The sequence below is a fragment of the Chanodichthys erythropterus genome, chromosome 23 (genome assembly GCF_024489055.1).
Source record: "Chanodichthys erythropterus isolate Z2021 chromosome 23, ASM2448905v1, whole genome shotgun sequence".
NCBI lineage: Eukaryota > Metazoa > Chordata > Actinopteri > Cypriniformes > Xenocyprididae > Chanodichthys > Chanodichthys erythropterus.
Window position 1 is genome coordinate 8,145,972 of NC_090243.1, and position 101,334 is coordinate 8,247,305.

General features: G+C 37.0%; 5 protein-coding genes across 8 annotated transcripts in view; 1 reads left to right on the plus strand and 4 right to left on the minus strand.

Moving 5' to 3' along the window:
• The window catches only part of urad (ureidoimidazoline (2-oxo-4-hydroxy-4-carboxy-5-) decarboxylase), a 671-nt gene extending 107 nt beyond the window's left edge, over nucleotides 1-564 (minus strand). Inside the window, exons 1-2 of the mRNA XM_067377424.1 lie at nucleotides 378-564; nucleotides 1-278 (exon numbers count right to left, since the gene is read on the minus strand). The exon at nucleotides 1-278 is cut by the window's left edge and continues 107 nt beyond it. Of these exons, the coding sequence (XP_067233525.1) occupies nucleotides 1-278; nucleotides 378-552 (453 nt within the window). The 5' untranslated portion in view covers nucleotides 553-564. The remainder of the gene's footprint in view (nucleotides 279-377) is intronic.
• A 1,685-nt stretch (nucleotides 565-2,249) lies between these two features.
• flt3 (fms related receptor tyrosine kinase 3) lies at nucleotides 2,250-15,555 on the minus strand. The gene is made up of 24 exons (XM_067377605.1): nucleotides 15,424-15,555; nucleotides 15,104-15,192; nucleotides 14,063-14,205; nucleotides 13,844-13,950; nucleotides 13,605-13,722; nucleotides 13,308-13,453; nucleotides 12,299-12,435; nucleotides 12,073-12,208; nucleotides 11,701-11,878; nucleotides 11,525-11,622; nucleotides 11,342-11,447; nucleotides 10,990-11,177; nucleotides 10,208-10,290; nucleotides 9,983-10,115; nucleotides 9,793-9,897; nucleotides 9,564-9,674; nucleotides 7,470-7,626; nucleotides 7,156-7,268; nucleotides 6,033-6,151; nucleotides 5,662-5,784; nucleotides 5,456-5,567; nucleotides 5,236-5,335; nucleotides 3,539-3,644; nucleotides 2,250-3,458 (listed from the first exon to the last, which is right to left on the minus strand). The coding sequence occupies exons 1-24, from the start codon at nucleotides 15,494-15,496 to the stop codon at nucleotides 3,279-3,281; spliced, it is 2,961 nt and encodes a 986-aa protein (XP_067233706.1). The 5' UTR covers nucleotides 15,497-15,555; the 3' UTR covers nucleotides 2,250-3,278.
• A 5,041-nt stretch (nucleotides 15,556-20,596) lies between these two features.
• On the plus strand, nucleotides 20,597-36,784 carry pan3 (poly(A) specific ribonuclease subunit PAN3). Of its 2 annotated transcripts, none has more exons than XM_067378614.1 (18): nucleotides 20,597-21,263; nucleotides 23,731-23,852; nucleotides 24,000-24,072; nucleotides 24,166-24,236; nucleotides 25,624-25,780; nucleotides 25,988-26,217; nucleotides 26,309-26,413; nucleotides 26,493-26,550; nucleotides 26,876-27,037; nucleotides 27,369-27,485; nucleotides 27,730-27,831; nucleotides 29,916-30,081; nucleotides 30,573-30,660; nucleotides 31,061-31,200; nucleotides 31,393-31,522; nucleotides 32,346-32,410; nucleotides 32,527-32,665; nucleotides 34,922-36,784. In XM_067378614.1, the coding sequence occupies exons 1-18, from the start codon at nucleotides 20,900-20,902 to the stop codon at nucleotides 35,060-35,062; spliced, it is 2,430 nt and encodes an 809-aa protein (XP_067234715.1). In that variant the 5' UTR covers nucleotides 20,597-20,899; the 3' UTR covers nucleotides 35,063-36,784. The 2 variants fall into 2 exon arrangements, with proteins under 2 accessions (XP_067234715.1, XP_067234716.1); XM_067378615.1 differs by having other exon boundaries at nucleotides 25,636-25,780.
• A 117-nt stretch (nucleotides 36,785-36,901) lies between these two features.
• Nucleotides 36,902-73,874, minus strand: flt1 (fms related receptor tyrosine kinase 1). Of its 3 annotated transcripts, none has more exons than XM_067378611.1 (30): nucleotides 73,582-73,874; nucleotides 69,992-70,088; nucleotides 68,215-68,426; nucleotides 67,108-67,232; nucleotides 61,314-61,476; nucleotides 61,067-61,218; nucleotides 60,460-60,631; nucleotides 60,135-60,252; nucleotides 59,838-60,007; nucleotides 59,241-59,385; nucleotides 54,158-54,278; nucleotides 51,276-51,384; nucleotides 50,332-50,637; nucleotides 47,461-47,607; nucleotides 47,247-47,378; nucleotides 45,534-45,640; nucleotides 45,305-45,440; nucleotides 45,118-45,222; nucleotides 44,676-44,789; nucleotides 43,640-43,728; nucleotides 42,847-42,976; nucleotides 42,548-42,645; nucleotides 42,342-42,464; nucleotides 42,138-42,249; nucleotides 39,680-39,779; nucleotides 39,486-39,591; nucleotides 39,275-39,384; nucleotides 39,082-39,148; nucleotides 38,918-39,003; nucleotides 36,902-38,707 (listed from the first exon to the last, which is right to left on the minus strand). In XM_067378611.1, the coding sequence occupies exons 1-30, from the start codon at nucleotides 73,637-73,639 to the stop codon at nucleotides 38,593-38,595; spliced, it is 3,825 nt and encodes a 1,274-aa protein (XP_067234712.1). In that variant the 5' UTR covers nucleotides 73,640-73,874; the 3' UTR covers nucleotides 36,902-38,592. The 3 variants fall into 3 exon arrangements, with proteins under 3 accessions (XP_067234712.1, XP_067234713.1, XP_067234714.1); XM_067378612.1 differs by having other exon boundaries at nucleotides 38,918-39,000; nucleotides 73,582-73,873; XM_067378613.1 differs by having other exon boundaries at nucleotides 61,082-61,218; nucleotides 73,582-73,872.
• Nucleotides 73,875-75,692: 1,818 nt separating this feature from the next.
• LOC137013903 (suppressor of tumorigenicity 14 protein homolog) lies at nucleotides 75,693-98,098 on the minus strand. The gene is made up of 19 exons (XM_067377944.1): nucleotides 97,997-98,098; nucleotides 96,373-96,544; nucleotides 94,125-94,252; nucleotides 92,842-92,909; nucleotides 88,836-89,026; nucleotides 88,634-88,756; nucleotides 88,048-88,267; nucleotides 85,606-85,748; nucleotides 85,410-85,507; nucleotides 85,122-85,231; nucleotides 84,797-84,930; nucleotides 80,975-81,079; nucleotides 80,784-80,882; nucleotides 80,450-80,563; nucleotides 80,132-80,251; nucleotides 79,852-80,035; nucleotides 78,320-78,591; nucleotides 76,587-76,723; nucleotides 75,693-76,510 (listed from the first exon to the last, which is right to left on the minus strand). The coding sequence occupies exons 1-19, from the start codon at nucleotides 98,081-98,083 to the stop codon at nucleotides 76,343-76,345; spliced, it is 2,673 nt and encodes an 890-aa protein (XP_067234045.1). The 5' UTR covers nucleotides 98,084-98,098; the 3' UTR covers nucleotides 75,693-76,342.
• Nucleotides 98,099-101,334: the final 3,236 nt, after the last annotated feature.

Below are 101,334 nucleotides of genomic sequence, written 5' to 3' on the forward strand. Positions count from 1 at the left end.
GATCGCGCGCTCCCGCTCCGCCGCGCGGTCATTCTTCAGGCGTTCATTCAGTTGACGCACAATATCCGCTTTGTTGTTGAGGCGGGCGCAGATGACAAAAGGGAAGCCGAAGCGTTCCTTGTACTTCGAGTTTAGACGGTACATGTGCTGAATCTCTGCGGAATCCATTGTGGTCATACCGGCTTGCCTCTGCTCTTCTCGAGACTCTCGTGTTAGAGTCCCGCTCTGGAGATCTCGGCCCGCCAAATCAGGATGACACCGCAAAATGCCCTCTTTACCTGAACACATTTAATGTAGTTTTTGTATATAAACCAGTAAATAAATTATTGTGTTTAAAACGGCAGGAGTTGATGTTAAGTTGATAAAGCAGAAGTTACCTGAGTCTGGTAGACTGTGAATGAATCCCCTTATGTGAGCCTCGATGTCTGCAAGATCTTTGAAAGGCCGGTGGGACCATATTGCAGCAGAAATGATGGGGCATTTCTCAACCACATTACCAAATAGATTCACAAATTCCTCGTATGTGAGAGCATTTACAACGCTTATGTCCATGGCTCGGCGTGTGTCCTCTACAAACTGTTCTGGAAATGGCAAAAGCCAATAGCCTCCTGAGGTCAATGTCCATTGGGGCAAGTGCTCTTCCCATTTAAATATCAGTAATTGTCTCAATGTGGCTCACTGAGGAGGATTTGTTGAATATACACGTACATACCCTCATTACACACCAGCCTAGTGAATCTCAACCTTTTTTTCATAATGGACCCCCATCATATTTAGAAACGTCCTCAAGGACCCCAGACTAATATTGTCTCGTTGGTATCATTAATGTCTTTGTGATTACCAAATGCAATCAAGAATAATTTACTACTGTTAGATGACTTATCCAATGTTCAGTCATATTGTCAGTTATATTATACATATATTATCTTCTTCTATGGGAACATGTCAAATGTCAAAATATACAAATATTCATATTCAGACATTTTATAAGGACCCCCTGGCATTACGTCAAGGGGCCCACAGACCCCTGGTTGAGAAACACTGCACTTGCCTATTTAAAATAGTTTTTACTTGAGTCCTCCACGGCCTAATGCACAGACACTCGCTGTATGTCTGCTAACATGAGATCGGTAAACTAAATGTTGACTGAAACAGATTAATATAGAAATAAAAACTTCACTACACATGAAAAATAAACATCAAACATTAAAAAAGATTAAACATCAGAAAATTAAATAAAGATTAAAGACTAAATAATATAGTTAGTTTTTTAATTATTATGTTAGTCATTTGAGTTTAGATTTTGCAATGAAATGTAATGTTCTTTTCTTGCTTAATATGTTGGATATATCATGACAATGAATGGAAATATTGAGACCATGATATATTAGGTCTGATTACAGTTAAAATGGGCTGTACAACAGACAAATGAAGACGTACTGTAAAAAATTAAAGTTGTTAAAACTTAAAAGTTTAAGGCAACCAGCTGCAGGAGATTTGAGTTTTCTCAACTTCTTGTTGTATAACAAGTTCAATTTACAACAAGTTGAGAAAACTCAAAAATCTCCTGCAGCTGGTTGTCTTAAAGGGTTAGTTCACCCAAAAATGAAAATAATGTCATTTATTACTCACCCTCATGTTGTCCCACTCGCAGTGCTCTCTATATGGTCCGATTTCAAAACACTGCTTCAGAGCTTTACAAATCGAATCAGTGAATCGGAGCACCAAAGTCACATGATTTCAGCAGTTTAGCCGTTTGATAAGAGATCCGAATAACTAATCCAAAACAAAAGATTCATAAAGCTCAGAAGCTTCATGAAGCAGTGTTTTGAAATCGGCCCATATAGATGTTGTTGAAAAGTTGGTATTTTGTTTTTTTTTGGCACACAAAATGTATTCTTGTTGCTTTATAATATTAAGATAGAACCACTGTACTCACATTAACTGCTCAAAAATATTTTACCTTTATGGACCTTAAGAGTTTGAATGGTTTTGCTCTCAATAGAGGCCTCACTGAGCCATCGGATTTCATCAAAAATATCTTAATTTGTGTTCCGAAGATGAACGAAGGTCTTAGGGGTGTAGAAAGACATGACGGTGAGTAATAAATGACATTATTTTCATTTTTGGGTGAACCAACCCTTTAAACTTTTAAGTTTTCTCAACTTTTGATTTTTTCTTTTGATTATGCCCAAATTACATCCAGAAAGGAGGAGCTGGACTTCACGCTCCACCCATTGGCTCTGCTCTCTCCCTCACTTACTGCAGCCCTGGTATCATGGCACTGGTTCATGCACCGTGGCGCCCCCCTCTGTAGGTCTATGGTATAAACACTTTCAAAATCAAAGCATTTCATATATACTATGTGGTTACACAGAATTATACACAGACAAAAATGCACAATTTGTATTGTGTTTTATTTTGCTTCTGTTGCATCTTAAACCTTACATACAAACATTTTTCAATTACTCCAACACATCTTTGTAGTTGGTGTCTCACATAAAAATAACAATGATCCCTTTTTAATATTATGTCCACTCATTCACTGTCCTCTCAAAGCAAGGACAAGCAACAATGATTACATTACAGTTAATATTTTATCATAATTAATACTTTATCACGTTAGGCAATGGAACTGAAAAAGCTCATTTAGTTTATAGAAAATACATTTCTGTTACAATGATAAGCATAACTATAAGTATACTGAAGACTATTCTTACATGATAAATAATATTTAAAGAACAATGATTAAGCCATAAATGTTTTAAAGGTAATTGAATAAATATGATGAAAAACAATAATAAAGAGTTTTTCTTATAAAAATAGAGCAATTTATTATAGTCTGCAAATGCAGCAAAAATATATAAACATAATGAATAATGTCCATGATCAGTTCTCAAACAGCAACGCCTGTCATCCTTCATTATGGAGTACAGAAGGTCATTCAGCTCTTACAGTGGTAGGCTACAATTTTGGAAGGTTTCTTATTTTTTATAGTTCCTAAAGCACAAAACAGCATTCAAATACTGTATATTATTTATTCCATTTTAACATTGTTAAAAAAAAGATAACCGAATTAGAGTTAATAGGCCTCAATCCAAAAATATTAAACATTATAGTGGTACAATATGTGCATAAATGATTCGTTCAAATTCGTTTTTTCAAATTCCAAAAAACTAAAAATGCTATGTTTAAGTGGTTATTTATGGAAGCACAAATTATGCATTAAGTTTTCCCAATGCCAGACATAATTGCATAGCCAAGGCTTAAACTCATTTTCAAACAAGAGGTTCTGTTCTTACTGATCCAAGACTGTCCACAGATTTGCATTCATGTGAATCCTCAGTGTTGGACTGGTAGACATCCTGTTTGTTCTCCATCAGTGTAGCATCAGGGGTCACTGGTGCATTCTGGTATGTTACTTCATTGTGGCAGTATCCTTCGACATTGTAATATAGCTGTAAACAGATATCACAGTAAATGTGCATCCGCCAGGAATGTTAGCGTATTTTTAAAATAACTTTCACATGAAAGTCACCCTCTCTTCCAAAGCAGCCAGCTCTTTTTCCATGAAAGCCACAAGCTTGGAGAAACAAGGTCGATCTACAGGATCCAGTGTCCAGCAGCAACACATTACCCTGTATCTAAATAAACACAAACACCAGTATGTAAAATACAATGTATTTTCTATACATACTCCAGAAGTATTTCACAAATGTACTGCATAATAAATGTACTGTTATTTTTGTTGTTTTGTGTGTGTATGTATATATATATATATATATATATATATATATATATATATATATATATATATATATATATATATATATATATATATTTATATATTTATATATACGCTGATCAGGCATAACATTACGAGCACCTTCCTAATATTGTGTTGGTCCCCCTTGGAGAAAACAAGGTCGATCTACAGGATCCAGTGTCCAGCAACGACACATTACCCTGACGTGTTACCAAAACAGTGACACAATACCTAAACAGCCCCGTTCCATCGAGGCATGGACTCCACTCAACCCCTGAAGGTGTGCTGTGGTATCTGGCACCAAGATGTTAGCAGCAGATCCTTTAAGTCCTGTAAGTTGCGAGGTTGGTCATCCATGGATCGGACTTGTTTGTTTAGCACATCCCACAGATGCTCGATTGGTTTGAGATCTGGGGAATTTGAAGGCCAAGTCAACACCTCAAACTAGTTGTTGTGCTCCTCAAACCATTCCTGAACCATCTTTATCTTTGTGGCAGGGTGCATTATCCTGCTGAAAGAGGCCACAGCCACCAGGGATACTGTTTCAAGGGTGTATATGGTCTGCAACAATGCTTAGGTAGGTAATACGTGTCAAAGTAACATCCACATGGATGGCAGGACCCAAGGTTTCCCAGCAGAACATTGCTCAAAGTTCCCATAGTAAATCCTGGTGCCATGTGTTCCCCAGGTAAGCGACGCACACGCACCCGGCCATCCATGTGATGTAAAAGAAAATGTGATTCATCAGACCAGGCCATCTTCTTCCATTGCTCCTTGGTCCAGTTCTGATGTTCACTGTTGGCACTTTCAGTGGTGGACAGGGGGCAGCATGGGCACCCTGACTGGTCTGCAGCTATACAGCCCCATACGCAAAACAAACTGTGATGCACTGTGTTCTGACACCTTTCTATCAGAACCAGCATTTATTCTTGAGCAATGTGAGCTACAGTAGCTCGTCTTTTGGATCGGACCACACGGGCCAGCCTTCGCTCCCCACATGCATCAATGAGCCTTGGCCGCCCATGACCCTGTCACCGGTTCACCACTGCTCCTTCCTTGGACCACTTTTGATAGATACTGACCACTGCGGGAACACCCCACAAGAGCTGCAGTTTTGGAGATGATCTGACCCAGTCATCTAGCCATCATAACTTGGCCCTTGTCAAACTCACTCAAATCCTTACGCTTGCCCATTTTTCCTGCTTCTAACACATCAACTTTGAGGACAATATGTTGCTGCCTAATACATCTCACCCACTAACAGGTGCTGTGATGAAGAGATAATCAGGGTTATTCACTTCACCTGTCAGTGGTCATATTGTTATGCCTGATCAAGATATATATATATATATATATATATATATATATATATATATATATATATCTATATATATATATATATATATATATATATATATATATATATTAAAAATTAGATTTTGTGTTTTAGTAAAAATAGAGGCACTTACACAGATTCTGCTGCATAATAAGGTTGCTCCATGTGATATCCACTTTCAATCATTCTGTAGAATGCGTTATTTACAGTTATACCAGGATATGGCGTGACTCCTAAAAGACATAAATAGTGAGTAAAATGACAAAACACTGTGTGCTTTTAATCAGAAATGATTTATAGAAATGTTCTTGGTTCAATGCAAGTTAAGCTGTTTTAAGAGCAAAGAGAGAAACCTAGAGAAAAGATTTCCCATAGAAGAATGCCATAGGCCCAGACGTCACTCTGCATAGTGTAGACCCCTTTGAAAATACTCTCAGGAGCCATCCACTTCACGGGCAAACGCACCTGCAAAAATGGCATGTAAACAATTATAATTACAAGTGAACTAAATGAAGACCAGTCGCATCTAGACTATCACATATGCACCCAAAATACCTACATTTCCTCTTACAACGTAGTTGGAATCATGTTCAATGTCTCTGGCGAGGCCAAAGTCACCAATCTTCACTTGCCTGCCATGCGTAACCAAAACATTTCTGGCTGCCAAGTCCCTATGGATACACTGTAGGCAGAAGATCATTCATTAAAGCCTTTTTTTACATTGACAATATAATTATATGAGAAAACAATAAAGATATTAAGCACTCAGGTATAAAAAGAAATACAAAGAGTATAGATGCTACTCTGGTTTGTGACATGCTCATGAAGTATTTAGTGAGAAAAGTGTTAAAAAAAGTTTAAAAAGGTGTCAGTATTATCTCTGTGAGATAGAAGGAAGTAGAAGTTTCATGATCAGAAAGTTAAGCTCACATTTTTAGAGGACAGGAACTCCATGCCCTTTGCAACTTGAAAAGAGAAACTCAGGAGGTCATCATAGGTGAGACTCTGAAGTTCCTCTTCTTGAAGTTTGTCTTCACTTTCAAGCATTTCTTTACAGAATTGACATAAAACAATAACAGTTATTTTACTAATTATTATTAGTTATTTGGTAACAAATAAAATGAGCATATGGACAACAATCTGCAATCATTTGCTTAAAATGCCCCTATTATGCTTTTTCAGACATTACTTTTCAGAGTTATTTTCTCCCAAAAGAGAGAACTGATTCTGAACTGTCTGAAACAAGTCATCAGTAATTCCAGACTTAGTTCCTGCACAAACCTATGTAGGTTTGTAACAAATTTGCATGATCATTAGCTGCCCGCAAACAATGTCTACTTTAACCCGCCCTCAAACACTGTGTTGTAACTGAGGGCTGGGAGAGTTTGGTTCGTGTTTTCGACATGTCGAGAAACACTGTTTTCTGCACTAAAAAAGCAAATCCACTTTGCATGCGCTTCCAAAGGATGAGGACTTGGGCTCGAATTGAGTAAAACCGAAGCCATCATTACTGTTCGTAACACTGTGTAAACAAGCGCTGAGAAAGCCTTTGAGGCTGAAATGCAGATATGGTAATGGGTGTTTTGTTTCCGACACGCACTGTAAGCAGTAGACCAATCAGAGCAGAGTCGGCTCTGGGAAAGGAGGGGTAGAGAAACTGAATCCTTTATCGAACTGTTTCAGGCACTGTAAGAAAAAAGGTGATGCTGCAATGTATATTATGAGAAAATTAAAGTGTTTTTTGACCTTGGTTGCATGTAAACCTATTGTAGGAAACCTCAAAAACAAAATTAGGAAGCTTTGAAATATCATAATGGGGCACTTTAATGCTATAAATTGAAGTTTTATGACTACATGCATGTGAAACCAAGTTAATATGAATAATAAAATTAGTTATAATTTTAATTAAAAATGAGTTAACACTAGTTAATAGAAAATAATAAAATGTTGGTAAATAAAAATAAGTTTTCCCTCTTAAAAGGCATTGCATAATTCATACACTTAATGATATCTATGTTTTAAAACCTCTCAAATTCTCCTTTTCTCCACCTACCCTCAACAGTAGACACTGAGCTGAGGCTGGGTCTGAGGAGCGCCTCGTTCTCCTGTCCTTTGCTTGTAAGAGTCAAGTGCAGACATGAGCTGTTATCAGGCTCAACATACCCACTGTGGAGGTGCAACAAGGAGAGAGAAGCACATGGTCTTTAACTGCACGACAGTTTATTCATTTGTGTACACCTTTAGATTTACAGTTCCCCTTCAGCCCAAGATATTCATTTCCCTCTGCTCCGCACGATATATATATATATATTTGCTTTGTCTAAGGCCACTAATGTAATTCACTTCTTGGTAGACACTTATACAAACCTGGAGTTTCTCTTCTGCTGGAAGTTGTGGTAGAGGCCTCTGAATCTGTCCCTGTTGAAAGCATCCGTCAGATATTTGTGAAAACGTTCCCTGTTGCTCTTCAGGTAGTTCAAGAGATCTCCGTTACAGCAATACTGGAATATCAGGTAAATAGGACCTGCGGATTTAAAAAAAAAAAAAAAGAAATCTGTCTGATCGTATATTATCATGCTCATTTGACATATAAGTAAATAAATGGACATTAAATATAGTTTTAAATGATTAGTTCACTTTAAAGGTGCCGTAGAACGTCTTTTTAAAAGATGTAATATAAGTCTAAGGTGTCCCCTAAATGTGTCTGTGAAGTTTCAGCTCAAAATACCCCATAGATTTTTTTTTTATTAATTTTTTTAACTGCCTATTTTGGGGCATCATTAAATATGTGCCGATTTAGGCTGCGGCCCCTTTAAATTCTCATGCTCGACGCCCACGGAGCTCGCGCTTGCCTTAAACAGCATAAACAAAGTTTACACTGCTAATATAACCCTCAAAATGGATCTTTACAAAGTGTTCATCATGCAGCATGTCTAATTGCGTAAGAATGATATTTATTTGGATGTTTACATTTGATTCTGAATGAGTTTGAGGGTGTGCTCTGTGGCTAAAGCTAACATTACACACCGTTGGAGAGATTTATAAAGAATGAAGTTGTGTTTATGAATTATACAGACTGTAAGTGTTTAAAAATGAAAATAGCGACAGCTCTTGTCTCGTGAATACAGTAAGAAACGATGGTAACTTTAACCTCATTTAACAGTACATTAGCAACATGCTAACGAAACATTTAGAAAAAATATCATGATATCATGGATCATGTCAGTTATTATCACTCCATCTGCCATTTTTCGCTGTTGTCCTTGCTTGCTTACCTAGTCTGATGATTCAGCTGTGCACATCCAGACGTTCTGCCCTTGTCTAATGGCTTGAACATGTGCTGGCATATGCAAATATTGGGGGCGTACATATTAATGACCCTGACTGTTACGTAACAGTCGGTGTTATGATGAGATTCGCCTGTTCTTCGGAGGTCTTTTAAACAAATGAGATTTATATAAGAAGGAGGAAACAACGGTGTTGGAGACTCACTGTATGTCATTTCCATGTACTGAACTCTTGTTATTCAACTATGCCAAGATAAATTCAATTTTTAATTCTAGGGCACCTTTAAAATGAAAATTACCCCAAGCTTTACTCACCCACAAGCCATCATGTGTGTATATGACTTTCTTCTTTCTGATGAACACAATCGGAGTTATATTAATAAATATCCTCATCTAAGCTTTATAATGACAGTGAATGGGACCAACGAGTGTGAAATTCAAGAAAGTGCATCCATCCATTATAAACGTACTCCACGTGGCTCCAGGGGGTTAATAAAGGCCTTCTGAAGAGAAGTGATGGGTTTGTGTAAGAAAAATATTCATATTTAACAGGTTAATTAAAGTAAAATATCTAGCTTCAGTCCGCCTTCCGTATTCAACGTCGTGTCAGTTATGCTTTTTTCGTAAGTTGAATACGGAAAGCATAGGACGTAAGCATTTTGAACCGCAAGAGTTTTACACTTTTTTGTAAGCTGAATACAGAAGCTAGATATCTTTTTTTTACAACAGTAAAGCTGGACCCCTGGAGCTGTGTGGAGTGTGTTTATGATGGATGGATGCACTTTCTTCAGCTTCATACTCATTGGTCCCGTTTACTGCCATTTTAAAGCTTGGATGCGTCAGGATATTTATTAATATAACTGATTGTGAAAATCAAAATCAAGTCCCACCCTACATTTTTTTCTTGTTTTATAGAAGCCGTTTCACTTTAAAATACGTCACAATAGAGAAGAAAAGACTATCGCACCTTCCGTTTAATGCTGACTTTAAAATTATTTTATTATGTGAAAATACCGAGAGTTCAGAGTGCTGAGACATGGAAACCGAGGAGATTGGTTGTCATGCAGGAGGTCAAACATACCACCGACCAATCAGAATCAAGTATTCAAGAGAGATGTGGGATATTCCTATATATAAGACATGATTCAGAACCCATGACTTCTTCAAATCTTACCTGAGCCTGTGCAAGCTCCGAGCAAGTTGACAATGTTTTCATGGTGTCCGATATGAGTCAGCATTTTCAGTTCAGACATCAGAGCTTCCTTCTCCACTGCCTGGTGCTTGTCTGTTTGATGCATAAGTTAACAATATGAAGTACACGTTTACCAACATATTCCAAAATGCCACACAACTGATTGATTTTGTTTTGTAGAGATATTCATGCCAGTTTTGTCATTACTCACCCTTTAACATTTTTACTGCTACCTGAATGGAAACTCCCGGCTTGCTGATCCCATATGCTGTAGCCTGCACAACCATCCCAAAAGCACCAGATCCTAGCTCATTTCCTTTGGAAAGCACACAGAAAGAATTACGAACACCTAATAAGTTATTTCTAGCTAGTCAAAAGAAGGTTCCCCGTTCTATCTTTACCAAGCTCAAGATTTTCTCGTGGAAATTCCCATTTCAGGTCATACTTAAACTCCTTGAAATCGATGTATATGTAGTCATTGTCGTTGGGTCCGACCATCTGAATCATCTGGATCTGACACTGGTACGCAGGCTTCTGTGACAAAGGAGTGACAGTATATGTTTCAGAAGGTAAGATCTATGATTCTAGGAGTTTGTCATTATGACAAAGACAGACTACAGGTTTACCTTAACTCTGATGATTAAGGCAAAGATGACCACGAGGAGTATGACGATGAACGGGAGACAAATCACATATTCAGTGCGGATACCTGAGGAAAAAGAGAGCGATAACTTGCATAAGAAAAAAATCACCTGCAGATGATTTTTACGGTGTAATTTTTTTTAAAGATTGCATCTGTGAAACAAACTGAACTAAAAGGGTGAAACTCTTAGTGCTAACCATATTTGAAACTAAAATTAGGGATGATTACTGAACCAACAATGACAATATGTGATCGCCCGTTTGAGGAAAAAAAAAAAAAACCACCTTTTCTCAGCTGTACAAAATTGCTATAAATAAAAACCGCAAAATTTTAAGGTTTAATTCAAATTCTGTCTCTCTCTTTGTGGTGTGAAAATATTTCCCACATATTTACATATGTAAATATGTGGGGAATATTTCCTCCTATTAGTCCTGCCATTCAAATGTCTTGGGGACGGTAGCTTTTTTAGTTTCTTATGCTTACCAATGCTACATTTATTTGATCAGAAAATTGTGAAATATTATTAAAAAATGTTATTTATACCAAAGCTGTGAAGGCAAAGCTGAATTTTCAGCATCATTACTCCAATCTTCAGTGTCACATGACCCTGAATATGATGATTTGCTGCTCAAGAAACCTTACATTTGAAAACCATATTTTTGTGGAAACCATAATACATTTTTTCAGTATTTAGTTTTTCAGATCTAGTAAGATGTTCAATGTTTAAAGCATCCAGTTTCAGAAGTTTTCTAGGTTTAGACTCACCCGTTTGCACATGTGTTTGATCACTGCAGTCAGTCCCTGCTTCATTAGTGATGCAGCATTTAATATAAATGTTCTCCCAGTTCGAGTGTGGTCTGGCAAAGTTAATTTTCTTATGACAGAACTGATCTGAATCCATGAACTTGGGCTGGGCAACAGGCATCTCTTTCCAGTCTTCATCTTCAGTACAGCTGTGAAAATATTCATAGAGTTCAACTTCATTTGCAAACAATGGCATGCTTCAGTAGAGAAGTCTGTTATAAGTCATATATATGTTAAAGTAAATGACTTCTATTTCTTGTATAAACATATTTATGTCATCGGTTATCTCTTCTTCTTAATTTTGCTGACTTACTCAGCATCTGATGGACAGATCTTCCAAGCGACATTCATAGGTAGAGGGCTTTGAGTCTCACAAGTGGTGAAGCTTGAATCTTTGCCTATTTTAATTGAATGAATGTCTGCGAAATGCATTGCATATTAATATATTTCACATTTAACATCTCTTTATTATTTCAAACTGTTTATGACCACTCACCTAAAATGCAGAGAGAGATATTTCTCGTGACACTATGCTCTTGAGTCTTAAGTTGCATTTGATACTGGCCCGGTTCAGGGTTACACAGCTCAAAAGTACTAAAGAGAGAATGAACAAAATAAGCAAACACAACAGCACACTAAAATGGATTAAAATGGATGGCATGAGGTAAATACCTATTAAAATTAAGGTGATGAGTCTCTCTGCCCTGTATTTCGGTTTGATTTGGTGTAATCCATTGACACTGGGCTTTTGGGAAGGAGAACACCTGAGCCTGGAAGCAGAAGCTTGCCTTATTTTGTGCTAGTATGCGGTTGTTCTCATTCAACTGCAATATGTCGATTTTATCATTGTCTGTCAAGGAAGGATTGCCAATAAAAGAATAATTATTTTTTGCACAACAATACATTGTCAATCATAAATTTGGTAAAATGAACTTTTTGCACTTATGCATTTTGCTCTAAATCTGTATTACTCATTGTGTTTTTATAATCACATTTATTAAAATACAATTTTTTTTATCAGAAAAGGGCAATGGCTTTACTTACCAAAGACCTTGACATAGGTGTTAGTGTGGTTGTATCGAGATTTGCAGATGTACTCCCCACTATGTGTTACATTAACTGATTCGATAAAGAAGTGCTCTGCCCAATTTGTAAAATGCGCTGAAGTAATTCCTTTGACCTGCGTAAAAATAAGCGAGAACATCAGCAAACGGCCAGAGCAGTGAAACTATGATTTCATATTTCTTCATGGCTACCATCCACATCTTACTGCTGTGTTATTGAAGTGCCATCTCAATTCAGGGTTTCTATAGTTTTTAGATGTTATGGTGCAACGGAGTAGCAGAGACCGACCAGATTTCAGGAAAATCATAGGAGCTTTTTGCCCGTCCACATTTGTATCCAGATCTGAAGGATAACCAACACAATTTGCATAAGGTTTTCACTCTAAACTAAAACCCCTATATGAAAAGCTGTTAAATTTATAGTAAAAAAAAAAACAAAACAAAACAAAAAAACGCTGCTGTGGTTGCCAGAAATTTACCATAAAAATTTACAAAATTTATAAAATACTGTCATTCACACAAACACTAAACACCATCATGGCAACACACATGAAATTAAAAAACGCAATAAACATTCATTTAATAACATTAGATGTAACATAAAACCCTAATTTACATAACTGATTAGAAAAAAAGTAAGAAAAACTAAGAAGAAACAGAGTCATTTCAAGAAAAATATATCAAATATGAAGTGTCACGCAGGGAATTATGGGAAAGTCAATTTGTTTTTTCTGTAAATTATACAAGTTCTTGTTCTTTTTCCAAAAACTGTAAATTTAACAGTATTTTACTGTAATAAATGTATCTATTACAGTTATTCACCGTATAATACGGAAACTTTCTGTTAACCAATTAACAGTTAGTCACCGTAGTATTTTTACAGTCTTTTACCGTTACGATCACCGTCATTTATCTTACATCATCTAAATAACACTTGCCGTCAAACAGTGCTGACATTTTCCTATAGGAAGTTTCCAAGCAAGTTATTAAACTTGGTTGTTACCATTGTGGAATGAGATATTATAATATTTTAAATTCTTTGCATTCATTATTTCATAATATTACTGTTAATGTATTTTTGATCAAATAAATGCAGCATTGATAAGCTATAGAACATAATAACATTAAGAACCCCAAACCTTTGAACGGATGTGTACATGTATTAAAAAAAAACATACAAATGATGTAACTATTGTAAGACAAAAAATTACATACCGTAATGATGGATCTCAGTACATTCTTCTCCCAGTGAATTATAGGCACAACACTTTATATTTGGAGTTTGAAGATGATCATCATAACTCTTAAAAATGCTCTCTGTCTTATACCACTTATTTGTCATGACCTCCTCTGGATTGTTGCTAAATGGAAAACAAACAATTGAAATTTAGATATACAGTTATAGCAGTGATTTCCCTTACTCTGAGAAAAAAAGGTATGCTGTCATTGCATGGGGCAGTACCCTAAGGTACAAAAATGTTTCCAAAACGGCAGACCATAACTTCATATTACCTGTTACCATCCCACCTGATGGTTGGTTTTGGGCTCCCCTCAGAAGTACACACTAATTGAGCTAAATTGCTTCTCCCTGGTATTGCAATAGCTTCCAGCACTGGAACTGATGGCCTCCCTACAGAGACAACAAAGAGACGTCTTAAATGAAACAACTCAAGCAGGGTAAAGCGATGGATTAGATCATAAATAGAGATGTTTTATGTGTATTTTCTTCTTTTTATGAGTATTTGACCTACTTTGTGGTGATTGAATAACAGTAACACTATGATTGCCACAGATTACAGTATATATTCCATTTCCAAATCTCTCGTTGTTCTGTAATGGATCCGTAGAGGAATTTATCCTGTTTAAGCATGTAAAAGAGTTTGATCATTTAACATCAGACGATGTGTTTGAGTAGCCTAATCCATTCAAACCTTCATTAAACAATCATCATCCACCCAACAGATACAAACCTTTGGTAGCAGAGACATTTAAGCCCATCTGAGCTGTTTTGTTGACATGCACTGTAAATTTCTACAGTTTGTCCTTCAATGATGTTCAGTCTAAATGGGTCAGAACTCATCAAGTCAGTCTCTTCCAATGTGCATCTTACGGTCTGAAAAAAAGAAAAAAAAAAGTGTGTGCAGACTTTAATACTCCAGTCGTCATCACCGTCAATGCTGAAAAAAGACCAAACATAGCTTGACAGTAACTGTAAAGCTCTGTGGTCATTACTGCAATTTCTGTAAAGTCATCAGTTCTGCTTTTATTTATAGCTGCTTTTAACTGCTTAAAAACTGGATAAACAATGCAAGATAAAAAAGACCTAATACCCAGAGAGACTTGTTACATATAATCACAATAAACACAAATAAACTATGAGATACGCTAAAGTATAGGTTCATTACACAAAAAGGGTGTTTAAATGTTTCATTATACTGAACTTTAACAATTAACTGTACTGTGCTGTTATTAAATGCATTTGTCTTAAATACAGACAAAATTTCTTTTTCTTTTTTTACCCTTTTAACATCTTAACTACTCCTTAATAAAATATGAGATGATGTCATCATCATTATTATCATAAGCTCAACAAACTTCTCCCTTTTCAAACACTTTCTATTCTGTTAAATTATCAACCCTGTTGGATGAATTTCTGCAGTAAACAACTGAATGGTTATGATGTTTAACAGAACGTTTACAATTTTACAAAAATGTACTTTATAAATGATCTTTTATGAATGGAGAAGACCCTTTTTAATTTAATGTAACGTTCACTGTAAGGTAAATCTCGCTAAGGTGAATAGTTCATCTCCAAAAAAAAAAAAAAAAAAAAAACACCTAAATTTGGGTCAAACCCAACGGTTGGGTTTGTCCATATTTGACCCAAATTTGGGTTGAAACAACTCAGCATTTTTAGAGTTGATATTTCTAACCTCAACCCTGTGGCATATGTGGGTAAAGCTAAAATATCAGTCTGAGAGCTGTACTGAGCCGTGCAGTGAGGACTTTACCGATCCATCAGTGTCACACTGTGAACGAGCCTCAGTCGAAGCGCCCGTCATCGCGCTGCCGCGAGCGCTCAAGTGCAGCACCAGTAAGACTTCGGTATGAAAACAAAAAAAAAGTGAGAGAAAAGTGAGCGAAACTAAACATAACTGAATAGACTAGACCTTAAGCTAATGGAACAAATTTATAACATTAGACACAATTAATCACACTAGATTAATCCGTTAACATATTTACATAACTAGCTATAAATGAACTATATTGCAGCGTGTCACCGGTTCAGTGGTAAATACATTAACAAATATCAACATTTTGTCCGACTTACCCACCAAAAGCCTCTTTCCCGTACGCATCGCGCGAATGCATACCAGTTTCTTCCTCGACCCTTGTGTGATCATGAAATAGGATGGACAGCGAACAGAGGCGCAAAGACTTTCACTTCAGCGCATGACAAAACATCACTTCTTAATAAGGCTCAAAGGCATTCGCTTCAGCGCATGACACAAAACATCACTTTACATGCATCAGGTGGGGTTTCCTATGGTAGCCTATTGCATATATATATATATATATATATATATATATATATATATATATATATATATATATATATATATATATATATATATATATATATATATATATATATATATATATCCACAGAATCCGGCCCATTAACCAACTGATTAATGCCCAAAAATTTGATCACAGTCAGAGACCACAAACTGAGGAAAAAAATATGATTAGACTCCCATATGCCACAGCCGGGCTATAGGAAAGGCAAATGCCAGGATAAAAACAAGCCGAGCTATTGAATTATAACTTTATTGAAATTCGAAAACACTTCTTTCCCAGATGTGAAATGATTTCTCCCAACTTCTGAAAGCTGGAGAATGATGCACAAGCTCAATATTTACTTGGTGAAAAAAGAGACATGCTCTATAGTGGTAAGGTATACAACAATTTCAGCAACAAAAAAAGTCTCTCTCTCTCTCTCTCTCTCTCTCTCTCTCTCTCTCTCTCTCTCTCTCTCTCTCTCTCTCACACACACACACACACACAGTACTATGTTCTGTTTTTCAACATTTGTTCATCACACAATTTGTTCCCCTTTTGTTTATTTTTATTTTTCCTGCTCATATAAATGCTATGGCATAATATGTACAATTTGTCATGTCAATTATAAGCTGAACTGAATTGAATTGAACTGTGAGAGAGAGAGAGACAGAGAGAAAGCAATTTAGACAAATCCAAAAAAGCCAAACACCTTCCCATCTATGACCCTAAAATCTGGACCGAGCATTTTGGAAATCTTTATTCACCAAACGAACCAACCCTCGCCCCCAAAAACATCTGACGTCTCAACTGACCTGGAATGCACTATAAAAGACCAAATCATTTAGACCAGCCCATAGCATTAAATGAAATGACAGACAAGATGAAATCCCTAAAAAACAAAAAAATCCTGTGGCGTGGATGGAATATCTAATGAGATGCTGAAACACAGTAGCCCCAAACTGAAAGATGCTATTCTAAAATTATTCAACCTTTTATTAAAATCAGGAAAATTTCCTGAAATATGGAAAGAAAAATTTGATAACTCCAATTTTTAAACAAGGTGAGAAGTAGGACCTGAATAATTACAGAGGCATCAAAGTAACCTCGGAAAACTATTCTGTTCCATTATTAATGACAGATTAGTTCAGTTCATTCAAGAACACAACACTTTAAAGAACTGTCAAATTGGATTTATGCCCAATCAGAGAACATCGAATCGCATTTACACACTTCACACACTAATACAAAAATATGGATATAAAAAAACAAGGAAAAATATTCAGCTGCTTCAATGATTTTAAAAAAGCCTTTGATTCTTTATGGCATGATGGGCTTTTTCTAAAACTTATCCAAAGTGGAATAGGAGGAAGGACATATGATATCATAAAGGACATATACAACGGGAACAAGTGCTGTGACAAGATCAACGACAAACGGACTGATTATTTCAGTCAAAATAAAGGAATCCATCAAGGCTGCAGCCTCAGCCCGACTCTCTTTAATATATATATATCAACGAGTTGGCATCAGCACTTGAGAAGTCCTCCTGTCCTGATCCTCGAGGGCAGAGAAATCAAATGCCTCCTGTACGCCGACGACCTTCTGCCGCTGTCACCTCACGAAGAGGGACTGCATAAAAGCCTCTCTATTCTAGAGAAGTACAGTAGCGACTGGGCCTTACCAAATAACATGGAAAAATCCAAAATCAAGATCTTCCAAAAAAAAAAACCTCGCCTTACTGACAAAAAATATAATTTTACAATCAGGGGAACACTTCTAAATCATGTCACATATTATAATTATTTGGGTCTCACAATCTCAGCTTCTGAACATGGCAATGAAAGATCTGACTGATAAGGCATGCAGGGCTTATTACAATATAAGAAACCCATCTATAAAACTTTGGATGAAAATTTTTGATGGTATAATCAAGCCCATTCTTTTGTACGGCTGTGAAATCTGGGGCCCCAAATTTAAATTAAACTGAATCATGGGACAAAAACCCTGTTGAAATTTTCCACCTCGAGTTCTGCAAAAACATCCTGGGTCTTCAAAGAAATGCCCCTAGTCTGGGTTGCAGGGCAGAACTGGGCAGATTCCCTCTGCTATCTGAAATCCAGAAGAGAGCAGCAAAGTTCTGGTTCCATCTGTCAGACTTACAGGCAGATGCCTACCATCAGGGCAGGACACCCAGAGAATGACCCCTTAGTGGAAACACACCAACTAAATTCAAAAATTCAATTCAAACTCTCAAAAATGAAAGAAATAGATCAAAGAACTCAGCAAAAATACACCCATGATTGGCAGATCAAAGCAGCACAAATAAACAAATTAAAATACTTTCACAAAATAAACACAGATTATCAGTTGGCACCTTACTTGATAAAAAATTTAAGAATATCATCAGAGAAAGCTCCTGGCGAAATATCGTTTGAGCGACCACAGGCTGTATATGGAGACGGGCCGCCACAAACAGAGCTGGAGAGCCAGATAGCTCAGACTCTGTTCACACTGCTCCGATGGAGTCGTAGAAGATGAACTACATTTCCTTACACAGTGCAGCAAATATAATGACATTAGAGAAACTTATTTCACCCAAATTGGTCAAATTCTACCTGAATTCCAACAAGCAAGCCACATAGACAAACTTTGTTATATTTTAGGAGAGAAAGAGAAGTGTATCCACCTGGCAGCGCAGTATGTGTCCTCCTGCCATATTATGAGGGACAAAGAATGAACCCTCTTCTTTTTCATTTTTTTTTCTTTTTCAATGTCATTACTGCTCTCTGTATTTATTTACCATGGTTTTTTTTTGTTTTTTTTTTGTAACCACTTATTAAATTATATATGACACCATATACAATATAGCTATGTATGTGTGTGTGTGTATATATATATATATATATATATATATATATATATACACACACATACATGGCTATATTGTATATGTTATCATATATAATATTATTGATAAATAAATATATAAATTTATATTTATTTATATATATATTTATATATATATATATATATATATATATATATATATATATATATATATATATATATATATATATATATATATATATATATATATATATATATATATATATATATATATATATATATATATATATATATATATATATATATATATATATATATATATTTATCAACCTGCATAACCTATTACATGTTTATTGCTTTGGCAACATTGTGCCATCCCACAGTCATGCCAATAAAGCTCAGTTGAATTGAATTGAATTAAATTGAATTGAGAGAGAGAGAATTGCTACATTTTAAAGCATTACAAACACAGTACACAGTCTAGCCATCGAGACCGGCAGACACAGAAAGAGCTGGTTACCCAGAGAGGGTGTGTGTTCACTGCAGGACAGGAGAGATCGAGACAGACGCACTTCCTCCTTCACTGCCACAAATACACTCCTATGAGAGATGTCTACTTAACCAAATTCAGTTAATCAATAAAGAACTTTACAGCCATGACTGAAGTAGAACAAATAAAGTTAATATTAGGAGAGGGACAGACAGCAGCAGCCTGAGAGACAGCAGGTGAATGTGTGTAATGTGTGTGTGTGTGTGTCTGACCTCAGTGTATTTCCCTACCGTCCACCACAGTGACCCTCATGTGTGTATATATGTTTAAACACTGTGGTATCAAATGTTTAGACATGTTCTAATTTGTTACACTGTTAATTTAAGTTTAAGTTATGTTATAATATTTGATAGTTATAATATGTGATAATATTTTCATCTATTATACAGATGTTTTTATTATTGTTTTATGTATATATGCTTTGGCAATATAAAAAATGCTGGGTTAAAAAAACCCAAGCTGGGTAAAATATGGACAAACCCAGCAGGTTGGGTTAAAGGGCACCTATTATGCCCTCTTTCATATGATGTAATATAAGTCTCTGGTCTGGTCAAGTTTCAGCTTAAAATATCCCACAAATTTGCCCCTATTTGAGGGTGAGCAAAAACATGCCTTTTACTATATTATTATATTGTTGGCTAAAAAAATAAATTCAAAATTGGTTGAAAAAAATGGCTGGGTGAAAACAACCCAATCCCTGGTTTTGTCCATATTTAACCCAGCAGTTTTTAGAGTGGCTGTATTATTTGCAGTCATGCCAATAAAGCAATTTTGATTGAATTGAGAGAGAGAGAGAGAGAGAGAGAGAGAGAGAGAGAGAGAGAGAGAGAGAGAGAGAGAGAGAGAGAGAGAGAGAGAGAGAGAGATAAAGTGCAAAGCAACATCCCATGTTTTTAAGCACTCAAGCTTAAAATACAAGAATTTAACATTTCAACACTTAAATATACACTCAAAAAATGACCAAGTTGGGTTAAATGTTTGACTAACCTGCTAGATAGTTTAACTCAACTATTGTTTAAAATGAACCCGAAATATGTTGGAAATTATTAATGTATTAATATGTTCAAGAAATGAACATTTATTAATAAGTTTAATAAATAATAATTAAATAATACATTTTTATGAAATTGCTTATTAATTGTTCACCTTTTTCGCATTTTTTAGAGTGTAGTAAAATTTAATTAAGCAGATTCAATAAATATTCAAATATAATTTATTCTGGGAAAAATAAAAGTTAATAAATAATGTTTCTTTGAATTATTGATATTTCATATAATTAGAGAAATATCCTATTTCATTGGTTGCATAATAAATGTATGAAGACGAACATAAATTGACACAAATGCCAAATTAATTATATATTTTTGAGTTAAAATAATAAAAATTATCTGCTTTTAACACTCAGGCTCAAAATGTAACATCAACACTAAAGGTATGCTAAATGTCACTATATCATCAATGATTGTAATATGTGCTTTATGATTTAAATCAATCCCCTACTGACTCCTTATGTGAACTGCAGTGCTCGTCGTACCCAGCATGCACAGCAGAGCTATTAGCGCTTAGCTGAACAAGTGTAGACAGAAGACAACAACAACAGCATGATCTCAGCCAAACGCCAGGCTGTTGGACTAGTAGGCCAGCTATGGACCCCGACGAGTATCAGTGCATGGCAACAAAAGTGTGGCTCTTGTTGACTAGTGATCTGGCTCGATGAGGAGGCTGATTTTATTGCTAAACGTCCAGTAGGTGCTCGTTGTTTTTGAAGTGTTTTAGAATATACTGCTGCTAAAAATTACTCTATGAGCAAGTGTCTTCCGGCGGGAGCAGCAGCAGCAGCGGTGCCATGAACAGTGGACTCCCAGCTTCAGCTGCTCCGCTCGGGGGTGTCGGAATACCGGCTGTGAAAGTGAAATTCTGTCGCTATTATGCGAAAGACAAGACTTGTTTTTACGGAGATGAATGCCAGTTTCTGCACGAGGACCCGTCCATGGCGAGCCTTTCTCTGCACGGTGGTGGTACAGGTGCTGGAGGAGGAGGAGGAGGAGGAGGAGGAAGCCCCGTCTCTTTATCTCTAGCCGGTGGAGCAGTGACGGCGGCGGGATACGTGCTTGGAGGTAGCGCGGCCAGCGGCGCTCCGGCAAACGTTCCCAAAAAGAACGATTCTCTCGGTCCCGCGGGAACAGCTCTGGAGGGACAGCTGTTGTCCAGTAAGTTTGCGCTGAGGCCTAATGTATCCGGTTGTCTGTTGTTGTTACTACACGGCGGCTTTTGTCTAAATCGAGGCCGTGGATTTAGCGCGGCCTGCCTCTCGACACCAAAACAACACGGGAAATCAACATGTTACTCCACAGCGCGCAAGCACTTTTGAACGAAAGACGAAAATACTTGAACAACCAACACAAAAGTGTTTAGTTAATGCTCTTTATGGTTTCTGCTGGTTGCAAAATGTTCTACAAAATGCATAAATTGTATAGTTTTTGATAACTGGAAGATATGGCAAGCCATTTTAACATTTATTCCCTAAAACTAACTAGTTTCTTTAGCTTGTAGTACTCCAGCAATCCAGCATTTCTAGTTTTTTTAACCGCTTCACATGTAAATAACAGCCTTATCTTTAAAAAAACAAACAAACAAACAAACAAAAAATAAAACAGAATATTTTAAAAAATGTAGGACAGTAGCGAACATTGACTTTTGAACCTTGACCCTCTCACTCCCTTCCCTCATTGGGAAAAAGCCTAAAATTAGCCTAAAAATAAAATAGTGGCAGCAGCAGCCAGAGTAAAATGATTTGAAACATGACCTATTAGTTTTTAAATAACTTACGCAAACAACATACTATTCCTTCTTGGTTGATGCTGTCATCCAGATGTATCATTTATAATTGCTGGGGTTGAAATACTTTCAAAAGCTTTGGCTTTCTGCACCAAATTAAGCTCCATTGTAGGTCTTCCTTTGCCGTTTAACTCCAGCTTTTCTTTAAAAGTTAATCTTGAAAATGGTGTGGATAATAAATTAGCAACAACATTACTTGAGTTTTCCATAGTGAAGAGCTCTAGCTGTTTTATGAGGGTTTTTTATCGACCATGTTCCCCACAGAGGTGGAACTTGTCATAAAGTTGCCCCACCTGTTTAGAGGGATGATATAATGGAGGGTCCTGGCTGTTCCCCTCTGGTAGGATATAAGTATAAATTATATACAAATAAAAAATATACAGCAAACTGAAACAGTTAGAAGACAAATCATTAATACATTAATATACATTATATAAAAATGAAAAAATAAAATCTATAACAGCAAACTGAAACACTACAAAAATATTGATATTTAGGCTATACCTGACTCACCATCACAGTTTTTTTTCTTCTGATCTCAGTCTTAAAATATTATGTGAAAGGAACACGAGTTTGTCCACATTGTCGGTGAGAAGTGAGCCATGTGTCTTGCTTGCAACTGACTAATTAAAATTTAGTCAACCAAGCCCCTTCACGTCGACTATTAGGGGGCAGCCCTAGTTTTAAGGTGTAAATGTTAAATGGCTTGCCATAGAAAAGAAGCTGCCATTGTTCACTAGCAAGATTTAAATATCTTTGTAAACTAATATATAATAGCAAGCATCTTGTTCGTCTGTGTTTTGATGACACTATATATGATTTGCTTGAGTCTGAGTACATTTTCGCAATAAGGTGGGAAATTATTTCCAGTGGCTCGATAAAACTTTTTTGTATTCGGGTGAAATTCTATGGAAGTTGCTTTTAGGAGAGCACATTAAAGGGATAGTTCACTCAAAAATGAAAATGTGATGTTTATCTGCTTACCCTCAGCGCATCCAAGATGTAGGTGACTTTGTTTCTTCAGTAGAACACAAATTATGATTTTTAACTCCAACTGTTGCCGTCTGGGAGTGAATGGGAACTCGAACAATAAGAGTCGAAAAAACGTGCATAGACAAATCCACACTAAACCCTGCGGCTCGTGTCGACACATTGATGTCCTAAGACACGAACCGATCGGTTTGTGCAAGTATTTATATAATTTTTTACCTCTACAACACCACAATGTCCATATGCGTTCAGCACTCGCTTAGTGAGGTCTGATCGCGCTCTGACAACGGCAGTGATGTCTCGTGCATAGACTTCAATGAGTGCTAGACATCACTTACGCTGTCAGAGCACGATCAGACCTCACTAAGTGAGTGCTGAACGCATTTGGACATTGTGGTGTATTAGAGGTAAAAAAATTATGTAAATACTGTTTGGTTCGTGTCTTAGGACATCAATGTGTTGTCACAAGCCGCATGGTTTAATTTGGATTTGTCTGTGCACGTTTTTTCGACTCTTATTGTTCGAGTTCCCATTCACTCCCATTATTTGACTGACAGAAGGCAGCGTTTGGAGTTAAAAATCCTCATTTGTGTTCTACTGAAGAAACAAAGTCACCTACATCTTGGATGAGCTGGGGGTAGGCAGATAAACATCAAATTTTCATTTTTGGGTGAACTATCCCTTTAATCTTTTTGAACACTATCTATATGTACACTAAAGCAACCATTCACTGCAATATTTTGAATTATTTTATTTAATTTAGTTTGAAAAAGGCTTACATAGGACATTGAGTAAGATATTGTAAAATGTAAACACAAAGGGTTCACATGTATGTTTGCTTTATTGCAGTCCCTGGGATGGAGGGAGGTGCTCTGAATGATGCCAGTTTGACCAACTCATACTTCAGCAGCACCTTTATTGGGGTTAATGGGTTTGGAGGCCCAGCCGAGTCCAAATATTCTATGATGCAGGTAACTTAAACCACTACTGACTGTGTGGTGATACACAAAAAACCAATTGATGATACTAGCAACTGGGTATGTCAAATTGAGCACACAGTGGAGATATAATAATAATAATTGGACACTTTACATGTTGATGGTTGCTTGTGTTTTCAGAGGATGACCAGCAGTAGCAGTTCTCCAAGTCTGCTGAACGATGGTTCCAAGAGCTACAGCCACAGCACACATGGTGTGATAAATTGTTTGAAATTTTTGTTTTGGCAATAAAGCTGTTGTGGTAAGATTTAAAAACCTATTTTTATGCATCCACTCCACTTTTTAGATCCAGTAAATTCCCCAACATCATCTCTCTTCAGTGATTTTGGTGCTTTGAGCATATCACAAAGGAGAAAAGTGAGTGTTTAATATGTCAGTTATGCTGTTAATATTGTGACTGGGTATTTTGTTGATGCGAGGATTACCTTTATTTCTAACATCTTTTGAGGAAGAATAAGGAAATGCAAATTATTTATTCTACTAACGTTTTGGGTCATCCAACAACTGACTTGTTGATTAGTAACTTTAAAAAAAAAATAGCAGAAGTACTTTGATAACAATCCTCACACACAGCATTCTGTGTTTTATCATTTAGACATCTTTTTAGGCAGCACAGGAAAACCAATAAGTTGTTTATTTAAAGGGTTAGTTCACCCAAAAATGAAAATTCTGTCATAAATTACTCACCCTCATGTTGATCCAAACCTTAAGACTTTTGTTCATCTTTGGAACACAAATTAAGATCTTTTTGATGAAATCGGAGCACTTTTTGTCCCTCCGTAGACTGCTACGTGACTAGCACTTTGACACTTTAAAAAAGTTCATAAAGAGATCGTAAAATTAATCCATAAATATTGAGCAGTATATTTCAAATTTTCTGAATAGACACAATCGCTTTATATGATGAACAGTTTGAATTTAGGCTTTTATTCACATATAAACATTCATCAACTCACACGTCAGTTGTATTAAACGGAAGCTCAAAGCATGTTTGCTTGACGAGTGCGAGAACCAATGAGGTTCAGTATTAATGCACTGTCGATATAGCCACATACATTTAGACAGACATCAGTTGCCAAAATGCAGTGTTTTGTCTGACGTTGCATTTTAAGATGATGTGTTAAGGTAAAAACACGACTCCAGACCCTTGTGCTCTGTTCCATTCCATCTGGTTGTTTTTGAATGCAAAAACACGTTTATGTAAACCCCCTAAGATAGAGTTCTCAATATTTTAGTTGCTCCTAACATTATAATCCTCATGCGAGGGACCCCTATTCTAAAATTTAAAAGGCAGCTCGTGTGTTTGAATGTATAAAGACCCAATTAATATTATGAAAAAATGTTATAAATGTGTAAAATAATATTTGAAAAATATTTAGTTTCTGTTGTTACATTTTTATTTTTTTTTGGACATTTATTTATTTTTATTTTAACAAATTATTTTTATTCTATTTTGTTTTTTATTTTAATCATTTTTTTTCAGTTATTTATTGCAATGTCTTTTTTTATTATTATTATTATTATTATTATTATTATAAATAAGAAATTGGGCCAAAAGAAAGGAGAAACCCAAAAGAAAGGAGTCTGATTGGAATCAGATAAATCACAAACCAGCCTAATTATAAAAAGGTTCCATAAAACATTAGTTGAATTTGTAAAAATGTTACTTTGCTCATCCCTAACTTGGGGAAATCTTTCTTGAAGCTGTTGGAGTGAAGCCATTAGAGTTCTGTTTGTATATCTGGTTCTTTTGCAGGCTCCTAACCCCGCAGCCAGTGAGTTCGTCCCTAAAGGGGCCCCACGAATGGCCTCCATGTCTCAGACAACCGTGCCAGCATTCACCTCCCCCATCTTCCCTCATCCTGGCCTGAGCAGCTCCACGGCGGCTGCTCTTGCACCTGGTCAGTGACTCATTACCACCCGGTGTTTTGAATTTTTTTTTTTCTTCTTTTTTCTTTTTTTTTTTTTTTCAGTTTTTGTCTTGATAAACTCAAGTCTTACCTTATGCTTAGTATTCTTTTATTGTGTGTGATCTTTTAGGTTAGGTTGTGGTCTCCTTTTTTAAAATCTGTTTTTAATTGGACTATAATGTGTGTTTTCTCGGACAGGTATGTCCCTTTCTGCTGGGTCATCGCCTCTCCATTCCCCCAAAATCACCCCTCACACCTCCCCAGCACCGCGGCGGCGCAGCCATACACCCAACCCCAACCCAGCCAATTACATGGTGCCCACCACTGCGTCTGACCAGGGAGGTGGAGCCCATGTAATTCAAAAGGAGACTGTAGGCGGGACAACCTACTTCTATACCGATAACACCCCTGCTCCCTTGGCTGGAATGGTACGGTCCATGTAAATCAGAGTTTGCTATGCACTATTATTGTCTTTACCTGATTTACCTGAAATATTCAATGCGTGGTTTTCATTTTCAGGTGTTCCCTACATATCATATGTATCCACAAACAGCACCTCATGTGGCATACATGCAGCCAAAAGCCAACGCGCCATCTTTCTTTATGGCTGACGAACTCCGACAGGTAATCTGCCGTTTCATCGTTTAGCCAGTGTTTAGAAGTTGATTATTTGTTGTAACACCTATGTTTGTCTTTTTCGTAGGAGCTGATTAACAGGCATTTGATAACGATGGCACAGATAGATCAGTCTGAGAACCCTGGTAAGGATGTGGTTTGTCTTGTGTTGGCATGATATGTTAACAATGTTTTTGTTTTAATGGACAGCGTGGCAACTGTTCAGTTATAATGTCTGTTTTGTGGTCAGCGCATCTGGATTCACCTGCAGTCTGAGAAGAAAACCACATCCTTTGTCTGTCTGTCTTCATTTTGATTGTTTTGAAAAACATCTACATGTTTATCCACCTATGTGTCCACCATATCTATACTCGTATCCACATAAAATCCTTTTGCAGTATGAACACCAAGTGTGTGTGAGAACAGGTGTGTTGTATGATTGAAGTCGGCTGTTCCATCTCCCCTTTATAGGTGTGCCATCTGAGGTAGACAGTTACCACAGCCTCTTTCCCCTGGAACCCCTTCCCCCACCCAACCGTCTTCAGAAAACCAGCAACTTCAGTTACATCACTTCCTGTTACAAGGCAGTCAACAGTAAAGATGACCTGCCTTACTGCCTCAGGAGGATACATGGTGAGGCATTAGGTGTTTGTACAGCTATTCCTGTAGTGATTTTGCATGCTTGTGTTTTGAATTCCATTTTTTTTCCATACCACTGTTCTATAAACTGCCAATGTTTAGTGTTAACCAATCAAACCACTTAAAAATGACCATTTTAAGTTCAGTTTTAAAGTGCTCATGGTCATGAAAGTACCTAGCCTTAATATATCTCTAAAAATCAGAGAACCAGAACAATAAAGAAACCAGTGGTGGCACAAGGAAGTGGTAAAGCACACCTAATTGTTTTGTTTAGTACCCACGTGTAACCTGGAATGACTTGGAAATGACTTTTATGCATTCACAGGCTTCAGGCTGGTCAACACCAAGTGTATGATGCTGGTAGACATGTGGAAGAAGATTCAGCACTCCAATACTGTGACCCTCCGAGAGGTCTTCACCACCAAAGCATTTGGAGACCACTGTATGAATAAGTTTGCTTTTTAAGTGACCATATCCAGACTATTGTGCAACACCGCTTTTGGTTTCGCCACAATGCTCTTGATTTTGAGTCAATTACGTTTTTGTTTGTTTTTAAATTCAAAAATACATTAAAAATGCAATTCACCCATATGAAACAATATGTGTTTTAAACAAAATGTTTATATCATGGACACTTATGACACTTTCATAGACTTTTCAAATATGATTACGTCTGCCATCCATAGCACTGGTGTTCTCCTATGACTTCCATGCGGGGGCGGAGACCATGTTCAGCAGGCACTTCAACGATCCGGCAGCAGATTCTTACTTCACGAAAAGAAAGTGGGGTGAGTTTTTTTTCTTTTTTTTTTTTTTTTCTTGCTCAGTTGTTTCTGTTTGTGTGTGTGAGGATACAGCCGTTAGTTGCAGAGTATGTCAAATGTCTGGTGGCAGTTGCGTCTTTGTGAACATGCAGCGAGGAAAGAGGAAGGAGTGGTTGAAACCGATCCCTCCTCAGGTGGGTTCAGTACCTGCAAGTCAAGACTGACAGAGGAAGCAAAACCCTGGCATGACGTTAACTATAAACAGCTGCAGCGCATACGGCTGCATTAACCATAGTGCAGCCTCAAACCATAAAATGCGTGTTTGTTATTAGGATGGGATAAAACCAGTCACAACATCTAAAAATATACACTTATTTGTTTACATTGATCTAAAACGTTTATCCAAAGCATTGGAAGAAATACATACTTGTGTAAAAGGCACAATAAAAGTACACAGAACAAATAATAATATCCTGGTTGGTGAGTGATGATCTTCCAGGTCTGTTTCAATTGTTCACTCCTAATCTATGGCACATGGTAAATCTGAAAGACCTTTCAATCTGAGTGATCAAACCAATCCAAGCATCCTCCAGCTGTAAAACAGGGTCCGATCCAGTTTCCATTGGTTACACTTTCAAATTATGTTGGAAAACAATTCATTTTTGGGCTACCTCAAGACCACCTGCTCTAAATAAATATATGTGATCCACTATGGTTCACTAAGGTTTCTCGAAGTTACAACATTAAAGTTTGGTCTTTAACTGAAACGAATATGCTTGTTGTATTCTGCTAGTTGAAACTTTGTCAGCTGTTTGACACAAGTCTATCTGTTAACAGCTCACAAAGCAGTTATTTTTTCACACTATAAAAATAGAGCACTTATATTATGTCAGCAACTTAAATAGCACTTGCTAAGTAATGGTCATTCCCTATATTCACTTTAAAGCTAAGCTTTAAAACTACAGCTATTTTGTGTTGGTTAGGCAAGTGGTTGTTAAGTAACGTGATAACTAAGGTGCTCTTTACATGACACTGCTTTCAACAAACTTTTGGCCATTCGTCCAAAACGTTTTGGCGGCCTGAAAATGCAAACTTTTGAAAACAGGTTTCAAAGTGCAAGTTTTTAAAATGATGCCATTATTGTCTGGCCTGGTATGAATAATACAGCATTTTTAATCATTTTTTTGCGGATCTGACGTGAAGGAAAAACGTCCATTTTTAGTGCATAGTTGTCGTGTACCACATAGTGCCCCTGCTTTGGATTTAAGAGGATAAAGTTAATAATTAATTGATCGTTAATTTAAACAGCAATCGATTATGGGAATTTATGTAAATTGACATCCCTAATTTATAATAAGTGTTGAGGAAAGTTACTTTTAAAAGTAATGCATTACAATATTGCGTTACTCCCTAAAAAAGTAATTGTTACTTTTTATGGACTGTATTGCATTACATTAGTTTTTCTTACCTGGGATGGGCTGGCTTGTTTTCACACCTGTACAGTAGAGGGCACAGCTCAAACAAACTTTTCAACTGTGCAGCCATTTTGGACTGCAGAAGAAAAGGAAAGTTTAAAAAGTGATGTTTCTCTAAAGTCATTTTTGCTCATTAGCATGGTTGAATTAGATAATCGAAGGTCAGCTGTGAAGACATTAGTTAATAAAGTGAGATTTAATACACAAAAAAAATTTGTATTATTTAACATAATTATTCCAGGCTTGCATAATATTCTGAGATGGCATTTCACAGTTTTTATTAATTTGTAGGAATACTTGTTTTCGTGGAAGTGAGATGAGTAAATTAATGCTCACATTTAGTCTAGAACTACAATAACCATCATGCTTACACACCACACACTCCTTACTCCCGATTTCTCTCAACATGGGGACAGGAGAGGTGTCAGTCAATAAATGGGGAAAACAATGTATGTTATTTAAAAAAATAACTCATAAATTCTGTTGTAAATTTAAAATCAATGCATTACTTGACTCGTTACTTGGGGAAAAAAGTTATCTGATTTCATGTTACTTGTAATGCTTTACCCCCAACACTGTTTATAATTCATTTTAATTATTTTAATTTTATTTATTCATTTAATTTTTGATTAGGGCAGCATGAGCTCCCTCCTCCACGGCAACATGCGGGCCTGTTACCAGAGTCTCTGATTTGGGCCTATATCGTCCAGCTGAGCTCGGCACTGCGCACAATTCACACAGCTGGGCTGGCCTGCAGGGTCATGGACCCTAGTAAGATCCTGATCACTGGAAAGACACGGTACAGCTGCACATATTACTCAATTAAACCAGAACTACATTCATGTAACTGCAGGGCATCAGATGAATGTGTCTGAAATGATTTAAAATCAGTAATGTTTGGCAGTTTTGAGCAATATATGTATAAAGGATTTACTGTGTTAATATATTTTTGCATTTTCTTTAGTGGGGTCAATAAAAACTGAACTACTGACCTAATCGTGCAAACATTTACTGGTTAATGAACTAAAGACAAAGCACAGTTTTGTAGAATCTTCTTCAGAAGACTTCTGAAATGAAGGACAGTCAAACTACAGATCGGTCAGTTTTCTGTGGGGCCCCTATTTTCTAGTCATAAATAGTAAATGAAGAAGTTCACTTTTAGATTGTTTTTGCTCTTCCTTTTATTAGACGCTACACACTACCTATTTATCTGCTTCTCTGAGCATATTTGGTTATTTCTGCAAACGCTGCTCACACAAACACTGCTAAATGTTTGTTGTTTCTCTATAGGTTACGAGTGAACTGTGTAGGAATGTTTGATGTCTTAACATTTGACAATAGTCAGACCAACCACCTGGCGCTGATGCCCCAGTACCAGGTACTGAACATTTCCTTACACCCAAACATAGTGTGTTATGCCCATCACATACATTACTTGTCTGCATATCTACATTTAATCATGTTATGTTACACACACTTTCGTTCAAATATTTAGGGTCGTTAAGATTTTTTGTTGTTGTTGTTGAAAGAAGTCTCTTTTGCTCACCAAGGCTGCATTTATTTGATAAAAACATAAATTACAATAATATTGTGAAATAGTATTTAAAAAAAAAAATTCTATCTTAATATATTTTAAAATGTCATTTATTCATGTGATGGCAAAGCTGAGTTTTCATTGTCGCAGAGTAAGAAAATAGTTTGATCTGTGTGCTTGTCGTTTTACAATTTGGGTCTAAACTCTTAGTTTCATCAGTTGCTGTTCCCTTTGTGTCCATCAGCAAGCAGATCTTATCTCCCTGGGGAAGGTGGTGTTGGCCTTGGCTTGTAACTCTCTAGCTGGCATTCAGAGAGAGAATCTTCAGAAGGCCATGGAGCTGGTGTCAATCAACTACTCATCTGACCTCAAGAACCTCATTCTGTGGGCCTCTATCTCTTTCTCACACACATTTTATATCCTAAATTCTCTCAAAGTGGTTATATTGTGACATGACAGTTTGTGGTTCTGTGTGTGCCCTATTAAGTCTGATTAATGTGAATGCACTCATACGTTCATGCTTGTGGCCCCACATTCAGACTAATGCACATTATTTGGTCATGTTTCAATCTTCAGGTACTTACTCTCAGAACAGAGCCGTCTGCGCAGCGTCAATGACATTATGCCCATGATTGGAGCACGATTTTACACTCAACTTGATGCCTCGCAAATGAGGAACGATGTCATTGAGGAGGACTTGGCCAAGGTATTCATATTGGTAGTTTAATGCTGTTTAATGTTTTATATATTTAACTTATTAATTTAGTATATTATAAGTATATTTATGTGTGTTAAAAGTTGTATTCTGAAAATGGGTAAAAGCATGACGCTAATATACTACTTATATATTTAAAGATGGTACCATTTTTGTTAGTATATTTGCAGTGCACTATTGAAAAGGCAACGTATCTGAAAGACAAAGTATACTTTTTTCCACCAGGGTAGTCATACTGTATGTGCTGTATTTGTTTTATTTTGTCAGTTCTTGCTGTTTTCTTGTTTCACACTCACAACTAGGCTGTAGATTCAGTAGCAGTGCAGGAAATGAAAAGAAACGCCCTTGCAGATCATGCTATCTAGTTTACCTTGTATGCCATTATCTAGTATGTGCTGAGGTCAGACCAAAGGGAGGAGGTGGTGTGATTGCTGTAAATATTTTGGACCATTTCAGCTGTTCTCCTTTCTGCTTACCTCCTTTTGATTACTCATATCAGATGAGATGTGTGAAGACATTTCTGCACCACCCTGCTAAAAACACCTACAGTCATGCATTGTTGCATTTAACTCGTTTTTCATCATGTAGATGGTGCTGTGTTCATTGTGTTTGTTTGGTACTGTGCTGCATTTGGTGTGAGAGCAAATGTGACTCAGAAAGAGGTTTAAATATGACCTGGTTTCCCCTCTAACTTCCCCTCTCATAATTTGTGAAGTCTCACTTACGCAAACCCAAAATAACCTAATTTTTCGTTATTAAAATGTTGAACATAGATTTTACTACAACTTTCTGGTTATGCATCTTTATTTTGCAGGAAGTTCAAAATGGGCGATTGTTCCGCCTATTGGCAAAACTGGGAACGATCAACGAGAGACCAGAGTAAGTGTTTTTATCACAACTAAAATATTGAGTCCATTTGAAACCTTTCTGAAATGGCAACCTTTAAAGTCACTTCCAAAATTGTCCCCTTCAACTCTGAATTTTAATTCTTGTAGATTCCAGAAGGACCCAACATGGTCTGAGACTGGTGACCGTTACCTGCTGAAGCTCTTCAGAGATCACCTGTTCCACCAGGTAACTGAGACAGGAACACCCTGGATAGACCTCAGCCACATCGTGTCCTGTCTCAATAAGGTGAGCTCATGTTATATCTAGGTCAATGAGTAGTTATCTTTGTATTGAAAGTTACAGTAAAAATGCAATTCATACACGTCATGACTTTAATACACCCTTGAACATTTAATTTCTGATTTTTTTTTAAACATATATATGTATGTACAGTACAGTCCAAAAGTTTGGAACCACTAAGATTTTTAATGTTTTTAAAAGAAGTTTCGTCTGCTCACCAAGGCTACATTTATTTAATTAAAGATACAGTAAAAACAGTAATATTGTGAAATATTATTACAATTTAAAATAACTGTTTTCTATTTAAATATATTTGACAAAGTAATTTATTCCTGTGATGCAAAGCTGAATTTTCAGCATTGTTACTCCAGTCTTCAGTGTCACATGATCCTTCAGAAATTATTCTAATATGCTGATTTGCTGCTCAAGAAACATTTATGATTATTTTCAATGTTGAAAACAGTTGTGTACTTTTTTTTTTCAGGATTCCTTGATGAATAGAAAGTTCAAAAGAACAGCATTTATCTGAAATACAAAGCTTCTGTAGCATTATACACTACCGTTCAAAAGTTTGGGGTCAGTAAGAATTTTTATTTTTATTTTTTTGAAAAGAAATTAAAGAAATGAATACTTTTATTCAGCAAGGATGCATTAAATTGATCAAAAGTGGCAGTAAAGACAATTATAATGTTACAAAAGATTAGATTTCAGATAAACACTGTTCTTTTGAACTTTCTATTCATCTAATAATCCTGAAAGAAAATACTGTACACAAATATTTTGTACAATTGTACACATTAAATGTTTCTTGAGCAGCAGATCAGCATATTAGAATGATTTCTGAAGGATCATGTGACACTGAAGACTGGAGTAATGATGCTGAAAATTCAGCTTTGTGTGTGTATATATATATATATATTTTATATATATATTTTATATATATATATATATATTATATTTATATATTATATATATATATTTTATATATTATATATATATATATATATATATATATTATATTTATATATTATATATATATATATTTTATATATTTTATATATATATATATATATATATATTATATATATATATATATATATATATAAATATATATATATTATATATATATATAAATATACACACAAAATAATTAAATATAAATAAATAATTTTATATAAATAATTTGACCTTTTTAATGACGAGGGATGAAGGGAAGGGAAGGTTAGTTCAGGTTGTAAAATGTAGTATGACTCCAAAAGTGCATATTCCAATTTTTTTTTTTTGTAATAAAAATAATTTTTACAAATATCATTAACTAATAATTCACAAAATTAAATTATGTTCAACTTTTTTTGAGAATAATTAAGATGTGTACAAAAACATGGATACAGTCAGTGTATTTCTAAGAACTTGGCACATTTTAAACTAGATTAAAAATATTTTATTTATATTTAAATATCTTATTCTCCACTATGGACACTCTTATTGGCCAATAACTCTGGCATTTTATGGAAACTTTCCCGTCAGCTGAGCTAATTTAATGAATTCACTTCTAGAGCTGCACGATTCTGGATAAATTGAGATTATTTTTTTTTTTTTTTTTTTTTTCAAAACATCACGATTCTGAACAGATAACTAAACAAAATAACGTCATTTATTAGAAGTTATGATTGATGTTAATTCCTGCTGTCTGTTTAAAATGTTTAATTATTCTGAATGATTTAAAAAAAAAAATGGTTTGAATGAATGATTCAATTGATTCAATGACTCACTCATAAAAACTTCACTAGTTTCATTACTGAATGAATCAGCATTTTTTGAGCAAATCTCTTGAATGAATGATTCAATGACAAAATTTTGCCACTTTGTAACATTGTAATCGAAACAATGGTTATTTGAATTCAAAAGTTGATTTCCTCCATTTCGATCACTGCTGTAGACATCAGTGTTTTTATCCAAACTATAAACTTTTATCCCAGTTCTTCTGTGGTAATATGAATGTTTATAAAGCACAAATAACGATACTGTGTGGTTCAAAAGACTGTGAAGCTGTTTGATAGTACCTATGACAACTGCTCTCTCTGGCTCAGCAGCAGCGCAGACGCAGATTTGAATGTTCCGGTGTGATTTTTGTCAAACGTTTAATAGACAAAGGCGAATCGTTTTCATTTAGGAACGAGATCTTTGAATCGAGATCGCAATCTTTTAACGATTAATCGCACATTTCTACTACTCCCTAACCACCTTTTATTTCTGATTCAGTTGGATGCTGGAGTACCGGAGAAGATCAGTCTGGTGTCACGGGATGAGAAGAGCGTGCTTGTGGTGACTTATTCAGACCTGAAGCGCTGCTTTGAGAGCACCTTCCAGGAACTGCTGGCCGCCACTAACGGCCCCCTGTAACACCCAGCCATCCCCACAGGAGTGGGCTGGAACTGCCTGAAACAGAGCACATTGCACTACAGCCTGGAATCATAGGTGCAGAATGATGATCTCACGACCAGGGCGGAGCCAGCTGGTTGCTCACCTCCAGTCAGATACACTGTTCTGTCCAGAGAAAGTTCTTTTCTAAAGCTTATTTTTTTTAGTTTCCACAACAACAGCTGCAGAATTATGAACTGAACTGAGAGCTGTGATGATAATGATGATTTTTTTTTTTAGACTTGGGAACAATGTCCAAAAAATTGAGTCTTTACTTCCTGCTTTTATTTCTAATTTTTTATTTTTTTTCCTCGGAGGATGCACTAAACATTTTAAGTTCCTTTTTTAAGTGATTAAAAAAAAGTGCGTGTCCCACAGGGTGCATTGAGGGCCGAGGCCTCACACATGAAATGGGTGAAAAACAGAGTGCATTTTCCCACATCATATCCTCGCCCTTTTTTAAATGAGGTACTACAAATCGGGACAGACCACTGGTCATGTGTGCAGGGTCCTTGACTCTGATGGGACAAACCACTGGGTTGGGCAAATTGATTAGACTGACCACTTATGAATGTGTGACATTAGTGACGTGCAGCCACTCCTTCTCTGATGTGATGATTTAAAAGTCGGCCATCTTGGAGGCGGGAGGGGACGTTACTGGTTGCGTGCAGTCGAGGAGGATTCACGTCATTTGCTGGCGCTGATAAAGGGGTGCTCTCTCCTCTTGCTGTATAAAATTGTTGTTTATTTCAGAATTTCGCTACATCCTTTTTCATTTTATGGATGCTTTTTGGAATCGGATTTTTTGAGAGGATGAATTTTCGTTGTCTTTTTTCTTTTGTGATAGGAACCAAAGAACTGGACCACACTAGCAAGGGAAACCAGTTCTGTCTCGTTGTGGAATGTCCCTTTCTTACGTCTCTGTTGTGGAGCATCACAATTTTCTGTCCATTTCGTCATTCTTTTCCCTCATTTTCCCGCTCTTCATGCTAGTATTGGTTTGGATATAGTGAATCTCATAGAGATCCCTTGTGTTGTTACTGTCATTCCCATTCCTCATGATGTTGTTGTACAGAGATGCATGATGGGATGTTTCTCACCTCACTAGCGTAATCTCTGTGGACCAATCCCAGCAGGGCGAGTTGGGATTGTATTGGTTTCTCTTGGTTTCGTTTTTGTTTAGCTATGATTTGACCTACAAATTATGTGACATCATCCGGACAACAGTTTGGAATTCGCTCAGGATGATGCCTGACAGGAATATGCCAATGACTGAATGTGTCTGACCTGTCATTGGTGACTGCCCAATCCGTGAGTCAAGGAACAGGCGGGACTTGCAGCACAGATTTGGGTGTGCCACACTGGACCGAGAGGGTGCAGGATACAGCAGGCAGAGGATGCTGTGAGTTCAATAATGTATTTTTTTTAACCGATCAGTAAACTACTTGGTGAACATGGTGCCAAGCCCATATCCCTCTCTGAATCACACACGTTAATACACACCTTTTACAGGAAATCTCATATCATGTACCCAGCTTCCAGTGGAACGCACTCCAGACACACAGACACAGACACAGACACAGACACACACACACACACACACACACACACACACACACACACACACACACACACACACACACACACACACACACACACACACACACACACACACACACACACACACACACACACACACATACATATGCACTCATACATGAAATCTTCCTTCACCATCCCAGTACGTTTTATGCCCTTCTTGTTTATTGTCACATTTTTGCAATATTTGTGTGTACAGCAGTATTTTAATAAAGATTAATAAAAGATAACATTCGTTTGTGTTTTTAAAGGGCATGATTGTTGCTTGAATAGCTTATGACACACTGCAGCAGCAAAAAGGAACTTGTCTGTAACTGGAGATTGGGCGCTTTCCAAAATAGATGCCACAAAGACAAGACTCAGAGTGGTTTTTAATGGTACAGGTTTTATGGCAGAAAGAACGTATGGGCATTTAATTTTGTTATTAGGTGAGAAGGTTATTAGTGATAGATTTTTTTTAACCCATGGTACATAAGCTACAAAAAGTTTGGGGTCAGTAAGATATATATATATATATATTTATTTTATTTTTTTTGATAGAAATTACTTTTATTCAGCCAGGATGCGTTAAATTCATCAAAGGGGACATTAAAGACATTTATAATGTTACAAAAAAATTTAATTACAAATAAATACTGTTCATTTGATCTTTCTATTCATAGAAGAAAAAAAAAGCATCATGGTTTCCACAAACTGTTTTCAATATTGGTAATGTTTCTTAAGCAGCAAATCAGCATATTAGAATGATTTCTGAAGGATCATGTGACACTGAAGACAGGAGTAACGATGCTGAAAATTCAACTTTGCCATCACAGGAAAATATATAAAAATAGAAACCTTTTTTTTATGTTGTAATATTTCACAATATTACTGTTTTTACTGTATTTGTGAGCAGAGACTTTTTTCAATTTCTTTTTTAATAAAATCTTATTGGCCCCAAACTTTTGAATGGTATTTTGATTAATCTAACTGTGTCTAGGATCAAGATTCTGCCACTTATAAAGATTTTTCTTTTTTTTTTTTTTTTAAGAAAGTTGCATCCTATCAAGGCAAAAACACTGAATTATATATATATATATATATATATATATATATATATATATATATATTTTTTTTCTTCCTACTTATATATTTTTCCTTTAACTTTTATTCCACCAATATTAAAGTCCTGTTCTCTTTTTTTTCCTGAAGTTAATATTACGTTACTGAGTGTAAATAAATATAATCTACGGCAAAAAGTTTTCCAGCATATGGCGTGCAGCACGTGAACTGTGCTCTACAGTTTGGTACCTACAAGCAGTGATTTTAATAAAGGCATTTCACTAACTCATAAATTATATTAGCTGCTCTGTGACTACTAAAACATAAGAGGTACAGATTACTGTTGGTTTCAAAGCGGGAGTGTAGCAATGAAATGGTTTTAAAACAAACAACATTGCTTATCAGTAGTTGCAAGATTCAACATGATAGTAACATAGTAGAAAAAAATCCTGAAAATGTTCAGGCCTGACGAAAAACTAACATCCTATAATGGAAATTTCCATAATATAATGTGTATAGGCCTATATGAAATATTATGCAAATAATATTTATACGTGCACAAAGTGCATTTTGTCTATAATTTACCTGATGAATTTAATATAAATATATTTTATAATCCTTAACCAGTAATTATGATTGACAAACATTCATGGAAGTTCATTGGTTAAAAAGGTGGGAATGTGCAGAGAATCACAAAAGAATAAGAGACTCAGAAATCAGAAATCCTGCTTAAACAGGACGTATCTAACACAAAAAGGAACCGAAAGCAAAACAGTCCAGATAAACAGTGCTTTTTAAGAGTGGTAACGGATGTTCACTGGTGTTTACAGGCAGGTTGTCTGACGTGAGTGTTAAAAACAAGGGTAGCAGCTTCATCTGGAGGGGGAGAGCAGCACCTCCCTATGATGGCAACAGGGGGCGCTATTCATACAAGGCAGCACTTTTGCCGGCAGCACCACGCTCTGGTTTTGATATTTGGAGAATAACCTGCAAAACAAAAGGCCACGACATCATTTTATGTAGCTAATTACATAAACTCAATGTTTGTTTTTCACAAATTCATTTTGATCATTCAAAAGTTTGAGGTCTGTAATTTTTTTTTATGTTTTTGAAAGACGCATTTTGAATATCTTTACTGACCCCAGACTTTTGAACATTAGCATAACAGATTATCGAGGCTAGTCTCATGGCACCTACTTGGTGATTTTCTTGGTTTTGAATCTGTCTGTCCATTTCACCTGAATCAACTCTTCAGAAGGAAGAACCATTCCACTGTCAGACTGCTTGTCCAAAAGTAAAATAAAAAGTCAGTTCCAACAACTTTACCTGAGTGAAATGTAACTATATTTTAAAACACTTACATCAGGGATTTCTTGGTGTAGATTCGCAAAAGTGTTGATGGCTTTGATTTTCCCAGAGTTGATGTAGCTAAAATATATAAAAATTCAAATAAACATAAAAAAAATAATTAAAATTAAAATAAATATTAGTCAAAGTGTATATTTTAAGTTGTACATATTCAGCTGATATTTTCAAATATGAAGACATTCATACCTTAAAGTTCCCAGTGTTTTCTGGCTTATGTCTTTCTGGTCGAGGTGCGGCGTGACGGTATTTCCTTCTCCAGAAATAAAAGTGTTTAATGGAATATAATCCTTTCCGTCCTGTTTAAGAAAAAAGTATGCAAGAAATCTTTTTTCAGTTCTTACCAGCCAAACATCCCCACAAGGAAAATGTCTTAATAAACACATTAATTATATCCCACCTGTTGGACGCAAGTCTGCAGGAGGTCTCCCAGTATCTCCACTAGAGCAGTGAAAGAAGGTCTGTCCTCAGGGTTCTTTTCCCAGCATGCCCACATGATGCTATAACTATCAGGCAAATCCCACCAGCTCATTATCATCAGTGTATTGGTATTGGGTCATGCTTTATACAGTGTATTCATGTGTGAGAACTCACATCTCCGGGGTGCTGTACTCAGGAGGACACATCCGAGTCCCTTCCTTCAGTCTGTGACAAAACTCCTCATCAATATTCAGCCCCGGGTACGGAGACGCTCCTATAGATCACAAATGCTGTTATATGTGACTGTTCACAGGTCAGAGAGAGATGTAATTTAAAATATAACAGAATGTATAGCTGTATAGCTGTAATTTACTCACCACCATGTCATCCAAGATGTTCATGTCTTTCTCTCTTCAGTCAAAAAGAAATTAAGTTTTTGATGAAAACATTCCAGGATTATTCTCCATATAGTGGATTTCAATGGAGCCCAAACGGTTGAAGGTCAAAATTACAGTTTATAGCGATCCCAGACGAGGAATAAGGGTCTTATCTAGAGAAACTATTACTCTTTTTCTAAAAAAATGAAATTTTATACGTTTTAACCATAGACTGTAAAAAAATAGGTTTTAACCATAAATGCTCATCTTGAACTAGCTCTCTTCTTCTTCTCTATTTGAATTGCTGCAGTGTAGACGCTGCTAAGTGTATTACTGCCCTCAACAGGTCAAAGTTTGAACTAAATTGTCATATTCAATATGCTAGTGCAAGTATATAACAATTAGTTCAAACTTTGACCTGTGGAGGGCAGTAATACACTTAGCAGCATCTACACTGCTGGAATTCAAATAAAGAAGAAGAGAGCTAGTTCAAGATGAGCATTTATTGTTAAAACGTATATCAATTTTAATTTTTTTTTAGAAAATGAGTGATGGTTTCTCTAGATAAGACCCTTATTCCTCGTCTGGGATTGTGTAGAATGTACAGAAGAGGATTAGGGCCCAGCAATAATAAAAAAATAAAACCATCTTAAGATTAAAGTTAAATTTAAATTTCGAGAAAAAAGTCGAGATAAAATGTTGAGAATAAAGTCATTAAATTACGAGAAAAAAAAATTGTTAAATTTCGAGAAAAAAGTCGAGATAAAATGTTGAGAATAAAGTCATTAAATTACCAGAAAAAAGTTGTTAAATTATGAGAACAAATTCGTTAAATTATGAGAAAAATGTCGTTAAATTTTGAGAAAAAAGTTGAGATAAAATGTTGAGAATAAAGTCATTAAATTAACAAATTTATTATTGTAATTTAACGAATTTGTTCTCGTAATTTAACAACTTTTTTCTCGTAATTTAATGAGTTTATTCTCGTAAATTAATGACTTTATTCTCAACATTTTATCTTGACTTTTTTCTCGAAATTTAATTACTTTATTCTCAACATTTTATCTCAACCTTTTCTTGAAATTTAACGAGTTTGTTCTCGTAATTTAACGAATTTGTTCTCGTAATTTAACAACTTTTTTCTCGTAATTTAATGAGTTTATTCTCAACATTTTATTCAACTTTTTTCTCGAAATTTAACAACTTTAATCTAGAGATGGTTTTATTTTTTTATTATTGCTTGGCCCTAATCCTCTTCCTTAAGAACGCTTTGAAGCTGCAATGAAACTGTAATTTTGACCTTCAACCGTTTGGGCTCCATTGAAGTCCACTATAAGGAGAAAAATCCTGGAATGTTTTCATCAAAAACCATAATTTCTTTTCGACTGAAGAAAGAAGGACATGGACATCTTGGATGACATGGGGGTGAGTAAATTATCAGGAAATTTGAATTTGAAAGTGAACTAATCCTTTAATGGTCATTATAAGGTAGTTCAAACAGCATTTATCATAACACAATTTTGTAGGAATTGTAATCAGGCACTAAAGAGAGTACCTATTAAAAGTAATTTGACCCAGTGGGATTGCTTGGGGTCCTAACAGAGACCTGATTTCAAAGGGTGACCTGATTTGTCACAACGGCTTCTAGAATGAGAAAAAATGCAGGGCGGGACTTGATTTTGTCCATCGGGAATTGATTGAATCATTTGATCATTGTGGTTGGCTATTGCTGTGATGACGGATCGCGTATCAAACTGCCAAAGTCACACGAACTATTGAAATTTCGAAACACTTATGACATAACGAAGCCTCGCTTACTGAAATCACGTGACTTTGACAGTTTGATACGCGCTCTCAACCACTGATTCGAAACAAAAGATCCGTAAAGCTCCGAAGCTTCATGAAGCAGTGTTTTGAAATCGCCCATCACTAGATATTGTTGAATAAAGTCGTTATTTCGATTTTTTGTCGCACAAAAAGTATTCTCGTCGCTTCATAACATTAAGGTTGAACCACTGTAGTCACATGATAAGTCACTGTTTATAAACTGTTTTTAATAACCCTGATTTCATGGTGACTTTAATCACTTTCAAAGGAGTTTTCCTCACTTTCATTCTCTTGCTATGACCTCACTGACCTGCTGGAGAGACAAAGGTCAATTGTTCTATTGTGCCATATTTCAAAGGGGTTGTGCTATATGATAAAATCAAAGGTGACGTGCTAAACGCTTGACTGATGTATGGAAAGAGTATTACCAAGTGAGAAGATCTCCCAGAGCAGAACTCCATATGACCACACGTCACTCTGAGTGGTGAAGACTTTGTCGAAGATCGATTCAGGGGCCATCCACTTCAATGGTAACCGTGCCTTTATGGCAAAACACATTCATTACACACATTTGCCTATATTTTTTATGTTGTTGACCATTAACATTGATTTATCAATGGAAGTACACTCACATCTCCTTTGCGCACATAGTCTGGGTCTTTGTACACATCTCGGGCCAAGCCAAAATCACAGATCTTCACCACATTGTTGTTGGACAACAGGATGTTTCTGGCAGCAAGGTCACGATGAATGCACTAAAAACATGAAAGACCTTTGTGATTCAACCACGTTCATATTCACGCTCACATACCCTCATGCTAACAGGAAGAAACTTTACCTTGCGAGAGGCGAGAAACTCCATACCTCTGGCTACCTGAAAGCTGTAAGAAATCAGGTCTTCAAGCAGCAGAGGACTGATGGATTCAGGAAGAGAAGCTGGACAAGACAAACAGTAAAACTTTAGTCTCTCTTTAATTGAATATTAATATCAAAATTAGAAAAAAATGGAGGATGCTGGTCATGAGCTGGTTGGTTACGACCAGCTTAAACCAGCTTCTGGACATACTTAACCAGCATATGCTGTTTTTTTTGTTTGTTTGTTTGTTTGTTTGACACCATGCATGTGATGTAACCCACCACTGTCCTCCTCTGAGATCTCTGCTCTCTCCTCACTAAACCCTGAACTGGCGTTGCTCTGGCTGCTGGACACACTGGCCAGTCGTCCTTTACATCCCTCCTTCATGCTTTGCTCCTCTTCTCTGATCACCTGAGTCAGACACACACATGAGCAGCCATTCAGTTAGTTCACACATCTAATGAATAAAATCATTATGAGTCACATAAAAGGACTTCACTAGTTCCTCTGATTTTGGATCAGACCTTAATGACTTTTGCATAAACACACTGCTCTTTGTATGAAGCTTCTATAGAGGCCTTTAAAGGAGGTAAACAGCTTTAGAGATGGTCACACAGAGGGAAGTATGACTCTATTGTCTTGGTAAACACTGCTCTGTTCTTTTCAAAAGGAAATAAGAGAAGACTATAAACTTGACAGCAGACATATTTATAGGTCTCTGAACCTCACAATACCACAAACCAACAGTTTCTAGGTTGCTAAAATGCGGTGACATTTAGATCTTATGAGTGACATTCTCCAAAACAAAGATAAGATTTTATTTTAGACATGAGGTTGATGATTACTGAAGAGAATTTAAAGAAGTTGCTGGCTAGATTAACAGTTGAAGAGATTAGATAGATAGATAGATAGATAGATAGATAGATAGATAGATAGATAGATAGATAGATAGATAGATAGATAGATAGATAGATAGATAGATAGATAGATAGATAGATAGATAGATAGATAGATAGATAGATAGATAGATAGATAGATAGATAGATAGATAGATAGATAGATAGATAGACTAACCCTATTTAAAAGAAACACCTCTCGTTTGCTCTTAAGATATGTAGACAGGTTGCCAAACTTGCAGTATTCAACTATGACCATCAGAGGCCCTAAAAACAAGAAGACAAAAGTAATACATACAACAACACTCTTCCATCTCTGTATTATGTGTGTTTGTGTACTTGTTTGTACACTTGCCCAGCATTATTAATGCTGGGCAAGTGATCAATCGTGATTAATCACTATATATATATATATATATATATATATATATATATATATATATATATATATATATATATAAATGCTGGGCAAATGATTAATCGCGATTGATCGCATCCAAAATAAAAGTTTGTGTTTACATAATATATATGTGTGTGCTGTGTATACTTGCTATGTATTATGTTATATTTATATATAAAATATTTATATTTATATATAATATAAATTGTACAAATATATGTACAGTATATACATGCAAATATTTCTTAAATATATACATGTATGTGTATTTAAACATACAAATTAAATATACACAGCACACACACATATATTATGTACCCACACACTTTTATTTTGGATGCGGTTAATCGCGATTGATCGTTTGCCCAGCATTAATATACATATTAATATACATTTATTATTACTATTAATGCTGGGCAAGTGATCAATCGTGATTAATCACAATATATATATATATATGATTTTTAATGTTTTTGAAATAAGTATCTTATACTCAGCAAGGCTGCATTTATTTATTAAAAAAAGTAATAGTAATATTGTAACAATACATAAATTACAATTTAAAAGAACTGTCATTAGTCCAGTCTTCAGTGTAATAGAAAGCATTTATTTGAAATACTTATATTTTGTAACATTATAAATGTCTCTACTGCCACTTTTGATCAATTTAATGCATCCTTGCTGAATAAAAGTATTAATTTCTTTAAATTTCTTTCTTCTTTTTCTTGTAACTAGAGAATAGTTTCATAACTGGCATCAAGCAAAACCAAACTTTGAGGGTTTTTCGTTTACAGACAAATGGTAACATGCACACCTCCTGCTTTGGTGCATGCACCGAGAAGATTGACCACATTGAGGTGATGACCAATATGATTGAGGATCTTCAGTTCAGTCATCAGAGCCTTGTGTTCACTGGGCGTAGCGCCATCTGCAGGGACAGTACAGTCATAACTCCTGACTCTAAAAACCTTATATCAGAAGTCTTCAACCCTGCTACTGGAGACCCGCTGTCCTGCAGAGCTTAGTTCCAACCCCATTCAAACACACCTGAAGCCGATAATCAAGGTCTTCCGGATGTTTAAAAAAATACACAGGCTGAAGTAGGTTGGAAATAAACTTGGCAGGACAGTGAGTTCCCAGGAGTAGGATTGAAGACCCTTACATAATAGGTAGCATATTATGTACTGGCTTACATAATATGCTACCTGTTTTTTATCATAATGTTTGAGCAGCTGTTTTAATGTTTAAGAATATACCTTTAAGCATTTTGACGGCCACTGTGGTGCAGCTGGCTGAATTGCAAATGCCAAAAGCTGAAGCTTGCATTACTCGCCCGAATGCCCCTCGCCCCAGGGGCTTTTCTGGAAAACAGGACAATAAACCACACATCAATATAGTGCATAAGAGCAACAGTACAACTTATAAAGCACACACACAATTTACCTAGTTTAAGGCGGTCACGTGGAAACTCCCACTGGGCGGGGTCATACTGTAACCTGTCACAGTGCTCAAGCAGAGGCTCCTCCCCTGGGTGCAGGATGATTGGCAGGTACTCTGCTTTGCCATCAGTGGAGTTTGGCTAAGAATGACCCACATAATATAGATATATATTACATGGTACAGTAATATTAGTATAGGTTTTTGGCTTTCATGCTTTTTGTCCGGCTCTCACCTGTTTGAGTTTCCGAATCAGCAGTGTGAGAAGCAGCCAGAAGAGAGTGGCCACAACACACGTACATGCTAGAGTCGGGATCTCCAGAGAAAGGAATTCAGATGAACCTATAGGTTACATCAATAAGTGTTGTCAGAGAATGTCTTTAAAGAGAAAAAAAGAGAGGGATCAAGACTGGGACATGACCTGGATCAGATTCGTCTCCACTGAGCATGACAACTCCCTATGGGTCATGAGTAATGCATTAGCCTCTATAGAAACAGCTAAACAAATGAACCTACATAGTAATAGGTAAACAGTTTAAGGGTTGAAAAGCCAAGGCCATCTGTGGGAAATGAAAATGGGAGACAGTTTCCTTCCTGACCTATCGGAAGAGAACAGCATGAACGTCTCCTCTCAGCACTGAGTTTAGAAGCATCCGACAAGAGTAAATAAGGGAGTGTGAGAAAAGAAAAAAAAAGATGGGAGAGAAGAAACAGAAAATAGACTCTTATGCTCACCAAGGCTGCATTTATTTTTGTTTAAAAATGTGTTTTTGTTTTGTGTAATATTGTGAAATATTTTCTTCTATTTGAATATATTTTAAAATGTAATTTATTCCTGTGATGGCAAACCTGCATTTTCAGCATCATCAGTGTCACATGATCCTTCAGAAATCATTCTAATATGCTGATTTGGTGTCAAGAAACATTTACTTACATTGTAAAAAAGAATTGTTAGTTTAACTTAAAAAAAATAAGTTACCCTGTTGCCTTAAAATTTTGAGTTCATGGAACTTAAAAATTGGTTTAATCAACAGAAAACAGAAAATATTATGTTATCTCAACCACAATAATCATTTAAGTTGATTTGACAAAAGAAAAATGTTGTGATAACAAATCATGAAAATAATTCTTTATGTGTATGTTTACAATGTCGATGTTTTATTGTTATAAACGTGACACTTTTTTTCAGGATTCTTTGATGTATAAAAAGTTCAAAAGTATTAAATTGTACAAAAGTATAAAAGAATTAAATTGAATTTTTTGTTACAATTAATGTAAAACTGTAAAAAAATAATGGTTGGTTTAACTTAAAAAGTAAGTTACCAGGTAGCCTTAAAGTTTGGAGTTCATTGAAAAATTTGAGTTAATACAATGAAGGCGATTGGTTTAATCAACAGAAACTCAAAATATTATGTTATCTGAACCACATTAATTATTGAAGTTGATTTGACAAAAGAAAAAATGTGATAATTCATGATTTTTTTTTTTTTTTTTACAGTTTAGGCGTCTTTACTGTCACATTTGATCAATTAAATGTATCCGTGCTGAATAAAAGTAGTAATTTCTTTGAAAGAAATCTTACTAAACCCAAACTTTTAAAAGTTTTTGTGTAAATTCAGTATATGATGGTAAAAGTGATTTTCATTGCTTACAAGCTGCTAAATATTTACCAGCATGTTAACAAATTACATTTTTAACACAGTGGCTTCAAAATTTGTTTGAGGTATGACTGTGTGTATCTTTTTTTAGAACAAAACTGGGGAAAAAAAACTTATTTTACTCATGAATTAAAAACCTGTTAGAAATTCCTGAAGCAATCCTTAGATCAAAACTACGATAGTGTTCCGTGTTTTAGAACTACAATAGTATTATTAATAAATGCCAAAAACAGATAAAAATACTACACATTAAAATGAGTGAATTTACTCCTGTCAAAGCAGTAGCTTACTTTGAACCCAAATGTGGGCGGAGCTCCCCACAGACCCCCTCTCATTGGTGGCCTCACAGGTATAAAGTCCCTGGTCTTCAACTGTAATTCGGTCGATATGCAAAGCCCCTTTCTCAGGAAGCAGCATAATTCCTGTCAATGAGAGAAACATGTAATATATTCATATACATGATTCTTAAAAAAAGAACTCGAAAAGTACACTTTCTAGTCTCACCAGACACCTGCTGGAGCTTCCTTCGGTCCTTATACCATGTGATCTGGGGGTGTGGAATTCCCCGAGCGGGGCAGTGGAGAGTGACCGAGCTGCTTACATTAACACTGTGATCGCTGAGATTTCGCAGCAGCACCGGCGCCTGCAGAACTGTAAAGAGTGCTCGGGTCAGGGGTCATTACACATGATGTTCCACATCCACTGAATCAGTTTAATTGAAAAAGATCAAAAACACCTCAGGGGAGACTGACGGAAGCCACAACAGTCACATGAGGTACTTATTAGCATTACATGTCCACCTTATAAAGCAGCTGAGTGATTTACGGGCGACGCGGTTCGCTATTGTTAAAGAAGTGTGAATAGACTGCGAGTTGTATTTCTTTCATTGCAGATTAAGTCCTGGAATGTTTGAATTGCAGCCTCTGGAGTTGTGCCATTCACCACATTCCCTCTGTTGGTCTTAATGACACATTCAGCATTTCATGGACTGATATTTCCGGGTTAGCCGGCCAAGAATGCTTACTATTGCACAAGCTTACATAGGTCAGAGTTTTACAAATATAGCATCAAATTAGATTAAAAAAGATAATTACAGGTTAATTTATGTTAAATGAAACAAAAACCCCAAGGGTGCTTGAGGTAGGAGGAATCCTTCACATGAAGCTTGATTACATGAAAACTCTAGTAAAAGGGGGGAATTATAATCTGACTTCTGCTTTAGATATTTTCCTCTGGGACACAATTGATTATTGTCTCTTTCCTCGTTCTGTGACAGTGGCTGATTGGCTGATTGTTCTTTGGCCATGTGAATCAGCCTGTAAATGTGGCATAGTGGGAAGTGCCATTGTGTGCTCTTCCTCCTGACTAGATCTCATTCCCACACCAAAGAGGTTCTGCTTCACACAGCCTTGGAGAGAAGGGCTACAGGAAGCTCCAGTTCCCAAGGACCCTGTTTCGCTCTGTCTTTCTCCCTCTCTCTTTGTTTTTATTTCCGCCTCTGTCTCTGAATGTGTGGGTGTCTGCAAGCACATCCTTATGTGACTCTAAGTTAGTATCTAAGAGAAGCCTGATAGAGTCAGATGTTTTAAAACTATTATTTACCATAAAATTTAAATAATACTGTTCCACTTTTTTTCCCACACAACTGTTGTTTCCATACAATTTTTGAAGGGCGTCACTCTCGATAGACATTATTTTTTTGTTGTTGTTGTTGTTGTTGTTGTTTTTACCAAGGCCAGTTTTGAGAATGATTTGAGAATTTGAGGGTTCGAAAAATATCCAGTTCGCACAGCAGCTTACAATAGTGTATGTATATATATATATATATATATGGGTCATTGACAAATAAAAAAATAAAAAATAAAAAAAAAACATTATGGAGATATAATTAATTTTGAAGTTCTATTAAGTGTTAACAATGAGATTATGTGGTTTTTATAATCAATTAACACTGCTTTTGTCATTTTTTACAAGATGGACAAAATTTGTCACCAAAAAAGTCATTCGGTTTAACTAAAATTTCGGTTTTACTGAATGACACTTTTGGTTATACTGAATGATGATATTTTTGCTAACAGGCTGATATCTAGCTAGCTAGCAAAAGGACAATCAAACATTTTATATTTAGTACAAGGTTTTAAAATATTACAACATTTTCCATGTTTTATAGTGGTTGTACTGAATGACCTGATGTTTCGGGACACACGTATGATCGAGTGAAAACATGAATTTTTCAAATAGTTAAGTGAAGTTCCTAAACGTAATTTAGGGAGGAGCGAGCCCATCTAATCTTCCAATCAACAGCCAGAGCATATAAGCAGCTGCTTACCTCTCTTCAGTCTCAGCTGTTTCAGCATCCCTCCACCTCCCCAAACTCCACCTTCATTTCAGGTACCTTGCCCTATGTAATCACATCCTATATTTATTCACTGGGGGGTGTATCAGAGCTCGAGTTGAAGATGCTTCATCGAGCCCCTCCTCAGTGGACAGCAAGCCAAATTAGCTAACCTAATATCCTAAAGATTATATGGGCAAACAAACTCGTTAAAAGAGAGTTAGTTATTTTGCTTCACAACCATGTGGTCCTTTGCAGGTGTCTGAATGATGTCACATCCTGTCAAATGATATTGAACACATGACTCGATCCAAAATGGTCCCTTTATATTGGTTGCTCCGAATGACATCAATTAATTTTTTTTTTTTTTCGGACATTCTTTCTCACAACAAAGCAACGACTTCTACACATAATTTTAATACCATTTTGCACTATGTTGATATATGATGTCATAAAATCATGCCAGAATAAAAAAAATATATACATTTATTTAATTTTAAGATATTTTAATCACAAATTAAATGGCTGTATTGGCCTTTGGATGGTTAAACCGAATGACCTTTTGACACTTCAAAATCTTTAAAATACCTTTATATGAAGCAAAATATAATTAAAACCTTTTGGATTCAATGAAAGTAATCTAGTTGTACTACCTTACATGCTTTGGATATCATATCTTTGTTTTTTATTATTATTAAGGCCTTTGGACAAAAAAATGACCCATCACGTCATTGATCCATATATATATATATATATATATATATATATATATTTTACTATCATGGTACTTTTTGTCATTTTTGCGGTTTGACAGTTCCTGTCTGTTTTCATTTTCATTGTTTGGAAAAGAGCAACCAGGACTTTCTGCGTAATATCTCATTTTGTGTTCATTTAACAAAGAAAGTCATGTAAATTTGGAACAACATGAGGGTGGGTAAATGATGACAGAATTTGTTTATTTAGATAAACTGTCCCTTTAAAGAGAACATGAGTGTGTGTGTGTGTGTGTGTGTTGAGCACAATAGCTCTTAAAAACACACCTGTGACCTCCACTGCTGTATCTAGGTGTGTACGTTCTCCTGTAAGCAGGTGTGTGGCGGAGCAGCGGTATGTTCCTGAATCCTGTGCAGTCACATTCTTCAGCAGAAGGTGCAGGGTGTGAGAGAAGTGCCCCTCTGTGAGCTCCCCGCCGAGAACTGAAGCTCCCTCTGATACTGTGGACTGATTCGTTATTCTATACCACGACAGGTCTGAATAGAGATGCCTATTGGCGATACAGACAAGACGAAGGTCCCTGCCCTCTCTGGGCTCTTCCTCTAAAGATGCGATAAGGCCTCCTTTGACATCTGTGATGGTGGACAAAAGAAGATTCAATTTCCACTTCCTGTGCATAAATCCTCGATACAGTGAGACAGAATACATGCAGACCTAATGGCAACAACATAGTTTTGTTTGAGGCTATTAAACAAAAAACAGAGCACAGAGAAACCATTTTGGAGTGTTGACCAAGAAGAATTTTTTGTAACCTTTGATGACAATGTTGAATAGCCATTGTCAGTACAAGTAGCAATAAGACGCTAGTGTAAAGGCGCGCTATTTACTTTAGCTATTTGAAATTTCCCGTGGAAACCGCTCGAGGGTTTCCTGATGGAAGATAATGTTTATCTTTCTCGAACACCACCAGCGTTCTCCAAATAATGCGCCGCACGAGGAGGCAGTATGATAAGAGCCACAGGTTCCTGTTCACTCCTCCACCCTGTCACTATGACAACAGCCAGGATGGGCTACATCCACTGTGGCTGAATTTAGCACAGCTTGAAAGCAAACCCTCGAAAACAAGGGGACGAAGTAGGGAGGGATAAGTGGAAGAATGGGAAGGAGAGAGAGAGGGAGTATGAAGGAAAAATATGTGCAGAACAAGGTAAAATATTTGGATGTTGAGGTTTTAGCATCTTTTAAGGTTTAGTTTTGCATAAAAAAGTACCTGTGACATAGAAATGGATGTCTAGTTCATCTCTGCCCATTAAGTTTGATGCAACACACCGATAGATACCAGAGACCAATGCCTCACCAACTGTCAGAACTCCTACAGTCTGTGGAAACAAAAAAACAACTGTTGCATGCAAGCAAACATGCAGACAAACATGGCTTGAAAGATTAAAACCACTTATGTATTATATGATTTCCTTGAATAAGTTCCTGCATCAACTTCCATTGTTGGTCCAGGAACTACATTCTCATCAAACAATTATAGCGATAACACAATCCCTATACTCAAACTCTAATCTTTATTGATAAGAATGCTGTTAAATCCCTTAACTCAAGTCATATGCACAAACCCTAAAATCAATAATTAGCAATATATTTTGTTGATAATAATGTTTTTCCAGGACCAACAATGACCAGTGATGTTGATCCAGGAACATTAAACCATATAGGGGTGGGGGAATGGATTCCGACAGCCGGATTGCTCGCCATCGGATTCTGTTCACCCATGTGTCTTATACAAGGGAAGTTCTAATATTTGTTAATCTGGTTAAGATCCATTCCCGAATGGGATGGAATCAACAGCTTTAAGCTACTTTATCATCATGTCTCTTGATGGGTTGAGGAAACGGATTCAGACAGCCGGATTGCTCGCCATCGGATTCTGTTCAACCATGTGTCTTATACAAGGAGGTTCTAATATTTGTTAAACCGACCCTGGTTAAGATCCATTCCCAAACACTATGGAATCAACTACTTTTAAGCTATTATATCATCATGATGGGGATGGGGAACGGATTCAGACAGTTGAATTGCTCGCTATCGGATTCTGTTCAACCATGTGTCTTATACAAGGAGGTTCTAATATTTGTTAAACTGACCCTGGTTGAGATCCATTCCCAAACAGCATGGAATCAACAACTTTTAAGCTATTATATCATCATGATGGGGATGGGGAACGGATTCAGACAGCCGGATTGCTCGCCATCGGATTCTGTTCGCCCATGTGTCTTATACAAGGGAAGTTCTAATATTTGTTAAACTGGTTAAGATCCATTCCCGAATGGGATGGAATCAACAGCTTTAAGCTACTTTATCATCATGTCTCTTGATCGGTTGAGGGAACGGATTCAGACAGCCGGATTGCTCGCCATCGGATTCTGTTCAACCATGTGTCTTATACAAGGAGGTTCTAATATTTGTTAAACTGATACGGGTTGAGATCCATTTCCAAACAGGATAGATTCAACAATTTTTAAGCTATTATATCATCATGTCTCTTAATGGGGATGGGGAACTGATTCAGACAGGAGGACTGCTTGCCATTGGATTCTGTTCCCCCATGCTTCTTATACTAGAACGCAGTTTGTTAAACTGATACTAGTTAAGGTCCATTCCCAAACAGGATAGATTCAACAACTTTTAAGCTATTATATCATCATGTCTCTTAATGGGGATGGGGAACTGATTCAGACAGGAGGACTGCTTGCCATTGGATTCTGTTCCCCCATGCTTCTTAGGCAGTTTGTTAAACTGATAATAGTTAAGGTCCATTCCCAAACAGGATAGATTCAACAACTTTTAAGCTACTATATCATCATGTCTCTTGATGGGGATGGGGAACTGATTCAGATAGTTAGATTGCATGCCATCAGATTTTGTTCACCCATGTGACATACTAAAAGGTTCTAATATTTGTTAAACTGATACTGGTTAAAATCCATTCCCAAATGGGATGGAATCAACAAGTTTTAAGCTACTATATCATTATGTCTCTTGATGGGGATGGGAAATGGATTCAGACAGGAGGATTGCTTGCCACCAGATTCTGTTCCCCCATGCTTCTTATACAAGAAAGCAGTTTGTTAAACTGATACTAGTTAAGGTCCATTCCCAAACGGGATAGAATCAACAACTTTTAAACAATGAAACTAACATGTGTCTCTATGGGGGTGGGGGAACGGATACAGACAGTCGATTTGCTCGCAATTGCCCATGTGACTTATGCAAGGAGGTTCTAATAGTTGTGGCCTAATGGTGAGAGAGTCAGACTTGTATCCTGAAGGTTGTGGGTCCGAGTCTCAGTACCAGCAGAAATTTAGGTGGGGGGAGTGAATGAACAGTGCTTGCTTCCACTCTCATTAACCACAACCGAGGTGCCCTTGAGCAAGACACCCAACCCCCAATCGCTCCCAGAGCCCCGCCGCAGCAAAAACGGCTGCCCACTGCTCCAGGTGTGTGTGCACTTGGATGTGTGTAATGCAGAGCACAAATTCTGAGTATGGGACACCATATTTGGCCACTCGTCACTTTCACTTTCATTTTCCACTTTCAAATCTCTGCGTGGGGGTGGGGGAATGAATTCAGACAGCCAGATTGCTCACCAACGGATTCTGTTCCCACATGTTTCTTGTATAAGAGGTTCTAATATTTGTTAAACTAAAATCCCCACACAGCATAGAATCAATGACTTTTAAACTGAAAAACTGAATATTTATCATTTTTATTTTATTAATTACCTAGCACATTATTTTAACAATACTGTTATTGTTATTATTTTATTGTTGTTCCTGCACCAACAATGCTGATTCAGGAACATGTGTGCAGGATGGTGTATTCTTGTAATAAATCCTTTAATGTTGTTCCAGTAATCAGAGAGGAAGGACACGTGTTTAACCACCTACAGAACTGAATAGAACTGGAACTTGATTGCTGTTATCTAGAGACATTTGGTGGAACACGTAATTCCACAGAACTGAGAGCAGATGCCCTTGCATTGCTTATGTGAATCCCGGGGGAGGACTTTTGCGTTCTTGTGTGCCCTCTTGCGTATTCATTTCGTCTGTCCCCTATGATCAGTCCACCCACTAGAACACTCACCTTATTCTTCCCTTCTAACACTTCCTGTCTGTGGCTGATGGTCAAGATGGGATTGTGGGTGGACGTGACTTCTGTCTTCTCTCTGACTGCGGTCCAGGAGGAAGGAGGAGGCTTCTCACATCTTAGAGAGAGGAAGACAGAGGACGAGAAAGAGGAAGAGAGAACGACAGCACTCTCAGTTCACAAGTGTCGACGCAGTGATGTCACAAGACACAGATGTGTGGCGCAGCTGTGGCCCGAAAGGGGAAGACCGGAAACTTCCTATCTCTGGTCTCTTGGGAATTCATTTTTCACTTTAGTCATCTTATGGAATTTTTTCTTTGGAATTTCTTTCGGAATTTCTTTTCTCAGTGTGTGTGTGTGTGTGTGTGCGTCTCATCCGTATCAGGATACGGTGACACTCGTTGAAGTGTTCCTTAATTAGCAGTGTGTGGGGCTTGGATGTGTTCCCTTTCCTGCCTGTAAATCATCCCGGCCATGCTTCCGAAGTTCCAACCTCTCATCTATTTTGCACACCAACTTCTAGGCATTTATCCCATTATCTTATTCATGCCAATTCTTTAAGGTCTCTAATCTCTGGAGCAAGGTTACTGTGGCCGTGGTGATGGGTATTTGTCCGTGACTGTGTGCCCACCGCCCTGTTACCCCTCCCTGGCTTTGACGACTCTTTCTGATTGCTCTTCCTATTTGGCTGAGACAGTGAGTGTTCTGTCCTCGTATGTCCCACCCTGATCATGACAACAGCACTTCTCAAACACACAGTCCACTCTCCCACGGCTCTCAGGGAACAGTCGCTCGCTCGTTCTCTCATACAGACACGCACACACACACGGAGTGAAAGAGACAGAGACTTCAAACGCCCATTTGTTTTACCACAAACATCCTCACACATTCTGCATTCACACACCTTCATCCACGTACCCAGTGTGCCTGCGTACAGTATTAGGAACTGACTTGAGTGGGTCATTATGAAATCTAATCTGTTTTATTGTCTAGAAAAGCATCAGTCAAGAATCCTTTCAGCTACACCTTTGCCATCAGTGAGAACTTCACATATGTAGTTTTTGGAACCAAACAGACCATATTGTACAAATAATTTCAAGCAATTTTAATGCAAAAACAAATACATTTGATATAAACACATACATTAGATATTAAAAATACATTTTTTTATCAGCGTTCTTACACATTTGGCAATTATTGATATTTACCATAAGTAAGTTAGTTGTATAAAATTATTAAATATTAGAATCATATATTACTCATAGACAATCTGTATAAAAAGGGACGAATCACATTGGGAGAGACCCGTAGAGTAGAAACAAACACACAAATACTCACTCAACACACAAACACTTGCATACAAACAGGCAGGATCCTTTTTCAGCACAAAATAAAGCAACTGTAATACACAGCATCACCGTTAAGTGGAAGAGTGTGACATAAGTTGACATATAGGATGACACAGAGCTTTTGTCATTCATTTTTGGCCCATCAGAACTCCTACACAGCAGGCATTCTGGGCCAGATCCAGTCTGGAAAAAAAAAAAAAAAAGGAGAAATCCAAATAGCGAGCCTTGGTTTTCTCTGCCCTCCTTGGCTCACGTCAAGATAGTAGTTACAGGATATTTTCATCTTGTACAATCTGAACTCACAGCTTTTGTGGATGTTAGAACTATAACTGATGGTCTGGGCTTTGGAGATGGAGGCTTGGTTCATACATCCTTTATAGTACCACTCAAGAACACAAAAAGCAAAGCAGCACCAGGCAGTGTATGGATGGGGATCACGCTCAGAAAGAGGAAGAGCAGAAAAAACTGTCTCTGAACAATAACAATAAAAAAGGGAATAAATTAGAACGTAGTTCCAGGGGTGCAGAGATATTAGCCTCTCCGTCCTGTGTGAGCCCAGCTGTTCTGGATCCTTGTGAGAAGGCCTGCTTTTAGTCACGTCTCTGGGGTGGCTGGATGAGAAAGGGCACTGGCAGTTGTAGGGTTATTTGTGAGTGTGGCAGGACAGGTGAGGGGGATTGTGGGGGATCAGTAAAGTGGGGCGGAGGGTGTGTGTGTGTGGGATCAGGGACTCTCAAGAATAGATCAAGCTCCTGAGGAAGCGGACTGTGCCACGTTTGAAGACGGAGGGACAATCACGCTGCTGGGAAGCTGTCTCGCGTCGGGGAGGAAGCCAAACAACGAGAGGAAAAGCGCTCTGATTTTTCGCACAGGAAGCCCGTCTGCGCCTCCTGCCTGGCTGAGATAAGAGTGCTGCTGTTCCCATGGCCGAGCTCAAGCCCATCCAGCCGCTATCAGGCCGGCCCGGCCCACAACTCCACTCTCCCTGGGCCTCCTCCACCGCAGCGTCAGGCCAGCCGCGCCGGGCTGCTATAAAGAATAAGGGCCTGAGTCAGGGTCCAGCCAGTCAAGACCTCTCAACAGAACGTACATACAATACCTTTCAATGATCAATTTTTTTTTTTTTTTTTTTTTTTTTTTTTTTTATCATATATACTTTTTGAACTTTAACTGATGCAATGACGAAGTATCTTCAAAATCAATATGCAAATGATAAAAAATAATATATCATAAAAGCAGGCCCTTTTCTGCATTATCCTGCATTTTAGTTTCATAAACTCCCCGAGAATTTAGTTAAACATGGCAATGTGATAAAACTAAGTGTAGTAGACACTTATTGGTAACTGAAAGCATAATTCATTTACTTTTTATTAAACTTTCTGAATGATGAGTGTTCTAATTCCAAGGAAATCTGTGGCTGCAGTGGGACTGCAAATAGAACACCAAAGCATTTCTTAAAGGGACAGTTCACCCAAAAATGTCGTTCCAAACCTCTATACAAGGTTATTATCATGAACTAAAAATGAAACTGAAAACATAAAAAAAAAATCATGTGCATGATTTATAAATCGAGGGAACGAAATAGTAAATCATGCACACGAGTTAGTAAATCGAGGGAATGAAACAGTAAATCGTGCACATGATTTAGCCTACTATTTTTTTCCTGCATGTCATGTCCGGGGCTCCGTAAAAAAATATATATATAAAAGCGTACATTTTTTTATTTCAGCTAGTTCCCAAGGCATCATTTCTCATTTACGATTAGTTTAAGTTCTAAGTACTAAAATAACTAAAACTAAAATAAAAAATATTTTTTTAATAAATATAAAAATGACAAAAACACATTACTCAAATTTTAACTAAAATTTAAATGAAAACAGAAAATATAAAAATAAAAACATTCAAAACTATTAATAGTATATTAATAATAATTATCACTGACTCTATGCAGAACAAAAAATAAGTTACTTTGACAAATATTTCAATTTTTTCAAAAACCAAACATTGTCAATACTGAGTAAATTTGCATTTTTGGGTGAACTATCACTTTAAGAATGCATGAAGGACGGCTGGCACATACAGGCAGTCTGTTGCATTATTCCAGCCAACAAGACTTTTCCTCTCAGTGACATTTCATTTTTAGTTCTTTTAGGAAGCACTCAAAGAATAGGCCAAGAAAATATCACCAATCCAACATGTCACGATGACAGTACAATAAGGGGAAGCATGACCTAAAAATGGACAAATTTGGAGTAGAAAAGGCAGTGTCATACTAAAGAGTTACACTTTCAGGGTTTGGTATCCTGGTATCACTTTATTTTGATGGTCCCCTTTAGACAATCTGTTGACTCTAAGTAATGTTGCACCTACATGTCAACTAACTCTCATTAGAGTATTAGTAGACTGTCTGATTAATGAATGTTCCCCAACAAACATTCTGCATGACTTTGCAAGTACATGTCAATTTATTTTACTAACCCTAACCCCCTTTATTTTACTAACCCTAATAATACCCCTAACAATCTACTAATCCTCCAGTGAGAGTTAGTTCACATATAGGTGCAACGGTAATTAAAGTGTAACCAAAATCTGAGTGTGTGTGTCTATATGGGAGTAAGTCGGGAATGCATGTGCAATGGTGTTTCTGTGAGATGATCTCCTCTGAGTAATGCTTGCTAAATTTTTCTCATGAGAACGGTGGATATGTGGTGTGTCAGACACTGAAGAAGGCATGGCAGGATGCGTCTGAGCAATCACAATAATAAACAGCCAGCATTCTGCACAGGAAGTTCATTAAATCATAGTGTTTGATTTAGAAACGAACAAATTGTGCTTGTAAGCACGGAACTGGCTTCTTTTGAAGTGCTTTTTTCTGCACTTTCAACTCGGGAGTTAAATTCAGTTCTGTGACTGTACCAGGCACACATTCACACAAATACAAACACATACACACGAGCGTCTGCATCCACACAAAAATGAATAGAGACACACACATGAAAGGCCTTCTCAAGCATCTGTTCTGCAGGCTAAGAGGAAACCCTGTCTGAACACATGCTGAATTAGACAAAACAGGTCTCTATTCACAAAAACACACACACATACATACATGTGTGTGTGTCTGTGTGTAAATATAGACACATGTCTCCACTCATATGTGCATTCATTCTAAAAAAACACATCAAACACACTGTGACCAGGTACAGTGTGAAATAACTGAACTGTTTAAAATGGTTTCAGGACATTACGCAATGTTGCAGAGGATATCTAACTTAGTCTAGTGTGGGAAATCCAAACCTAGCAAAATTACATTGTCTCGCATGTGTTTTTTCACCTGGATCAAATACTAAATTAAAAGTGACTGAAATTTTGGCCCTGACCCAGTATTCTTCACTGCTTCCCTTTCCTCTGTGAGTAAAGAGCAATAAGGGCACGATTAGTCAGTCATTGGGGACATGTTTTCAAATTCAGAAAGCTCATTGTAATGCTTTCACTTTTTAAAACATGATTGTGTGGAATAAAATGGGGTTTAGAGAGCTTGCAGAGGCCTGAATAAAACAAGGAGACCATAACCTTCCTAAAAAATGTAAATAATTTACTATGTGAGTGGCTTTAGCACACACTAATAAGGTTTGTATGTGATTGGCATTTATATGATTTCACTGTGCATTAATCACTGCCTTATTTCATATTGGATAAACATTATTGTGTTTCTGCGTGGATGGTGAACTTACAGGCCTTTCGGAGGGCACGGATGCCAGAGCCATTGGATTTGAGGTGGTGGGACACCGTGAGAGGTGCAGTGCAGGGCTTGTCTGCTGCCTCGCTGGACTGTCCCGGGTTCAGAGGAAACTGTCTTCTCTCCAATTTGTGGCTTCACTGTGAACCGATTTTGAAAAAAGGCATTTAGGTCACATTGTCATAGTTTCGTTTCCATTCCATTCCATTCCATTCCATTCCATTCCATTCCATTCCATAAAATAAAATAAAATAAAATAAAATAAAATAAAATAAAATAAAATAAAATAAAATAAAATAAAATAAAATAAAATAAAATAAAATAAAATAAAATAAAATAAAATAAAATAAAATAAAATAAAATAAAATAAAATAAAAAACATTTTAATTCTACTTTGATAAAAAATATTGAAAACTTATATAAATATTTTTTAATATTTATATTTAATATTTTACCTTTTTTTAACCTTTTGTTTCAAAGTAGTTAGTAGTAGAGTAGTTACAAAACTGTTTTGTTGAATATGGATCTTAAAAGAAACTTGGGAAAAACAGTCCTATAACATTAAGAAAGATCTCTTTATGTTAAGTCTCACCATTTACCACCAATGTGAGTGTGAGGTTCTGGAAAAGTCCATACTGCTGGATCCCAGTAAGAATGGTGTAGATTCCTGCGTCCTCTTCGGCAACATCCCGAATAACCAGGGAAAACCCGTCTACATGGTAACGGGAGCACCGCTCGGCTGCGACCATCCCATCCTTCAACCTAAGCAACAGAGACTAAGTTGAGATTTTTTCCAAATATGTTTTTTCTGTTCACTTTAATGAACATCTGCAAACATCAGATTACATCTCTTTAGCAGCTCAACAATGTAATCAAAGGGAAATTTTACCAGATGACTTCAGGTGCAGGGAAAGCCCTTAGTTTTGGAGTAAGACGGAAAGATTTCTGTCCTGCAAAAGCCTGAACCACAGGGCCATTTCTGTGCTTGAGTCGAATGAAAGGCTGGTCTAGGAATAGACAGACAGGAAAACAGGACAATAAGAAACATACATGTGGACAACTGAAAGGTAGAAAGTTGTAAATAGGGAATTAGAGTATATTTGACATAAATTTCAGCAGTTTGGTATGGTGAATATATAGTATGAATCTCAAATGTGCTCCTGTTTTAGAGTAAATTTGAATCCAGAAACAAGGAAACTGATTCAAAAACTCACCATAGACAATAACTGTGGTATTTGTGTCTCGCTTAGATGGACCACTTGTCACATGGCATTTGTAGAGTCCTCTGTCTGCTTTGCTCAGTCTGGGGATGGTGAGAACACTGTAGAACAGCATGTTGGTTCTGCTCCTGGATATGCGCCTGCTGATAGTGGCTGATCCATTAGCCTGAAGTAGAAACAAGCAGAGCAAATTGTGTCACAAACACTCTTTTTGTTCCAAACAAGAAAAATATTCAGAGGAAATGCAGGCTACAACAGATCTGTACATTCAATGGCTATTTAAAACACTTAAAAGGTACACTCTAAAAAATGCTGGGTTGTTTCAACCCAAGTTTGGGTCAAAAATGGACAAACCCAACCATTGGGTTAAATTTTTAAATGCATTTTTTAACCAAACGGTTGGGTTTGTCCATATTTGACCCAAATTTGGGTTGAAACAACCCAGCATTTTTTAGAGTGTATTCATTAATTCTGAAATGTCCAGCTTATGCTACTGTACTGTATATGAACTGATTTCACAACAGAATCTTATAGGTTCTGATTATACCAGCTGCAGAATAAGGATTTTAGAAACAGCAGTTCATAAATCACAGATACATACTGGGTAAAAACCCACCTTTTGTGGGTAAGTCCAGGTAATGGACACCCTGGAGTTCCATTCAGCTGTAACAGTGCAGTTCAGTGCTAACATCTCGCCTTGTAACGTGTGGACCAAACCCGTGCTGTTTAAATACACGTCCAGGATTTTATTTACTGCAAAAAGAAGGAAAATGATGTTTGTAAATCAAAATTTGGTTCACCAGTTAGTTAAACAAACAAACAAACAAAAAAAACCCTTAAGCTCTTACCTGGCCTGTGAGTCAAGAACTTGTTGCTGTATTTGACTCCATTGACGAGAGTCTCACAGGAAAACAGCCCAATGTAGAAGTATGTTGGACTACGGATAGTGAAGCCTTGCCTGCTGTTCCAGATGATGTTTCTATAATCAGGAGCTAACACGTGCAAAGGAAACTGAAAATGTAAGAAAAATCATTATTAAAAAACAGCAGTTACACCATACGCTTTTGCATTTCTTATAGGTACAGCAGACATTTTTGCTTTCACTTTGAAAAGCTCTAAAATGTTCCATTGGTGTGGATTTTAAAAACAGACTTGCACTTTCAGTTTAAATGTCATGTGGCCAGCGCACACGAGTGACTTTAATGGGTTCAACAGTGCACCGTCCTTCAGTAATTCTTGGACAGCGGTGTTATGATTTTGTTTACTTCCATGTTCAGTGGAGGAAATGTTTACAGGCTTAGATGTGACACTGTGGAAGTGTCCTGCCCTTTCTCAGGGGATCAGGTGAATGCTTTCCTCTCAGTGTGAGCTGTTCAAAATCTCCTTGTTTCTAGGAAACACTTCTGCATTAGGTAAGGCATTAGGTAAGCCCTTTACCCAGGAGCGTAACAACCAGTGTCTCTTCAAATATGGGCACTTTTGGCCTTGTGGAGTTAATTTTGTTAGAAAATTAACTCTTTTAAAAGACACATTTCCTAACAATGGACATTCAATTCTGTAATTTTTCTAAAACATCATGAACATTTCCACCACACTATCATTTCCGGCATGTCACAAATTATGCATTGTGCAACAGCAATCTGTGGCGGAAATGACAGTAGTGGAAATTACATTTTGAATATTTTTGGAACAAAATACTCAACTCCTTTGTCTTGCTAAGGCAAATTTCATAGCTAGCACTTCATGTATCCTAAATACATACAATTACATAATATTTGCACAATTTGGCAAAATTACAGCTTGACTGGTGGCCGCGTAAAATTACGACTTTAAGACCAAGCACTGGACGAACCAGTGTTGTTATTGTTAACTACAACTAAAACTTTTAAAAAACATTTTTGTTAATTGAAACAAAGCTGAAATCAAATAAAATATAAATAATAGATTATTAAAGGTGCCCTAGATTCAAAAATTGAATTTACCTTGGCATAGTTAAATAACAAGAGTTCAGTACATGGAAAAGACATACAGTGAGTCTCAAACTCCATTGTTTCCTCATTCTTATATAAATCTCATTTGTTTAAAAGACCTCCGAAGAACAGGCGAATCTCAACATAACACCGACTGTTACGTAACAGTCAGAGTCATTACTATGTATGCCCCCAATATTTGCATATGCCAGCCCATGATCGAGGCATTACACAAGGGCAGCCAGTATTAACGTCTGGATGAAAGGCATTATAGAAAAGGGCAGAATGTCTGGATCTGTGCATAGCTGAATCATCAGACTAGGTAAGCAAGCAAGGACAACAGCGAAAAATGGCAGATGGAGCAATAATAACTGACATGAACCATGATATCATGATATTTTTAGTGATATTTGTAAATTGTCTTTCTAAATGTTTCGTTAGCATGTTGCTAATGTACTGTTAAATGTGGTTAAAGTTACCATCGTTTCTTACTGTATTTACGGAGACAAAAGCCGTCATTATTTTCATTTTTAAACACTGGCAGTCTGTATAATTCATAAACAACTTCATTCTTTATAAATCTCTCCAACAGTGTAGCATTAGCCGTTAGCTAATCAAATGTAAACATCAAAATAAACACTGTACTTACGTGATTAGACATACTGCATGACGAACACTTTGTAAAGATCCATTTTGAGGGTTATATTAGCTGTGTGAACTTTTTTTATGTTGTTTAAGGCAAGCGCAAGCTCTTGGGGCGTGGAGCACCAGATTTAAAGGGCCACACACCCTGAATCGGCTCATTTCTAATTATGCTCCAAAATAGGCAGTTAAAAAAATGAATAAAAAAAATCTATGGGGTATTTTGAGCTGAAACTTCACAGACACATTCAGGGGACACCTTAGACTTATATTACATCTTTTAAAAAAAGTTCTAGGGCACCTTTAAAGGTAGGGTAACCCATTGCAGAGAGGACAACAATAGCAAGTTAACTTTGAAAGCATAAGATCCCACCCTCCCTTTAAAGCGTTCTCCAAAGCCACGCCTCCTACAAAACACAACAATGCACAGCAGATTCTGCAATATGAGAGATGGTGCTAAATTTCCTCATGTCTTGAAGCACATAACATTGCAATAATAATGAACGTAAACAACTTACAGAGCTCTTACTTGTACACCTGACTGCTGCAGATACATTTCAGCATTGATAGTGTTGATAGAAATGCACAAATCCGAGTCTGAGGACGTGAACAGCTCTGGTTAGAACGTCACGGGTCGCCATCTCTTAATTACGGTTATGACATGGCGTGAACGCAGCATAAGCTAGTTGTTTTGGTTCACGAGGAACTGTAAAAGATGGCTGCTGTTTGTTTTTGGCACTCGGTGACTGTCTACAACTATGCATAGCCTTGAAATGCGCTGATGACCTGATATCTGTGCGAGCAGGGTGCATGGAGGTATGGAAAAACATATGTTGACAGGCAGGACATCCTATCATTGCATTCAGACCGACTGGACGAACATTTTTTGGTCCTGAGACTTCATCAGAAGATGTACATGTTTTAATATTTAGACCACTTTTATTATCGATTGCCATCAGGAAGTGAAGAGCATTTCAACTAGTATAACAAAAAGTTTATAAAACAAATCGCCTATTCTACCTTTAATATAAAATGTTGCCTTGGCAACTACATTAAATAAGTTTTTAGTTGAAGTACTAAAATGACTATAAAACTACAGATGCATTAATAAATACTATAAATAATATATAAATAGCACTAAAATAATACTGGAATGAACACATAAGGTAGTACCTTTTATAGTGCCAGTTTTTAGCAAAAATAGGATCAAACATCATCACTTCATTAATATTCATGAGCAAAACTGATAAGTATTATATTGTGCAACCTTCACCTACCTATTCCCACCTCAGTCTTAGGTCTCCAGCTTCTTACTAACATCCCTCCCTCCGTTTAATGCGTAAGAGGGAGGGCGAGGATGTGGAAACGTGACTCGAGTCCATCTCCTCACATCCTGTTACTACAGGATATAGACATAGCGGCTAGGCCCTCAGGTCAGCTTCTGGAAGGGCCCCACTGGCTACTTTCACAGCTTCAGCGAGAGCACGGTCGCCTATGCATTGTTCCCTACGCGAGAGGTGCAAGATTAAAGATATATTGCCAAGTGCAAAATCCTCTCAGGAAAAAAACACTCTACCAGTGTGTGACAGTCCAACTTTGAAAAGGGTGGAGAGAACTCGTATTTATAGCATGATTACCTTTTGTATATCTATGCACAGGGTCAGCAGGACATAAACAAAGCAAACAGAAATGAAATGTAGTGCTTTTTTGAGCAAGGAGGGAGGATAGGGATGTCATATCACTAGCATATCCTAAAACAGTTTCCATCCTGCATGTGAGGAGCCAAAGGCAGCGCAAGGGGAACTGGTCAACTTGTTCCTTTCCGTTTCCCCTTCTCATCTGAAATTCCTCCTGAAACGCTTAAGTCCTTTTTAAACCCTCTTGAGACAGTCATTACCATATTTGAACTCATCATATGTCTCCAGAGATGCAGTAGTGTATCTAATCATTTCATAAATGCACAGCAAGCCATCTTTTTAATCACTAAAGGTAAAGCTAGGTCTGTGCCAGCAGCTGTGGAAGACATCAGTCTGCGTGAGGTGGTCTCGGCGTCATCTTCTTGGCTGCGTGCATTGCCAACAAGTAAAGGAAGCTGTGGGCGCCGCTCACTCTGAGCATCGGCTTAAAGTATCCATGTCACGCTGAGCCAAAAAGACTTCTGTACATCCCCTCCACATGCCCGCACAAACACACTTACATCCGAACTGGCACAAACAGATTGCTTGCCCTTATAACCTGGAGTGATTGTGAGATAAGGACAAGGATAGGACTTATTTGTGAATGAGAATGAGAGGATCCACTCCATGTATGGTAGTGGAAGACATAGACAAAAGTAAGGATGGCACGAATACCTGAGTATAGCAGTACTTGACACCAATGATCGATTCACCGATTCATCACATTTGGTTCATCATCGCTCAAAGTGACTTTTTAGTCCAGTGCAGCAAAAGGACTAAACACTCCGAGAAAGCAACCGCACACTACATGCTTTTACTGTAGCAAAAACAGAAAAACGGAGGAGAATGGGACATAACTCAAGGTCCTAAAATAACCGTTTTGACGGTGTTAAAATGTGAGTAATGAACACCAGTCAAGTCAGAGGCTATGAAAATAGCAGTGCGTAATTACGTAATCTTAATGAAGTGGGGAAAAAAAGCGATGTTTCTTTGAGTTTGTTACACATTGTGATGAAACTTGATGCTAAATAAGGCTTAGAGTTCACAGTTTTATATTATTTGTAACAGGAACATGTACCCCTGTCCTCATCTCTATCTGTCGAACACTTGAGTAGATAAAAGTACTAAAATGCCGATCCCTAGACAATATGCCAATTCTGACAACTTCTGCTACTTTTCTAAATAAATGAGTTTTTGTTCTAAACAGTGCTGAGTTTATATTTCTCTGGACAGCCCACCCACTGTCAAATCTTATTGGTCAATAATCCTGCCTTGAACATCAAATATCTTCTGATTTTGTGTTCAGTGTTGACAGACAAATGAAAAGCCTGTGTTTATGAGATGACTGAAGGTAAAGAAGATTGACACCGTGTCCTAACCAGAACAAAAACCCCCAAATGAAGTGACAAATCATGAAAGCTATTTTCCAAATAAATAAGTTTGTTCTAAACAGCAATGGGTTTCTAGCTCTCTGGTTGGCCCTGCCCACTGTCAAATCTCATTGGTCAATAATCCTGCATATTAAACATCAACTATCTTTTGATTTGCTGAAACTGTTTCACATGTTATGTTGAGTGCTGACAGAAAGATTATGGGCCCTATCATACATCTGGCGCAAAGGTTTTTTTTGCTAGTTTCTTCCCAATGCAGTTATCATTTTCACATCCTGTGCCACGCTGTTTAAATAGCAAATGCATTTGCACCCATTTGTGCGCCCATGGGCGTGATGGTCTGAAAACGAGGTGTGTTCAGGTGCATTGTTGGCGCATTGCTATTTTGAGGGAACTGAAATTGACTGAGCCATTGACCAACTGAAACCTGGTCTAAAGTCAATGGCGCAATATTTTTTTTGTTATTTAAAGAGCATGTTAGTAATATGCGCCTATAGGCGGGTGCACACTATACAAACATGCCAAATATTACAAATAAAAGGATTACAAATGTAAAAGATTATTATTGTGTGCATAAAGATAAAAATACTTTGGTGGAATCCGGCTCGTCCTGTAGATGATCTGCTCGAGCGCAAGGTTAAATCTGTTTCCTCGTTAGAGAAGCATTCATTGCGAATTCCGCCATTTAAAAAGGGAATCCGCCATGGCGTGAGCGCAGCTGGCTTATAAAGGGAATGGGAGATGAGACTGTGATTGGTTTATTGCATGTTATGCCCAAAACACACCCATTACTCATTAAGCGAATTTATGTTAAACTAGCAAAAGTGGATTTGGACACGCCATAAGTGCACTTGCGCCATGCGCTTTAGACCATGTGCTTAGATCGTTAAAATAGGGTCCTACTTGTTGCTGGGAAGAGGGAAGGCTGATGTCTCTTATGAAATGATATGTTGAGATACTCACTTTGACCAACGTGACTTTGGCATCTGGGTGTGTGACTCTGCAGGGGAAGACCAACGGCTCTCCCTCCTTCATGTACACCACATCAGGGATCTCCGACTGCATCTTCACAAACGGCCGCTGGCTATCTGAAACATCAATGCTGAGGTCAGGCACAAACAGACACCACATACAAACAGTAGATGCTGACAACAATCTAGTGTCAGCAACAAATACAGGGAGATTGCTCGCTTGTTATCAAACACTCTCTCTCTTTCTCTTGTTTTCTTGGTTGCACTTTCGCCTCAGTTGCAATATTCTTGTGGCAATGAAAGGCTTTGGGTGTTGCTCGCCCCATTGTTTGGTGCTCTGCTGTTATTAAAGGAACAGAAAAAAATCTCTGAACATTTTAACAAAAGTACCCCAAGGACTGCTGGATGCTTCCTTGTCGTGCTTTGATTCAATATAAAGGACGAAGGGTGAGGTTAAATGAACATGGCCGCAAGAGCGATTGATGGTCCTCAGGGGCCTTGTTGGCTAACCGGGGGCCGCACCTAGTGACCTGGGGCACCCCTTAGCCTTCCTTAATGCCTGACCAGGGAGGATCCGAGCCTCTTCTGCCCCGGAATGCCCTCAAGGTGCCCACTCCCATGCACAGACACGCATCCTAACAAACATACACAAGAAGAACATCACATCCTCTATCCTCGTCTCCAAGTGTCCCTCCCCCACAGAGCAGCACAGGATACGGACAGCCGGGCTGAGGGAGATAGATAAGGCCGGGTACCCTGGGAAAGGCTGCCCAAGACCTGAGCCTTTCAACAGCTGGGGCTATTTCTGTCCCCTCGAGGTAGCACATAAATGAAAGTTATAGTTTAAATATAGTCAATAGTGAGGGAGGACAGCCTACTGTTTGAGGCAAAACAAAAAATGCCAGTGCGAAACCATGCCAAACACTCACTTAGTCGGATATGTTGCTTCGAGAGAAAATGGTGTTTAGGTATTATTTGCTTCCTGAGACTTCCTGTTTGGCTTTAAGCAACAGAAATGGTCAGTGAGATGGTCAAGCTATTGAACGCTGGCTGGAGAGAGAGGGTTTAAGGCTTTGAGCGTTCACCTGAAGCATCTTACCTGTTATGTAGACATACACCGAGGCCTGTTTGCGCTGTTTTTGGCGGTACCGGCAGCGGTAAGAGCCAGTGTGTTGGGCTAAAGCAGGGCTGAGCGTCAGGCGGCTACAGTACTGGTTATTTTTTCTCCCGCATTGAGTCTCCTCTATCTGTGTGCCGTGGTATACTTTCGGAACATCCGATGGCAAAACCCACTGGAGCTCCCACCGTCCCCTGAAACATCAAATTTGGGTTATAGCAGGAACTTTATTCCTAACTGATCAAGAACATCATGTCACCATTTCTGTGATCAACCAATAATGGGGTCTAAAAGTCTGAGACCACTAGCAAAATACTTCTATTATACATTTTGCATTTAAAAGCATTTAAGCATTACTTTTAAGCACAGAATGTAAGGTAAATAATCAGTCAACATGAATTTATGGTTTGGTATTTAGTCTTAGCAAAAGATCTACCTTCTGTTTTAATGACAGCATCACGCGAAAAGCAAGTTTGTGTAAAAACTGATGATCATGTTCTCCAACACGATATGAGACTCTTGTGCATAAGAACTTCAGAAATTTTGTGCAAAGGGGTCTGTTTTTTAAGGTTTAAATCAAATTATGAATCTTCACACTGTAAACCCTAACGCTCAAAATAATTGGTTTGAGTAGGACAAACTTAAAATTAGTTTAGTTAAATTAACTGTTATGAGTATGTAGAACTTTCTTTTAATTTTGAGTTCACTAAAGTGACGCATTTTAAGTAAACTGAACTGATTCATTGTTTTGAGTTGTATGAACTCATTTAAGTTTAACTAAATCTGGGCTGGGATCTCAGAAAGCTTTGCCCATGGCACTCGAAAGGTAGAGTAAATGCAAAAATTAGGTGTTATATAATGTTTTTTTGTGCAAGATTAATGTTAAGTGCAAGATTCAGTCATTAATGTTTTGTTGCGCTACACTCTAAAAAATGCTGGGTTATTTCAACCCAAATTTGGGTCAGATATGGACAAACCCAACCGTTGGGTTAAAAAAATGCATTTAAGAATTTAACCCAATGGTTGGGTTTATCCATTTTTGACCCAAACTTGGGTTGAAACAACCCAGCATTTTTTAGAGTGTAGTTTAGAAGAGTTTGTTAATGTGGGTTTTTGGAGAGTTAACATCATGGTGACAAGTGGTGCATAAGACTTGGTTTTGAGAGCAGGTAAGTTACGTTTTTAAGTTGCTGTACTCATTCAGTAAGTGCTATACCATGCTATTGTTAGAAAATTATCAAGTTGGTATTTTCTGAATTTTCTTATTAGCGTTTACAGTGAAGTAAATAACTCATTTAATTTGCAAGAACTCAAAATAAAAAGGTTCATTAAAATGTTAATTGCTATCAAAATGTATGAATCAGCTAACCCGGTACTTCAAGTTAGGAGCAATTAACATGCATGAGTACTACAAACTCAAAACTTGATAGTTCTGCTTACTTAAAATTGGGAACATCATAACTTAAAAAAAAAATGATGTATCTGATTACCTACAATTTTTGGAGTTAGCCCAACTTCACAGCAGTGTGCTCTTAGGCTTTTGGACCCCACTGTAACTAGTTCATTCCCAACTTTTATGCTTTCATTTTATAATGTCTCACTCTAAAATGTTTATTTAGTATTTCTACAATCCTCTTGACCAAAATCAGTATCACCTCTGTTAATCATAAAGCTATATGTTACTCATTCAAAACTTCATGATCCACTCTTAACCACGTCCTCCTCCTTTAACCGTGAGATTGTATGACACATCACTCACCTGCAGTTTAGCTGAAGTGTCTGATTTCTTTCTATAATAAGCTGCTTCTCAGTAACATCCAACACTGGAGAACTGAACCTCCCTTTTGTGTCTGTGTCTTTCAGATAGAAAACACAAAGGCATGTTAGAGGCTGCTGAATAAGACGTTGTGTGAGATTTTAAAGAATGACATTAACCACATTCAGGTGATAAAAGTGATAGTCCATGAAGGACTTACACAACATACAGTATGCATGCCATTTATCAGCTTTACAGCTACATAGAAACAGAGCCACAATTTCTGCTTATAGAGCTACATTTTAGGTGATTCTAAGCACAGCACTACTTAGTCAAAGGTGTTATTGAGGGGCAATTTTTGAGTATTGTTCAGATGTTTTTAAGGATCTTTACAAGGCAAAGGTTATACATCAAATATAAAAGTGCTGGAATAAATCACATCAGAAAACATCACATTAGTGCAAATTTTAACTAATATATATATATATATATATATATATATATATATATATATATATATATATATATATATATATATATATATATATATAAACTATTAATGCATTCAGTTCTATTTTCTTTTTACTGTAAATAAATAAATATAAAGTTAATAGGCCTATCAGTTGTAGACATAATATCATCAATATTTTACTTCTTCATATTGTGACATCCAATTCTATATCTTTTAACCTACATAATAATTAATAAATTGTATTAAGGTTTTAAAAATACATTTTACACCTTTGCATATTTGGATATTAATACATGTACATAAATACATAGGCCTATAACATGCATTCAATTTTATTTATCTGATTAACAAGGCATTGAAGGTCAGGACCCAATGAACGTAAAGACTGAACTGTGTACTGAATAATTTTACAGACCTATTTAAAATGATTTACCAAATCCACATGATGCTGACATTAATAGCCTATTTAATAAGCAAAAACACGTTTTGTAATCACAAATACACTAAATCAAAAATAGTGTTTGCATACTGCATTTTATTTTTTTAGTAGTTTAGAAAAGAAAAAGAAAAAAACACTTAATAGTGGGTTAAGGTGGCACATAATTCAATATGATTCTAAACACCTCGTCTCTATGCAGACGTGCCCTTTACAATACGGACCGCTCTCACCATTGTTTATTGCTATTAAAAACGTATACCATCATTTCCTTTCCATCATTCACACGCTATGCGCAGGCCATTCGTCGTCTATAGGCTACATTAAAAATGGTATTGTAGTTAGACCAATGAAAAAAGGAAGTAGGTGTCAAGTACTTTTTCCCACAGCGAATCCCGCATGGGATTCAAACAGGCTCGTTATCAGCCGGTCCACACGCTGAGGTTCCGTTTCAGAAACCCTCAACAAGAGCGTCGCGCGCTAATGACAGGACGAAAACTTGCCAATTTCAACAAACCTTACACGTCATGTTTGAATAAACGAACCGGAGTGAATAGGTTAGAGTTTAAGGAGCGGAGCAAGTAAAGGACAGCCACGACAGGGCTAAACACGAACCTGGGCTAAATGTAAATTTGGCTGAAGTCAACGTAGACAATAAACACTGCATGGATGTTTCATGCACCTGAAAGTGACTTTAATTATGGTTGGAAAATCATAGGAAACGAATTTATCAATTATAGCGTTTTTATTTCTTCATTCTTTTATTTGAGAGGCTACTTATCACAAACAGAAAAAAATATATAACGAAATCTATAAAGAAGGCTTTGTAAAATTGTTCGTAAAACTGGTCACATTGGGAACTATTAAATAATTAAAAATGTGCAATCTATGTCATTTACGTGCTAGTCTAGCCCAAATGGTTAATGAATCAAACCGGGTTTTAGAGGAAAAACGTTTGACATTTCTTTAGTTCTTTAGAAACAATCTATGCACTATATAGTGCACATATATAGGCTATCCAATTCAATGCAAGGGAAATGGTTATTGATAATGTGTTGCAAATTAGACCCTTTAATTTTAACAAGAAAACGAATTATAGGCCTACCCCATATATAAAAATATATATATATATATTATTACAATTATTACGTGCATTAATGCATTAAATACATTTTAATAGCCGTTTAGGTTTGTTAATTTTATTAGTGCACTTGTTTTATTGGTGCATTTTAGGAATCTTTCTAATTTCGATATTCTATTTTATTTCGCCAAAATACATTTCTAACTGTATGGTTTTGAGCGCGCAGAAAGGACATGCCTAAAACACATGTTTAGCCATTAATCAAGTTCAGTTTTCCATCCTGTGATGTGAGTGGTGAGTTGTTGACCAATAAAGCACTAATAATCACGCACTGCGGACAGTACATCGCTTCACCCCCTGCTTCCTCCCCATGGGTCTGTTTTAGCTATAACACCCTGATTAGCGCTGGTTCCTGCCTCACAGTGGTCATGACCCCGAAGTCATTTATATTAGAACTTCCATTTCACAAAGTCATCAGGCTCAGGAAATAACGCCCTCTCTGATTCAACCGGGGCCAAACATTGAAGACGGACGCTAAGTCGAAGCAGAGAGGTCTCTACTATCAAAACAACTTGTCCTGTTATGGCAGGCCGTTTAGGCATTAATCGGTATTTTTATATTAGTACTTATTATTTTGTTATTAGTAGTAACTATACTTTTTTGTACATTATTGTATCTCTCTTGTATATAATGGTATATATTCATCTATACATTATTTTGTCTATTTTTACATGCATTTTTATTCACTTAGCCTATCTTTTATTATCTGTGGCTTCTTGCTTTTCTTTCTTCACACTGGAAGCTTCTGAGAGAAACTTCTTATGTATAAGCATACTTGGCAACAAAGCTCATTCTGATTCTAATTCCATAATCACTGTCTTTTCAATTTAGCTAGTTCATTCGATATTACCAAATCATTAGATAGCCTACTACTTCACAAACAAGACAGTGGCAATTAACTGTTTCATTTTTCTTGAAACAATCTATAGGCTAATATATATATATATATATATATATATATATATATATATATATATATATATATATATATATATATATATATATATATATTGGTCAATGGGTGAGTTTCAAATATCAACTATTCAATTCAGACTAGAAGGTTGGACAGTACAGTGATTAATTGTATAGATAGTCGGATTAACTACTAGTCGGCTAATAAAAAATGTCGCTACTAATGACAAAAATAGATGCTAGTTAGTTTCTAAAGTTATAAATTTTAAATTGGCTTGCCATAGTCTTGGAAAAGTACAAATAGTATCATATTCGATTTAGCAGGTTATATTCTTGCGTTTAGCGCGATATTTTTCTCTTTTGCCGTACGTAATTACCAGTTAGGCAAGAATAAAACATTATTAATAATAATAAGAATAAAAACAACTCGAACAAGTTAGTACATGTCTTCTCTCAAGGTATCATGAAACTGAAATGATGCGCTGGTACTGAGGAATGCCACACACTCACATCCACGCGCATTCCCAAACGGTTCTTCATCCTTTCGTTTTGGTACAATATGAAACAACGTGCGTATTTGAACAACGTGAAAAATAAATGTATGACTTAGATGTTTAATATGAAAACCTTACCTTTAGTTAGAACACGCCCTGACAGTCCAAAGATCATCACAAATAATATATCGAACATTCTCTTGGTCTTGCTTGAGGTCCTTTGCTGGGAGATGAACACCTATGAAGGAAACACTGCAGCTCCAATACTCCAGAGAATCAATTCACCTTACAACACCAAACTCCGCTTTCACATGGACTACAAGCGACTTCTGTATTGTCCGGAGTATGAACTCTTGAAGCAGTAGCACCACGCATGAATTCCAGTTAAACTCTTGCCCATTATGACCGCGGGCTGGGATTTATTCATTTCCCACTGCCACCGGAGCTTCCGTGACGCTCATCGACACACCCATCCCGCGCAACTGACGTGACTTACAGGAGCCCGGTGTTCTGCACTGCTCCAGTGTGTCCCCTCTACTGCATCAATCATAGCGTGATTGCTGTAAATTCTTAAGTTATCCTACCTTTGTATTCCTTAAAAGAGGAGAGTAAATCCATGAGGGGAACAACTGAGCTTTCTTTCAGTGAGACTAGGAGTGAGAAAAAGAGATGCCAGTGGGAATTTTGCTTATGTAGCTTGAATATTAACAATGTAAAATATAGGAAGTAAATAAATTAATTGAAAAGTCAGTAATTAGTAGAAAAGAATGTATTATTCAGATATCATCCATTCATTGATCTCATATATTTCTTTGAAATATCAACTTTGTCTCAGACGTTTCTCCTAAAGAATTTTAGCAGAAACGTCTGAGACAGAAAGAATCAATGAATGTGTATATACCTCAGTTTTAATTTGGTTTTAGAGGAATTTGATGAGAAATATTTGAGATTTGCATTGAAATCTCAATTAACAGTTTGAGACATCGTCAAGATCTCTTGAAAATCTAGAGGACAAGTGAGATTACTTTGGTCTTCTCTCAGAAGAAAAACATTTAATCTTGTGGTCTAGGAGAAACAATTGAGATTTTTTTTTAAAGGGTTAGTTCACCCAAAAATGAAAATTCTGTCATTAATTACTCACCCTCATGTTGTTCCACACCTGTAAGACCTTCGTTCATCTTCGGAACACAAATTAAGATATTTTTGATAAAATCAGAAGGCACAGTGAGTGTAAAGTTAATTTACACTTTCAAACGCCATATATTTAAAACAGTAAATGTGACTACAGTAGTTCAATCTTAATGTTATGAAGCGACGAAAATACTTTTTGTGCGGCAAAAAACAAAATAATGACTTTTCAAAAACATCTAGTGATGGGCGATTTCAAAACACTGCTTCATGAAGCTTTACGAATCTTTTGTTTCGAATCAATGGCTCGGAGCGTGTATCAAACTGCCAAAGTCACATGAACCATTGAAATTTCAAAATACTTATGATGTAACGAAGCTCCGAACCACTGATTCGAAACAGAAGATTCGTAAAGCTTCATAGGCAGTGTTTTGAAATCGCCCATCACTAGATACTGTTGAAAATTTTGTTTTTTGCCGCACAAAAAGTATTCTCGTCGCTTCAGAACATTAAGGTTGAACCGCTGTAGTCACATGAACTGATTTAAATATGATCAATAGCCACTTCCAGTTGGGAAAGTATCTTTGATTTTGACCCCAGGAGAATCTCAAAATGGCCCCTTAAAGTGGAAGTACAAAAATATAATAACATAAGTAAAGAAATTGAGTAACAACTTTAGTAACCATATGGCTTCTACACTGGGCATTTGAAAGTGTAAATTAACTTGCTGTCAATAGAGGCCTCACTGAGCCATCGGATTTCATCAAAAATATCTTAATTTATGTTCCGAAGATGAATGAAGGTCTTACAGGTGTGGAACGACATGAGGGTGAGTAATAAATGACAGAACTTTCATTTTTGGGTGAACCAACCCTTTAAACAACACTGAGTCATGAATTACACTTCACTGAAACATTCAAGTATTAAAAAAATAAATCACAAAGTGGAAGTAATGTAGCACCTCTTTTTAATATAGTCCTATTTTCATATATCTATTATAAAGTATCAACATTTGCTCAGTTTTGACATTTACATCCGGTTGTCAGGAATACAAATCATAAAGTGTGCATAACTAAAGGAGTAATGTAATGTCAAATCAAAACCAGTAGAGAGAGAGTCTTAGGGGCTGCCATTGCTTTCTCCCACTGGAAGAGAAGCCAACGATCATTTATTAAAACAAAATCCCTATAAAAACATATAAAACGGTAATAATAATAATACAAGACTAAATTGATGTTGGTCATAATTTCTGACATGCGATCAATTTCACAGTTGGACATATTTGAAATGGACAGTGAAGTTGAGGGTTTATATCATCCTTAAACAATGAACAAAAAAAAATCAAAATGATTCCATTACCATGAATAAATGAATGAAAACTAATATAGTCACTGTATGCAAATAATACAAATCTTACCAAGAGAACTCATTCCACTGCAAATAATGAAAGACGTGCATCTCCTCAACCTGCTTGTTATAATCTCTACACTAGTAGTCCACTGTCGAGGCTTTAGAGAGTACAGATGGTTTGTGGGTAGTTTGTAAGAGTTTGGGGCATAAAGAATCACAGAAGGGAGTGAAGCTGCTGGCAGACTGTGGGTGGAGGTTTAAAACGCTGAGCAACAGGAATTGGTGGGAAATTGCTTCCGATGCAGAGGTGTTGATGTTTGCTGTGTGTCTGGGCACCACGAAAGCTGGGCCGCAGCACCTCGATCGTGGGCAAATCACCCGTTCTCTGGTGTAAATATATGTGTGCGTATGCAAGCGTGCGTCACACCTGGCCTTTCGTCTGCTGGTGAATCCAGTCTGTGAACTTTATGACACGTGTGTAAACTCCGGGCCGGTTTTGTCGAGCGCAGCCCTCACCCCAACTCACAATGCCTGCTAGAAACCACCTTCGGCCACGTTCCAGACACACTAAAGGTCCCCCAGAGTCTCCCTGTGCGAACAAAGACGTGAATATATGAACCGTGAATGCTGAGAAGCACATAAATAGTGACTAAGTGCACACTAACCTGACAAGCATCCACTCCTCCCTGAATGTTTCCGGCGCAAAGCATTCTGGGAGTGACCGCATCGTCATACATTTTATTGCAAGTGTTGTGACTGATGATGTTAACGGTGGCCTCCTGCAACAACGTGGCCAGTTCGCCTGAAATTTAGAAGGTTTTTCATTAAAAACAATGCATTTAATGATATTAAACGGTGTATGCAACATAATTTACTTGTATAATATTTCCAAAACCGTTCTGCTTTTTAAAGTTTACTGATATAAAAATACTTGGTAACACTTACAATAAGGTTTAAAGGGTTAGTTGACCCAAAAATTAAAATAATGTAATTTATTTCTTACCCTCATGTCGTTCTACACCCGTAAGACCTTCGTTCATCTTCGGAACACAAATTAAGATATTTTTGATGAAATCCGAAGGCTCAGAGAGGCCTGCATAGCCAGCAATGACACTTCCTCTCTCAAGATCCATAAAGGTACTAAAACATATTTAAATCAGTTTATGTGAGTACAGTGGTTCAATCTTAATATTATAAAGCGACGAGAATATTTTTTGTGCACCAAAAAACAAAATAACGACTTTTTAACAATATCTAGTGATGGACGATTTCATAACACTGCTTCGGAGATTCAACGGATCAAAGTCACGTGATTTCAGCAGTTTGGCGGTTTGATAAGCGATCTGAATCACTGATTCGACTCAAAAGATTCATAACGCTCTGAAGCAGTGTTTTGAAATCGGCCATCACTAGATATTGTTAAAAAGTCTTTTTTTTTTTTTTTTTGGCGCACAAAAAATATTCTCGTCGATTTATAATATTAAGGTAGAACCACTGTAGTCACATGATCTGATTTAAATATGTTTTAGTACCTTTATGGATCTTGAGAGAGGAAGTGACATTGTTGTATATGCAGGCCATCGGATTTCATCAAAAATATCTTAATTTGTGTTCCGAAGATGAATGAAGGTCTTACGGGTGTAGAACGACATGAGGGTGAGTAATAAATTTTTTTTTTTTTTCATTTTTGGCTGAACTAACCCTTTAATATCACATAAAAGCTGCATATCGGCTGTATTTACTGTAAAATGAAATTGGAGATCTTCAGTATTAATAGTAGGACTATTGTTAAATTGTTAAAGTGTTTGTCTTATTGCTAGAATGACTGTTTTGTACACTGTAATGGATTATAAGATAATGCACAGATAAGTTATTAAAACAGGTTCTTCTCAAATCAATATTTCATGTCCCCGTCATTATTAATGTGCTGTGTAATAAGTGATACAACTGTATATTATCCCTTAAATGTTCATCTTGTTTGAACTTGTTTGTTCTTCTAGGATCAAAACTGCTTGTGGCTTTGCATCAGGGTAGTGATCAACCTGTCAGGGATAGCAACTGGCTGGATGTACAATAAGCCTTTATTTAAAATATAAGAATACATTTAAACCAACTTCAGTAATTTCTTATTAGTTAGGCATACATTTTAGGATCAATTTTAACCATAAAAATATAAGTACTTATTTAGCACTACAGGTAGCATATCTAATGTGTGACTTTCCATTTCGATGGGGATGCTGGGGGATTTTTCAGTGAGTGTTGTCAAAGATGACTTGCATTTTTCTCATCTTTAGTCATCATATGAATCATGTGTTTAAAAGTGTGGATAAAGTTGACTTGTTTCAGCTGAACAAGCTGCAATTGTTTGTTTGGAATGTGTTTCTACATGGTGACATACCTTCTTCTGTCAGAACCCCCCATCCAGTGACAAAGCAGCTGGTTCCAGAGGTGAAGGCATGAGAGGCGGCAGGAACGCAGACGGGCTGTACCAACTCATTGAAAAAAACAGGGGCGCTTAGTTCTAGTAGGGCGATGTCATAGTCGGATGTGAATTGGTCGTATTGCGAATGCAAGACAATACGGCGAATTTGTCTGGTGGCTGCTGCGTTGCTGACCGAGTTCATTACTCGCATACCCATGTAGGCCCTCCATGACCGCGCATCAGAATATCTGCCAAAACATGAGCAAACACTTATAGCTGAAGCGTCACGTGTTTTGGAGTGCGAGAGACAACAGATTTAGATACTGTGTGTCATGTCGTTCCACACCCATAAGACCTTCGTTCACCTTCAGAACACAAATTAAGATATTTTGATGAAATCCAAGAGCTGTCTGACCTGAGACTGCGACGTAATTACCACATTCAATGTCCAGAAAAGTAGTAAAAACATATACAACAATAAAATAGTCAACAGTGGTTCAACCTTAATGTTATGAAGTGATGAGAGTACTTTTTGTGCGCAAAAACAAAACTAAAATAACAACTTTGTTCGTCAATTTCTCCTCTTCCCTGCCAGCCCGTTACGCAGTTGGCGCAGTGCTGCGTTTCCGTGTTTACATCCGAACGCCGGCTCACGTGGACTATTTAAATTATGTTTTACTACTTGTCTGGACATTGAATGTGGTAATTTCATTGCTTTCAAAGAAGGATAAAAAAAAAAACTCTCGGATTTTATCAAAAATATCTTAATTTGTGTTCCGCAGATGAACGAAGGTCTTACAGGTGTGGAACGACATGAGGGTGAGTCATTAATGTCAGAATTTTCATTTTTGGGTGAACTAACTCTTTAAAGAAAAATAAAATAAAATAAAATAAAATAAAATAAAAAAAAATAAAATAAAATAAAATAAAACAGATGGACAATATAAACACTACGATTCAAAAGCTAGGGTCGGTTTAAATGAATTTTTAATTAAATTAGTTTTTGAAAGAAGTCTCTTATGTAATTTATTCCTATGATGCAAAGCTGAATTTTCAGCATCATTACTCCAGTCTTCAGTGTCACATGATCCTTCAGAAATCATTCTAATATGCATTTACTCATCATTTACTCACCCCCAAGTAGTTCCAAACCTGTATGAATTTCTTTGTCCTGCTGAACGCAAAGGAAGATATTTGGAAGAATGTCAGTAACCGGATAGATCTCGCCACCATTGACTACCATAGTATTTATTTTTCCTACTATGGTAGTAAATGGGGGGGCTAGATCTGTTTGGTTACTGACATTCTTCCAAATATCTTCCTTTGCGTTCAGCAGGACAAAGAAATTCATACAGGTTTGAAACTACTTGAAGGTGAGTAAATGATGACAGAATTTTCTGGGTGATCTATCCCTTTAATCCTTGCTGAATCAAAAAACAAAACAAAAAAAACATTCATACAGACCCCAAACCTTTAACAACAGTGTAGGTGCCTGAATAAAACCTCACTTGATTGCATCTGAGTCCTGAAAGCAGTGAGCTGCAGAGACGAGCCAGCGGCTGGCCACCAAAGATGCCCCACAAACATGACCATAGCGCTCCATTTGAAGGCTGACCTGCCACGGCCATGAGCCTGTCTGGGCATCTGTTCCCCCCACAATCTTTGCCCTCTTCCTGGGCCTTGTGCCACAACCTACAATGCACAGCATGACATTTGTAGGATTTGTTACTGTTGCAAGCAAAGAATCTTTATTATAGGCAGTTAAATTGTCATTCTTTAAACGCTTACCACAGCGCAACTCATCCGAACCATCTTTGCAGTCTTTGATGCCGTCACACTCCGGATTGATCTTACTCAAGCACTTTCCACTGGCACATTTGTAGGAGGAGGGAGAGCATCCTTTTGAAACTGCAAAGGATCAGACAGACAGAATTCGTCATCAATGATAAAATAATGAAATGATAAACATTGTGCATGTGTGCTTGTTATGAATATGTTTGTACTGAAAACCATGTGGCTTGATTGTCCAAATGCTTTTTTTGGGCCAAAAAGCCCTGAAGGATGACTGAATAGAACCGAATTGTAGGCAAAGTGGGTTTTAATCACATGCTCTTGTGCAGTTGAGTTCATCGCTGCGATCTTTGCAGTCCACAATCCCATCACACACCGATGCTTTGGGGAGGCAGATTTTGTTTGGGCACATATGGTAGCATTTACCTCCTAAAAAGTGGGCAAATTGAACACAAAAAGAAATGAGCTTGACAAACTCATAGGTGTATACACACACACGCACCAGAAGTTAGGTAGGTCTTACCACAAACTTTCTCCACACGTCTGTAGCAATAAAATTAGACATCTCTGGGTATTAGTGAATGCAGGAAGAGAGCAATTTTGCTGCATGAAGTAATAAATCTTCATAAGGACTGATAGACACTCTTACCACAGTTAGTCTCTTCACTGCTGTCACCACATGCCGTGTTACACTGGTTGTGTGGTCTGCACTGACCGTTACAATAAACTTCCCCTGGTTTACACGTGTCTAAAAGCAAAGTAGAGCAGGGGTAAATGAGACAACAATGGATGGCAGAAAAGAATGCAATTATAAAATTTAAATGTAACTTATGCGCTTACTGCATTTAGCCTCATCTCGTCCATCAGAACAGTCTTTTTCTCCATCACACACTTTCCTCAGAGGAATGCACTTGCCATCTCCACAGCGGAACTGCCTCGGACATGCTAATATGGGAGAATAAACATGATCATTACTCACTGGGCTATACATTTGTGCATTGGAAATGATTCAGTAAGATTACATTTTTTTTGTTGTAATGTCATGATAAGTTAAGAATTTTATTTATGGATTAACGAATTCACACATTAAATAGAGTAAAGGTTATGTGTATTTGGCATGCTGTCCGAGGGGAGAGCTCCGAATTCAAAATTTGGCCTGAACCCAGAGTACTCCCCCCCCATCCCAGGTTGGAATAGGAATAGTTATAAGTGAGGAGATGGGGTGGTGGAGGGATGTCACTGAACAGAGGTACGTTTGCTTTGCTGAGTTGATTAAATAACTAAATAAGCTCCTCCTGTGTTAATTATCTGAACGTGCTCCTCCCGAACTTTGTTGATAAAACCTATTTAAGAAATGAATCTGTAACTACATTTTCCATTTCCCAAGTAAGGTACTAAATATGAGACCTCATACTCTTAAAAAAATAATGATTACATTCACTGATCATTTGTTGGAAAATAAAAAATTAGTTAATCTTCATAAAAAGTTGACTTTTGATCAAATCAATGTTTCCCTAGTAAGGTGGGTAATGATTGAGCTTAAATGCTGTGAGCACTAAAAGATATGTAAAAAAATTGACAAAATGTAATATTATTTATTTGTCTTTCCACCATGCTGTAGAAAGGGTGCAAATGATGTTGCATTTTAGATGTCACAATTTTAAATAATGATTCTGTATTTTTTGTAACAGGGAAAATCATGTGGCAACAGGGCTGCACACAAAATGTGGGACACAGCTAAAATCACGATTAAAAATTTTTACTAAACCTAAATCATGCATGAATTATGACAACCTAATTTTTTTCCAATGTGTGGAAACCCAACTCAGACTATGTAGAAAACGCTCATGCTCCCTCCAGTCTACCAGAGTATGTTGATTTACCATTATTAGCTCATAATTCTGGACACATTTCTACCGTAGCTCTCCTCTCTGAGAAAACCACAGACTGAAATCTACATTGATCTTTTGATGTTTTCAGACTGTGGAAAAAACTAGCGATCAGGTGTTTTCAGTCTCATCTGAAATGAGCAGTGTTGGGGTAATGCATTACAAGTAACATGCATTACATAATTAGATTGCTTTTTTGATGTAACGAGTAAAGTAACACATTACAAGTAACATGCATTACACAATCAGATTGCTTTTCGATGTAACAGGTATAATAACACATTACATGTAACATGCATTATGTAATCAGATTGCTTTTTTGATGTAATGAGTAAAGTAATGCATTACAAGTATCATGCATTACATAATCAGATTACTTTTTGATGAAACAGGTAAAATAACATTACATGTAACATGCATTACGTAATCAGATTGCTTCTTTGATGTAACAGGTAAAGTAACGCATTACAAGTAACATGCATTATGTAATCAGATTGCTTTTTTGATGTAACAGGTAAAGTAACGCATTACAAGTAACATGCATTATGTAATCAGATTACTTTTAGATGTAACAGGTATAATAACACATTACATGTAACATGCATTACATAATCAGATTTCTTTTTTGATGTAATGAGTAAAGTAATGCATTACAAGTATCATGCATTACATAATCAGATTACTTTTTGATGAAACAGGTAAAATAACAATACATCTAACATGCATTATGTAATCAGATTGCTTTTTTGATGTAACAGGTAAAGTAACGCATTACAAATAACATGCATTATGTAATCAGATTACTTTTTTGATGTAACAGGTAAAGTAACACATTACAAGTAACATGCATTATGTAATCAGATTACTTTTTGATGTAACAAACAAAGTAACGCATTACAAGTAACATGCATTACACAATCAGATTACTTTTCGATGTAACAGGTATAATAACACATTACATGTAACATGCATTACGTAATCAGATTGCTTTTTTGATGTAATGAGTAAAGTAATGCATTACAAGTACCATGCATTACATAATCAGATTACTTTTTGATGAAACAGGTAAAATAACATTACATGTAACATGCATTATGTAATCAGATTGCGTTTTGATGTAACAGGTAAAGTAATGCATTACAAATAACATGCATTATGTAATCAGATTACTTTTTTGATGTAACAGGTAAAGTAACACATTACAAGTAACATGCATTATGTAATCAGATTACTTTTTGATGTAACAAACAAAGTAACGCATTACAAGTAACATGCATTACACAATCAGATTACTTTTCGATGTAACAGGTATAATAACACATTACATGTAACATGCATTACGTAATCAGATTGCTTTTTTGATGTAATGAGTAAAGTAATGCATTACAAGTATCATGCATTACATAATCAGATTACTTTTTGATGAAACAGGTAAAATAACATTACATGTAACATGCATTATGTAATCAGATTGCATTTTTGATGTAACAGGTAAAGTAATGCATTACAAATAACATGCATTATGTAATCAGATTACTTTTTTGATGTAACAGGTAAAGTAATGCTTTACAAATAACATGCATTATGTAATCAGATTACTTTTTTGATGTAACAGGTAAAGTAACGCATTACAAGTAACATGCATTATGTAATCAGATTGCTTTTAGATGTAACAGGTATAATAACACATTACATGTAACATGCATTTCGTAATCAGATTGCTTTTTTGATGTAATGAGTAAAGTAATGCATTACAAGTATCATGCATTACATAATCAGATTACTTTTTGATGAAACAGGTAAAATAACATTACATGTAACATGCATTATGTAATCAGATTACTTTTTTGATGTAACAGGTAAAGTAACGCATTACAAGTAACATGCATTATGTAATCAGATTACTTTTTGATGTAACAAACAAAGTAACGCATTACAAGTAACATGCATTACACAATCAGATTACTTTTCGATGTAACAGGTATAATAACACACTACATGTAACATGCATTACGTAATCAGATTACTTTTTGATGAAACAGGTAAAATGACATTACATGTAACATGCATTATGTAATCAGATTGCTTTTTTGATGTAACAGGTAAAGTAACACATTACAAGTAACATGCATTATGTAATCAGATTACCATACCAAATCAGATTTTAACATAAGTGCAAATTACATTCTAATGACACAAATACATTTATTTACAAACAAAAAGGTTACTGATGAAGTATTTAAGAACAACAATCACAGAATGAATTGTAGCTGAATTGTAGCTGAAATTTAACTAGTGATACATGAGGTCCAAATTAGTGGACAGATGATTAATCAGAATCCAAAATCAATACTTGGAAAATGTAACAATGATATGACTCCTTAGATGTTACAACATTTTTTTGCCTGCAAGAGTCGTCAGTCATCTTGGTTTAGAGAAAAAAAATCCACATACAATGGCCTGCCACTTGGTGGCAGTGTATAGGATGATGCACTAGTGTCCACTGTAATGGTTGATGTGCAACTGTGCAATCAAAACCCATGCACATGCAAGAAATGGCTTTTTGAATAGCTGTCCACTGTAGTGATCTCTATGCTTTAAAGGGTTAACAAAATTAATAATCAAAAGTAATTTAAAATAAATAATTATTTATATTACATAATATTTTTTAAATATTTTATTTGATATTTCTCACCAAAACAACAACAACAACAAAAACATCGGGATAATGCTTTACTTTGAATGGCCCTGAAACAGAATACAACGAACTCACCACTTTCAGGAGAGAAGGCTCTGTAGATCAGGTAAAAACCTTTATGTGTCAAAGACTCATCCGAGTGAAAGTGCAGCAGGACGGGTGAAGAATAGATCCTCTTTCTGCTGTTGTCCCCAATTGGGTTACAGAGCCTGTGGAAGCAAAGAAAAAAAACATACACATGCATATATACAGACATGCACACAAATATACTGTTAGTTCAGCAAAAAAATATGATCTGATTCTCAATACATGCATTATAAACATAGTGCATGTAAACCCAGAGTTCGTATATAGAAGTCTAAGGCAACTGTTTTCAACACGTGAAAGACATGACACTCACTTGACGCCACCTATTTCCAGCCAATCTTTTTCGCAGGTGCTCGAGGCTGGTGAATCCTGAATGTCTAGCATCACAATGGTCACGGAGAGAAGGTATCCCGGCAACGGAGCCTAAAAGTGAAACCAGACACTCAACGGACGCACTCTTACACAAAGCAGCAGCCACCCTGCGGCCCTCGTCTCAAAGAGGGAGCATCCCAGACCTCTGAATGGGGTTCACAGGGCATGCATGCTAACACTGGGGAAGAGACTCATGGGATACATGGGAAAGCCTTTAGCCTTAGCTCACCCTGATTTTCCAGTTACAGTCCACATTTGGAGGGTAGTAGGCGGGGTAGTAAGGGGACGTCACTGTGCCGTTCCACGCAGTGAGGAAACCACCACACTCTATAGAAAAACAGTCACACGGAACCAAAGAAATTCTAACATCTGAGTGGAATAAGACTATAATGATAGCATCTCATGCTGACCACTAATTCACACACCGGTTTTGGGTATAGCCTGGAAATAAGCTTTGAAGATGGCTCCTTGCCTCTGACGACTGAATGAAAATGTGACAAGCATGACGTTCCCAGAAGATGTCAGTTTCATTACAGGGGACGTTCCTGATATTGGCAGACCACACCATCTGTGAAGAAGAGAGATGATGTTTGATGTTCAGGTCACTTTACTATGACAATGACAGGATGAAAACAAAAAAACAGCATTCAGGTGTGGAGTGCCATGTCATATTGTGCTCATATCTTGCCATTGACATCAAACCTGGTCTTGATGCGGCATATTTGACAGCTAGAGCAGAGATGTTCAGCAACTATCAACTTAAAATGTCTATTCCTCACGACCAAATGATCATATAGATTCAGAAGACTTGGAATATACACTACTGTTCAAAAGTTTGAGGTCAGTCAAATTTGAAAGAAAATCTTTTTCTTTCAAGGATGCATTACAATGATCAAAAGTAACAGTAAAGACTAATACATTGTTGCAAAAGTTTTCTATTTCAAATAAATGCTGTTCTTTTGATCTTTCTATTCATCAAAGAATCCTGAAATGTGACTAATTTCACAAAAAATATTAATCAGCACAAGTGTTTTCAACATTGATAAAAGTAAGAAATGTTTCTTAAGCAGCAAATCAGCGTATTAGAATGATTTCTAAAAGATCATGTGACATGAAGACTGGAGGAATGATGCTGAAAATTCAGCTTTGCCATCACAGGAATAAATTACATTTTAAAATATATTAAAAACACGGTAGTGTAGTTATAAAGTAATCCGAACCACCTTTACAGTGTTTTTTTGGCATTTTTGGAGCTTGACCAATGACATAAATTTCAGTTTTGGGTGAACTAAACCTTTAGGGCAATGGGCCAGTTGTTCAAAATGTTTAATCTGGATCAGAATGATCTGGATTTGGCAATCCCATGTTTTGCTATCCAGGATCAAGTAATCCATCTTATTTTTGTGCCGGTTTTTCAAAGCAAAATTGGATTGGATCACCCTGATCCAGACTTTTTCAGATTACCAAATCTGGATTACTAGTGCTCTACAGAGCCCCTAAAGGGACATGGTGATAGAAAGACTGGTTCATCTCTTATGATTGTGCCAATGTAGTTTATAAACAGCGATAAAAAACCCCAAAAAAAACACTTTGAATCAAATATAATATTTTTGTTTGATATTTACAGCACTTTTCTCTTTTTTACTTTACTGTAGGTTTAACGAAATGCTAAATATGTAGCCTAATGTCTTCTTCTCATTTATTACTTTAACTGTTAAACTAATCAAGAGCAAAAGAAAAAGAAAAATGTATATTACATGATAAAAATGTTGTATTATTTGGCCAATTTTAAAGTTTTACTACATTTTCCTCCTGGAATCCACCTTGAAATCCAACCCCCTGTTGGGATCAGGATAATCCTGTTTTTTTTTTTGGATCAAAGTTATCCAAATCCTACTGACAAGTTTTGAACAACACAAACTGAAGGTTTGATCCAGATTAAAACTAGGATTGGATTCCGTTGTCTAATCTGATTTCAGAATCCCTTTTTCCTTTTGAACAACCAATTTTTAAGATTTGATCCAATCCGATAGCCGAAATCAGATTACTTTTGAATAAATGGCCCCAGAAGGGTGAATTTTAGGAAAAAAAAAAAAACAACAACTTTAAAACTGGTCAAAAATACAACATTTTATCATGTAATATACATACATGCACATATTTTTTATTTTGCTCTTGATTAGTTTAAATGTTAAAGTAATAAATTAGAAGTAGGGATTAGGCTATATATTTAGCCTACTATAAAGTAAAAAAAAAAAAAAAAAGAGAGAGAGATTCTGGTGCCATAAATAATCCCCAAACAGCTGTAAATATCAAACAAAAATATTATATTTAAAAGTGTTTTTTATCACTGTTTGTAAACTACATTGGCACAATCATAAGAGACAAACCAGCCAAAAAAAACCTTTGCGAGCAAACTCAAAGTTTCTCGGGTGAACGCTACGCAGAACATTTCTGAGAGAACACAAAAGCATTGAAATGTCTCCACCCCCAATCTCATATTCTTTCTATCACCATGTCCCTTTAGGGGCTCCGTAGAACACTATAATCCAGATTTGGTAATCTGAAAAAGTGTGTATCTGCATCAAGGTGGTCCAATCCAATTTTGCTTTGAAAAACCAGCACAAAAGTAAAATAGATTACCTGATCCTGGATAGCAAAAATTTCCAAATCCAGATCATTCTGATCCAGATTAAACTTTTGGAACAACTGGCCCCTAAGCATTATAATTCAATTTTAGAGCACCAAATTAAGGCCAGGAAACATACAGAATATGTTCAATGCTCATTTCAAAGCACTGACTGAGAGTATGCGTCGATGCTGCAAATGGACAAAAATTGCTTTTCTCTATGTGATGTCACACTTACCTAGCGATGATCTTGTTCTGAAGCGGCAGTAGAAAATCATAAGCAGACAGTTTGTTGGCAGAGCAGCTTCCTGGTGTTGCCCCTTGAAGTGTGAGAATGACCAGTCGCACGACGTGGCCGGACGGCACCCGCAGCCTCCACTGGTAATACGGCTTCTTCGGACTGACAAGACTGAGCGTGCGATTGTTCCCGTACTTAGCGTACAGGTCAAAAGACATGGCTGTTAGGCAGATGGGAGTAAGAAATGATCAGAATGAGAGAATAGATCAAAAATACAATCAGAAAATAATGATTGTAGAGGAATTTTCATGACAGAATGATAGTACGGTAGTGATAGTACACTGTAAGACCTGCCTGGTTGAGGGACTTGCATGCAGAGTTTACTCAGAGGATTAATGGGACATGGTTGCATTTGAATCGCCTTACCTACTTGTGGCGTATATTGTGTTTTTCTTCGCTCACGGTATGATGTATCATGGAGGATACAGAAGAATTAGTTTAACCAACATTTGGCAACTCAAATGAGTCAGTGTTCATAAATCATGTGAGTAAACTCAACAGGCTTTACAGTGTATTATGGTTGTACCCTGCAGCCCCAACTGCCACTTGCCACTCTGTAAAGAGTTTGGGTTCTTTAATTTTTCTGCTTTGTCATCAGAATCTTCATCGTCATCATCCTCAGCATCACCACCGTCATCTGGATTCAAACCTGCACACATAGAAACACACGTTTAGGTGTTTTCCTTACTTTGGAAAGGATAAAAACAGAGGGCTGAAATGCTCTTTACCCAGCAGACGCAGTGTGTCCTCATCCCTCTCCATGTAGTAGCGTTCCTCATTCTTGCTAAAAAGAACCTTGTTGGTTCCAGGTAGACGACGCTGCAGTCGGGCCGGATTCACTCTCCGGAGTTCCTCAGCAATAGCGGGAGGAGCAGAGAATTTACTCCAGTAGTACACACAAAGACCTTCCACTCCTTCACTGTCATCAGGACACATGACTTTTAACAAGATGGCAACACCTAAAACTGATTTAGTTTGAGTTGATGTGCTAATGGGCAAATTTGCAAATGCTAACAGATGCCAAATGTGTGATGACATAGAAACAGTTTTGCATTGCACAGCTGAGTTGCAATAAGGCATCACACCTACACTACAATTCAAATATTTGGGGTCTGCAAGATATTTTTTAAAAGGTGCCCTAGATTCAAAAATTGAATTTACCTCGGCATAGTTGAATAACAAGAGTTCAGTACATGGAAAAGACATACAGTGAGTCTCAAACTCCATTGTTTCCTCCTTCTTATATAAATATCATTTGTTTAAACAACCTCCAACGAACAGGCGAATCTCAACATAACACCGACTTTTATGTAACAGTCAGGATCATTTATATGTATGACCCCAATATTTGCATATTCCAGCCCATGTTTAAGGCATTACACAAGGGCAGAACGTCTGGATCTGTGCACAGCTGAATCATCAGACTAGGAAAGCAAGCAAGAACAATAGTGAAAAATGGCAGATGGAGCAATAATAACTGACATGATTCATGATATCATGATATTTTTAGTGATATTTGTAAACTGTCTTTCTAAATGTTTCGTTAGCATGTTGCTAATGTACTGTTAAATGTGGTTAAAGTTACCATCGTTTCTTACTGTATTCACGGAGACAAGACTGTCGTTATTTTCATTTTTTAAACACTTGCAGTCTGTATAATTCATAAACACAACTTCATTCTTTATTAATCTCTCCAATAGTGTGTAATGTTAGCTTTAGCCACGGAGCAGAATCAAACTCATTCAGAATCAAATGTAAACATCCAAATAAATACCATACTTACGCGATTAGACATGCTGCATGATGAACACTTTGTAAAGATCCATTTTGAGGGTTATATTAGCTGTGTGAACTTTGTTTATGCTGTTTATGGCAAGCGCGAGCTCTTGGGGCGTGGAGCACGAGATTTAAAGGGGCCGCATACCCTGAATCGGCGCATTTATAATGATAGGCAGTTAAAAAAATTAATAAAAAAAAAACTATGGTGTATTTTGAGCTGAAACTTCACAGACACATTCAGGAGACACTTAAGACTTATATTACATCTTTTGAAAACATGTTCTTCGGCACCTTTAATGTTTTATGCTCACCGAGGCTTCATTTATTTGAACAAAAATACAATAAAAATGGTAATATTACATTTTAAAATATCTTATTTTATATATTTATGTATTTTAAAATGTAACCTATTAATATTATGGCAAAGCTGAATTTTCAGCATCATTACTCCAGGATCAGTGTCACATGATCCTTCAGAAATCATTCTAATATGCTGCTAATATTTGCTGCACAAGAAATGTTTCTTATCATTAATAGTGTTGTAAACAGTTGTGCTTTTTAATATTTTTGTGGAAACCGTGATTCTTTTTTTCAAGATTCAAGATTCTTTGATGCATAGAAAAGAACAGAATTTATTTGAAACAGAAATCTTTTGTGACAATATTAATGTCCGCACTGTAACTTTTGATCAATTATTATAGAACCATTAAAAATCACAGAACAAAATGACTACTTGAAATCAAAACTTCAAACACAATAAAACAAGCTAATATAAATAAATATTATTATACTAAATAAATAAGACTAAAACAACACTGGACTTTTGTGGTTAATATTAACAGTTGTCATTTAAGTAGCTTTTATAAAAATGCCTTAGAAAACTATCTTCAGACAAAACAATGGCACTGACATATTTTAAGCTAAATTAAAGGTGCTCTAAGCGATCCTGGGCGGAGTAACTTCCTGTTGACGTTCGAAGTGTTGTCAAACAAAACAGAGGCTAGCTAGACCCTCCCTCCTCCTCCTCCTCCCCCTCCCCTCCGTGCTTCCTGAAACAGTCATGAACGCGCATTTAAAATCATTCTTGTCGGTTATTGGCTGGAGCATGTTTATTATGTTTTGTGGTCCAGGCTGCACCAGGTAGTTTTTGTTGCCGTTTTCGGAGCTTGTGGCGACTACAGAGACTGCGTTTTTTTTACAGTGTGTTCAGGGGACAGGCAGCTAGCGGATAGTGAGGAGATGTTTGCTGTATGTGACAAAAAATGTTTTGGCCTAAAAACGCGTGACATCACTTAGAGCACCTTTAAGTTAATATTTTAAGTTAAGTCAAAACAGCTCAAAAAGGCATTTTCATCTGGGAGAAAGTTAACTTTCAAATGAAAATTACCCCAAGCTCTACTCACTCTCAAGCCATCCTAGGTTTATACGACTTTCTTCTTTCTGATGAACACAATCGGAGATATTTTAATAAATATCCTGATGCATCCGAGCTATATAATGGCAAAGAGCGATACCAACGAGTATGTAGCTGAAGAAACTTCATCCATCCATCATAAACGTACTCCACACGGCTCCGGGGGGTTAATAAAGGCCTTCTAAAGCGAAGCGATGCATTTGTGTAAAAATAATATATCCATATTTAACAAGTTATAAAGTAAAATATCAAACTTCCACCAGACCACCTTCTGTATTCAAGTTCCGAAAAAACAGAACATTGCGTCAGTTTTTTCCATAAGTTGAACAGGGAAGGCATAGGACGTAACTTTTTGAACTCCAAGAGGCATTGCGTCTGGCAGATGCTAGATATTTTACTTCATAATTTGTTAAATATGGATATTATTTTTACAAAAATACATCGTTTCGCTAGCCTGACGTGGTCATACATACTGCATACGAGTCTGATACTGCTCCATTGGGCTTTGATTATGGGGGCGTATTTCAACCGATCCAGGAAAGACCTCAATTGGATAGACCTACAACCAATCAGAGCTACAGAGTAAATGATGTATGTTGAGCGACACATAGTTGTCAACAGAACTCAACTACACACATGCTGGAACTAGATGATCGTAAACAATCTTTGCCAGTGTTGTAAAAAGAATAAGTATACACGGAGTACTTGCCAATTACTGCGCTGTCGATATCTTCTATAACGGACGCGTTGGCGGAATCTCAGTTCTTCAACAACAGCCATCATTGTTATAAATTAATTGAAAGTGCTCTTTGATGACGTGGCTGATGACGTTTCTGGTGATAATCTGTCAATCATCGCCCTGACAAATGTGATTGGTCCGAACAGTTTCTGTTCGGGCATAATTACTCCTCTACGGATCGAGTCCAGACCGAACTCCCCGACCTCAAAATGTTGTGGGCGGGGCTAAGTTCGGCTGGCATCCAGGCTATTGTTTCGCTTCAGAAGGCCTTTATTATGTGGAGTACATTTATGATGGATGAATGTGGATGGAGGCACTTTCTTCACTGGTTTCACTCACTGCCATTATAAAGCTTGGATGCGTCAGGATGTTTATTAATATTTCTCTGATTATGTCCATCAGAAAGAAGAAAGTCATATACACCTAGGATGGCTTGAGGGTGAGTAAAGCTTGGGGTAATTTTCAGTTGAAAGTGAACTAATCCTTTAAGCTCGTAAAACCGGGGGTCACGCTTTTTTAGCCAATCAGAAATAGGCTAAATGTTCGTGTTTGCGTTTGTTGGTTTCGGAGAGAGGTATTTAAGGTTATGGCACAAGTTCCTGTAGCACACTGTGCAATTACTTAATACTTACAGCACCTTAAAATGTGAAAATTCAATGATTATTGTATTTTTCACACAGTCAGTCTCATGTAGCCCCAATTACACACAAATCAATTTATTCAATGTGCACACAAATCCAATGGATAAAAAACATAAATGTAATTTATAAATAAACCAAACTGTGTTTATGTACAGACTCACCTAAATGCAATAATTCCTGAGTGCTGGTAATACGAGCTCCAAGGTGAAGAATCATACAACTCTGAGAACTTAGATCCACAGCACGTCAACCAAAAGGAAGGACAGAGATGACAGAGACACCATGTAATAACTGGTTACCATGACAAACATCAACCGCTATTCTATTTCAGATGTACTTCTGCACACCGCAAACAAACCACTGACAACATCTCCCAAGGTCATGAAGTTTCCATCTGGTATATACAATATTTCGGGACGTCGCAGTGACATCAGAGCCACGGAAGGCGTGACATCACTGAAGAAGGTGAGACATCAGTGGCCCAGGCGAGACCTGCAGCCTTGGCACAAAAGAGCTGTTCTTGTGCGATTGGCTTTGAGCAACAAGAGCTTTGGGCAACAACAGCGCCATTGTCTGGGGCTCAATGTCATCCCGAAGTGCTGGATAGAAGGGGCGGGCAGGGGGTTTAGACTAACTTTTATGAGCAAAGGAGCACACTTGCAGGCCGTCACTTCTCACAATCGCATTCGCTCACTATTAAACGGGATTACAGGCACGACACAGGTTACATTTAGGCTAATTAGAGCATCGCGCTGGACAAAATGCCGCACTTGGCCAGTTTCCTCATCGGCCTCTATTAATCTGTGGACACAAATGCCAACCGTTCCCATGATACTGGCACACATTGGCCCTTTTGGCCCAGACTTTCCTGGGCTCTCTTTCGGTGGCCTATATCCTTACTTTCTCTCTCTCTCTCTCTCTCTCTCCTGGCCTACTCTGTCCCCTGGTCTACCTTTCTTTTCTCCGCTGGCTGCAGCCTCTCAGCAAAGAGGTACAGAGCATCTGATTGTGTGTGAGGAAGCCCACAGACAATGTTTTTATTGAAGGACTGCTCTTCCTCTCACTCAGCTTGCCTGGGCCCTGTCCCTCTCACAAACACCGTTCTTGTCCTCGGCTCTGAAAAGCTGCAGTCCTTTGGGAGCCAGTCTCACCGCACCGCCTCACACCGAGCCGGGCTCCGGTTACAGCTGGCTTTACATTTAAGAGGGCCACGGAGCGGCCGAAGACTCGGCAGAGCCTGCTTTACATTTAAAAGGGTGACAATGAGGGACGAGCGCACCACTGGACCTGCAGCTCTGGCGGACTTTGCGTTTGAAAGTGCCAGGGGCGAGCATCGTTCCTTGAGTGGTCTCTGGAGAGCGCCCGCATTCCGGAGAGATCACGGAGAAACCGGCTTTGTTGCCGAGGGCGGCACAGAGAGACTGTTATGTATGTTTATGCTTACGTAATGGCTTAGCGCCTGAGACTGGAGGCGGAACTGTGTAGACGACGGGTCTGCCAGGTCTGGAGAGAAACTGAGGTTGGAGAACTCGATGCTTCCTCCAAGGTAGAACACTGAGGGCGATGGAGAGGCTGCGGGAACAGGAACACACATATGAAGAAATGATACGAGATAATAAGATTTCAGAAACTACACAGAACATTTTAAAATGCTTTCAAAAGTTTGAAATGTTGATTAACACAACATGCTAGGGATGTAACGGTATGTGTATTCATCCCGAACCATCATAGTACTGGTGTCACGGTTCGGTGCATACAGACAGACAATGAATACAGTCAGTCACATGTGATCCACACTCCAATCCAGAAGGGGGAGCTTGGTAATGCAACGCTGCTTGCTAACCGCCACAACAGGAAAAAGTGCAGAAGAAGAAGAACTATGCATAGAAATGTTTATATGTAATCTTTCAACCAGCGTTTCAACCGATGAAAGACATCCAATAAAAGACAGCTTGAGAATAATATCTCATGTAGCATTACATTTACCTCAGGCAAGTCATTTAGTGTCCACAGCATGTTAGTTCACTAGAGAAATTAATGTTAGAGGGGAGCGTTTCACTAAATATATGCACCATATTAGCTTATAAATTCATTATATTAACTTTACCTGTTAGTAATGTCTTAATGATTTAATATATGTTTAAATAAATTCGTCTTGAAAACAAGTTATGACAGTAACTGCATAAATGGTCATATTTCAAAAATGAATTGGAGTAGTAAAATAATTGAAAAAGAATTTTATAATTAGATTTAGAAGTTAATACAAAACCTTCTTGTTTGCAATTTATATGTTTTTTTTTATTTGAGTGTTGATTATTTTATTTAGAAAATAAATAACAACTGAATCTAATAGTTTGGGCTCTGTTGTTAATTGTAACCTTTACTATTATAGTAATTTGCATAAAAGGGCTCCCTGTATATAGATTACAGCTTTATCTGAGATAGATTTTAAGGAAATGTTCATTATAGTTGAATTTATTTATAGAAAGAGAGAGGATTTCTTCAATAAACCACTGTTTAATAAAACAGTTTTATGTTTAGTTTTCTCCGCCCTTCTGTACCGAACCTGTACCGAACCGTGACCTCAATACCAAGGTACGTACCAAACCATCATGTTTGTGTACCGTTAGACCCCTACAACATACCCTAGACCAAAATAATACAGTATTACAAAATATTAAATCATTTTAAATAAATGTAGCTTAATTTGATATTTTGTTATATAATAAGCACACAGAGAAATAAGAAATAAGCAAATAAGAAATAAGCACAGTTACTTTTCAAGCAAAATATTTCATTTTTAAGAATTAATACATAAGCAGAGGCAAAAGATGCTATTTAGTTGCCATTAGGGCTGTCAAACGATTAATCACGATTAATCGCATACAAAATAAAAGTTTGTGTTTGCATAATTTATGTGTAAGTACTATGTGATTATTATGTGTTTATGTATTTGAGAAATATTTACAAGTATTTATATTTATTTATATTTTTATATAATTTATATTATATATAAATAAAAATATTTTGTACATAAATAACATATTTCTCTTAAATATATACATTAATTTGTGTGTATTTACATATTAACACACAGTACTCACACATATATTGCGCAAGCTCAAACTTTTATTTTGTATGCGATTAATCGTTTGACAGCCCTAGTTGCCATATATTGTAAAAAGACTTACTAAAACATATTTGAACAAAACAAAAAATACTTTTTCTAGTTACACTACCTTCTAAAAGTTTGGGATCTGTAATTATTCCTTTTTTAAAGAAATGGATACTTTTGAAGAAAAAAGAAAACATACAAACTATGTTTCTAAAGGATCATATGACACTAAAATCTTGAGAATTCAGCATTGCCAACAAACCAACCCCAAACTTCTAAACTGTAGTGTTTATTTAGACAAAGATTATTATTATTTATTATCATTATTATTAGTAGTAGTAGTAGTATCCAAAAGTGTCTTAACATCTTTTGGGGGTCACTCATGTGAATAAAGAAGAATATCTACAGCAACCCAATGTATATGAGTAGCCTATCCAACAAAACAAAATAAAAATATGTTCATGCTCTCCTTGAAGACTCTTCTTGGACAGCCGAGGATGAGAAGCTTGACTAGCTATACTGGAACATACCAGATCATAATCTCAGCATTCCTCTACAGTAGAGGGTCTTAACTTACATGCAAGGAAATGGAGAGTCAGTGCAATGGCAGCCGAGAGAGGGAGTAGGGGGGAGGCTCTCAGCGCCCACTTACTCCATGCCCCGCAATCCACTCTCTTGCCCACCGGGCTCTTGATGTCAGACTCTTTGCTAGATGGGCTTGACGTCTGGATGGGCTTTGTCACAAAGTCCTGTGAAACACAAGTCGAGAAACGTTGCCATAACGTCTCTTGTTGAGACAGCATATGAGCCGAAGCAAGTCATGATCATTATCACAACCTTTCTGTCACCCTACAACAACCTATGTGTCGTATTTAATTGGCTTCCCCCCATCATTCTAAACATCTTTTCATTAGGAGGAAGGGGTCACGGAACTAGGATATCCTGGTGGGATTCCCCTGTGGAGTCGCACAAAGCGTAATTTGAGGGTCTGCTTTCCCACGGCCCCTCTCAGCGGTGTCAGCACTCCATCTTTGACAAGCACATTCATGAGACCATCAAGACCAACGTTTGGCAACCCGGTGGCCAAACTAAAAGGTTTAAGTTCATTATCAAAGCTGAAATGAGCTTAAAATACCTTTTGTAAGTTTGTATAGGGAAGAGGGGAGTGTTGTAACAGGCTAACCAATTATTATAAACTGGAAACTAGCATACACTCTTAAAAATAAAGGTTGCCAGCGATGCTAGAAGAACCATTTTTGGTTTCATAAAGAACCTTTCAGTGAAGAACCATTTTTATAGTGTGAAGAACATTTTTATTATCTGAAGACCTTTTTTTTTTTTTACACTATAAAGAACCTTTGTGGAATTGAAAGGTTCCATGGATGTTAAAGATTCTTCATGGAATTACTGATGCCAATAAAGAACCTTTATTTTTAAGAGTGTACATGACCACCAAAATTAGCTGACAGAAGTTACAAGACAAAAAAAAAAAAAAAAAAACTATTCTGAAAAAATAGTATTTCTCATAATTTGATTGTAAAATGATAGAACATGCATGATCTATGAATCAGCAGGTTCTCTTGCATTATTAGATATATAACATCCATGCAATTTTTTCTTCTACGTGTTTAAAAAATAAACTAGTAATCATATCAAGATCAGACAAGGAGGGTTGTAACACTTTCCAATGTACTTCTACTGGATTTTCACAGAATACAGACAGACCTACATTTGCAACTGAGTAACTAACTTAGCCTATGTTTTGTGTGTATTTCTAAATGTGTTTCTAATTGCAGTTTTAAGTTAAAACGTGTCCTTAAAATGTTTAAAATGAGGTCGTGATGAAAATAATATTATGCACATAATTTAAAACACCCATGTTTTCTATTAGTTAGATGTAGGTTGTAATAGCAGCACTTTGTACTTGACATTTACAACTAATTAAAATACTTTAATTACACTTTAATATTATTTTCGTATTTATCTGCTACACAATACTTAAATATCAAAGTTAGAGACACAGCACTAAAAACACTGAGAGATGTTGAAACATTGTTTCTCACACAATAGAATTATATGCATTCTGTAAGTAAGAATAAACATTTTAATTAATTATAAGTGTTCAAAAGCATCATCACCGTGTTGAATTCGTTCTAGACGCTGTGTCTGTGCGCGCGGTGCTGATGGAGGGTCTCTCCTACCTGTGCAGGTGCACCGGCGGGGGCGCAGGCTCCTAAACCAGAGACGCTGTAAACTTCGCAGCTCCTGTTTTTGGGAAAAGTCCTCATGGCCCGCTATCTTATGGCTCCGATGCAGCGATACAGAACAATACCTCGGGCAGAGAAATCAGCCCGGAGACGTAGTGAGATCCCGGAGAAACCCGACCTGAGCGGGTCTGGCGCTGCGAGCAATCACTCTCCGTGTCTCTCCGTGAACAGGTGCTGCGCGGCACCCAGCATGCACCGCGGCACAAAGGGAGCACTATGAGCAGGTACAATCCACACAGCCATCCGTGCGACAGAAATTGTGGGCAAACTTCTCCCGTGGTGTGCGTGTGCCATGGGCCACAATAGGCAGTCTGATGTTACATGATTAGAGAGTCATTAAATTAATCGCGAAGAAGAATGCACCATTACAGCGGTCTGTCTGCTGGGGATGAAAAACATCAGCTCATAGCTAAAATATTTGTTTAAAAAGAGTCGGTGTGGATGAAATATTTCCCTGTTGTTTCCCCCGTGTCTCACGTTACGAGCCAGCGAGGCGTGCAGCCTGGGAACAAAGTAGACTTAATATATCCCCGTGTGCTGCACACTGTATTTATCACTCAACCATTCTACACTGGGAGTATTTTTTTCTTATGAGAGTATTTACTGTATGTGTTGTCATCCTTGATGTGGATATGAGTTTTTTTTTATTTTAAAATCTCATACATTTACAACGATGTAAAACGGAAAAGTTTCCCCTTTGCATACAGAACGTTGTCAAAACGAAAACGATCCCCCTTGAATCACGGATATGCGGAATGATTAAAAACGCTGGCTGCGTCCGAAAACTGGAAAATGCTGCCTTCGGAGGACACATTCCAAGGTGGAAAGACATCAAGGCACATCCAAATCCAATGTTAGGTTCACTTTCTGTTTCCTGAGATACCTTCATCTGATCAATTTTTGAAGGCAGCATAGTGTCCTTCGCTGCCTTTGATATCCCACAATTCCGTGCTTCCCTTTTATGACAGTTGAGCTAGAAAAATAAAGATGCCATCCAAAAGTTGCGTTTGCTGATCAGTTTGTGTGTAAATGTATGTTTTTGACCAACATTTTCCACTTTTGATGTCATTTCTAGCGAGAAGTTACTACTGTAGTAATTAAATATTTGTTTAGTTCTCACCAAAGCTCGCGCTATTTTGCGGTAGATCATTAAACTGTTACATTGCCTCAGAAGTCGGTCTGAAATAAGTTTCGTGAGGTGCCGTCATCCACAAATAATGCCTTACAAGTCATTGCCTGATAGGGCAGCGAGGCAAGATGTCAGCTACCTAGGTTTTCAGTATTATGCAGTATTATGCATGCTGCCAGGCCAGTAGTTGGCGATGTCACTTTGTAAAGAAAAACTATGCGCCTGAACACGCATGCGCATGATGTCACTGTTTTCACAAATTCGTGAATTACAGACACAATAACGGTATTGTTTTCAAAAACGTGCACTTTGAAACATGTTTTCAAAAGTTTGCTCTTTCAGTCCCCCAAAACGCTGTTGTCATGAAAGCCCCCTCAGTGTTAGGCCTATGACAACGCTGTAACTGTGTTAAAATAATTTACTGTGCTTAATTATTCATAAAATGGCAATCAGCGATAATTACCTGCTGATTATATTGGCTATTTGTCAAAATAGGCCTAAATAAATTAAATCTGGACAAATGGACATAAAATACTGATTTCCTAGCAACAAAACAAACACTGCACAAGCAATATTAAAGGTGCCATCGAATGTTTTTTTACAAGATGTAATATAAGTCTAAGGTGTCCCATAAATGTGTCTGTGAAGTTTCAGCTCAAAATACCCCATAGATTTTTTTTTTATAATTTTTTTTAACTGCCAATTTTGGGGCATCATTAAATATGAGCCGATTTATGCTGCGCGGCCCCTTTAATTCTCATGCTCTCCGCCCCTGGAGCTCATGCTTGCTTTAAACAGTGCATAAACAAAGTTTACACAGCTAAAATAACCCTCAAATGGATCTTTACAAAGTGTTCGTCATGCATGCGTCATATTATGTGAGTATTGTATACTGTTATATTATTTACATTTGATTCTGAATTATTTTGAGGCTGTGCTCCGTGGCTAACGGCTAATGCTACACTGTTGGAGAGATTTATAAAGAATGAAGTTGTGTTTATGAATTATACAGACTGCAAGTGTTTAAAATTGAAAATAGCGACGGCTCTTGTCTCCATGAATACAGTAAGAAACAGTGGTAACTTTAACCACATTTAACAGTACATTAGCAACATGCTAACGAAACATTTAGAAAGACAATTTACAAATATCACTAAAAATATCATGATATCATGGATCATGTCAGTTATTATCGCTCCATCTGCCATTTTTCGCTATTGTTCTTGCTTGCTTACCAAGTCTGATGATTCAGCTATGCAGCTCCAGACGTTAATACTGGCTGCCCTTGTGTAATGCTTTCCATAATGTTGGCAACATGGGCTGGCATATGCAAATATTGGGGGCGTACATATTAATGATCCCGACTGTTACGTAACAGTCAGTGTTATGTTGAGATTCGCCTGTTCTTCGGAGGTCTTTTAAACAAATGAGATATATATAAGAAGGAGGAAACAATGGAGTTTGAGACTCACTGTATGTCATTTCCATGTACTGAACTCTTGTTATTTAACTATGCCAAGATAAATTCAGTTTTTAATTCGAGGGCACCTTTAAAGCATTATTTCACATAGACTATTATTAAAAGTCATTAATCATCATTATTAACATATTTAGCTACAAATAGGCCTATAATCTTCCTCTTTTTTAAACTCTCTCATATCCAGCTCTTTGTGCCTGAGTCCTCCGAGCAATGTTTTTTAATTAAAAGTTCAGAAACCAACAAAAAAAATCCATATTAAATGTTTATTCATTCTCACTATGTATTACTATTGATACTAAAATCTATTAAGGCCATTTTTTATTATAATACTCGGAATACATTTTTTGAATCGGAAAATGGCGCCAATGAGCTATACCAATTTGCATATACCTTAGTGTAAAAGTGTGTGTGCAATGGTGAAACATCCAGGAGTGCGTTTCTCAAAAGCATCGTAACTAAGCCTAAGTAGATCGTAGAACCATTGGCACCAATTGTCTCTATTACACTGCGTTCCAAATTATTATGCAAGTGACATATCAGTAAGATTTCAGTACAATAAACATTCAGATTTTAGTTTTTCTAAGAAAATGTTTGTTTGTTTGTTTATTTATCCATGTCTTTTTAGATAACTGGTATCAATCTCAGACAAAATAATTTGCCAGA

Bases quoted from the DNA above. Each gene is read 5' to 3' on its own strand.
- flt1 (XM_067378611.1), bottom strand. From the start codon at position 73,639: ATGTTCGATATATTATTTGTGATGATCTTTGGACTGTCAGGGCGTGTT. The intron at 44,790-45,117 runs GTATATTCTTAA...CTGTCCCTGCAG, and splicing joins GGCCGTCAAAATGCTTAAAG to ATGGCGCTACGCCCAGTGAA. The intron at 39,592-39,679 runs GTGAGTTCTCAC...TTTGCCTGATAG, and splicing joins GAGTACAGCACCCCGGAGAT to TTATAGCATCATGTGGGCAT.
- pan3 (XM_067378614.1), top strand. From the start codon at position 20,900: ATGAACAGTGGACTCCCAGCTTCAGCTGCTCCGCTCGGGGGTGTCGGA. The intron at 27,832-29,915 runs GTGAGTTTTTTT...ATTTTTGATTAG, and splicing joins CTTCACGAAAAGAAAGTGGG to GGCAGCATGAGCTCCCTCCT. The intron at 32,666-34,921 runs GTGAGCTCATGT...TTTCTGATTCAG, and splicing joins TCGTGTCCTGTCTCAATAAG to TTGGATGCTGGAGTACCGGA.
- flt3 (XM_067377605.1), bottom strand. From the start codon at position 15,496: ATGATCACACAAGGGTCGAGGAAGAAACTGGTATGCATTCGCGCGATG. The intron at 13,723-13,843 runs GTAGGTCAAATA...TTGTCTCTGTAG, and splicing joins TGTTATTCAATCACCACAAA to GGAGGCCATCAGTTCCAGTG. The intron at 7,269-7,469 runs GTTTGTATAAGT...GCACCTCCACAG, and splicing joins CAGCAGAAGAGAAACTCCAG to TGGGTATGTTGAGCCTGATA.
- LOC137013903 (XM_067377944.1), bottom strand. From the start codon at position 98,083: ATGAGGACTTTTCCCAAAAACAGGAGCTGCGAAGTTTACAGCGTCTCT. The intron at 88,268-88,633 runs GTACAACCATAA...TCTGCCTAACAG, and splicing joins GTGGCAGTTGGGGCTGCAGG to CCATGTCTTTTGACCTGTAC. The intron at 85,749-88,047 runs GTAAGTGTGACA...TCTTCTTCACAG, and splicing joins CAGAACAAGATCATCGCTAG to ATGGTGTGGTCTGCCAATAT.